Source organism: Capra hircus, chromosome 23 (assembly GCF_001704415.2).
Source record: "Capra hircus breed San Clemente chromosome 23, ASM170441v1, whole genome shotgun sequence".
Classification (NCBI taxonomy): domain Eukaryota; kingdom Metazoa; phylum Chordata; class Mammalia; order Artiodactyla; family Bovidae; genus Capra; species Capra hircus.
In genome coordinates this window covers 5,650,666-5,794,844 of record NC_030830.1, presented here as the reverse complement: position 1 = coordinate 5,794,844, position 144,179 = coordinate 5,650,666, and the positions used below count along the sequence as shown (strand labels likewise).

General features: G+C 44.7%; 1 protein-coding gene across 1 annotated transcript; it reads left to right on the top strand.

Annotated features, from left to right (window-relative positions):
* ADTRP (androgen dependent TFPI regulating protein) lies at positions 53,661-122,637 on the top strand. Its single transcript, XM_013974157.2, has 6 exons — positions 53,661-54,093; positions 68,039-68,173; positions 69,737-69,838; positions 96,817-96,932; positions 109,437-109,588; positions 121,807-122,637. Exons 1-6 carry the CDS (start codon positions 53,941-53,943, stop codon positions 121,839-121,841), a joined length of 693 nt encoding a protein of 230 aa, XP_013829611.2. The 5' UTR covers positions 53,661-53,940; the 3' UTR covers positions 121,842-122,637.

The window sequence follows — 144,179 nt, the reverse complement described above, 5'->3', positions numbered from 1 at the left end:
TGGACTGCAAGGAGATCCAACCAGTCCATCCTAAAGGACATCAGTCCTGGGTGTTCATTGGAAGGACTGATGTTGAAGCTGAAACTCCAATACTTTGGCCACCTGATGCGAAGAGCTGACTCATTTGAAAAGACCTTGATGCTGGGAAAGATTGAGGGCAGGAGGAGAAGGGGATGACAGAGGATGAGATGGTTGGATGGCATCACTGACTCAATGGACATGGGTTTGGGTGAACTCCAGGAACTGGTGATGGACAGGGAGGCCTGGCGTGCTGCGGTTCTTGGGGTCACAAAGAGTCGGACACAGCTGAGTGAGTGAATTGAACTGAACTGAACTGGACTGAGTTCTACCTTTCCAAATTCAAATGTTGAAGCACTACTGCCCCATTAACAGTTTTTTGAGACAGGACCTTTAAAGAGGTAATTAATGTTAAATGAGGTATTGAGGTTGGGACCTCATTCAATACGCCTGGTGTCCTTATAAGAAGAAAAGGAGAGTCCAGAGACGCGTGTACACAGAGGAAAATCCATGTGGGGACACGGGGAGAAGGTGACCATCTGCAAGTCAAGGAGAGAGGCCTTGTGAGCAAACAAAACTGCTGGCACCTTGATCTTGGACTTCCATCCTCCAAAACCGTAAGAAAACAAATTCTGTTGTATAAACTGCTTAGCTGTTTCATTACGGCAGTCCTAGCCAACTAATACAAGCAACAAGGGTCTTAGATTACTGATGATAAAGTTGTTAAGGGAAGAGATGGAGATGAAAAAGTAGATTGGAGCATGTTGAGAAATAAGTGAGAGATGAGTAAAGAGAGACAGGGAGCAAAGTTAACCCTCTTAAGACATTTGAATGTGAAGGAGGAAACCAGAGACAGGATGATCAACTGCAGAAATGTGGGGTTTCAGGATTATTAGGATTAAACTTGAAAAGTAGCGAATAATGAATGAGATCATCTATGCAAAAGCCACATTAAAAAGACAAACCATCTCTCAGAGTAAAGATCAGGATTAGAAAACAGTCATAACAGCAACAATAGATAATAAAAAATAGTGATATACCAATAACAGTATCACTTGTCAAGCAACTCATATAAGCCAAGTTATGAGGGTCACGCTTTATAGATTTTACATAGTTTTATCTTCATAGCACAGTGCCTGCCACCTACCATGTTCAATACACTTTTTCTGACTCAATAAAAAAGACTCTACAAAATAGATATTGTTATTCCCAAGTTATTCCCCATTTATATATGAGGAAATTAAGACTCACATAGTTTCAATAACTTATTCAAGGTTTATGTGGCCCTAAAGTCTAATCGATAATGTAGACATGGCCAAAGGAAGATGCCCTAAGTAAAAACACAGAATGAGAGGTTAGAAAGGTGAAAACTGAGCTCACTTTTATTATGCTGTCCAGAGGAGAGGATACAGGTCAGTGGTGCCACTGGCTTGGAGAGAGCGACCAGCTCGTGGGGAAAGGTGTGGGAGGCTTTAGGCTGCTGGCGATTAAGGTCATTCCACCATGCCCCCTCTGCCTGGGATCTGGGGACCAGTCTGTGGACCTTGTAGACACCTGTAAGAACTCTCAGGAGGATGGGAAACAATTGGAGGATTTTAAGAAGAGGAATTTTATCATCTCATAAAAGCTTTCTAAGGCTGCCACAAGGCTGCTTTCAAAGCTGGATGGCATAAACAACAGAACTTTATTTTCTCGTAGTTTTGGAGGCTGGACATCCAAAGTCAACGTGCCAATGGGGTTGTCTACTCCTGAGACCTCTCTCCCTGGAGGCGGCCTCCTGTGGTGTCGTCCCTCAGTCTGGGTATCATCTGTGTCCTAATCTGGTCTTCCTAGAAGGACCCCAGTCGTATTGGATTATCATGGCCAACTCTCGTGACTGCTTTTTAACCAAATTACCTCTATAAGGACCCTGTATCCAAACACATGAATTTTCTGATGTACTGAGGATTAGGGTTTCAACATATGAATTTTGAGGGGACACAGTTTAGTTCATAACACTTCACCTGGAATTTTTTAACATGAATTTTTAACATCATGGAATTATTAACATGGAATTTTTAGCATGATCACTGGGTGCTGTGCTGAGAATAGATTATAATGCTGCACGGATGCAAGAGGGCAAGTGTGTGTGTGCTCAGCCGCTCAGTCGTGTCTCTTTGCAGTCCCATGGACTGTAGCCCACCAGGCTCCTCTGTCCACGGGGTTTTCCAGGCAAAAGTACTGGAGTGGGTTGCCATTTCCTACTTCAGGAGATCTTCCAGACCCAGGGATTGAACCTGAGTCTTTTGTGTCTCCTACGCTGCAAGCAGATTCTTTACCACTGTGCCACCTGGGAAGCCCAAGAGTACAGGAGGGGAGAGCTATGGAGGTGGCTCAGTCCAAGGTGACAGTATCGTTGAGATGGTAATATAGGTTTGCAATTGGGAAATATTTTTAAAGCTGAGCTGAAAGAAGTTGCTCTTGAATTGAGTACAGGCTACATAAGAAAGAAGTTCAAGAATAACCCCAGGGCTTTTGGCCTGAGTAGCTGAAGGGAAGCAGTTGCCATTACCAGAGATGGGCAGATTATGGAAAAAGCGAATTAGGGTGAGAGGATAGAAATTCTGTTTAGGACATATTAAGTGTGAGATGTTAATTAGACATCTAAATAGAGATGTCAAGTAGGCATTTGAACGTGAGTATGGAATTTGCAGCAGAGGTGTGAACTAGAGACATAAATTCTGGAGTCACTATTGTATAAATATATCTTATTATATTATAAGATAATATTTTTTTAAGAAGCTGTATGAAACTGCTGAGGGGAAGGATAGAAAAAAAGTCCAAGGGTTGAGCTCCAGAGCACAACAATGATAAGAGGCCAAATGCATGAGGAAGAACAAGCAAGAGACAAAGCCTGAATGACCAGGGAGGGAAGAGGAAACCCAGAAGCCTACAGTGCCTGGAAGCCAGGTGATGTCATAGTTTCCAGAGCAGAGAGAGTGACTGCCAAATGCTATGGATAGTCCAGTAAGATGAGGACTGAGATCTGAGCACTAGATACAGTGGTGTGGAGGTCAACAGTGACTCTGAATATTTGTCTGCTTGGTGTGAGTCAGTGCATAAGAGCTAAATTAAATCTGGAGCGCTGGAAAGTTGAGTTTGTGGATCAAACTGTAGAGAGGATAGTGCCAAGGAAAATGTAACCCTCATGGCCTGCCTGCATGTCCAGCTGCTTCTTTAGTAATCTGCTGCCTCTTTCCAAAATCAAACCACAATTTTTCTAAGTCTCAATGATAAGATTGGATACTGAGTCAACACTTGGTCTTTTAAGGTCTCTGAAATCTCTTCAGACCTCAAATATTTGTTTCTGTTGTCATTAAATGCTACCACAGTGCTTGGCACATGTTAGACAGCCAATAAATATCAAATGAAGGGTTTAAAAAATGAATGCTGTTGGTTACATAGGTATCAGTCAACAAATGACTGGTTTCTGTCCTTTACCTTGTGCTAATCTGAACCCCAATGAGAGACCCAAGATGAGATCTCCCAAAGGGACATGTCTCTGGGAGAAGGATAGGGAACGAAGCAGAAGAAGCTAGAAGAGCCAAGACCTTGGAGAAGAATGATGAAGGATGATGATGGAGATGAATGATGAAGGAAGGATGATGGAGAAGGATCTCAGCAGTTTTAAGGAAGTATTGGCAAACTTATTGGGGAGCCCTTGAGCCACAAGGGCTTCCTCAAGCCACAAAGAACCTGCCTGCCAGTGCAGGAGACACAAGAGACTCGGGGTTCAATCCCTGGGTCAGGAAGACATGACTGAAATGACTCAGCGTGCACGCATGCACAGCCACAAGTGTCCATCTGAAGAGTCCCTGTCTTCCAGGAAAGGGTTCGAGCAATAACCCTGCCTCACTCACTGGCCTCGGAGCAGCCCGTGGGAAGCAAGGTCTTGGAGCCAAGGTGGTGGTGATGCATTTCTGAATGCAGTAGAGGGGCTGTTGGTCAATTATGCCCCCTGTAGCTGAGACCTGAGAGGCAGTTTTCACAGCCACTTCATATGTCATGTTGATTTTTAGCCTCCTGCTAAATGTTTTGTAAAAATGAGTGAATACCAATAAAACTCCAAAGGAAATTGAAAAAAAAAATTGTCTTTTTCAGAGTCTCTAGTCAACTACCTGGAGATGGCAATGGCACCCCACTCCAATACTCTTGCTTGGAAAATCCTATGGACGCAGGAGCCTGGTGGGCTGCAGTCCATGGGGTCGCTAAGAGTCGGATGCGACTGAGCAACTTCACTTTCACTCTTCACTTTCATGCGTTGGAGAAGGAAATGGCAACCCACTCTAGTATTCTTGCCTTGAGAATCCCAGGGACGGGGGAGCCTGGTGGGCTGCTGTCTGTGGGGTCACACAGAGCCGGACAGAACTGAAGCGACTTAGCAGCAGTCAACTACCACAATATTACTGTGTTAAATATGTCAAGCAAAGACAACAAATCACTATTTAGGCAACTTAGAATTGGTATACAATTAATCTTTGGTCATAAACGTCTAAAATATTATCACTATCTCATTAAGTACTGATTTTGTATCTTTAATAGAAGACAAGGTAAATAGAAGCCACTGGGATTACTAGTGGCTAAGATGGTAAAGAATCTGCCCGCAACGTGAGAGATCCAGATTCAGTCTCTGAGTTGGAAAGATCACTTGGAGAAGGAAATAACTTCCTACTCCAGAGTTCTTGCCTGGAGAAGTCCATGGACAGAGAAGCCTGGTGAGTTACAGTCCATGATGTCCCAAAGAGTCGGACACGACTGAGCTACTAACGCTAACCAACAAGGTAAATGAAAAAAACAAAGAAAGAACATGCCCTCTCTTCTGCTTCCCACTTATCCTGTTCGTTACCAGCCTTGAATTAGCGCAAGACCCCAGCTTGCCTCCTCTTGCTTTCAAGCCCTCTCCCCACTAAGAAGTCCCTGTCAAGGTTACCCCTTGGATGGCTGCTCAACATCTGTCCCAGAAAGTCAAACAAAGCCCACTGTTCTGAATCCATGTTGTGAACGAAACCTTCCGCCCACAAATGCACCTTAGTGCTATTATAAGATGTGATTCAACAACCATATGCTAAGAACTTATTCCTTGTAAGACTGGAATTGATGAATCAAAAGTTAGTGATTTTTTTCAAATAAAGAAAAGTCTGAAAGAGAATATCTGACCCGCTTTCCTCAGCACTGTGTGCTAAGATTTTGTAATATGATGTAGTCATTTTCCAAAGAAGCATACTGAATCGTGGGACAAAGAATGGTTTTACTTTCACATTTTCTTGTCAGTCGATATCCAAGTCAGAAATCATACGTTAGGTTCTCCGCTCCTGCCCGACCTCCGTCACCGCCCTGAGACGGCACTGCCTCTACAGGCTGAGAGCAATACTGAGAATCACACTGTGCCCGAGAGGACAAAATCCCACACTTTTGAAAGAATATTGATTCATCAGGGGTCTGTCATGTTAGACATACCATTTCACTTGAATGAAGCAAATTTTTTTTCAGTGTTGCAAGAGGGAAAATATTGGTGCAGGATGGACTTCCCTGCTGATAGCTCAGCAGGTAGAGAATCCGCCTGCACTGTAGGAGACGTAGGGACGCAGCTTCGATCCCTGGGTCAGGAAGCTCCCCTGGAGGAGGAAATGACAACCCACTCGAGTATTCCTCAGTCCATAGGGTTGCAAAGAGTCAAGCACGACTGAGCAAGCAAGCAAGCAATGACTTAAATGAGAACTTCCATTTTTAATTTCCCAGTAACCGTGTTAGGCCCTGCTTTTCTCATTCTCCCCAGGAATACCTATGCATTTAGGATTTAAGGTAGGAGGTAAAAGGATTACAGATAGAGAAAAATTGGGTTTTTCTTGTTTTCAAGGGTGAAGGAATTTAGGAATTAATGATTATATAATGGATTTTGTAATTTTCCTTTTTTATCTAAGAATTGAAAGCTCAACGGCCCCTATCAACATAGCCCTGACACCAATATCTATTTCTCCAGATGAAACCAAAAAAAAAGCCTCACTTACCTTACTGAAAGTGTTTCTTTAGTTTTAATTATTCCATGTTTAGAAGTTGAACAATTCAGAGGAGTTAAAACAATTTTCTCAGGTCTTCAAAAGACCATCCTTATTTTGGAGCCTCAAGGTCCTCCGTGCTAGAAAGGTCCCTAAGATGTATCACCTACGAGTTTGTTCAATACAGAAATAGTCAAAATACAGCTTACTGATAGAAATCAGATCTCTATGCACAACTTTCCACAGCGAGTTTAAAAATGGCCACTCTGAATTGTGATGATTAGACGTTAAACTGTATTCTTTAAAAGACATGATAGAAAACTATTACACAGAGAAATAGGAAAATTGAAAAGAAATCTGTCAGTTTTATTCACATAATATTGATAAATGACCGGATTTAAAGTGTAGCTTTTTGTCAGTGACACCAGCGAATTGGTTCACACCCTTATTTAGTTTGGCCACACTTACTGAAATCCTCTGGGTAGAATTAAACCTGGACTTCCTGCACAGATGAATATCTGTACAATCTTTCATCTGGCTTACAAAGACCTCAGAAAGGGAGATTATACAAGTTTTGTTCCAGAAAGTTATTTCTCTGTTTTTTTTTTTTCTCCTTTTCAGTGATTCTTATTTCCTTAAAAGTTTTTTGTTTTTTTTTGTTTTTTTGCTTTCTAGCAAACGTACATGAGTATCTCGATTAAGCAGCTTCTCCACCAACTTCCCAGGCAGCCATCCATCACATCATCATTATCAAATTATGATTTACTCCAAGATCTTATATCCCAAACATATAGAGCCTGAAAGACTTTCTTTTTAGTAACTCAAGCAGTAAATTATTCAAGTGTCTAACTTGGGTGAGGCCTACCCTGGTGTCATGGAGAAATCTCTGGGGATGGTCTCTGGGGTAGTGGCTCATGGCCTGGAGCTAAGCAGGCAGGACACTCCTCAGCGCTTTCAGCTTGGAGTTTGCTTGATCTTCACATTGTTTGCTTGATCTTCACATTGTGAGCAGAGAAAGAAAGTGGTGGGGAGGGTGCTGGGGGGGTAGGTAGGAAGGGCTGCCTCTTTCTTCAGTACCTCTTTAAAAAAAAAATGGGGGAACAAGGAAACTTTTCCTAGAAATCCAGCAGAGCTTTCCCCTATTTTTCCTCTAGCAAGGTGTGATTCCAGAAGCACTGCTGAAACTAGCACTAAGGAAAGAACGGGACCAAAACGTTTGGCTTAGACTAACCATTTCACAAGGAGTAGATACTGAGAAACCAACCAGAAGAGCTACAGCAGGCATGTAAACAAATCGCAAAGTGCAAGATAGAAAGTGCTGAACCGTTAGAGTGATGTAACTAAAGTGTTTTGGTGTTAAACCTGGAGAACTTATTTCCCATCTGGGGATTAAGAAAGAAAAGACTTCTGAATTGAAGGCTGGAATCAGAAACAAGAGAATGAAGGACATCATTTTGACCTGCCAGTCAAGAAAACAGTAGTGGGAAAGAAAGGGGCCTGCAAGAGGTTACAAAATACATCTGGCTGGGACAAGAGAGGTACATCGGTTAGATTTTACTGTGATAACAAATAAGCCCCACGTCTCAGACGTTTATAACCACAAGTTTTGTCTTGCTCACAGATCTTCTGCTTGTCTGTAGCTCTGCTTGGTGCTGCTTCAGGTATCTTCTTCTGGGAACGAGGCTAAAGGACCAACCCTTACCTGGGATATGCTCTTCTCGTGGCTGAGAGCAAAAACCCAAATCTACGGGGAAATTTCTAGGGGCCCGGCAGGCTAGGCGATGTTGAGGTGCTCCGTGGAGATGCAACTAAAGTTGCATCGTCTCACGCCTTCTACCAAAGAGTCAAACACGACTGAGCGACTAACACATACACACGCGCACACATGCACACACACACATGCCTCCTACCACTGAGGGGCACAAGGTCTGGTAGAAATAGCTAGATACAGCAGGTCGCACATGTCACAGTTAAGTGTGCGGTTCTAATCGATTTAGTGAGTTTTATTAAGTCAGACAGTTTTGCCAGGGGTTGAAAACAAGAGAAGGGTCTGTCACACATCCAGACAACTATTAATGCATAAGCTGCTCTAAAACTTGGGCGTTTTGATCTAGCACATCAGATGGTGAAAGAAGTCTGAGATGCTGGATTAGAAATCTAAAAGCCTGGATAGGAGACTCATTCTGCAGACCTATTAGATGAATAGCTATGTCTGTCTTCTTCGGCAAACTAACTCTTGAGTTGGCCAAAAAGTTCATTTGGGTTTTTCCATTCACTATGGGGAAACTGAGTGAACGTTTTGGCCTATCCATACTATCCTTCTTGTGGAAAACTGTTCCTGGCTTGCTCCTGGTAAAGAACAAATATTTGATCATGAAAACCAAATTACCACCAGTCAGAATGTAATCACCTCCGTAAAATAATGGCTTCTCCTGCCCCCTTCCAAATCTCATACAATAACTCACGTTGGCAAATTCTAACCTGGAGTAATACAAAATAAAGGTCTCAGTTCAGTTCAGTCTCTCAGTTGTGTCCGACTCTTGGCTGGGTCCATGGACCGCAGCACGCCAGGCCTCCCTGTCCATCACCAACTCCCAGAGTTTACTCAAACTCATGTCCATTGAGTTGGTGATGCCATCCAACCATCTCATCCTCTATCATCCCCTTCTCCCCCCGCCTTCAATCTTGCCCAGCAACAGGGTCTTTTCCAAAGAGTCAGTTCTTCACATCAGGTGGCCAAAGGGTTGGAGTTTCAGCTTCAGCATCAGTCCTTCCAATGAATATTCAGGACTGGTTTCCTTTAGGATGGACTGGTTGAATCTCCTTGCAGTCCAACAGACTCTCAAGAGTCTTCTCCAACACCACAGTGCAAAAGCATCAATTCTTCAGTGCACAGCTTTCTTCATAGTCCAACTCTCACATCCATACATGACCACTGGAAAAACCATTGCTTTGGCAAATTAATGTCTCTGCTTTTGAATATGCTGTCTAGGTTGGTCATAACTTTTCTTCCAAGGAGTAAGCGTCTTTTAATTTCATGGCTACATTCACCATCTGCAGTGATTTTGGAGTGCCAAAATATAAAGTCTGCCACTGTTTCCATTGTTTCCCCATCTATTTGCCATAAAGTGATGGGACAGGATGCCATGATCTTAGCTTTCTGAATGTTGAGCTTTAAGCCAACTTTTTCACTCTCCTGTTTTACTTTCATCAAGAGGCTCCTTAATTCTTCTTCGCTTTCTGCCATAAGGGTGGTGTCATCTACATATCTGAGGTTATTAATATTTCTCCCAGCAATCTTGATTCCAGTTTGTGCTTCATCCAGTCTGGCATTTCTCATAATGTACTCTGCATATAAGTTAAATAACCAGGGTGACAATACACAGCCTTGACGTACTCCTTTCCCTATTTGGAACCAGTCTGTTCCATGTCCAGTTCTAACTGTTGCTTCCTGACCTGCATACAGATTTCTCAAGAGGCAGGTCAGGTGGTCTGGTATTCCCATCTCTTTCAGAATTTTCCAGTTGATTGTGATCCACACAGTCAAAGGCTTTGGCATAGTCAATAAAGTAGAAATAGATGTTTTTCTGGAACTCTCTTGCTTTTTCAATGATCCAGCAGATATTTGCAATTTGATCTCTGGTTCCTCTGCCTTTCCTAAAACCAGCTTAAACATCTCGAAGTTCATGGTTCACGTATTGCTGAACACTGGCTTGGAGAATTTTGAGCATTACTTTACTAGCATGTGAGATGACTGAAATTGTGCAGTAGTTTGACCTTTCTTTGGCATTGCATTATTTTGGGATTGAAATGAAAACTGACCTTTTCCAATCCTGTGGCCACTGCAGCGTTTTCCAAATTTGCTGACATGTTGAGTGCAGCACTTTCACAGCATCAGCTTTTAGAATTTGAAATAGCTCAACTAGAATTTCCATCACCTCCACTAGCTTTGTTCATAGTGATACTTCCTAAGGCCCACTTGACCGCATTCCAGGATGTCTGGCTCTAGGTGAGTGATCATACTATCATGATTATCTGGGTCATGAAAATCTTTTTAGTGTAATTCTTCTGTGTATTCTTGCCACCTCTTCTTAATATCTTCTGCTTCTATTAGGTCCCTACCATTTCTGTCCTTTATTGAGCCCATCTTTGCATGAAATGTTCCCTTGGTATCTCTGATTTTCTTGACGAGATCTCTAGTCTTTCCCATTCTATTGTTTTCTTCTATTTCTTTGCATTGATCTCTGTGGAAGACTTTTTTATCTCTCCTTGCTGATCTTTGGAACTCTGCATTCAAATGGGTATATCTTTCCTTTTCTCCTTTGCTTTTGGCTTCTCTTCTTTTCACAGCTATTTGTAAGGCCTCCTCAGGCAGCCACTTTGCTTTTTTGCATTTCTTTTTCTTGGGGATGGTCTTGATCCCTGTCTCCTGTACAGTATCACCAACCTCCATCCATAGCTCTTCAGGCACTCTATCTATCAGATCTAGTCCCTTGAATCTATTTCTCACTTCCACTGTATTATCATAAGGGATATGATTTAGGTCATACCTGAATGGTCTAGTGGTTTTCCCTACTTTCTTCAATTTAAATCTGAATTTGGCAATAAGGAGTTCATGATCTGAGCCACAGTCAGCTCCCAGTCTTGTTTTTGCTGACTGTATAGAGCTTCTCCATCTTTGGCTGCAAAGAATATAATCAATCTGATTTCATTGTTGACCATCTGGTGATGTCCATGTGTAGACTCTTCTTTTATGTTGCTGGAAACGGGTGTTTGCTATGACCAGTCTGTTCTCTTGGCAAAACTCTTTTAGCCTTTGCCCTGCTTCATTCCGTACTCAAAGGCCAAATTTGCCTGTTACTCCAGGTGTTTCTTGACTTCCTACTTTTGCATTCCAGTCCCCTATAATGAAATGGACATCTTTTTTGGGTGTTCGTTCTAGAAGGTTTTGTAGGTCTTCATAGAACCATTCAACTTCAGCTTCTTTAGCATTACTGGTCGGGGCATAGACTTGGATTACCGTGATATTGAATGACTTGCCTTGGAAACGAACAGAGATTATTTTGTCATTTTTGAAATTGTGTCCAAGTAGTGCATTTCAGACTCTTTTGTTGACTATGATGGCTATTCCATTTCTTCTAAGGGATTCTTGCCCACAGTAGTAGATATAATGGTCATCTGACTTAAATTTGCCCATTCCAGTCCATTTTAGTTTGCTGATTCCAAAAATGTTGACATTCATTCTTGCCATCTCCTGTTTGACCACTTCCAATTTGCCTTGATTCATGAACCTAACATTCCAGGTTCCTATGTAATATCACTCTTTACAGCATTGGACCTTGCTTCCATCACCAGTTACATCCACAACTGGGTGTTGTTTTTGCTTTGGCTCCATCTCTTCATTCTTTCTAGAGTTATTACTCCACTGATCTCCAGTAGCATATTGGACACCCACCAACCTGGGGAGTTCATTTTTCAGTGTCCTGTCTTTTTGCCTTTCCATACTGTTCATGGGGTTCTCAAGGCAAGAGTACTGGTTTGCCATTCCCTTCTCCAGTGGAAAACATTTTGTCATAACTCTCAGCCATGACCCATCCTCCTTGGGTGGCCCTACACGGCATGGCTCATAGTTTCATTGAGTTAGACAAGGCTGTGCTTCATGTGATTAGATTGGCTAGTTTTCTATGATCCTGAGATTCTGTGAAATGCAGAGGCCCTAGGAGGGATGGTGGTAATACCAGATCGGGAAAGGGTAATGACATTGGAGAGATAGGTCGTGACTCAATCAGAGATGGCCTTAAGTGCTGTACTGAGAGGAAAAAAAAAAAGAAAGCAACAGAGTCTTCTAAGGATTTAGGATGAAGAGCGGCATGAGCTGGGGTCATTCTGAAGCTCCTTCAAGTTCTCTGTATATAGAAAGGCCACAAGGGGACCCGAGAACCATGACAGTTTCTCCTTAACTGTGCTCTTCTGTGCCTGGCCCTAAAATACCTCATTTTATTTAATCTTTAGACTGAAGTTCTTTTAATAGTTTATATATTATCCTGGCAAGGTAGACTTTCTCAAGATCAGAAAACTGAGACACAGACAGGTCGAGGGACTTGCTCCTCTTCCCCAGCCTAGCAGATGTAGAACCGGGTACCTAAGTAGGTTTTCCTGGTCTCAGTGTCTGAACACCTCCACTCTGTAAGTCTGTCTCTTCCTGTGGACTGAAGTGTGGAGATGGGAGCCCACAGCCAGGAAATGTCCATGGCGTAGGCAGCTCTGAGGGACTGACATCTCTTTGCATCCATTCATTTATTTATCCTTTCATTCAACCCATCATTAGAGGTTACCTGTTAGGCAATTCAGAGAAGATTTGAAGGGCACTATTTTAGCATGCCTTCAACTGTCAGTCTTCAGATGCTATATTTAACTTGGGTCCAGGTGAATCAAACTCAGCTACAAAAACTACTGATCTGATTGTCATTTGCTCTAATATTTAAACTCTAAGAGGGCAGGGTAGAACATGTCTACCATATCCCCAAGTGTCTGTGTATGTTAGTTCCTCAATCGTGTCTGACTCCTTGTGATCCTGCCAGCCTCCTCTGTCCTTGGAATTCAATCTAGCGTGTGTATGTGGTGGTGGTTTAGTTACTAAATCACATCTGACTCTTGCAACCCCGTGGACTGTAGCCCGCCAGGCTCCTCTGTCCATGGGATTTTCCAGGCAAGAATACTGGAGGGGGTTGCCATTCCCTTCTCCAAGGGATCTTTCAACCCAGGTGTTGCAATGCAATCTGCATTGCAGGCAGATTCTTTACCACCTGCGCCACCAGGAAAGCCCTCCAAGCATCTAGTACATAGCAATTTCTCAATAAAGATCTAAGGAGTAAATGTGGGAGCACCCGAGGGACTGGCTGAATCAAAGAGGAGAACCAGAGAGCACTCACTTCTGTGGTGGTGAGAACTGGCCGGCAGTTGATCTCCTGCTGCTGAGACTCCTGCAAACCCAGAGCAGGAACTCTCCCTCACACGCAATGAAAAGCCTAATAACTCTCTTCCGGCCTGTGTCACTTCCAGCTAGTCCCCAGCCACAAGCAAAGTGAAACGTCCAAAACAGACACCTAGTTACCATGTTATTCTCCCAATGATCAACTGCTAGAGATCTTCTGCTTGACTCCAAAGTTTGGCATAATAGTTAGGGACTTTGGGAAGGTCATGTACACACTGCTAGATTTATAGGTCAGTTGGCAAAGAATCTGCCTTCAATGCAGGAGACCCCAGTTTGATTCCTGGGTCGGGAAGATCCCCTGGAGAAGGAAATGGCAACCCATTCCAGTATCCTTGCCTGGAAAATCCCATGGACAGAGGAGCCTGGAGGGCTACAGTCCACGAGGTCGCAAGAGTCAGAGGTGATTTAGTAACTAAACCACCACCACGTACACATGCTAGATTGAAAATGGATCACCAACAAGGACCTGCTGGGAAGCACAGCGGAACTCTGCTCAAGGTTACGTGGCAGCCTGGATGGGAGGGGGGTTTGGAGGAGAATGGAAATGTGTATACGTATGGCCAAGTCTCTTCACTGTTCACCTACAACTATCACCTGGGTCTCCCTCATTGCAATCAGATTCTTTCCCGTCTGAGCCACCAGGGAAACCCATTTTGTATCGGGGTATATAAAAGTTTGTATATATATGAATGGTAAAGAATCTGACTGCAATGAGGGAGACCTGGGTTTGATCCCTAGGTTAGGAGGATCTCCTGGAGAAGGGAAAGGCTCCCCCCTCCAGTATTCTTGCCTGGAGTATTCCATAGGCAGAGGAGCCTGGTGGGCTACATACAGTCCGTGGGGTCACAAAGAGTTGGACACAACTGAGTGACTACAGTTTTCAATACAAAATGTTTTTGGTATTAAAAAAAACAGTTTGGCAGAGGACCCATGGGACAGAGGACCCATCAAAGGCCCCTTTGGAAGTCTGTCTTCAGTCCATCTTTCCATCACTTACCACCAGCTCAGCAACCCAAACCTCCAGACCCTCCATCCATATGGGACTATTTGCAATTTCTTATACTGCAGGCCCTCCTCCCTTTTTCCACCAGAACTCCCACTTACCCTTCAAGTCACAGCAGCTCAGAAATCCTATCACCTCATTTAGAGTGAGTCATGCCTTCTACTGAAATAAAGGACACCTTGTTTATAACCATCTTCCCATACTGCATTTTGATTAGGTATCCATGTCTATGGCTCCCTAGGTGTAGAGAAGGCAATGGCAGCCCACTCCAGTGCTCTTGCCTGGAAGATCCCAGGGACGGGGGAGCCTGGTTGGCTGCCGCTTATGGAGCCACACAGAGTCGGACACGACTGAAGTGACTTAGCAGCAGCAGCAGCAGCAGGTGTAGAGAGAGCTCAGAAGTGAGACTTTATCTTCACATAGCTGGCTCCTAGAGAGGCGGCCAGCACGTCACAGGTGTTCAGCAACTGGTGGTTGGATGAATGAGCTTATGGAGTGAATGGCTGGAGGTTTCTGCTTAGCCACCAGGCTTTGGTCCAAGCTGCTATGCCTGGGTGTTCATGCTGGTTACAGACAGTTCCAGGGCCCTGTATCTGCCGCTGCAAGCAAAGGAGAAACTGTTCCTGGATGCTCAGTGTATATGTTATACATTTTCAGCCACAAAACCATACTTTGTTGGTGCTAGTAACCTGGGGTGGTTATGCTGGCAACCAGGAAGGAAATTATCCTCTGGGTTAAATCTTAGATGCTAGCCTTTGCATCAGCCTGACCCACTGTCACCCCTGGCTTTGCTGTTTTGACTAAATGGCCTTGTTGTGCAGGCTAATTTATGAAAACAGAAAACACACAGATGAAGACTCTGTGAAACTGGTGACCGCATGCCATTCCATCAAGGCGCCATCTTAAAAGGGGGCAGAAAAGATGTTGCTGTTTTTAACGTCCAGTGACATTGAGGATATGACTAGACACATTTCTCCCTTTCAGCTGAGAAATATTCCTCTGTCCTTTGTAGCAAGTAGAAGGATGACAGCAAACTTTCCTCTTCCCTGACAAGATAGCTCAGACATTTTCCTCGGGGAAAGGCAGCTGATCACTTGGCTCGGCTCAACGAGAACGTGGAGTGTAATCAAAGCACTCCTGGGCCCAGCTCCTTACAGCCGCCATCTTTGAACACATGCGAGACACACAGGATATTCTTCATTAGACAAGGAGCACGCTTATGATTTTTATTCCTAAAAGGCTCTTGAGTCCAGGGAGCTCCGACAAGAGGCCATTTCTACTCTATAATGCAGACCAAAAGAGCTCTTCTCCAGCCCCCAGACATGACCCTAACCTACCTACTCCGATCGACATTCATGTCTGTCCTCTCTGAACTCTTAAAAGCTCTTCCTGCCTGAAGCATACTGCAGAACATCATGGATTCTACTGAGCCACGTGCCCTGCTCTTATGATTCATATTGTTTCAGGTAGATTTAAAACTTCTGAAGGACAGAGGACCCACCATATGCTTCTTGGGTAACCCCTAGAGTGCCTAGCGCAATGCTTAATACATACATACTTCATGCTCAAAAAATAATCTGATGAAAACTTTTCCAAGCACCAGATATGTAAAGGTTGTGTGGGAGATTAATCATATTATGTCAGCTTCTTTTTAGGCAACTTCATAAGAAGCTATCACAATCTATAACTTCACAGTGTCTCTTTAGGAGACCTAGATAACAAACATGAAGAAGGCAATGGCAACCCACTCCAGTACTCTTGTCTGGCAAATCCCATGGATGGAGGAGCCTGGTGGGCTGCAGTCCATGGGTTCACTAAGAGTCAGACACGACTGAGCAACTTCACTTTCACTTTTCACTTTCATGCATTGGAGAAGGAAATGGCAACCCACTCCAGTGTTCTTGCCTGGAGAATCCCAGGGACGGGGGAGCCTAATGGGCCGCCATCTATGGGGTTGCACAGAATCAAACATGACTGGAGCGAATTAGCAGCAGCAGCAGCAGCAGCAGATAACAAACAATGTTCCATGATCAATGACTCATACAATTTTCTGTCAGCCTGAGGCTGGAACCCTAGCTTGTGCTAACATGGCACTGTTTTTAACAAGAGGATTAAAGCAGCATCACATTCTTGAATCTAACCAGGACACATCTACCTGATGAATTCTGTGTGTCACTCTGTTGTTACAACTTAGAACAATAGTCAACAGTCATGGAGATCTGTGAGAAGGCATTTTCAAAGAATAATGTGATTGGATGCATTGTTTTAAGAAAATCAGTTCAGTTCAGTTCAGTTCAGTAACTCACTCAGTCGTGTCCGACTCTTTGTGACCCCATGAATCACAGCACACCAGGCCTCCCTGTCCATCACCATCTCCTGGAGTTCACCCAGACTCACGTCCATTGAGTCAGTGATGCCATCCAGCCATCTCATCCTCGGTCGTCCCCTTCTCCTCCTGCCCCCAATCCTTCCCAGCATCAGAGTCTTTTCCAATGAGTCAACTCTTCGCATGAGGTGGCCAAAGTACTGGAGTTTCAGCTTTAGCATCATTCCTTCCAAAGAAATCCCAGGGCTGATCTCCTTCAGAATGGACTGGTTGGATCTCCTTGCAGTCCAAGGGACTCTCAAGAGTCTTCTCCAACACCGCAGTTCAAAAGCATCAATTTTTTGGCGCTCAGCCTTCTTCACAGTCCAACTCTCACATCCATACATGACTACTGGAAAAACCATAGCCTTGACTAGACAGATCTTAGTCGGCAAAGTAATGACTGCTTTTGAATATGCTATCTAGGTTGATCATAACTTTTCTTCCAAGGAGTAAGCATCTTTTAATTTCATGGCTGCAGTCACCATCTGCAGTGATTTTGGAGCGCCAAAAAAATAAAGTCTGACACAGTTTCCACTGTTTCCCCAACTATTTCCCGTGAAGTCATGGGACCAGATGCCATGATCTTTGTTTTTTGAGTGTTGAGTTTTAAGCCAACTTTTTCACTCTCCTCTTTCACTTTCATCAAGAGGCTTTTTAGTTCCTCTTCACTTTCTGCCATAAGGGTAGTGTCATCTGCATATCTGAGGTTATTGATATTTCTCCCGGCAATCTTGATTCCAGCTTGTGTTTCTTCCAGTCCAGCATTTCTCATGATGTACTCTGCATGTAAGTTAATAAGCAGGGTGACAATATACAGCCTTGACGTACTCCTTTTCCTATTTGGAACCAGTCTGTTGTTCCATATCCAGTTCTAACTGCTGCTTCTTGACCTGCATACAGGTTTCTCAAGAGGCAGGTCAGGTGGTCTGGTATTCCTATCTCTTTCAGAATTTTCCACAGTTGATTGTGATCCACACAGTCAAAGGCTTTGGCATAGTCAATAAAGCAGAAGTAGGTGTTTTTCTGGAATTCTCTTGCTCTTCCGATGATCCACTGGATGCTGGCAATTTGATCTCTGGTTCCTCTGCTTTTTCTAAACCCAACTTGAACATCTGGAATTTCTTGGTTCATGTGCTGTTGGATCCTGGCTTGGAGAATTTTGAGCATTATTTTGCTAGTGTGGCTAGTTAACTTCCACATACAAAGTTTACAAAATCACAAAGATAAAAATGGAGTGACAACAGGATTACCTATCAAAAGCTATAATTCTATTAATACCATTGGATGGACTGATGCTGAACCTGAAACTCCAATACTTTGGCCACCTGATGTGAAGAACTGACTCACTGGAAAAGACCCTGATGCTGGGAAAGATTGAAGGCGAAAGGAGAAGGGGACAGCAGAGGATGAGGTGGTTGGATGGCATCATCAACTCAATGGGCATGAACTTGAGCATATTCTGGGAGAGAGTGGAAGTCCGAAGAGCCTGGCATGCTGCAGTCCATGGGTTTTGAAGAGTCTGACATGACATAGCAGCTGAACAACAACAAAGACACTTGACAAACAGCAGGTTTGGAGAACCCCTCATTTAGTGATCATATGATTAAAAACATAAATAAACCTTAGGAGGATTGGAATCAATTAACGTTGCACAGAACCACAACATATTATTTAAGGAAATCAGGAATACTTGAGGTTCTTGTGCTGAAAGCCAAATTACCATGTTTTCCCACAAAAGTCTTACTCCCTGGCCTTCTCAGACATAAAATATTGAGGGGATGGAGGGTATTGTGTTTCCCTATTATTATATGTTTTATTCTTTATCTCCAGTTTGAATTTTCTTTCCCTGGATTCCTATAGAATTTTATCTGTACCAACTTATAGTAAGTAATCCATATACGCTCAGCCTTCTGTAAATATATGCATGTCATTTGCTCTACAGAGGTCCTTAGTGACAGAACTAATGATGATAAGGATGATGATGATATAACATAAGACAGCATTTATTATGCTGTTACTCTGTGCCATGCTTTAGTGGGTTTCATTGATTCCGATTCATTTAATCACCATGCACTCAGCTTTGCATGTCCATTAGGCCTAACAGTACTAAAATAAAATTATCTATGAAATCAACAAATGGTAAGTAAGTTAAATTGTTTATTTTCCCTTCAAGTAGCCTGGGAACATGGGCAGATTTGTTTGAGATCCAGATACATGACTGGCTTTTCTCCTTAAAAATTTTCAGAAGCCTCTTCTATCATGCCCTAAGGGCCAGGTCTTCTGAAGGTATGTTTTCCTCCAAGTCCCTAGTGCCACAGTAGCTACCTAACAGGTTCTCAGAAAATGCCCTTAACTTATATATTCCACAGCAACAATTATGAAAAGTGACTTGGCATAAATAATAATGATCTGAGGACGCTGCTAAGGCCTGTAGACAGTGAACAGGCTACCCCTTCAAACCTATAAGCGGCAAGAAGATCATGAGGGATATACGTATACATATATTGGGTTGGCCATAACATTCATTTGGGTTTTCCCATAACATCTTACAAAAACCCCGAATGAACTTTTTGGCTTACATGTTTCAAGTAAGCCCTGTGATGAGTTTGAGAGGTCCCTGGATGTTTCTAACTAATTTGACTATATCTTTGTAACAAATTCCAGGAGATAATGAAGGACAGGGAAGCCTCCTATGGTGCAGTCCAAGGGGTTCAAAGAGTCAGACACGACTAAACGACAAACAACAAATTCTAGTCAATCTAAAATGTTCTAAAATGCCTGGGTCTGAAACCTTTTAATACCATGAAAATACTAAGAAACCGTGTGTGCTATTCTAACACTCCAAAAAGCTTAAAAATAAACTTCAAATATCTGAAATAAACTCCCACTCTTGGGGAAATTACTAACTTGTGAGTAATGTGAAGACATTCTCAATAGCTTCCTAGTTACATATCCCATTGCCTTCACTGTTTACTCTTTAATTAAAGTGAGTCCATCCTTTATCTCTCATGAACTCCCAAAGACACACAATGGCTCGACAAAAATAGTCTCTCTCCTTACTCCGCTTTCTGCCCCACCCCTCCTCCCATCTAGCACGTCTTCATGGGGTTAGATTCTCCTGAACCAATGGAGGTTGGGAGAGAGAGGTGGGGGGAGAGGAAGCCAGGGAACCATGGCAACCATGAGCTCCCTCATCATCCTGGAAAATTCTGAAATGGCCTATCTTTGTAACAATCTATGGAATTTGCCTCAAAAAGAAAGCTGGAGAGTTTCCCCCTTTTCTGATGAGGGGAATCTTAGATCCTGGCCTCTGAGTTTATTTCTTCTTGGTGATGGGCGGGAAGTCAAGTGGCTCAATTCCCAAGCCTTCTGGATCTATGTGAAAGTTCTCAGCCTGTACCCAAGCCTTTTTCTCTGCCAAGTGGTGCAACGAAACTTGTGAGAACAGGTTTTTCTTGCGAGGTAGCTGATGCATCTGCACTCATTTCTGGCAGAAAACCCAAGTAAAAAAAAAAGATTTGGAGAAAAACTTACAAATATCGAAAGGGGCTTGATAGGAATTTGCTCTAGAAATTTAAAGACTGTTCAAGGGAATGTGATTCTTGTTTGACCTTTATCTAAGCTCTTTCTCTCCAATCGTGGCACTTAAACATGGCTGTAATTCAGCTTTACCAGCCAGGACTTAGGCAAACCATGTTTATTTAGATGAATTATAAGACTTTTACTAGTTCAACATGATCAGCATGTGGTCAAAGAAGTCTTTTTCAACAATGACATTCTACAATAATAAAGCCTTAGAACTGTATAAGCACTGGAGATTTCAAAGGCCTTTGACGTGAGTTATCACTTTTAATCCTAGGAGAGAATTGCTCCAACTGTACAGCAAATTCATTGATTCTAACACTTCAGTTAAATAAATATTTTCTGTTTCCCATCCTTTCTCTTTGATAAGAAAAAAAATCAAAAGGGAAATATGTATTCTTGTCTTTTATTCAGAAATGCATGGGGACACAGCTAACTGCTACATCTCCTAAGCACTGGGGTCTCAACCAGCCCTTAGTGGTATCAACAGAATCAGTTTTAACTTTTGCTTTCCCTCCACTCAGACTCAAGGACAGTCAGGCACTGAGAATCTGAGAAATCCCCATCATCCTCTTCTTCGTTCTGCTGTAAGAAGCCCACCGTTATCCAACACACACTTGGCGGAGCAGCCAAGTAAGGCTCAAGATCGTCAACCAATAAGTTGATAAAGACTTATAAAGTGCTTAACTGGTTACCTCATTGAACTCTTAAAACAATGCTTAGGGGCAGACACTACTACTGGTCACTTTACAGACAAAAAGTCAGAATTTTAATGAGACGTTCACAGAATCATATAGAACTTGGACTGAATCCATGTCTCATGGCTCTTTGACGTTTGGGGTAAATCCACCACGCCCTTCCTCTTCAGAGCATGTTCTGGGCACCAGCAGCAATTGCATTACCTGGGAGCTTGTTAGCAATGCAGAGTCTTAGGCCTTCTCCAGAACTGCTGAATCTGCATTCTGTCTAAATCGCAGGTAGTCCGCCTGCACATTAAAATGTAAGGAGCACCGCTCCACAACATGGCTATCTCTAACCAGGAGAGAGTTCAGCTGAAGTTCAGGGGACGTTCAGCTGAAGCTCCAAAAGCAGAATAACCAAACAAGAGGGATGTGTCTTAGGAGGGACGTTATGGCCAGCTCATGCTAATGCTATATTACTCATTTGTAGCTAATTCCAAGATTTAAAACTCTCCACCTTTCCTAAGTCTAGTGAAACAGAATCTCCGTTTCTGTGGGGCAGGCACATCTCTACTCAATGCCTCTGCTCTGGGGTGGGGGTGGGAGCTGGGGGAGGATGGAAAACATCATTCTCATGTGAATCTTTTCGAAGACCCCTAATGGAAAGAGGCTCTCCTTTCAATGCTAGAATCCTAGCTGATGTTGATTTTTTAAAAACCTGCTTAGTTTGAATGCTATTGAAGATATTTATAGATAAACAATGTCGATTTCTATTTGAACGAAAGCTACCTGGTAGTTTCAGGGAGTGGGAAAGGGTTGGGGGGAGAGGAACAGTCCAGGGGATCAAGGAGGAAAGCTGCCTCTGACTTCACTCCCTTGCCCACTGAACATCTCCTACAAGACAGAGCTGAGTAGGCTACTTAGGGCCCACTTTTGTATGAGTGTGTGTGTTTGTTGCTCAGTCATATGCAACTGTTCATATGCCAAGCTCCTCTGTCCATGGAATTCTCCAGGCAAGGATACTGGAATGGGTTGCCATTCCCTTCTCCAGGGGATATTCCTGACCCAGGGATCGAACCCACATCTCCTGCATTGCAAATGGATTCTTTACCGTCTGAGCCACTGGGGAAGCCCCAGGGCCCACCTTTAAGGTGTTATAATCCAAACAAAAATATTTCTGGGGACCTTCCTGGTGGTCCAGTGGTTGAGAGTTCGCCTTCCAACCCAGGAGGTGCAGGTTCAATCCCCTGGGCAGTTGGGATCCCACACTTATTTTTTTTCCTCGAGGCCCAAGAGCCAAAAGCAAGGAACAGAACCAATATCATAACAAATTCAGTAAATCTCAAAATTGTCCACATCAAAAAAAGAAGAAATCTTAATTTTTAAAAAGTTTCCATTTTCTTTTCACCTTCTATCCTTCCCACTTTTCCAAAGAAGCAGTCAGGAAATCAAACAGAGATCGGGAAGATTCCAGTTATCCAAAATGCTCCTCACATTGCCTGTCCTTCAATTCCAGGAATTCTACTAATTAGTATTTCTGCTCAAGGTTATTTTTTATTTATCACAATTGGAATAGTCCTCCTTTTCTCGATGTTGGCTTGGGTGTTGGGACAGCTAGAAGATCCAAAATGGCCCCAGTCACATGGATGCTAGCTGTGCTGGTGGTTATGTGGGGGCTTCACTGGACTATTATCTGGGAGCCTCTGTTCTCTTCTATGTGGGTTTGTCTATGTGTCTTCTTGGGCTTCTTCCCAGCATGGTTGTTAGAGTCTAAGAAGGAGCCTTCCAGAAAGTCAAGGCAAGTAAAAGTTAAGACCTTGCCGTGGAGGTACACAGTGTAATTAGGAAATATTACACTAATCAAAAGAGTCACTTCCTAATCCAAAGAGAGTAGAGAGGGAAATAAGCTTCACCGCTTTACGAGAGGGTGGCATGATTATAAAGCAAGAAGGCTGTAAAATGAGAGACATGGTGTAGACACCTCGAAAACATAACCCATCACAGGCCAAGTCTTTCTGCAGGACTCGAACTGTTTAACATAGCAGGAAAGACCGTTGCAAGAACAATACACGTTGAAAGCAAATCAACAGCAGGAAAAACATCATGATGTCACTGTAAGAACATAGAGGGTGGAAGGCCCGAGATTTGGCGAGCTCTCAAATGAGATCTAGAACATTCTTACTCAACAGATGCAACACATCTCCAACCAGTGCATGGGAAAAGGAAAAGTCAGGGTTCATTTTCACTACTCGACAAAAACAGTCAGCTGGGACTGCCAACTAGCGGAACACTGCATGTGTATTACCCTACGGCGATACACGGTGCGTGCTCCCTACTCCTAGCACCAGACAGGGTACCGTGGGTGGCACAGGAAGAGCCAGTGCTTGCCTTCTAGCATTTGTATACTTAGATGCATGTTTGAAATGAGAACCCTGTTAGAACTGAGCTCCCCAAAGTCTACGCAGTCACATACTCCTGAGGAGTCCTGGGAAGTTAGCTTAAATCTATCAAGAGTTTAACAAACACTTAAATCATTTAAGGAATCATGGCTTGTCTTGCTACAATGCTTCAAAAAAGGAATGGTTAGTAGAACCTGATCTAGGGTGAGGTACAGACCATTATTTGGGGGGAAGGAGTCATAGTAGCAAAATAAAATTAAAACCAGAGGCTACATGGGTGTTCAGAGGGAGAAGGCAGAACCTTGAGGATGTTATCCAGGCATGTGACTCCCAATTGCCTACCTCTTATCCTTATTACCTAGCATAGAATCAGAAGCTCTGTTGGATGATCTGAACCTAGACAAAAAGAATACTTCCAAGCATCTTATTACAATAAACTCTGGCAAGAACAGAGCTGGCACTCTGTACAGTGATCTGAACATTTATCAGAGTACAAGACTATAGAGGATTTGTCTGTTGGCAAAATACAAAATCTATTCATTTTTTAGAATAAAAATGTACCTAACTATGTAATGTCTTATGGTAACATTCTTCCAAGATAGGGAAATGCTCCAGATTCGTGGATAGGGTTTGTATGTGCATGCTCAGTTTCTCAGCTGTGTTTGATTCTTTGCAACCCCATGGACTGTAGCCCGCCAGGCTCCTCAGTCCATGGGATTCTCCAGACAAGAATACTGAAATGGGTTGCTATTTCCTTCTCTAGGGGATCTTCCCAACCCAGGGATCGAACCCACATCTCTTGCATTTCCTGCATTGGCAGGCAGAGTCTTTCCCACTGAGGCATCAATAGGGTTTCCACCTTTCATAGATATATAATAACAATGAGATTTGAACTTCTTGATATGGAGTGTCTAGTACAGCTTTCTACTTGGATTAGAAGGTCACCTTGGGTTTCCTAACTTGTGTAAGAGCAGCAAACACGTAACAAGCATTCAGCGACTGCTACTGAATGGATAATTTCATGACTGGAACAGACAGGACAGCTTCTTTGGATTTTCCAGGTCTCACCACCTGTCCCCAGCTCCCATCTCACACACACAAACCGACCATTTGAGTTGCTTTCAAAGACCCAAGAGACCATAAGCTGCTTCAGATTCTGAGGCATTTCAATTCAAAAGTAGAGTAAATATTCCTCAATCTGAACCACACAGACTGCGTTCATTCAGTCTACTACTTTGGAACAGTTGTTTTCTGTAGCAAGACACTCAGCAGTTATAAGTAAGAAATAGGGCTCAAGTGGAAAATATTTATAAAGGGAACAAAAGCAAATGGTGTTGTGTTTGCCAATGACATCTTGGAGAACCAGTGGGTATTTAAAGAGGAAAAACAAAGAGGTCTGATATTATAATATGCCTTTCTTTCAAGCACACAGATACACACAACCAAAATAAGGCAACCCCCTTTCAGAGCCTGAACACTTCTGGCAGAAATAATTGCTCTATACTTATTGCTGCTGGAACTGTGGCCCAACAGGGGAATAGAAGGTACAAGGCAATGAAGTAGAGCTGCAAGGGGGACCAATGGGCACTGAACAGTTTACAAAAGGCTCAGTTTGTTCTACCTGGAAAGAGGAGTGTATATTTGAAAATATCACATTTAATTAACACTTGAAGAGAGGAACCTAATGGCTCACACCAGTAATTCTAGGCAGCTTTTGTATGAAATAGATGAAGGGGAAAAAACCTGATTAGGCACTGGCCGTAAGCACAGTTTCCTTGGATTTCCTTTTTCCTCCTTACCATATAATAACACGGCTGAAAATTAGTTCTGACAGCTAATCAGTGTGAGTGGCTCTTTCTTTTCTTGGAGTGGTTAACAAGTACTATGTGCTATGCCAACACACCATACTGCTGAATGGATGTAAGAAGGAAAGAACTGATTAGTTATTTCACTGCAGCTCTAAACCTCTGTTCAGTTGGATCAGAGGGATTCTGTGGTACTTGGGTCTGTTCTGTGTCTGAGGCCAACCTAGAAGTGTCAGAAGCCAGCTCTGCTAATATAGCAGCCCCTCCTCCTACCTACTGGCCCAGGCCCTACACCACCCCTCTCCAATGCCTCCCACTCAAAGTTACTTCTGTTCCTGATGGCACATTGGAAAGCTGAACTATGAAGATGGAGTGCTGAACTAAATTTAGCCTGTTAAATGATAAAACGGGAATAAGCTAAAGACAAAAGAAGCAGATCAAATCCAGCTCTCCCTTTAAGAGAAGAGCTTGGACCCCAAGAGGCTGGCTCAGACCAGGCTCAGAATTTGCGTGTAACAGGCAGATGTGAGCTAAGGCCATCCCAAGTGAATGGGCAGGAGTTTCCTTACCCAAGGAGTGTCCTTTAGTTGGCTGAAGGGAGTCTGCTTGCCTCACCAAGAATTTTGTTTTTATAGCTTGGAATGCAAAAAAAAAAAAAAAAAAAAAAAGATTGTTGCTAAAAAGGGCTGTGATGGAATGGAATGGTGGTAAAGAGCTTTAAGATTCTCCAGATGAAAGCTGTGCAAAGGGGTACAGTGATTGCCCCACCAATTAAAAATAACAGCAACAGCAAAGGTGGCCCAAGGGGAGGTGTGTGGGCCAAACAGCCCATGGGATTCCAAATCCTGCCCCAGAGCTGGGTCTCACTCGAAATCTCAGGAAAGGTGCCTGAAACTACAGCTCCTGACATGTCCCTTCCTAGGGCAGGAGCCCAGGGAAAGTGTTATGAGCTTAGCAGGGCCATGTCATAAACCAAGGCCTGAATGGGGCACCCCTCCCTGCCATGAGGCTGAGAGTACCTATGTCCAAGGAATCAAGCTGGGGTGCTCTGTCACAACCCAGTTAGGCTCTGGGTCTGGTTCCTGGAATATTTCCCTTTCAAGGTATCCTTCGAGGGTGGAATGGGCACTCGTATTCTCCAAGCAGGCTTCCCTGGTGGCTCAGACGATAATGCATCTGCCTGCAAGGCGGGAGACCCGGGTTCAATCCCTGGGTCAGGAAGATACCCTGGAGAAGGAAATGGAAATCCACTCCAGAACGCTTGCCTGGGAAATTCCATGGGCGAAGGACCCTGGCAGGCTACAGTTCATGGGGTCGCAAAGAGAGACACGACTGAGTGACTTTTTCACTTTCATTTTTATTCTCCAGTTCAGTTCTCCTTGGCCCTCTGGAGGGAGGTGAGCCCCTGAAACAAGAATGAGTCTTCTTTAGAACCAATGTCCTGGCATTTTAGGGCTGTGTTTTGCTAGGTGTATGCCAGAAGGTCAAAGAAAAAAGAAAAACTGAAATCACTTTTAAAATGCACAAGCTGTGTCTTGGCTAGATAAGCGTTTGTCCTATTTTTTTTTTAATTGTGATAAAATACACATAACAGAAAACTTACATTTTAATCATTTTGAAGTGTACAATTCAGTGGTATCAAGTACATTCATAATGCTGCTCAACCATCAGCACCATCTGGTTTCAGAACTTCTTCATCACCACGAAAGGAAACTGCTACCCACTGGCAGTGACTCCCTCATTTCTACCTCCCCCAGTCCTTGGCAGTCACTCATTTGAATGCTATTGCTATAGATTTGCTCCTTCCTATGTTTCATATAAATAGAACCACACAATATCTGGCCTTTTGTGTCTGGCTTCTTTCACTCTGTATAATGTTTTCAAGGTTCATCCATGTCTTGGCATGTACTTCATTCCCTTTATGGATGAGTAATATTCTGTGGTATGGATAGAGCCCATTTGGTTTATCCACTCATCAGTGGATGAACATTTGGGTTGTTTACAGCTTTTGCATGTTGTGAATAATGCTGCTGTGAACATTTGTTTACAAGCTTTTGTTTGAACATTTGTTTTCAATTCCTTTGAGTATATACCTACAAGTGGAATTGTTAGGCCCATATGACAAGTCTATATTTAACTTTTTAAGGGACTACTACCCTTCTATATAGATGCTGTGCAAGGCTATGGTTTTTCCAGTGGTCATGTATGGATGTGAGAGTTGGACTGTGAAGAAAGCTGAACACAGAAGAATTGATGTTTTTGAACTGTGGTGTTGGAGAAGACCCTTGAGAGTCCCTTGGACTGCAAGGAGATCCAACCAGTCCATTCTAAAGGAGATCAACCTTGGGATTTCTTTGGAGGGAATGATGCTAAAGCTGAAACTCCAGTACTTTGGCCACCTCATGCGAAGAGTTGACTCATGGAAAAGAGTCTGATGCTGGGAGTGATTGGGGGCAGGAGGAGGAGGGGACAACAGAGGATGAGATGGCTGGATGGCATCACTGACTTGATGGACGTGAGTCTGAGTGAACTCCGGGAGTTGGTGATGGACAGGGAGGCCTGGCGTGCTGTGATTCATGGGGTCACAAAGAGTCGGACACGACTGAGCGACTGAACTGACTGACTGATTGACTGTATCATTTTACATTCCCATCAGCAATGTAGGAAGTTTTTGATTTCTCCACATCCTCATAAACACTGGTCATTTTCTGTTTTACAATGGCCAACTTTGTGAATGTGAAGTGGTATCTCATTGTAGTTTTGATTCGCATTTCCCTAATTACTCAGAGTACATCATGAGAAACGCTGGACTGGAAGAAACACAAGCTGGAATCAAGATTGCTGGGGGAAATATCAATGACCTCAGATATGCAGATGACACCACCCTTATGGCAGAAAGTGAAGAAGAACTAAAAAGCCTCTTGATGAAAGTGAAAGAGGAGAGTGAAAAAGTTGGCTTAAAGCTCAACATTCAGAAAATGAAGATCATGGCATCCGGTCCCATCACTTCATGGGAAATAGATGGGGAAACAGTGGAAACTGTGTCAGACTTTATTTTTTTGGGCTCCAAAATCACTGCAGATGGTGACTGTAGCCATGAAATTAAAAGACGCTTACTCCTTGAAAGAAAAGTTATGAGCAACCTAGATAGCATATTCAAAAGCAGAGTCGTTACTTTGCCGACTAAGGTCCGTCTAATCAAGGCTATGGTTTTTCCAGTGGTCACGTATAGATGTGAGAGTTGGACTGTGAAGAAGGCTGAGTGCCGAAGAATTGATGCTTTTGAACTGTGGTGTTGGAGAAGACTCTTGAGAGTCCCTTGGACTGCAAGGAGATCCAACCAGTCCATTCTGAAGGAGATCAGCCCTGGGATTTCTTTGGAAGGAATGATGCTAAAGCTGAAACTCCAGTACTTTGGCCACCTGATGTGAAGAGTTGACTCATTGGAAAAGACTCTGATGCTGGGAGGGATTGGGGGCAGGAGGAGAAGGGGACGACAGAGGATGAGATGGCTGGATGGCATCACTGACTTGATGGACGTGAGTCTGAGTGAACTCTGGGAGCTGGTGATGGACAGAGAGGCCTGGCGTGCTGCAATTCATGGGGTCGCAAAGAGTCGGACACGACTGAGTGCCTGAACTGAACTGAATTGAACCGAATGACTCAGGATGTTGAGCATGTTTTCAAGAGCTTGATGACCATTTGTATATCTTCTTTGGAGTTGTACAAATAACTACTCAAGTCATTACCCATTTTGATATGATTTTGTTGCTGTTGAGTTATAGGAGTTTTTATATGTTTTGAATATTAGACCCTTATCGGATATGTAATTTGCAAATAGATTTGTCCCATTTAATGTGTTGTCTATTTACTCTCCTCACTGTCCCATTTTCAAAGAGGGAATACCAAACAAAGCATTCAGATGCTTTCAAGAAAGGACTGCCAAATAAGATAGTAACAACTGTAACAGTTCTGAGCTAAGGGAAGTCTCCCTGCTGTCACTCTTTTACTCTCCTGGCCACAGCCCAACACTCCCCGAAATAACTAAACCAACAAGTCGTATAAAGAGCCCCATGTGCCAGACTGGGTGCTGAGTGCCTTAATTGCATTTTCTGCCGTCCTTGTAGCTACATAAGTGTTATGACTCCCATTTTACAGATGAGGAAACTGAGGTGCAGAGGTGTTAATGAGTGACCAAAGGTCTCAATGATCACACACACCAAAGTCAGAATCTAAACGCAGGTTTGCCAGACTCCTTCCTACTCATCCACATGTTTGTTAAATATTTTCTGGGGAGGGTTAGGGCCTCCATGTGGGGTGCCTCTGGGGTTTTCCTGAACACAGAGAGGGGGATCAGTGAAGGGTTTGGGTCTCCGAGGCCAGCACCCACTCCAACCACAGGCCCTCTTCTTTGATCTCTTTTGTAGTTTGGGGCTCAGGAATAGGACTTTGAGGGGGGAAAAAAAAAGAGGCTTCCAGTGTTAAAAAAAAATGTTTGAAAACCACTGCTGAATCATGCTGCTTCATGGGAGGAGAACCCAAAGCTCTTGCAACTTCTTGTAAAATAGAGGTTTAGTTAAAGGAAAACCAGTTATACATGTGGAGCTGTTGTTCAATGGGTATAAAGTTTCAGTTATGCTAAATGAATAAGTTAGAGAGATCTGCTGTATAACATATGCCTACAGTTAACAAGACAGGGCCGTGCACTTAACATTTTGTTAGGAGTGTAGCTCTCATGTTAAGTGTTCTGATCACAAGAAACAAAAACAATTTAAAAAGCCTAAGGAATACCAGGAAAAGTTGGGAGGTTTCAGAAATGTCTGCTACCTTGATTATAGTGATGGTATCATGTCTTTGCATACATCTGAACTCACCAGTTTGTACACCTTAGATAAGTGTGTGCATGCTAAGATGCTTCAGTTGTGTCTGACTCTGTGTGACCCTATGGACTGTAGCCCACCAGGCTCTTCTGTCCATGGGATTTCCCAGGCAAGAATACTGGAGTGGATTGCCATGCCTTCCTCCAGGGGATCTTCCCAGTTTAGGGATCAAGCTCGCGTCTCCCATGTCTCCTGAATTGGCAGGCAAGTTCTTTACCACTATCACCAATCTGGGAAGCCCTAGATATGTGTGGTTTTCTGTATATTGATACTTCAATAAAGCAACTTCAAAAAAATGTAATCCAGTTTTTGGCTTCAGTGATAGAAACCTTTTGTGCTGTATTCACACACGCACACATACCCTCTCCCTCCGTCTCCCTGTTTCTGTACATTCCTCCTTCAGGTGGACGATGCCAGCTCTGCAGGGTGTTGCCTCTGAACACCCACTCATGAAAAAAAAAAAAGTGGCTCTTGCCAGCGACTGTGCCCCCACTTCCTGGGAGCCACAACTGTCCCCATTCATCAGTCAGGCATGCTGGCTGCTTACCTTTGAGAGCATTCTCGTGAGCAGCCAGCCCCAGGGACTCCCCAGACCAGTGTCGCCCTTCTCATTCTTCTGTTTTGCAACTTAGCATGTGATGACCGTGGTTGGGAACAGAGCCATCCCTGTGGAAACAGCACAAGGTGAGGCTAAGTCTTAAGAAAAACAGGCTGCAGGTAAACATGCTACCAGACCGACAACTGGCTGGAACAGAGAGGTGCCTGCATCACCAGGTAAGCGGGTGAGGGCACTGCCCAGCCCACTCAGCGTTTCTGACCTTTGGGCAAGAGGCAGCCGGAGGCCAGCGGAGCTCTGGGTTGGAAGACCCCCTGCACGCAGGAAGCTGGTGTGGTCTTGACTCCCTGCCTTTCACTCTTAGGAAACTCGGGCCGCCAGACGTGAGCTCCATGCCTGGGAGTTGGCATTTGAGCTTTATTAGGGTGTGAAGATGAGTAGTTGTGGAGAGGGCAAGGGGCCCTCTGGTGGGTGGGCAGCGATGTGGATTTGTGCGGCTTCTTAGAACTCCAGCTGGGGTTTCTGAACATTTGTTTTCTGTGCCAGTGAAGTGTTGCCAGATGTCTGCTCAATTCCAGTTCTCATGTGAAATCGCATGGAGAGGTTTAATGCCTTTTAAACTTCTTTGGTCAAAGATGACGGAGGGGTGAGGGGGTGATGAGGAATCTCCCTGCCCACTAGATACATTGAGATCTAAGAGCAGGATGCCCTTTCCTCCTCCACGTGTCATTTTCTCCAACTTAAGCACTATGCAGGGCATCTTGTTTCCTTGTGTACTTAAAATACCCACTGACAGTGAGTATCTATTATCAAACTCCTATAGGGTAAATGTCAGCAGGGTATCACAGAGATGTGCTTTCCGAAACACTGAAAGGCCTTCCTCACCTGCGCATCCTCCCCAGTGATGTGCTCAAGTACTCCTCCTCCTCCTCTAATTTAGTGAAAACTTTCCTAAACTTGAAACCACTAAGTCACTATTGTGTTAGTGCTCCAATACAGCACTGTTGCCGCCGGAAGGCCCCTGGCAAGTACACCTGTCACTGCGGACCCTGTGCTGCTGAGTGACCATCTCTGGAAGATCTAGACCAGAAAAACCCAATGAGGCACAGAGAAGAGCAAGCCAGGGGTGTCCTGCCGCTTGCTCCTTTGGTGTTCACACCACCGCTGCTGCTGCTGCTGCTGCTGCTGCTACGTCGCTTCAGTCGTGGCCGACTCTGTGCGACCCCAGAGACGGCAGCCCACCAGGCTCCCCCATCCCTGGGATTCTCCAGGCAAGAAGACTGGAGTGGGTGGCCATTTCCTGCTCCAATGCAGGAAAGTGAAAAGTGAAAGGGAAGTCACTCAGTCATGTCCGACTCTTAGCGGCCCCATGGACTGCAGCCTAGCAGGCTCCTCTGTCCATGGGATTTTCCAGGCAAGAGTACTGGAGTGGGGTCACACCAATGCTAGGCCACACCAAACACACCTACCCAGCCAAGCTGTAGTGGGAGGGCCTCAGGCACCCAGCGTTTGAACGCTCCATGAATCATCTCTGGAGCACTGAGTACGTACAAGTTAAGAAACGCCCCTTTCCTTCATCATTCTTCCTTTCAAAGCCTAGGGGTCCAGCTGTAATTTATTCTCTTCTTTACAATCAGAAAAGGGCTTCCTTTGTAGCTCACTGCCTGCAGTGAGTAAAGAATCTGCCTGCAGTGCGAGAGACCCGGGTTTGATCCCTTACTCAGGAACATCCCCTGAAAAAGGAAATGGCAACCCATTCCAGTATTCTTGCCTGGAGAATTCCGTGGACAGAGGAGCCTGGCCGGCTACAGTCTATGGAGTCGCAAAGAGTCAGACACGCCTTAGCGACTGACACTTTCACTAACACAATCAGAAAAAGTTTCCCCTATACCCTAAGAAAGAATAAAGCTAAGAGGAATTTAGCACCATCTCGCCTGCCTTATTTCCCGATGTCCCAGGTATTGACATACACCGTGGTGCCTACTGTTTTTCTCTTTTATTTTTCAATCAACAAGATGAGTTACCACCAACAAGCCAGGGAAAACTTTTGGTGGCAAAGTTTCCAGCTGGGAGCAGCAGAGGGGAAGAAAAGGGCACCCCCCACACATCGACTACTGGCCCCTAAGTGCCACTCGTCAAGCCTGATGCAACCCACTCCACCCTGTCACAGCTCTTCAGCCTCTCAGCTTAAAAGGGATGAAACTGATAAGTACTTGAGAAACACTGAAAAACATCCTTAAGGTGTATGAGAGAGTGGGGAAGAAATCTGTTGGTGGACCACAGTGGCCCCGGAGGGAGGGGAATAGGAAAGTTGCTAAATTCACGTAAACCCTCTGTATCACAGTTTACCTTGCTGGTTAGGGTGAGTCGTGGTGCTTCTGCTGTTAGGTCTTCCTATTGAACTAAACCAGCAAATCTCAGGGATTTGATTTAGAATGATCAATACTTTTCTCTCAGGACTGACATGCTTTCAATGAGCAGCAAATCACAGAATTCTGCTTGAGAATATGACTTCTGTGAAATCAAGCAACAAGAAACCTTCCTCTCTCACATCATGAGGCTCTCCCTAAAGCCCTCTGGCAACCCTGAGCCCTCAAAACGTAAGCTTAGGCAGCATTTCAAAGTAATCACAGGGCGCAATCTTATTCAGAGGGTTAGATACACAAAATATGGTTACTGCAAGCATTCTTGCTCAGTTAACCATGGCCTGCCAAATTAATTCCTATAAGCAAAGAAAGAAGTTCATTTTCTAATGACCCACATTTACTTTTCGAGGTCATGCATGTCTCTAAACAAAGAAAAGAGAAGAAAGTGGTGAAAGTGAATATTGAATTGCAAGAAGACTTTACGAGAAGCCTAAATTTGAATTGGGGTTTTATTTCTATTTCAACAATAACTGCTGCTAAGTCGCTTCAGTCATGTCCGACTCTGTACGACCCCATAGACGGAAGCCCACCAAGCTCCCCCCTTCCCTGGGATTCTCCAGGCAAGAACACTGGAGTGGGTTGCCATTTCCTTCTCCAATGCATGAAAATGAAAAGTGAAAGTGAAACCGCTCAGTCATGTCCGACTCTGAGCTACCCCACGGACTGCAGCCTACCAGGGTCCGCCGTCTATGGGATTTTCCAGGCAAGAGTACTGGAGTGGGGTGCCATTGTCTTCTCCCCAACAATAACTACCATTCTCTTAATCAGTAGGCATACATAAAATTCTATCTTCAGAACCACGCCCTGTGTTCATGCTGGTACAGACAGGTCTGGATATGCTCCGGATCTGGGGATTAGGCTCATCTATTTAGGGTCTGTGCGCTTACTGGGCTTAAGAGGTTCCTAGGAAGTGAATTATTCAACTGTCTCTGTCCTCCTGATTACATAACCCATCTGTGGCAGAAAGGAAAGTGTACAGTTGTGTGTCATCAGCTGTCTGCGTTCTTTTAGCGTCTCTTGGTTCTTCTAGTGTGTTCTCTTGGTGTCCCAGCGTCTGACCTAAGTCTCACTGTGAACCACAGATCAAGATATCTGATTTAAACAACTGTTTTTGCGGGGCTTCCAGGGCTGTGTGTGGCACAGTTGTTAATGAGACATGAATTTGCAAATAATTCTTCGGAAGCTTAAGACTAAAAAGGTATAATTTCTAAAGGATTTAGCATATTGAAAACGGATACATTCAAAACAAGCTTCCTTCTTGAGAAAGAAAATCAATTCTAAGTGTTGTGTCATAGAAACGTGGTGTTGCATCTGCATACATCTACACCCACAGCCACACACTCCGCCCCTCCATTTCCCCGTTTCTAGCAATTCTGTGACAGAGGTCACATTTCTGAGCTGTTGTCACCATGTTATAAAATCAAGACTGTTTTACTTCTCTTTCACTTTTCACTTTCCTGCATTGGAGAAGGAAATGGCAACCCACTCCAGTGTTCTTGCCAGGAGAATGCCAGGGATGGGGGAGCCTGGTGGGCTGCCGTCTCTGGGGTCGCACAGAGTCGGACACGACTGAAGCGACTTAGCAGCAGCAGCAGCAAGGGTGCCTTGGTGATCACCCATTCCCACTGTCTCCTCCAGTATTTCTGGAGATATGAGTACAGCCCAATTACGGACTGCCTACATGGGAGGGGTGGGGAGGGGATCTTTTTCCAAAGGCCGATTCTTCCCCAGACCCACTGAAACAGAATCTCTTGGGTTGGCATCAGAGGTTAAAAAAGATCTCTAGCTAATTCTTATGCACAATGGAGTTTAGTGACCGCTGACAGCAAGACCAGAAGTAAATTGGTCCATAAAGGAGCCAGACCCAAAGCCTTGATTTCATTCTCATATGTATCACAGCAACTGTATCTCCAGCTCACCACCATCCTCCAATGGTCCAGTGATAAGAAAAAGAAATGTGCAAGAAAGGTTTAAATGTGAAGGAGCAAAATAAGAAATAAAACCTAAGTAATTCATGCTAAAATGTGAAACAAGATAATTTTTAACTCTTTTTAATGACACCAAGACATCTCAGACATAATTACTTTTAAAGCCATTGTGATTCAGGTAACCAAGATGACTGAAATTACAAACACATTTTAATATGGATGCTGATTTAGAGCAAATGAACTAGAGACATGAGAACAGCAAAGCAAAGCAAAGCAAAATAAGACAAAACAGAAAGTGGGGTTTTTCTTCAAAATAGTTTTTAAAAATGCTTTATTAAAACATATGGATAGACAGTAAAAGTGTTAGTTGCTTAGTCGTGTCTAACTCTTGGCAACTTTATGGATTGTAGCCCACCACGCTCCTCTGTTCATTGAATTATCCAGGCAAGAGTACTGGAGCAGGTAGCCATTCCCTTCTCCAGGAGATCTTCCAGATCCACTGACTGAACCCTGGTCTCCTGCTTTGCAGGCAGGTTCTTTACCATCTGAGCCACCAGGAAAGCCCTGGATAGATAGTTCAGTTCAGTTCAGTTGCTTAGTCGTGTCCGACTCTTTGCAACCCCATGAACCACAGCACGCCAGGCTTCTCTGTCCATCACCAACTCCCAGAGCTTACTCAAACTCATGTCCATCAAGTCGGTGATGCCATCCAGCCATCTCATCCTCTCTCATCCCCTTCTCCTCCCACTTTCAATCTTTCCCAGCATCAGGGTCTTTTCAAATGAGTCAGTTCTTTGCATCACGTGGCCAAAGGACTAGAGTTTCAGCTTCAACATCAGTCCTTCCAATGAATATTTAGGACTGATTTCCTTTAGGATGGACTGGTTGGATCTCCTTGCAGTCCAATGGACTCTCAAGAGTCTTCTCCAACACCACAGTTCAAAAGCATGAATTCTTCAGTGTTCAACCTTCTTTATGGTCCAATGCTCACATCCATACATGACTACTGGAAAAAAACATAGCTTAGACTAGAGGGACTTTTGTTGGCAAAGTAATGTCTCTGCTTTTTAATATGCTGTCTAGGTTGGTCATAGCTTTTCTTCCAAGGAGAAAGCATCTTTTAATTTCACAACTGCAGTCACCATCCACAGTAACTTTGGAGCCCCAAAAAATAAAGTCTCTCACTGTTTCCATCATTTCCCCATCTATTTGTCATGAAGTGATGGGACTGGATGCCATGAGCTTAGTTTTCTGAATGTTGAGCTTTAAGCCAACTTTTTCATTCTCCTCTTTCACTTTCATCAGGAGGCTCTTTAGTTCCTCTTCACTTTCTGCCATAAGGGTGGTGTCATCTGCATATCTGAGGTTATTGGTATTTCTCCCAACAATCTTGCTTCTAGCTTGTGCTTCATCCAGCCCAGCATTTCATATGATGTACTCTGCATACAAGTTAAATAACCAGGGTGACAATACACAGCCTTGATGTAGTCCTTTCCCAATTTGGAACCAGTCTGTTGTTCCATGTCCAGTTCTAACTGTTTCTTCCTGACCTGCACACAGATTTCTCAAGAGGCAGGTCAGGTGGTCTGGTATTCCCATCTTCTTAAGAATTTTCCATAGTGTGTGGTGATCCACACAGTCAAAGGCTTTGGCATAGTCAATAAAGCAGAAGTAGATGTTTTTCTGGAACTCTCTTGCTTTTTCAATGATCCAGCAGATGTTGTAATTTCTGGTTCTTCTGTCTTTTCTAAATCCAGCTTGAATATCTGGAAGTTCACAGTTCATGTACTGTTGAAGCCTGGCTTGGAGAATTTTGAACATTACTTTGCTAGCGTGTGAGATGAGTGCAATTGTATGGTAGTTTGAACATTCTTTGGCCTTGCCTTTCTTTGGAATTGGAATGAAAACTGACATTTTCCAGTCCTTTTCCTGCGCCCACTGCAGAGTTTTCCAAATTTGCTGGCATATTGAATGCAGCACTTTCATAGCATCATCTTTTAGAATTTGAAATAGCTCAACTGGAATTCCATCACCTCCACTAGCTTTCGGAGAAGGCAATGGCAACCCACTCCAGTACTCTTGCCTGGAAAATCCCATGGACAGAGGAGCCTGGTAGGCTGCAGCCCATGGCGTCACTAAGAGTCAGACACGACTGAGCAACTTCACTTTCACTTTTCACTGTCATGCACTGGAGAAGGAAATGCAACCCACTCTAGTGTTCTTGCCTGGAGAATCCCAGGGACATGGGACCTGGTGGGCTGCTGTCTCTGGGGTCGCACAGAGTCGGACACGACTGAAGTGACTTAGCAACCACTAGCTTTGTTCATAGGGTGCTCCCTAAGTCCCACTTGACTTCGCATTCCAGGATGTCTGGCTCTAGGTGAGTGATCATACCATTTTGGTTATCTGGGTCATGAAGATCTTTTTTGTACAGTTCTTCTGTGTATTCTTGGATAGACAGTAGTTACCAATAAATATACATATACTGGGGACAGAGATCAAAAGTTTTCTTGATAAGAATACAGACTCAAAGGTGTTGGGAGACTACTGCTTTATTTCATTCCTTCACAATCTTGGTAGTTCAGATCAATCTAATAAATTTTTGAATTACAAAATGATACTAATATATGGTCCTCTGTGACCCTTCTTAGAAGATATCTGTATTTTAACAGAGGACAATGCTTACTCCAGAGGAAGCCACTCAAGGTGAGTTTCAGGCTTGCTGGCTGGCAGGTAGATGAGACTTTGGGGTAGAGAAGACTTTCCCTTGGCTGGGAGGAGGAAATCAAGACAGGCATGGTTTTTCAGTGAATTCACCACCAATTACCTTCTATTTTCCCACCTGAGTGGGCTTCAGACTATGCTCAAGTAGGTTACTGGTGGTGCCCTCAGATAGTCTGAGGCCAAGTGTCTTATTGGTGTTTCCTATATTCATATTTTTATTGCAGTTTTACATGGGCTATTTCAGTTTGAAGAATCAACTCCATGAGCACATCAATCCCTTCATTTGAAGGAATATTTTATTTGTGTTTTGCTTGGGAAGGAAAACTCAGTTCTTAATCTTGCCTCTATGTTTCTCTCCCTTTCACTCTACATTATAGCCAGCACGGGTCTAATTCACGCTTCCAAAAATGCCAAACATATTGTGCAAAGGGATCTGCTTAGAGTGATGGAGTATCCTGGTTTGCCTGGGATTGTCTTGTTTTAATATTGAGTGTCCTGCATTCCCAGTCTTGCTCACCCAGAACCGCACTATGATATGATAGTAGGATAGCCACTTTGTTGCGGTTTAGTCGCTCAGTCATGTCCAACTTTTGTGATCCTATGGACTATATTCAGCCAGGCTCCTCTGTCCATGGGATTTTCCAGGCAAGAATACTGGAGTGGGTTGCCATTTCCTTCTCCAGGGGAGATTTTTGACCCAGGGATCAAACCCACACCTCCTACACTGCAGGCAGATTCTTTACCACTAAGCCTTCTGGACTTCCCCACTAGCCACATGAGGCAAATTAAGTCTCAGTAAGTTAAAACAGATAAAACAGCTTCTCACTTGCACTAGCTATAGTTGAAGTGTTCAATAACTACATGTGGCTTGTAGTTACCTTATTGGCCGAGGTAGGCGTAAAAATCTCCAGCGTTGCAGCAAGTTCTGTTGGGTACCGCTGAGCTAGAGGGTTTTTCCAGCAATTACCTAGAACTAACATCTTTGAAAACAGTACCCTGGTCAGGCATCACCAGTTGGTTGAGCAAACTCATGTGATGGGGCCTGCTGTCTCAGTGAACACACAGAGTGTGCTAGCTCAGCAAAGCCTCAGTGAAAACTTTTGTTTTTCAGAGTTCACATTTCCTGATGCATCAGGCTTCTGGAACCATGCCCCCAATCTTCCCGGCTCCTGGGGATTCATAAACAGTCGTTGGCATTTAGTGAAAATGGGGACATGGCGTATGAAACGAACATGACAGCAAGAAAAGATAATCTGCCTCCTTTTAAATTGTGTCCATGAGGGATGAGGGAGCACACCAATTGCTTTCCCATTTGTGGGTTTTCCCCTGGTGCACAGCACAGCAAAGAGGGGAGTTGGACCTGACCGAGTTAGAGCCAAAGGAGGACATGCAAGAGGAAAGCTGTCTTAGGAACAGGTGCTTTTAAGTCAGTTGCATCCCAACCCTAAGCCATCAGCTGGCTAGAACAAGGGTGCTGCTTCTCTTACAAAGTGGCCAAGAGTCACGGAGGACATAGCACTTTGGCAACACCCCTGCTCCCCCAGGTCTAAGGAGAATTAGAGACAGAAGCAGGAACAAACTGCCCATTGGTCAGAAGTCTTTGCTGCAAGATCTAATTGTGAGCACAGGGATGTATTTGTTTCAATAATAGGTTAAGCACCTACTATGGGCCCTGCTCTTGAGTCATTCACTGTCTAGGAGGGGGGATTAATATGTTCGCTAGCTTTTAAAATATAAAGTAACCAATGGTTGTTTGTGAAGACAGTGATGATGATAATGATGGCAGTGATGACTAACATTTATTGAGAGCTTTCCACGTGGTAGGCTCTACTCTGAGTGTTTTACGTGAAGAAATAAAAGAAGAACACTTTGGAATTTAGATGCCGGAAGGACCCCCAGGTGACAATGTAACACACTTTCAAAATTTCCAGGAAATTTAGCAAATAAGCAAAGCAAAACTGTCACACGTTGCTTGAAAAAATAGTCTAGTGAATCGATTTGGACAATGGGTTTTATTTTTCAAATAATCTTCTTTATTTTGGAATGACTTTAGATTCACAGAGTAGTTTCAAAGAAAGCACACAGAGTCCCCATATGATAATTGGTTTCTGAGTCAGAGAGAAATGCCTTCAAGTCCCAGTTCTGCTATTTATTGTTGTGCCCTTGGATGAGTTATTTAACTCAGACCCTCAGATGCGGCTTCCCCAATTGTGAAATGGCACAATAGAAGCTACTTTGGAGGGCTGTGGGAAGGAAAACAATGAGAGAATTTGTGTGAAGTGCTTTGTACATGCCTGGGTCTCTGATGTGCTTACTAAACAGTGCGTTATTATTTATGTGGATCAGATCTTTGTTTAATGAATTAATGAAAATAATATGTCATAATAATTTTAAATGGCCATTATTTAATAGCTCTGGTTTCAGCTGGGAAAGATTGAGAGCAGAAGGAGAAGGGGGCGACAGAGCATGAGATGTTTGGATATCATCACCAACTCAGCAGAGTTTAAGCAAACTCCGGGAGATAGTGAAGGACAGGGAAGCCTGATGTGCTGCAGGCCCTGGAATTGCAAAGAGTCGGGCCCAACTGAGCGACTGCCCAACAATAAGCACATAGTTTCCGCACTTCAGAGGACATGCTCTATTTCCTCATCTTGTTCCTTTTCTCAGGCAGTTGAAGAGGCCCTCAGTCTACCCTTCAACCAGATTCAGTCCACACCAGGCCAAGTGGGTCCACTGTCACGTTGTCTCACATTGTGAACATGTCTCTGCCCACCCGAAGAAATGGAGGGCCGGTGGAATGCATGTACCCACTGTCTTAGATAGCTCAGGCGGATATAACCAAAACACCGCAGACTGGGTGACATAAGCACAGAAACTTATGCCATGTGGTTCTGGAGCCGAAAAGTCCAAGACCAAGGTGCCCGCAGACCCAGTGTCTGGTGTGAGATCACTCCGCAGCACGTAGACCATCATCTTCTCATTGTATCTTCACAAGGCAGAGAGCAGAGACAGGAAGCAAACTCTCCTGTGTATTCTCTTTAGAGCACTAATCCCGTCTTGAGGGCTCCAGCCTCATGACCTAATTACCCCTCAAAGCGTCTCCAAACACCGGCCAATTGGGAACTAGAGTTTCAACATGTGAGTTCTGAGAGGACACAAACACTCAGTCTAGGGAATCCGTGCAGGATGGGAGGCTGAAATACCCTCCTCCGGTCTGTGCAGCGGAGGCTCCCTGAGAGGGCCCACACTGCGTCTCCTTGGGAGCTCTAGGCATGGGCCCAGGGGCTCCTTCTTCTGTGGGCTTGGGGAAAGTTCCATAGCTCAGCGTCCCGCTGTCCCCCTGCTGGGCTGGGGCTGGAAGCGGCAGGGCAGAGAGATGCGAGGACCTTTTGCAACTTCTTCCCTTTTCTTCCCAGTCTACGATCTCTGTGGTCCTGAAAGCTGTTCCTCTGTTTCTCAAACTCAGAGAACTCCCAGGAGCCTTGGGCCCCTGTGTGGTCCATTAGAGCCACACACGTGTGTCCCCATCTGAGTGGAGGAACAGACACTCCTGCTCTCTGATTCCTTCAGAAGAAAATACTGACTAGATAATATTTGGGCTATGAATTCAATATCAGTTTTCGGAGGCTTCAGAATTTGGTCAACAGTTGAATACACATGAATTTTTCCATATGTCACACTGTTAGCAGAAGACTTCTGATTATTACTTACAATCCTCCTTGATTAAAGCAAAGACTCCAGGTCAACACTTACCATTTACTTTTCTTCTTACCTACCCTTGCCCGCATGAACTCGCCCCCGTTACACACACACACACACACAAAGAAAGAGGTGTGATAATCCACAAACCTTGGACTTCATGTCTATTTCAGTTGCTCTTTTCAATTCCTAAGAAACCACTCAGTGGGCACTGGGGAATTCTGAGTTACAGGCTTAATGGAAAGCCCCGGGTCAAGAGTAACAGCTCTTCTTCAGTTTACAAGTTAATGTTGACCTTAAGAGAATTCTAAAATATGCTTGAAAATCGTTCCCATCAAATGTTTTCTGGAAAGAGTTTAGCCTTCTTGCAATGAAGAACCTATGACAGATTCAGCACCTCAACATGCCCTTCAGCAAAGATACACTGCGACAGTCGGCCCTGCCACTTTCCGTTCCTGTACTTTCTAGTGGTGAGGCACCTGTCGGTTAGACGGGCATTCTGACCAGGTGCCACCTGTGAGGACAGACAGGCTGGGGGTAATTCCCATCATAAAACCTAACACTGACTGAGTACTTACTTCACTTCACATGTACTGTCTCATTCAACCTGTGATGAGTTGGGCACTCTTATTATCCCATTTTACAGTTGAAGAAACTGAGATTCAGAGTTTCATTCACTTGCTTGCTGTCACATGGGTGAGAAGAAGTGAAACTAGGGTTTGAAGAAGGACACACTGACTTCGGAGCCCACACTCTTGGCCATTAAGTGACCAGGCTTTGCCTCACTTCACTCTGGAGCCCATGCTTCTTTGGAAGTCAACATTTAGCTGCAGACCAGCAGGTTCACCAAACAGAAAGCAATCTGAGCACCACCCAAATCATCCAGCATCTTGCAAACCTTTCCTCAGTCATCCTCTCTCTCTCTTAGTATCCCCATAATGATGTCACTGATGGGAGGAAAACGGCAGTGCTGGGACTGAGTGCTGGGTTTTCCTGTGTGGCACTTTGCCCAGTGGCTTCTAGGCCCAATGTATCCTCTTTTAGCTCCTAAGACGGTCCTCACTTTGAAAGCTACAATTAGACTCATAGGACCAGGGATGCTCACTTTAACACCATCAGAGAGCCAAAAACTTTGTAAAAGCTGTTCTGTGTTATTACAACAGTTAGGAGTCAATAGGCCTGCCATGAAACAATCACTGTTCCCAAGAACATAAAAAAAGTCACCTCCTCAGCACTTCAAGTAGCTCATTGGCAAAGAGGGCTCGTGGTTTGAGGTCAACCTTGAAGACAAGTGGCTAGGCTTCATCTACTCCCTATATAAGCCTTTTCCATATCATTTTAACATTACTCCCTCTGAATCTTGGAAGGTGGACAGGGAAGGGGAAAAGGCAGAATATCATGGGAAAAGTTTTGATATCTTTGAAGACAAGTATACAAAGGGTTGATACTGGAGTACAGGGTCAGGAAGAGACCTTACCTCTGACCAGCTGAGAAGCAGCTGCACTTCTGTCCACAGGAGCTCACAAGCTATAAAACATTCTCATCCTGAGCAGGCCAGGTTTCAAAAAAAATCTACTGTTGTTGAAGGTAAGAGAGAGATGCTGAGTTTATTCTGCATTGGCATGTGATTTATTTTTGGCACCAATAAAAACTGGAATCCCTTTGAGTAGCCCCAAAATGCCATGATTCTGGAGGAGAATGATGGAAAATGTACCTCCACCAACCAGACAATGTGAAACATTCTAGATAAATAATTGATACATAATGATTCAGACAGGGTTGGCAGACAGAAAATGCCAAAGGGGCCTACAGATTTGACCTTAAACTTCAGCGATTTTGTAAACAAGTGTTCTGGGAGGTTTCACTTCATTTTCATACAGGTCAAGTGTGGCATTTCTATTCAGGAGTCAGTTGAGTAAATTATTAACCAAAACAACTCCTTTTGACCAAATGAGTCAATTCTGCAATAAACAGTTTGGCAGTTTGTATGCATTTTTTGGATCTTTTTGTTTACTTTTTTGTTAAGGGGATTAAAAAAAAAAAAACACAGCAACCTTTTCCTTGCTTTTATGAAACACTGTCCTATGTTTCCAGGCAGAAAAGCAAAAAAAAAAAAAACTTTCAAAAGGTCGCCTGATGTCATTTCAGCAATGCAGAAATAAGAAGAAAACCAACTAACATGAAAAAAAAAAAGATGTATCGGATGACAATCTTTGGCGGATGTCTCAAAGCAGAATATATAAACATGCCTGCCATAGACGTAATACTAAGAGGATTTCACCTTGAAACACGATAGCTGTAATTCCTTAATAAAGACCACTTGTTTGTCAAGGGCTAGATTAATCTCTGAGCTGGGTTCTACCGGAAATCAAACTCTGGTCCATTATAGGAGTCATTATCAATATCTTCCCTGAGTATAAATTTGAGATGGAACAAGGGGCAAATGAAGCCTTTCCTCATCCCAAGCCAGTGCATGTAAACACAGACTGAGATCCTGAGGTGCTTCTCTAAAGCTTCAGGGGAGAGCATACTCCCATCTCCCCACAGGCTCATGGCCTCTTCTGTATGGAGGACATTGAATTCTTTTGGTTTCTACAGAGTAATGGTCTTCACTTTGGGGATGATTTTCTCCCCATGGACTTTTGGTAATGTCCAGAGATAATTTTGGTTGTAATATTGGGACCCCCGGTGGCACCAAATACAAAAAGTAAATAAAGGTAGCATCACAAAGGCTCAGGAAATCATCATTATAACCATGGTCTACGAAAGTCAGGCCAGGACCTGTGTGCTAACCCTAAACAGAGTGACTGATTGCTCAAATAAAATGTTTAAATAGGATTCAGAGAGTCTTAAGACAATAATCAAAATTTCTAGGATACAACTGAAAACCCTGGCCATATCAAAAACCAGAAAAAGCACAGCTTGATTTCAAAGAAACAATCAACTTCTACAAACAGAGAAATGAATAGAATATTGGAATTACCTGACAAAGAGTGTAAAGCAACTTTACATTAATTTAATATGAAGCATTAAAAAATGCTTTAATGGGCAATTGAAAATTCTCTTGAAACAGATGAAAAATAGAAAATATCCATAAAGAAGTGGAAGCTATAAAAAAGAACCCAATTAAAATTATAAAATTCCTCGTGCTCTGCACCAACAGAAGCCACCTCGATGAGAAGGCTGCACAACTCAGCTAGAGAGTGACTGCCACTCGCTGCAACTAGAGAAGAGCCCCCACAACAACAAAGACTCAGCACAGCCAAAAATAAGTAAATAATTAAATTTAAAAAAGACTTTGCCTTCCAGTGCAGGGGATGTGGGTTCAATCCTTGCTCGGGGAGCTGGGATCCCATATGCCTTGTGGCCAAAACCCCAAAACATAAACAGAAGCAGTATTGTAACAAAAAATTTAAATAAATAAAATTATAAAATTGACAGATACAGTAATAGAAAAAAACCAAAAAACAGAAAACCTCACTGAATGGGCTCAGTACCAAAGTAGAGATAACAGAGGATACAATCAATTAACTTTTTTTTAAAAGGAAGCTCCATTTATTTATTTATTGAAGGATTTTTTAAATAGAATTCTGCTAGTTTCTGCCAAACATCATTTCTGGACCAATTTACTCAAGTCAAAAAACAGAGAGAAAATAGACTGGAAAAACAAAACCTAATTAGAAGAGCCTTTGGGAACTATGGGACAACAACTAAAGATCCCAAATTCATACCACTGGAGATCAGAAGGAAAATAGAAAAAGAGTTAGATGAAAGAGCATTATTTGTAATGGCTGAAAACTTCTCAAATTTGGTAAAAGATATAAATCTACAGACTTAAGAAACTACACAATCTCCAAATATGGGAAGTCCAGAGAAATTCAAGCCACAACACATTGTAAATACCCTTCAGAAAACTAAAGATAGTTTTCAAAACAACCAGAGACAAATGAAGCATTAAGCATAGCGGAACATAGATTCAAATACAAGCATATTTCTTACCTAAAACAGTGGAGGCCAGAAGGAAGTTGCACAGTATTCTCAAGTGCTGAAATAAAAGAACTGTTAACAGTGAATTCTGTATCTTAGAAAACTATTCTTTAGGAACGAAAGGGAAATAAAAACATTCTCAGATGAGGGAAAACTTAAAAGAATTTTGTTACTATCAGACTTGCCCTTAAAATATGGCTAAAGAAACTACAGTCAGCCCTCCATATCTATAAAGACCCTGGTGGCTCAGATGACAAAGAACCTACCTGCATGCAGAAGACCTGGATTCGATCTCTGGGTCGGGAAGATCCCCTGGAGATGGAAATAGCAACCCATTTCAGTATTCTTGCCTAGAGAATTCCATGGACAGAGAAGCCTGGTGGGCTACAGTCCATGGGGTTGCAAAGAGTCAGACATGACTGAATGTGTCCGAATCTATGAGTTCCACATCTACAGATTCAACTACCTGCAGGTCAAAGATATTCCCCACCTCCCCAAATTCCAGAAAGTTCCAAAACCAAAAGGTTAATTTGCCAGACAGAAATTATTAACATAAAATTTTTATTGTATTTGTAACTATTCATAGACATACCTCATTTGATTGCACTTTGCTTCATGGTACTTCACAGATAATTCCTTTTTTATTTTTTTACAAATTGAAGGTCTGTGGCAACCCTGCGTCAGGTAAGTCTATCAGCACCAATTTTCCAACAGACCGGTCACTGTGTGTCTCTGTGTCACATTTTCATAGCTCTCACAATATTTCAGACCTGTTCATTATTATTATATCTGTTTGGTGTTCTGTGATCAGTGAGTTTTGATGTTTCCACAATGACTCACCAAAGGCTCAGATGGTGACTAGCATTTTTTACTAATAAAGTATTTTTAAAATTAAGATATGTACATTCTTTCAGAAATAATGCTACGGCACACTAAATAAACTATAGAAGGGTGTAAATACAACTTTTATATGCCCTGGGAAACCAAAAAACTGCAAGCGACTCACTTTATGATGTTATTTGCTTTATTGTGGTGGCCCGGAACTGAACCTGTAATATCTCCAAGATCTGCCTGTACATAGCATTTATTCTATAGTAGGGATTCTAAGTAATCTAGAGATGTAACATGTACAGGAGGATGTACCTGGGTTATAGGCAAATGCTACACCATTTTATACAAGGGACTTGAGCGCGTTTGGATTTTGGATCTGCAGGAGGTCTTAAAACGAATCACCCAAGGATCTTGAGGGTTGTCTATAATTCTAACTGGAAGACGATGACCAAAGGATGAAGCTTGAAGCATCAGAGAGGATGAAAGAACAATGTAGAGAGCAGATATGTGGTGTAAACAATAGACTAACTCTTCTCATGAGTTTTAAAAATTGCTTAATGAGTAGAACAAAAATTGTAACACAATCTGATTTCTAAGACTAGGATATTTAAAAGTGGGGAAGGTAAAAGGACTAAAATGGAAGTAAGTGCCAGGAGGCTGTAATAAGTCACATATGTATATTGTCATACCCAGAGCAATCATTAAGAAAACTATACAAACGGATACACTCAAAAATACTATAATTAAACCAAGGTAGAATCTTAAAAAGTGTTTAATGAACACACAGCAGGCATGAAAGGAGGAATAGTGGTAAAAAAAAATAAAAATAAAAATAAAACAGAGGAAACAAGGAGAAAACAAGTAACTAAATGGAAAACTTAAGTCCTAATAAACTAAAAACTCCCTTAAATATAATTGCCTAAATATATCTATTGAAAGGCAGAGACTGGCAGAGTGGGTTAAGAAAAACCTCACAACTCGTCTATGATATTTACATGAAACTTGCTTTAATGTCAACAAAATAGATAGGCTGACAGTAAAAAGATTTAAACTATGTACCATGTAAGCATTAATTTCAAAAAGAAAGAATAATAATATTAATATCAGATAAAGTTGGCTTTGTCTGAGCAAAGAAACTTACTAGAGACAAGGTGGTACATTACAAAATGTTAAAAGGATTAATCACCAGGAAGATAAGTGATTCTGAAGTTGTATATACCAAACAAGAGAGTCTTATCCCAGGGAGGGGGGAGCCTGGTGGGCTGCCGTCTATGGGGTTGCACAGAGTCGGGCACGACTGAAGCAATTTAGCAGCAGCAGCAGCAGCAGCAGCACACACATAAAGGAAAGACTGAGAGACTGGAAAGTAGAGATAGCCTAATTTATAATTATTGTTAGGGCCTTCAATACTGCTCTTCAACAAATGGCATAACTATTAGATAAAAAATCAGCAAATCAGAGTGCAGTTTCTATATACAAATATACATGACTCAAACATGGTACTGTACAGACTGCTAAAATTAGGTAGCCAGAGCTTAACTGCTAACCTTCTTGCGGTGAATTTCCCAGGAAAATAGGCAGTCACATGAGTTTTAAAAGGTTGAAATTGGAATTGCTGATTGGTCAGTATTGAATACATTTCTTAACTTTGCTGATTAGTTCAACATGTAAAAGTCTACCTGAAATATCTGAGTTCTTTCATGAGAAAACTCACACATTTCTGATTACACAGTTTTGCAAAACATGAAATCTGACATAGCATTAAAAAAGTCATTTGTAGGAACACAGTTTCTCTTTAATAACTTCATCAGACCTCACATAATCAACTGATACACTAATTAAAGCAAGAGAAATACACTTGAACATTTTAGAACTTGGGTACAAAACAAAGCAATTCAAGAAATAGTGGCAACTCACTGGCCCGATTGTTAAGACACGTGTGTTCTGGTCATTGCTCCGCTCATTCATAGCTGTGTGATTTGGGGCAAGTCCCTTAACCTCCCTGAGCTTTACTTTCTCATCTGACCTCAAACGGTTCTTTCCTGCTCTAAACCTTCAAGACAATGTGAGTCAATTTCATGCTTATAAACAGGAAGAGTCCTCTGGCCTTGCAACTGAAAACATACCATCAAAATTATCGAGAGAACGCTGCTCCTTTGAGTGGGTCCAAGAAGGTTAATTCAGACACTGCATTCCACTGTGAAAGCAGAGCTGGATCAGAGAGTAAGGCAGATCTGGATGGGGTTTCCCGATGCAACAGCCAACATGAAGGGCCAGGAAAGTCCTCATAGATTGGAAAAGGGAAGAAAAAAGGTTCTGATGCCTTTCAGAGTTGGCTTGGTATGGTGGCTGGAAACTCACACATGGTTTCACCAAATGGACTTCAGATGGGAACCTTTAATAAATGTTCTAGCTTTTGAAAAGCAGGGCAGTACCAATGACCTCCGAGAGAAACAAGTGCTGTTAGATGGGACATAAATAACCCAAAGGGTGAAACACTTCATTCTAACTCAGTTCTCAGCCACTTGTACAACAAATGGATGAGGGGCCCTTAGGGATGCAAATTCCACTGGAGGGAAGATGCTAATCTCCCTGAAACTGGCTTCAACTGGGCATGACACAGATTTAATTATTTCCAGAAATACCTACTTTTTATTGGGGGAAAGAGCCATTAGAAGACTGTGGGGGTGATATTGGTTCAGAGGCAGCAGGGCTTCTAGATAAATACAAACAGCTCTGGGTGATGAGAGCAGTAATGATCAGGAAATCCAAGGGTAAGAGAAACTTCCCCTGCCCCAGGCAGATATTAAGAAAACCACAATACCAGAACTGATCCATGCAAACAAAGTTTATTAGCATCCAGAATTTACCTGCTACCATAAACAGTGCTGGCTTCCCAGGTGGCTCAGTGGTAAAAAAAAAAATCCACCTACCAATGCAGGAGACACAAGTTTGATCCCTGAGTCGGGAAGATACCCCTGGAGAAGGAAATGGCAACCCACTCCAGTATTCTTGCCTGGGAAATCCCCTGGACAGAAGAGCCTGGCGGGCTACCGTCCACGAGGTTACAAAAGAGTCAGACACGACTTGGTGACTAAAGAGCAACAACATGTACAAAGTGCTGAGGACCCAGAGGTATATCAGACACCCCGGGAGGAGCTCAGAATCTGACTGGCTCCCCAGAATTGCAGCAGAAAGAGGTAGCCCCCACTCAGCCGGGAATTTAATAATGGGACTGTTCACTAAATGGTGGACGAAGTGAAGAGAGTGTGTAAGGGCTGTGAAGGTACAGATCAACTTTGAAAGGAATGAGCCAAATCGAAATGGCTCTATGTAGTTTAACAGGGTAAGTGGAATACAGATAAGTCCCACCAACTTGTCTTGAAGCTTAAAGGGACGAAGATTTACCAGTTAGTTTGCTTAGCATCGTCAGCTGGAGGGTCCCTCCCTTGCGCCAGAACGAAAGCATAATCCTTCAACCTTTTCGCCATAACCTCAAGAATTCTGAGCTCCACAGCCCTTAATTCCCTCTCACCATTGTGCTACCTGCGGCCATCACTGTGAAGGGTCTTCCACTAACCCTTCCTCTGTGATTGGCTCTGTGGCATGCCTGGGAGTGGGTGTGCATCTGTGGGGGCGTGGGGCTTCCCTCCAGTCTCTTTAGAGGCTAGCCCTCTTCAACTACTCCTTTAGCCCAGCAGACATCCTGGTTTTAGGAAGTGAGACAATCACCATCTCTGACTTGAGGGAACTAACTAACACCACAGTGGAAGCCAATGTCTGACCAGCTCAAGGTCACGCAGTAGACGCAAGCTCATGTTTGAGCCCCTGCCCTTTGCACTTTGTCATTCTGTGACTGGCCTAGGAATGGGTTATCATTTCTATCAGACAAAACTGTTCCCTGTGTTGGTGGCCGTAACAACTTTCTTCAGGGAAATTACATTCACTCTTGCTTTCTCCTGCACAACCTCCAGAATCTCCCCTGCTTTAGTCAACGCATTCATCTTTAACTCCGTCTTCTGTATATTTAGAATGACAGAATAATTTGCAGGCTAATTTAGGCTCCATTAGTACGCTATGCCTGCCTCTATTACAGTACTTATCACATCGTGCTATAATTTTTTGTTTATATATCTGTCTCTGCCGCTTGACTGTGAGTTCCTACAGGGATTAGCCTATGTCTTACTCATTGTAGTATTTTACCCCCTCCCCAGAAGCCAGCAGCTGAACATTTTGAATATAGTAGGTATTTAATGAATGAAACAGCTTTATAATAAGGTTCAACAGACAAGGGGCTTCCCTTGTGGCTCAGCTGGTAAAGAATCCACCTGCAATGCGGGAGACCTGGGTTCGATCCCTGGATTGGGACAATCCCCTGGAGAAGGGAAAGGCTACCCACTTCAGTATTCTGGCCTGCAGAATTCATTAGACAAGCGCACCTGGTATGCACATATTCATTTATTCAACAGATATTTATTAAGTTCTTATTGTGTGCTTGGAGAAGGCAATGGCACCCCACTCCAGTACTCTTGCCTGGAATATCCCATGGACAGAGGAGCCTGGAAGGCTGTAGTCCATAGGGTTGCTGAGGGTCGGACATGACTGAGCGACTTCACTTTCACTTTCATGCTTTGGAGAAGGAAATGGCAACCCACTCCAGTGTTCTTGCCTGGAGAATCCCAGGGACGGGGGAGCCTGGTGGGCTGCCGTCTCTGGGGTCGCACAGAGTCGGACTTGACTGAAGTGATTTAGCAGCAGCAGCAGCATTGTGTGCTTAACACTATGCTAAGCTCTAGGAATCAAAACACACCACCTGTATGTATTTGAGAGATAATGGAACAGAAAAAAAGATAAATTCCTAATTGTTATTGACTGTGTTTCTCCAAAATTCATGAGTTGAAATCTTACCCTCAAAGCGATGGTATAGGGAGATATCACCTTATGAAGATGATTACGTCATGAGGCTGGAGCACTGGTGATGGGGCTAAGGTCACTACAAACGATGCCCCAGAGAGATGCTGGCCCCTTCCCACATGTGCAGCAATGTGACTGTCTGGGAAGCAAGCTCTCACCAGACAGGATCTACCGGCACCTTGGCCTTGGACTTCCCAGCCTCCAAAACTGAGATAAATAAGTTTCTGTTGTTGATAAGCCACTCACTCTGCGGTATCTTTGTTACAGCACTAAGACACTAACCATCATGCGATTTGCAGAGATGCACAGGGTATTGAGGAAGACTGGAAATGACTATTCAACATGGCCTGGTTGAGGAGAGGTTCAGCTAAGGGTTCTAAGAGACGGAAACTGCTGAGCTGTATTAGTAAATGGTTATGGGATACCAAGTCAAAGACATGTTGGAAGGAGGCCACCAGGGAGAAGAAACAGTAAGGGGAAGGGCACAGGACGTGACACAACTGGTGTGATTGGAAACTCTGCCAATTTGGGTTGTCGGCGGAGCATTAAGTATGAGACAAGAGTGAGGCAGGAAAGAGCATCAAAGCTAGGTGAGAGGGGCCACTTCATCAAGTTATGGGACTTGGATATTATTCTATTAATGATACCGACACAGTAAAGGGACCTGAGTTGGGGAAAGAGAAAGATGTTGAAGATTGGCATTTTAGGTTGAATCACTCCGTGACCGTGTGAAGAACACAGTTGGGGGATGAGACTAGAATTAGGAAAACCAATTAGAAGAGAGTTACTGCAGTACTGGAAAGAGATGAAGAAGACTGCACTAGGGTAGCTGTAGGAGAAGTGGAAAGAAGAGAGAGGACTGACTCGAGCTGGACTGGGGAGATGAACATGGCATCTTGAGAGGGAGGAAACAAGGAGGACTCCCAGGAAGGAAATGGGTCCATACGCACAGAGAAGGGAGGGAATAGTCAGGTGTGGGGTAAGGTAGTGAGTTCATCTTACGCATCTTGAGTTTGGGGTGCATCTAACTGATTGAGGGAATGTCCAACATGTAGCTGAAGATATGTTTGAAGCTTGATGGGGACGGGTAGAGGGTTGGGACTAGAAGTATAAAATTTTGGTCATAAGCTAGAAAGCAGTGGTAGAGATCAAGATGGTGGCAAAATCACTGTGGTCAATACATAGTGTGAGATGGACAAAGGGCTGGACCAGCTCCCTGGGAAACGCCAGGGAGATTGAGGCCTTTATCTCCTCTCCTTTCCCAATATTTCCTCAAATCCTTACCCCTCTGCAGACCTGTGTTTGAGGTTTTGTATAAAGAGACAAAAGTCCCTCAATCTGTGATGATGCTTACTAGGAATCCACCCTGGGGGACATAGCACAGGCATTCACATGAGCACCGAGTTTTAAGATGTATCTGATCCTTTCCTGAGAAAATTTTCTGATGGAAGAAGTAGAGGATTAGAGCGGGCTTAACAGAAACTGGAGAAATATTGCAAAGGGCATCTGAGGGTGTACAGAGCAAGTATGGTTCCTTTGTGGTCAGGCATGATGGCTCAGAGGGTAAAGAATCCACCTGTCATGCGGGAGACTTGGGTTCAATACCTGGATTGGGAAGATTCCCCAGAGAAGGGAACGGCTACTCATTCCAGTATTCTGGCCTGGAGAATCCCCATGGACAGAGGAGCCTGGTGGGCTACCGTCCATGGGGTTGCAGACTTGGACACAACTGAGCGACTTTCACTTCACTCTGGTTAGGGTTCAGACTGCAACTCAACCTGCCTCTTAGTTTCTGTTGAATGCATTCAGCTTGGGCTTCAATTTCCTCATCTGAAAATGAGGGTTACAACAGAACGTAGTTGATAGCAGTGTTTAGAGTGTTGCACAAAGCACGTGGAACAATACCTCCCACATGGTAAGTACTATACTAGGCAATATTATTATATTCGGTGTTAACTTAGGCTGTGGACCTGTGTGTGGGATTTTATATTTCTCATTTCCCAGACTACCCTTTCCTTTGAGAATGGTTCCAACGCAGACCCTATACTGTTGGCTCAGGCTTGCTCTTCCCTCGTGCTTAGCGCCTGATGTTTGGGATCCAGTGCCTGCTATTCTTTCCCCTAGTTCCTGTGAGCTCTGATTAAATCACCAAGCACTGCCCACTCCAGACTTACTAACTGCACCAGGGGCACTTCCCTTAGGGATCTGCTCAGAACCCTTGGAGCCAGTTGCCCGGGGGAAACGAGCTGGTGATGTCACAAGGTAGACACTTCCAGACCTCTCTGAGGTCCCCTCTGTCGGGCCTGTGGCAGGGCCCAGTTCTGAAAACTTTGCCCAGCCTGAGCATATTCTTGTCCACTCCAAGACAATGCAGAGACCCTCATTCCCTCCCAGTGGTGTCCGAACTCAGGTTTGTTGGGGTTAGGGCCACATGTCTCTTCCTGTTCTCTGGCTACAGACCTCTTGCTGTACTTCTTCCCTCCCAGGGAATAGAAATCCCTATGCAAATAGAGTGTGTGAGACAGCTCTCAGTAACTCTTGGTTTTCTAGGATACAGATAAAAATCTGTGGGGGGGTGGGGAGGGGCAGCTAAAACCCTGGGGCTGATCGATAGAGGATCAAAGGTTATTTCAGATTTCAGAGGGCCTCAGAGACCTTCAGAGCAAGATTACAACACCCTTCCCATTTCTAGTTACTCCTATCTGTGTGCGAAACGTACCCACGATCTCTTCCAGCAGGTTTGCCAACCTCATTCTCATTCTCTCAGGATATATTACGGCAACTTTCTCACGCTTTCCTTTTCCCAAAGGAAAGGGTAGAAAAGAGAATATTTGGCCGTGAGGGTATTTCACTAGACTTGACTTACCGATGAGGTTGTTGAATCATGCCCCACCCTAGCCAAATAGTGCAAAGGGCACTTCTTGCATCGCTCCCTGCCCTCTTCAAAGCCTAAATACTGACATGCACAAGCAGAGCTTCCCAGCTGTGTTGGAGTTGTCAGTCTCAGAGGGGTGTGTTTTACAGCGCTCCGTCTCCTGCCTGCCCTAGGACTTCAGCTGTTACAAGCACTTTGGAAGGAAGCTGCTCACGGCTCTCTGCTTAGACCTAGCCATGACGAGGACGTCTATGTGCGTATACCACTTGTTTGTCTTGAGCTGGTATATCTTCCTCAACTTTTATATCTCACCAGAAGGACAGGATCCGCGGATATCCCTAATTTTTCAAAATGGGGGAAAATGGAAGTACCTAACATTGCTTAATCTGGTAAGTACACATCAGGAAGCAAGCTATTTGTCTCTAATATCAGTGCCTTAAACGTTAACACCCTTTGATTTTATCCAGTCCAAAATTCCATTATCTTTCTTCTTCATAGTTTGTGAATTTGGGCATTCTCTTTTATTTGGCAATTTGCTCTGAGAAACCCACTTTGGGAGTTATCCATAGTTACCTCTTGTGTTGACTAATTGTGAAACACTTTTAAAAATTATTTTTAAAAGAATCTTATCTCTTTTTAAAAAAAATATTAAAAATTGTTATTTTTAAAAAAGGTTTAACTGGAAGATAATTGTTTTACAATGTTGTGTTGGGTTCTGCCATACTACAGCTGGAATCAGATATTAGTCAATGAGTCAGTTCAGTTGCTCAGTCGTGCCCAACTCTTTGTGACCCCATGGACTGCAGCACTCCAGGCCTCCCTGTCCATCACCAACTTCCAGAGTTTACTCAAACTCATGTCCATTGAGTCAGTGATGCCATCCAACCATCTCATCCTCTGTTGTTCCCTTCTCCTCCCACCTTCAATCTTTCCCAGTATCAGGGTCTTTTCCTATGAGTCAGCTCTTCACATCAGGTGGCCAGAATATTGGTATTTCAGCTTCAACATCGATCCTTCCAATGAACATTCAGGACTGAGCTCCTTCAGGATGGACTGGTTGGATCTCCTTGCAATCCAAGGGACTCTCAAGAGTCTTCTCCAACACCACAGTTCAAAAGCATCAATTCTTCGACACTCAGCTTTCTTTATAGTCCAACTCTCACATCCATACATGACGACTGCAAAAACCATAGCTTTGACTAGACAGACCTTTGTTGGCAAAGTAATGTCTCTGCTTTTTAACATGCTGTCTAGGTTGGTCATAACTTTTCTTCCAAGGAGTAGGCGTCTTTTTATTTCATGGCTGCAGTCACCATCTGCAGTGATTTTGGAGCCCCAAAAAATAGTCTGCCACTGTTTCCCCATCTATTTGCCATGAAGTGATGGGACCAGATGCCACGTCTCTGGAATCAGATATATGTATACATATATCCCTTCCCTCTTGAACCTGCCTCCCACTCCCCCCGTATCACCCCTCTAGGCCATCACGGAGCTCCGGGCTGAGCTCCCTGTTACACAGCAGCTTCCCACTAGCAATCCTTTTGTCAACTGGTGGTGTCCATGTTTCAATGCTACTCTCTCAATTCGTCCCTCCCGCTCCTTTCCCTGCTGTGTCCACAAGTCCTTGCCCCAATTGGATGTTTATTTCTCCTCTGCTCAAGCCCCCTTATGAATATGCAGGTTCCCTTAGCTTAAAACTTCCCCAATTTTGCTATTTGGGGAGACACTACTTGAGGAGAGATCCCCAGTGTTCTCCTTACTTGCTGCAGGTAATAAATCCTTCCTTCTCAGGGGTAAAAAAAAGAATCTTACCTTGAAGTGCTTCTCAGATGAGCCTAAACGAGGAACTAAAGTCATGGTTTCATGGTTTCCTGATGACATTGACAACATATGCAGAAGAGATTTTGAACTTTGCTTGGGGAAATCTGTGAGGGAAGGCAGAGTGGTGTATGTTGCGTAGGAAGTGCAATTTCCAGTGGAGGAATAATGCCATTTTACAGCACACCCAGACTAGCAGATTTATCTAAGAAAAGCAAATACATTTTGCCACGTTCAGATCCCACTTCAATTTTTTTATAGGCTCAGGCTCCATCTTAAAGGACAAATCACCCAACCAAATGGCAAATGCACATTTTCAACCATCCACAAACCAATCACATCACTTGCTCCTTGCTTCTCTTCCTAGCCCAGCTGACCACAATGGGATGAATGAAATGATGAAGTATAAGTGAACGGGAGAAAAATAGATTTCTAAAAAACATTTGGGGAATATGTAACATTATTTTTAGAGTTAAAAGCTAAGAATGCTGTATCCTTTGGGGATGCTAATTTAAGTTTTGGAATTTTTAACCTAAATGTAGGGTGCAATATAAGTATTTGATTCCAATTCTTTGGCATCATAATCCAGGCAGACGTAATGCATGGTAAGAAAAAAAAAAAAAAAAAAAAAAAAGACTCTCTGTAATGCTAAGGAGAGGAAATTCAGAAAGCTCAGTTCACAGAGGCCTGGAATTTCAGCTTCCTCCTCACTGGTTATCTGACTTTGGGACCTGAAATTTGAGATTTGAGCTCGGAGCATTCTAAGTCGATTCAGTCATGTCCAACTCTTTGCAAACCTATGGACTGTAGCCCCCAGGCTCCTCTGTCCGTGGGATTCTCCAGGCAAGAATACTGGAGTGGGTTGCCATGCCCCCATCCAGGGGATCTTCCCGACCCAGGGATCAAACCCTTGTCTACTGCATTGCAGGCAGGTTCTTTACCACTAGTGCCACCTGGGAAGCCTGAGTACAGCTCCACCATGCTTGAAAAATATCAAGGTGACTGCCTGTTTCAATCATAGAATTTTATGAAAACAAGTAAACAGAAAACAATAAAAAAAATGATTTTGTAGAATTAGAATAAGACAGCAAAAGTCTCACCTTTCTCTATCTTTTTGCTTTATATTAAGGAGGGTCAATGTAAAAGGAGCAGTGTCAGCCAGGACTGATGATCTAATCAATTTAGATCCAATCTAAATTCTAGTATGGCTGTCCTATCTCACTCTCAGTTCAGTTCAGTCACTCAGTCGTGACCGACTCTTTGCAACCCCATTGGACTGCAGCATGCCAGGCCTCCCTGTCCATCACCAGCACCTGGAGCTTACTCAAACTCATGTCCATTGAGTCGGTGATGCCATCCAACCACCTCATCCTCTGTCATCCCCTTCTCCTCCTGCCTTCAATCTTCCCTGGCATCAGGGGCTTTCAAATGAGTCAGCCCTTTGCATCAGGTGGGCAAAGTATTGGAGTTTCAGCTTCAACAGCAGTCCTTCCAATGAACATTCAGGACTGATGTCCTTTAGGATGGACTGGTTGGATCTCCTTGCAGTCCAAGGGACTCTCAAGAGTTTTCTCCAACACCACAGTTCAAAAGCATCAATTCTTCAGTGCTCAGCTTTCACTATAAGCGTGGCTAAGAGCAGACTCATCACCTACTCCCTCAAATCAGCTTACTGACTTCTAGCTCAGTTACATGTCCCAGAGCCATCACATTTCCAAGAAAGGAGAAAGACATTCGTCTGTTGAAGACACATTCAGTTCAGTTCAGTCACTCAGTCTTGTCTGACTCTTTGCGACCCCATGAATCACAGCACGCCAGGCCTCCCTGTCCATCACCAACTCCCGGAGTTCACTCAGATTCACATCTATCGAGTCAGTGATGCCATCCAGCCATCTCACCGTCTGTCGTCCCCTTCTCCTCCTGCCCCCAATCCCTCCCAGCATCAGAGTCTTTTCCAATGAGTCAGCTCTTCTCATGAGGTGGCCAAAGTACTGGAGTTTCAGCTTCAGTATCATTCCTTCCAAAGAAATCCCAGGGCTGATCTCCTTCAGAATGGACTGGTTCGATCTCCTTGCAGTCCAAGGGACTCTCAAGAGTCTTCTCCAGCACCACAGTTCAAAAGCATCAATTCTTCGGCGCTCAGCCTTCTTCACAGTCCAACTCTCACATCCATATATGACCACAGGAAAAACCATAGCCTTGACTAGACGGACCTTAGTCGGCAAAGTAATTTCTCTGCTTTTGTTGGTCATAACTTTTCTTCCAAGGAGTAAGCGTCTTTTAATTTCATGGCAGCAGTCACCATCTGCAGTGATTTTGGAGCCCCAAAAAATAAAGTCTGACACGGTTTCCACTGTTTCCCCGTCTATTTCCCATGAAGTGATGGGACCGGATGCCATGATCATCGTACATTTCCTAGTGCTAATTCCCTGAGTAACAAAAGGAAGACTTTTCTTCATTCCTGAGCAGTATAGACTCTGGACATCTTTGGGCCCTTTGAAATGGGCAGAGAGGGGCTTACCTGTGGATGTTTCCTTTTTGTTAGGTGTCATCTTGAAAGTGTAACTTAATGAAGCATTTTCCAATTGATAAAGATGGGTTAAAAATGTTTTTAGAGGATTAATTTAAGGTCAGATTTCAAATATGTGACTTCACGTACGAGCCACATACGAGTAATGAGCCACCAAGTCCTGTTTTCCCTCTTGCTAGGTTCTCCCCTTCTTCCAGAGTCATACCGCCTCTCTCATTATTAGTTGGTACCTAGATGACTAGATCAGCTCTTCACTGTCCTCTCACTGTCAGTGCAACCATCCATCACTCAGATTTCAGATTAATCTTCCCAACAAATGGTTTTGGTTTTATTTTGTTTCAAACATCGTGAGCCTGATTGAGAAGTTTGGTCAGCTATTCAAGAAACTAGAGTGGCTCCCTCCTACCTCACAGGACCAATCGAAAGTCCTGATCTAGGAGCTCACCTGCCTACTTCGCTCTCGTCTGGCGCTCCCCTCCCCAGTAAGTCTGGTCCCTTCTCCAGGAAGCCCTGTGTCTCCTCCAGCGTTGGTCCCCAGGCTTTCCGCGGTCACTGCTCTATCCAGTCGCACCATCCTTGAACGAAAGGCCCCCCAGCTTCTCCACCACGTTGCTGTTTTCCCAGCCCACCTGAAAGAAATCTCAGATCTTCCTTAAAAATCTCTGCCGAGCCACTTTGTTTTTTCCAGATTTGTTTTTCCCTTTGCCTGAGTTCTTCCAGCATCTGTTAGTCTCTGCTTATTTATGTATTGTTTGCACGTCTCCACCCACGTGTGATTCTTAACATTTCAATCAATTTGTAAATAGCTCTAGAACAAGAGTTTCATCTCTGAAGTCTTCACCAGCCCTAACATTCTACGAGTCTACATTGTATTTGCTATAGTGATGGGCACAGATTATCCCATAAAAAAAAACTTGGTGTCTAGGAAATGGCAATCCACTCCAGTACTATTGCCTGGAAAATCCCATGGACAGAGGAGCCTGCTAGGCTGCAGTCCATGGGGTTGCAAAGAGTCGGACACGACTGAGCGACTTTACGTTCACGTTCACGTTCGTATATGGACTGGACTTGACCTCAGACTTTTCTGCATTCCTGAGCAGTACAGTCTCTTCGGACAGCTTCAGGCCCTTCAAATGGGCAGAGAGGGGCTTACCTGTGGCTGTTTCCTTTTTGTTAGGTGTCATCTTGAAAGTGTGACTTAATGAAGCATTTTCCAATTGATAAAGATGGGTTGAATATGTTTTAGAGGATTAATTTAAGGTCAGACTTCAAACATGTGACTTCACATGAAATACTGGGCCTTAAAATTTGTAGCTCTTGAGGTCTTAAAGGATTGTGTTTCCTAATGATTAGTGTTAGCAAATGGCTAATTAACTAATGGTTGCATTTATAAAGTCACGGAGGTCTCATAACTTACTATAACACTCTTGGATTTATTTTACGTAAATTTACTGGTCAGTACCCCATCCTGCTTCCAGGAAATTTACACCCCTCCCCTTTAAATGGGGCTTCCCAGGTGGCTTCTTAGTGGTAAAGAACTGTCTGCCAATTCAAGAGACATGAGAGATGCGGGTTCCATCCCTGGGTCAGAAAGATCCCCTGGAGGAAGGCATGACAACTGACTTCAGTATTCTTGCCTGGAGAATCCTATGGACAGAGGATCCTGGTGGGCTACAGTCTATGGGGTCGCAAAGGGTCAGACACGACTCAAGTGACTTAGCATGCCTGCACTTCTTTAGACAGCCTTAATTTCTAGTGGGCTGAATATCCATTATGGACCCTGAGAACAAAGTCTGACTTAATACAAGTCAGCATTCTAAGAGCGTCCCATTTCTTTCTGAGGCCACCTCAAGGGATTCAAAGGATTGACGCCTGGGGTGTGAGGTGATTTGTGGGAATTTCACAAAGAACTGGTCACCCTGACCGATTCCTGCCTGGTGCCTAAGGAGAGTAGAAGAACGAGAGGAGAGATGTGAGTCTCTGTGAGACTTCCCTCCCAGGGAAGAGGCAGCCAATTCTCTGTGGAGAGGGATGGCAGCGTAGCCTAGCGTTATCACCATGGGCTCTAGGAGCATGGGTTCTGTGGGTGGCTCCTTAGTTCTACCACTCCTGACCCCGTGCTGGGTATGTCTTTGTCTCTTACTTCCAAATCTGCAAGACAGAAATAAAAATAGTGCTTAACCACAGACTGTGAGGGACAAGGGAAGTGCCCAGAATGGTGTTAAGCAGTAAACAGTGGAATGAGAAGGTGGGAGAGTGCTGGTGAGTTTCTAGCCATCTCAGCTAGAACAGGAGTGGGGCCGAGGGGAGGGGATTTTGTGGGACATCAGTCCCCTCCCTGAGCACCATGGGTGGTGGGTCATGGATTCAGGCAAGGATCAGCCACCTGCCCCAGTGCTCAACTATCTGCCTCCATGGGCATCGTGCTCCAGTTCCCCAGCTGGCAGAGGCCCCCAGTGGAGGCACTGCTTTATCTACATAACAGATGCCCAGTGGATGCTCAAGGGGATCGGGGGCGGGGGGGGGGCACCCTAGGGGAGAGTCTGTAGGCTCAAGTAGAGGGCAGTGAATCCCACCGAATGGGAAAGCTCCCACAAGGTGGGCGTGGAGACCTGGCAGTGCTGTCGGACACCCTCCGGGTGCTCATGTTGGCTAGGCTTCCAGAGCCCGGATCTTCTGCAAACGTTACCTTCCCTCTGCTCTGTCCACTCCACTTCCATCTAGGGGCGGTCCTGGATTCCGCAGGGAATGCAAGCTGGGGAGAGGAGATAGAGGGAATTTTCAGCTACAGTTTAAATTGGCTTGCAGAGTTCATACAGTTTGCTGGATTTTCCTCTTGAAAAATCAACTTCCTTCTGAAATGTGGTTGGAGGTGGCGCCTCATAACTGGGATCTCCAGGGGAGATTCTGGGCGAGCCCCTTCCTGTTTCCCACACCCCACTTCACCGACAGAGGCACTGACGTTTCCCTCCGCTCTTCATATAAAATTGCCCAAGTCAGGCAGCTCTGACTCGAGTATCACCAAGCTCTCTGGCTCTTTGGCTTCCCTGGTGGCTCAGATGGTAAAGAATCTGCCTGCCAATTCAGGAGACCCAGGTTTGATCCCTGGGTCAGGAAGATCCCTTGGAGGAGGAAATAGCAACCCACTCCAGGATTCTTGCCTGGAGAATCCCATGGACAGAGGAGCCTGGTGGGCTACAGTCCATGGGGTCACAAAGAGTCAGACACGACTAAGCTACTTTCACTTTCGCTTTCAAGCTCTCAGGATGACAACAGCAACTGCAACGCATAGGTCCTTGGGGATGGCAGAGCAGGGCCAGGGGAAGAGAGATGCTTGTGGACATTTCATCGTCCAAAGTCCAAGGTAGCCCACGAACAGTGAGAAGACAGGGATTCATTTACAGTATCCAGAGCCCACTTCCATACTTGGGACCAACCCCTGATTTCCATCATCAGTCTAATATAGTCACTCTCACGCTCAAACAGAGTCAGAAATACACTTAACTGTCTATTCCACAAAAACACTTGAGATCACTGTTTTACCTCTCAGAGAGTGGAAAGAATGTGGGCTGATAGGAGGAGAGAGTCCCCACTGGCACCCAAATAAAAGAACTGCAATTTATTGAGTAACCACGAAAGCCTTCTGGTAGGTTCACTCTGCACAGTATAAAGACTAGGGGCTGAAGGAAGGCCTAGCTTCCTAGGTGCCCCTCACTTGCTGTGTGCTCCTGAGTGAGTTACCTACCTTCTCTGTGCCTCATGCGTAGTGGCTGTGTGGTGTGGCGAACGGACTCCCACCCTTCCCAGCCTCAAGGTACTCAATCCCCAGCTCCTGGGAGGAGGGTTGACTGCTGATGCCTCACAGGCGAGCGCCTGTCCCACAGCTATCCTCAGCAGAAGGGAGCCACCAGGACCAGGGCTTAAGGCCAGTGACCGGCGGACCTGGGCTCCAGAGGCTGGGCTCCAGGACAACTCTGAAGGCAGAGTGAGCTCCAGAGCTCCTTCCTGGAGTGTGAGAGCAGCTGATGGCATGCAGCTGAGCTGCCCTTCCGGTTCTCCTGGCTCCCTCCCTCTTGAGCCTTCTTCTTTAAACACTCGGCAGGTAGCTCTCAGCATCTCAGATGCTGTTTCTCGAGAAAGCTGACCCACGAAATGTGAGTCAATGTACCGAAAAGGTTCCTCCTCCGCCGCCTCTTTCTTCTTCTTCCTAATAAAGACATATTAACATAGAGCCTGCCCTGGTCTGTATCATGTCTAATTTCTGGCACCTAACAGACATTCTGTGAATGTTGGCTGCACAAACAAATGATTAAAACATGACTCCCACCAGTAAGAGTGACTTTCTAGAGAAGCCCATCCCACTGGTAAGACAGTCTACCCCATGGCCATGCTGCCCCTACACGGAAGCCAGCTGTGACCAGCTGTACAACACGGGCCAAGTACTCTGACAAATATATCTTCCTTCCAATCTGTCCCTCAGTGTTCTTAATTCACCACTGAATCTCCAGGAAAGCCCCAATTCAGATCCATTTGGCAAAGCCTTCCTCTACTTGCCCCAAGCCCCACCACCCTGACCACCACAGTTATATATTAATAAAACTCCTCACAACTAGTCCCCAATTGCTGCTTTATTCTGGATTAATCTCCACTGCAAGTGTTGCATCATTCTGAAGGCGAGACCTGAGAAAGTCCCAGCCTGTCTGAGTCAGGCACGGAGAGCTGAGCTGGGCGTTGTATTACTTGACTCATTCAATCAGAGCTGTAACGTCTTGCTCAGGAAACTTGTGGAATCTCCCTCTGTGGAATTATTTTTAAATGAAGCAATTCTCATTTCCTGGGATAGGTTAATAGGGTTCTGGCTTAAAGCAAGGAAAATAAACTTGATGGCTTAGAAAGGTTAATAAGCTTCTGTGTTCTCAAGATTTTTGTGAATCTGGTGAAGATGTACAAATGTAAAAACTGAATATCCTTTAGCTCTAGTTTCTTAAATTGCACTAGTTATAAAAAAAATGTAAATTAAGCTCTCCCAGGTGGTAAGTTTGTCAGCTAGTAATAAAAACAGAAGACTGCGAGCAAACTTAGATCAGCAGCATTTCAGAAGTAGGCACCAAAAAACCAACGGAATTAGGGACGAAAAGATAAATCAGAGGGCAGCAACTCTGAAGTAAACCCTGACTGAGAAGATACCATCAGCTCTGCTTTTCTGAGCAGCCAAAATAGTTGAGGAATGTAAACAACAGTAGTTTTGTAGTAAGAGCCATAAAAGGTGGCCAGTTGTTCTATCTTCTTTTAATGCCACTGTATTAATTTGCTGCTATAACAGCTCACCACAGGCTAGGGGACTTGAACAGCAGAAATTTCCTCAGAGTTCTGGAGGCCAGAGGTCCACGACCAAGGAAGCGGGGTTGCTTCTACAAGCCTCTCTCCTTGGCTTGCAGATGGCTGAGTCTCCCTGTCTTCACGTGATCTACCCTCCGTGTGGTTCTGTGTCCTTATCTCCTCTTATAAGGACTCCAGTCCTAGTGGGCTAGGGTCCACCCTACTGTCCTCATTTTAACTTCATCAGCTCTTTAAAGGCCCTGCGTCCAAACACAACCCCTTTCTGAGGTACTCAGGGTTATAACTTTAACATGTGAATTTGGGTGGGGGAGTGGGTACCATTCAGTCCGTAACAGCTGCCATGTTCCCCCTTGACTATTCCTTCTGTGAGTGTCTTCTCAACATTCCAGTGTATCGTCCTTAGAGAATGAGCAGACCAGTGTCCTTTTTGTGAGCTGATTCACACCTGGCCTCGAGGCTCTGCGTGAGGCCTCCCTCTCCTAGCTCCCAGCTCAGCTGTGAGCATCCTCTAGGCCCTGTGTGCGTGCTCAGCCGCTTCAGTCCGGTCTGCCTCTGTGGCCCCATGGACTGTAGCCCACCAGCTCCTCTGTCCATGGGATTCTCCTGGCTAGAATACTGGAGAGGGTAGTGATGCCCGCCTCCAGGGGATCTTCCTGACTCAGGGATCAAACCCGCATCTCTCATGCATTAGCAGGCGGGCTCTTTACCTTTGAGGGCTTCCCTGATAGTTCAGTTGATAAAGAATCCGCCTGCATTGCGGGAGACCTGGATTCATTCCTGGGTGGGGAAGATCCCCCAGAGAAGGGAAAGGCTACCCACTCCAGGATCTGGCCTGGAGAATTCCATGGACTATTATAGTCCATGGGGTCTCAAAGAGTCAGACACGACTGAGCACCTTTCATTTTCTTTACCTTTAGGGCTACCTGGGAAACCCTCAAGCCCTCATTCTCCCTTATTTATTTCTCTTGGCAACCCCCTATCGCCTGCCTCCTGGGCTCCTCCGCATGGGCCCGGTAGAGACTCCTTGTTGATGTAGACGGTGGCGCGGCACTGCGGGTGGAGATCAGCAGAGACAAGGCTGCCTCACGTCCACATTGGGCATCTCTCCAAGGCAGCCTCCGCCTGCGAGCTGAGGGGAGAGGGGAGACGGGGTTGGCGGGTTTGTGGCGTGGACTCAAGTTGTGTAGGAGAAGGAGAAGCCCCGGAGGCTCTAAGAGCGGGTGAGAGCCCAGTTTCCACGTTCCGCGACTGGGAAAAGGCAAGAGAAAGGCAGGGCGCGCCGGACGTGGGATGACACGGGGAAGGTCCCGCTGCGGAAAGCGGTCACATGGACTTCACATGCTGGGCGGAGGCCGCTCTCCCCGAGGAGGGAAAGCCTGGCAGACGCTCAGCGCCTGATGAATTGCCGTGTTGACAGAACGGTGCAGGCCTCCGCACCGGGGCCCAGGCCCCCGCCGGCCCTCCCTGGCTCCAGCAGCTGCCTGCGCTGTCCTCGGGGGGCGAGCTGAAGGCCGCTGGGGAGGAAGGAAGGCGAGGCCCCGCGGCCAGCTTCCACGGGCAGAGGCCGCCCCCCGGTTCTGCAGCTCTGAAGGGGCCGAACAGCAGGAGTGAACAAGTACGGGGTGGTGGCAGCCTCTTCCTGGCCTTTAAAACTATTGCCCACGGTGGTGCTAGTGGTAAAGAACTCGCTTGCGAATGCAGGAGACTTAAAGAGACATTGATTCGATCCCTGGGTGGGGAAGATCCCCTGGAGGAGGGCATGGCAACCCACTCCAGTATTCTTGCCTGGAGAATCCTATGGACAAAGGAGCCTGGTGGGCTGGGGTCCCATAGCGTTGCAAAAAGTCCAAAAAGACTGAAGTGACTTCCCACGCTTTGCTGCACACCCACCCTTACTGGAAGGCCCCCTTCTGGCTTGAAGCTTCCTCCTCAGGGTCAGAGAGGGGTTCTTGCATGTTCCTGCTTTTCTACCATCTGGTCATTCTTGGCTACTTTGCGGCCCCTCCTGCCCCTTAGAGGAGAGCGTTTCCTCAGCCTTGGCTGTCCGCTTCTCTCGTCCTCCCTCTGTCGTCTCTTCAGAAACCTCATTCCACCGTGGAGCTTCACTTTCTGCATCTGGGCAGCCCCGCCTCCCTGGAGACTGCCAGGTCTGCGTTTGCAAAAGCAAGTTCCTCTAGACAAGTGATTCTCAACCTTGGCTGCTCAGATAGAATCACCGGAGAGAATGTTTTAACATCCTGAAGCTAGGTTGCACCCCCAGACACATCACATTGGAATCTTTGGGGGCTGAGAATCAGACTTTGGCATTTTTTGAAGTCATTTTTAATTCTCCCACCTGGAGATAGTTGGTCTCTGGTCTGAGCTCCCACAGTGCTTTCATCTTTGCTCTTAGACAACCGACACATGGTTTGTATGTTTGTTGGTTGTAAAGTCGGCTTGAAAAACAAACTGGGTTTCCTGGCCTTGATATTTATCAACCATGAGACTTCAGGCAAGTTTGTTCAGCTTCAGTTTTCTCATCTGTAAAATGGGATGCAGAGAGGAATAATACTGCTTACCTCAGGGGGTTGCTACAAGAAACTGAACGCTTAGATCAGTGCCTGGCATAAAACAGGAAATCAATAAAAGTCAACTATTACCCCCCCAAAACAGCTATCATACTTTTGAGTAGTCAGTAAGATTTGTAAATGATAAATTTGTGTCTAATCCCATGGTTCTAGAACCTACTAAACCTTTACAAAGATCACCTGAAGAGATTATTAGAAAACAAATTCCCGGGCCCTATCCCCAGAGTCTCTGATTCTGCAGGCTGGGGGTGGGATGGGGAGGGGCTGAGCAACCTCATTTCTAACAGACTGTGGGGGTGTTGCAGGTCTGAGGACCCAGGTGGGAGCGTCCCTGCCCTCTTCCCCCAGCATCCTCTCCTGCTCACCCCTGCTGCCCAAGGAGCGGCAGGAGGCCAGCTCGGCTAGAGGTCTTCTGGGGTTCCAGACACCGAGGTTGTTTTCTAGCCACCGACGTGGTTGATCATTAATTAGTCCAACTGCCCAGATACCAGAACTTGCCTGACTCAGACTCAGAGCAGAGTCCAGGCTGTTCCTTCCGTACCAATCAGAGCTCTCAAGGAACAGGATGGATTCTGAGGCAATAACTCAAAACCAGCTCCTAGTGTGCACTGTGATGACACTTCTTAGAAGCTGTGGGTGTGTGGCAAACTGTGAGAATGGGCAGAGTCTGCTCTGATTGTGATCTATGTCCTCGAAAATGGCCTTACTTCTTTTTTTAAAAAAATATTTTTAATTGAAGGATAATTGCTTTACAATATTGGTTTTGTTTCTGTCACACATCGGGGCGGGGACGGGGGTCGGGGGTCGGGGTGGGGGGGGCTTCCCTGGTGGCTCAAACGGTAAAGAATCTGCTTTCAATGCAGGAGACTCAGGTTTGATCCCTGGGTGGGGAAGGTGCCCTGAAGAAGGGAATGGCAACCCACTCCAGTATTCTTGCTGGGATGGTCCCACAGGCAGAGCACCCTGGCGGGCTACAGTCCCTCGGGTCGCAAGGAGTCAGACAGCTGAGCGACTAACACTGTCACTTTCGCTGCCAGATATCAGCAGGAATTAGCCGTGGCCATTGCACATATGGCCCCTCCCTCTTGAACCTCCCTCCCACCTCCCACCTTTCCCCTTGCAGGCGAGGAGAACAGACTTACAGAGAAGGCAGTGGGGAGGAAGGAGAGGGTGAGACGAACAGAGAGAGTAACGGAAGCATATACACCGCCGTCTGTGAGACAGATAGCCAGTGGGAATTTTCAGTATGACGCAGGGCACTCAAACTGGTACTCTGTAACAACCTGCTTCTGTTTCACCCTCAGGGTACTCAGAGATGTACCTGAGCCCACCAAGTGCTCTATCCCCGTGGACTGAAACCACTCCCTCAGACAGATAGTCTCTGCAAAGCCTTTGGATTGCCTCTCTTTTTTTTTTTTTGTTTTTGTTTTTGTTTTTAGTTTCTTTATTTTAATTAGAGGCTAATTACTTTACAACATTGTAGTGGTTTTGCCATACATTCGCATGAATGAGCCCCCACTTAATGAGGCGGGGAGGGGGCACTGGCTACTTCCCCAGACAGGCAAGATGCCGTTGTGGGGGTCTCCCCCGGGGGAGCACAGAGCTCCTTCATGGTGCTCTTGACCCTGATTCTGGCTTCTCTAATGAGATTGCAACACCAGACATTTAAAGCTATTTTCTTCCTAGGAAGGAGCCAGAATACACCCACCATTGAGTCTGGTGCTGTGCCCTTGTGCTGTTTATTTGGTTTTCCCCTCCTCTGTGCAGCCAGGGCATCTATCTCGTTACATTCTCCTGTTAAGCTGACTCCATTCTGTTTCCATTTTCACTCAAGTCCATTATGCTAACTACTGTACACATTATTATCCCCTAAACAACTTTACACAATCCGTTTTAGTGAGCAAGGTCAGGGCCCAGTGAGCTGAAAGACCAGCCTTCCAGTTGGCTCCCAACCAGAACAGCCAGCAGCCCCCTGCTTCTCAAATCAATCCTGCTCCCAGAGGGATGGTGCTTCACCTCAGTGAAGAATGTATTAATTAAAGGAAATGAGAATGTGCTCATTTGTTGTAATGAATTTAGCTCTTGCAGGCCATTTTCTTCGGGGTGGCCTGCCTGGAAGATGTGCTGAAAAGAACCAAAGGGGAAAAAGACATTAAGTTCGTAACGGCCTTCAGAGACCTGCTTTTCACCACACTGGCTTTTCCACTATCCACAGTAAGTTACAAAGATATGCAGGTGATATAAGGCACGTGTCATACGGACCAACGCTTCTCCTAGGCAGCAAGAGCCCATTACTGTAATCCCTGGCAACTGTATTTGCATAAATGGCCCGAGGACTGCATTGCACTGCCCAGTGTCTTGGGGAAATAAGACAAATCACTGCCAAGATTTATCATTAGCTTTTGTATCTTTGTGAATGTTTGATACGAGATCCTTATTATTGTCTGGCAGGGAAGTCTAAAGGACCTTTCTTAACCAATATACATCCAAGATAACCTTGGTTGCATCAGGATGACGGGAATGGAGGGTGCTAAAGAGGGAGATGAGTAACTTGCCTTTCATACATCTGGTTTCACTTGAACAATAAGCATTTGTTACTTTTGCAAGTGGAAACCATTTTTTTTTAAAAAGGTATGAAACCTTTCAAAGTTGACATTTTGAGAGGAGAGAGACAGTCTGTCTGAAATACCTGGGGTAGGGCCCACAGTGGGTGGGGCCTCATGCCTTTTGTTGAATGAGTGAACATTGGGAAAAAGCAAGACATATGCAAGGGGCAGTTGTAGCTGCTACTGCCCACATTTCTACAACATCACTTACGATTTCATTCATTAGTTAGAATGAAAACAAACTGAAGCCAGGCACACCAATAGCCCAGCAGGACCTGTAATGAAAAATTACTATCTCCTTCCACCTGTCATTGTCCTGTTTCCTACAGTATTGAAACTTTAAACTTAAATCCAGCATGAAACTCTCCAAGCACTAATGAGTTCTCAGATAGCAGAGCAAGTACTGGCATTCCAATCTTACTTTGCAGGACACCTCCTCCACCCCCCAAAATCTTCTAAAGGCCAAGTTGCTTAACAGTGGAGTTTATTCATTTTTTTTAAGAGTTAGAAATTGAGCCTTTGGAATTTAAGAAGATAGGACGATCAGAAGATTAATGGTTTTTGTTTTGTTTTTTTTTTTTTCTTTTTCATCTCTGCATTGATTTTGTAGCATGGAAGGCAGAGACTTTGAAAAGATAGCCAAGGGGTACAAGAGGATGGAGATCAATCCAGAGTTCTGAGCAAGAAAGAGATCCAACTGTCAGTTAACTAGCTTGGTGGATTATCCTGGGGGCTTGTCCCTTATCCTCCCCGCTACCACCCCCCAACCCTGACCCCAGTCTTCCTGCTTCCACTGGCCACGCCTACCTAGAGTGTGGGCAAGCCACGTGTAAGGCTTAGCCACTCCATTTGGCTGCTTTCAACCCTCCTGGGGAAGCTTAGAGGAGAGAGAAGTCATTGGTTAAAATGAAATGACTTAATGATCTGCAAATCCTGTGTCTCTACATCCTCTTTGCCACAGTGACAAGTGATTCCTAACTCTCTGAAGTCCTCAGAGACTGAGCATTGTAATTCTATGATAAATAATTTTCTCCTTCATTTAATAATTCTATATAAGAATGTATTTTTAAAGCTGGTATCTATTTTTATTTTGCTATGTCTTCTTGACTATCTTAGGAAGCACTGATTGAAAATAAACCTAATGGTGTTATTTTTCTGTTCTATTTTGCAGTTTGTATTTCTGGCATTCTGGATTATCTTTCTCTACGATAGAGAACTCATTTACCCTAAGGTCCTAGATACCGTCTTTCCAGTGTGGTTGAATCATGCAATGGTGAGTAAAAGGAAAATTTAGTGAATCCTGAAAAGCAATAGACTCTGTTCTGAGAACTCCAAGTGCCTTATTTATGTTTCCAAGCTTCTCCTCAAGCCCCAGCATCCTGTTCACTCCTCCGGCTTTACCCCGTCACTATTTATTTAAAGAGCACATTGAGAATATGTAATGAACAAGAAGTGGTGCTGTAGTCAGAGTCACTGAGAGCAGATGGGATGTCCAGGCAAAATTCTTTGCCAAGTTGCTTATGAAGTCATTAAAAAAGACATGAAACCAAAAGGACAGGGAACTTCTTGGAGGTTCCAGTCCTGAAAGAGAAGCAACTTCAGCAAATATTGATAACATGCAATGAGATTCCTAGCTAGGAATTGAATCAAGCAAGCTTTAAAATTAATCCATCCTGAATGTTAACTAGACTTACCGTGGTAAACATTTGGCAGTACATACGAACATCAGATCATTATGTTGTACTCCTGAAACTAATATGTAATTCGTGTCGATTATACTTAAACACCTCCCCCATCAAACCACCCAAATGTTCAAAGCATATGTCACAGCTCAGAAGTAATTTCTTAGTTGATACCTGATCAGGAACATTTATCACAAATGTTCTGCATAATTCTGTTTCCCGTTTGATTTTTTTTATTCATGCATTTATTTTTGAGGAGCTGAAGACTAAACAGGACGTGTTCTGAGTTATTCAGGTCATGGTATCTGGATACCAGTGACAGTGGCCTGGACAAGCAGAGCTGGAGCAAGACTGCCCAGGTCTGGGATGAAGGAGGAGGTCTGAGTCATGGGCACAAAGTAATTGTTCAGAGAGCTTGCTCCACTTCTCAATATTTACAAAATGCATTTCCACATTAGTCAGGAGTTCAGAAGGAGGTCCGAGAGTCTGTGAAGCAAATGATGTTTAAAAACCTCTGGGAAATCACAAGGGAGTAACGTGTCAAGGCAAAAGGAGAAGGGGTCAGCAGGGAGGAGATGGTTAGATAGCATTACTGACTCAATGGACATGAATTTGAGCAAACTCCGGAAGATAGTGGAGGACAAAGGCACCTGGCATGCTGCAGTCCTTGGGGTCACAAGGAGCCAGACTTGGCTGAGCGACTGAACAACAACAGGGTATGCCAAGGCTCCTCGGGCTCACAGACTTTCTTGCACCCTCAACTTTTCCACCGTCTGAAACTTACATGATTAGCAGTTTGGAAAAGCGGCTCAATCCACTAACTCTGCTCTACCACATGATCTGCCTCTTAGGAAAAAAACATACTTTCACTTTAAATATGTTCTCAGTGAGATACTAATTATTAACTAAGGTATACAATTCCAATCTCATTTAGAGTTCGGGACCAAAAGCTGTGTATTAAATAAATCGCACCTCTCAGAGACCCCTCCTACAACCTTCTCTGTGTCAGATCACCTCCTCACCTTCCCAGCTTCCCATGAGCATTAATCTGAAACCCTTACATAGGGAATATTCTGAATATTTTAGGGCAGTTACACTATGTTACATGGGCTTCCCAGGTGACTCAGTGGTAAAGAATCAGCCCGCCCATCTGGGAGACACAGGAAATGTGGGTTCAGCCCTTGGGTCAGGAAGATCCCCTAGAGGAGAAAATGACAACCCATTCCAGTACCTGGACAATCCCATGGACAGAGGAGCCTGGTGGGCTACAATCCATAGGGTCGAAAAGAGTAAGACGTGACTGAGAATGCACACACACACACACACACACACACACACACACACACACACACTGTGTTAAGCCTTTTCCTCAAATAGGAGCCCATTTAATTAACACAACTTTCTTTCAATAACAACTACAATCCTGACTTTTTTTTTTTTCCAAATTTAAAAAATACTCAGAAAATTTAAGTGATTTACCTGGGGCCACTGAACTCATAAGTGGGACAGTATTTAAATCCAAGGCTGATTCACTCTTCATTGCCTTATGTTACAGTAAGTACAGAACTTTCGGTTCGATCTGGTTTCATAATTCACCAGGCAATCAAAAAGGATGTCACTTCGCTTGATTAACATAGCAAAGTGAGAATTCTCACTTAAAAAAATCCAAAACCCCCATCTGCCTGCTAATAAGCCAAAGCACTACTTAAGAAAATGAAGCTATTTGAGATAACTGACTGAGCTAGACGTTACTGAAATAAAAAGGCAGAGTATTGAAAGTGTCTTTTATCTGGAGCCAAATACAAGTATCAAATAAATACCTTTTCGAGGTTTTGTTAGCCCAGCTAGTAGTTTTCCTACATCTATCCAAGCTTCCTACCTCTTTGGGGTACTATTTTCCCACATGGAAGTAAAGTTAGGTTTCTTCCAAATAGTTGTGATGGTGATGCCCAGCACATGTGAGCTTGCTAAACAGCCATATGGGTTTTTGGTACTTTTGGAAGCAGACAGCTTCATAATGTACATCCTATCCATCAGTTAGTTAGCAAGGCAGATACTATACAACACAGAACATAAAATAGTTGTGTACCTTCACAATTAGGGGTTTCTTTTGACCCTGCTCCTTGACTTTTGGCCAATCAGGTAACTCGAATCCTTTAACGTGAAAGGGCTAGGGTCAAAAAGTGGGATGAGAGTGAAAAAGAGAGCAAAAAAGGCAACCTGCCCTGGGTTAGACACAGACTCTTCTGTGATTTTGTTAATTTAATTGGAAAATCTCTCAAGAGAGCCATTTCTAGTGAAAATGTTGGTGTCAGCAAAACCAGTGTTGGGTACTCCCAGTGGGGTCGTCCCCAAACTTCCAGGCTCCTTTTCATGTCTGATCCACATCCAATGTGCTCATGACTGCCTCTCATCCCTCTTCCCCCAACCTGCGACTCTTACTCTGGACATTTTCTGTCCTCAGTATTAAAGTTTCCTCGTCTGTGGCCTCAAGGAATACTCTCTGTTAATTTTCTAAATACTGGTACAAAAGAATACAGAAATGACTGTTACTGGGTTAATTTGTTAACACTTCCTACATTTTAACAGTGTGCTTGCATGACAACTCAAATGAGTAAATAAAAATACCCAGAAACCACCACTGTGGCAGCCAAAGTGATGATGGGTAGTCAAACCGGACATTGGTCTCGTTGCCTCCACGTGGGGCTGGGCCTGGCCTTAAAAGGAACCGGCATTGTTCCTTTTTTTTCTTCCCAAACTATAAGAATTACTGCTGTACAAAACCAGTGCTATGCTTTCCTGAAAGGGTCTTTCATTTCACAACAGCATTTATGTTTGCTATTCCTTAGCTCTGGAATATTCTTCCTGTTGCCATTAGCGGTGCTGCCCTGGGTTTTATGAGTAATATTTGTCAAATTAAGAAATACCACTCTCCCCTTTGACACAGTGTAGTTCTAAAACCTTTGTGTTTCAAGTCTTTGGTCTCCTTCCAGCCTAACCCCTCCAGTTCATTATAGACTCGCCACTACAGTAAGACCGTTCAAAGCTGATCATCATCCTTAATTGACGTTTTTCTATCCTTGCTGTACATTCAAACCAAACAGTAACATCAGTGAAATGCCTACATCCACCACGGTCAGGCTGCCTTATTTAAAGTAGATCAATCCAACTGTTTCATTGCCAAGCATTCTCCAGTCTTCATGAAAGAAGGGAAAGAAACAACAAAGTATTCCACCAGGTTTTGCCAGGAAAACATTAATGCCTCAGGCATTATCTAAATGACTACTAAAGATAGAACCAGGAAAGACAGATTTAAACAGCAGGAGGAGGACTCAGTAACTGAGAAAACAGTTAGATCCTAACCTGGGGTGTCTGGGGAACTTATTTCTCTGGAAATCAACCTACATCATTCAGGTTTCTCCAAATGAAAGGTGAAAATATCAGAGAACCACTCCCCCCACCCCACCACCACCAGAGGCCCTTTGCATTTGAAAATACCACCTGATTATTGAGCATGTGTATATAAGCACCTTATAAATTACCAAGGACTGCATAAATATCAATATCTGTTATCATGTAAGACTCTCTGTCCGTGATCACAGAGCTTTAGAACTGAAAAGCCTTCATTTACATTAATGGAGATTTCAAAACTATCTGTTCTTATGAGATAGGCCTTATCTTGGCTCTTTAAATTGGAGTAAATACCAAATCCAGCTACCTAGCTATTTAATGTGTTGTCATTTATTCATCTGAAAAAATAATGAAGTAGTGACCATATGGATAACGCCATGATGGATATTTGACAAGAGTTTTGACTTTTGGCACCCTTAAATCTTGTTGAGCCTGGTCTACACATGCAAAGCTGAGCTAATAGAGACAACAGTAGACACTAATACATAGGTAGTATTATGCAGCGGTATGTGATAACTGTCAAGTGGAGAAGGTAGATGGGAGGGCTGCTGTGCCCTGTATGTCCCAGTCTGGCTGAGGGTCATGACTGGGCAACCTGGAAAGCCTTTGAACCCTGTCTGAGAGCTTGCTGGGGAAGCAAAATGTCAAGGAAGTGAAACTCCAGATCTTCCAGTTTCCTCCTCATTTACAGCATGCAAGACATTGTCCATCACTAAATTCAAGCTTAGTTTCAGATTTTTCTCTCCCACCCATAAGCTTGATGTGAAACTGTTGGGCCGCTAGGTAGAGGCAGGTGAGTCCTGATGAGTATAGAAGGTCGCCTGTGGGAATATCAGTATTAAACGGCCACCCTTTGTCCTCAACATTACAAGCCCCTCACCCATGCCTCCCTGGTTCCTCATCCCAGCCCTTCTGGGCAGAGGAGACCCACAATCTAGGTATCTCTGGATAGCTCAGTGGTTTTCAGCCTTTAGGAAATAGAACCCTTTGTGAATCTGAGGAAGTCCATGAACTCTTTCCCAAGGAAAGCACAAATAACCACAAAATTTTGTGCAGAGTTGTAGAAGGCTCTTAGACCCTCAAAGGTCCATTTATGGACCTCAGATGAAAATCTCCTGATATAACTGAGCATATACTTGAAAAGTGGGCCCCCAAGTGAGTTCAAGTAAAATTAAGAATTATTCATGGGCAGACAAGAGAAATATTAGATATGATTCCTAACCTCAAGAAGCTTATGGTTTATCTATACGCATGTTCCTACCTATCCTTTTAACCTGCTCTAAGCAGAGCCTGTGCTCCGCAGCATCTTTGGTAGAATGTTTGCCGCAGTTAAAAAACAACCGCCTCTTCTCCAGTATTATTCCCCAGAAAGTCCAAGTCTGAAAAGAAAGAGGGTGTCCTGGCCAGGGTTCCTATGACAGCCTCTGCCTCCCATCTACCTCTCTCTCCATAAGATATAGGACAGTAGCCAGAGCATGTTCTGCCGATAAAGCAGTGTCTCAGCCCATGTCACTCATAGGATGGTAGGTGAGATCCTTTGGAGGCTTAGTCTGAGTGCATGGATGTGCTGTGCTGGTGTTCAGTATAGACCTTGAATGTAGAATCATCAGGATTCACTGAATTGTGGCAAAAAGGAGACAAGATTATTAGCTTAAGACACATAGAAGGTAAGATGGTAGGGGAGGTACAAGGGTTGTGGAGGACACGTGTTTTGTTTGGACATGTTTGGGATGCTATTTGGTCAACAAAGTTTAGACGCCGAATAAGCAGCGGGACGCATAAGCCTGGGAGAGGGGGGCAATTTCTGGGTTGGTTACATAAATTTGATTGTCTTCATTATAAAAATTGCTTTAAAATTAAATAAAATCACCTACAAAATAAGTATGGTTAGAGAAGATACCCCAGGACTAAGCCTTAGGACATTCCAACTTTCAGTACTTGTGAGGAAAAGCAAGAGAATTCAACAGAAGAGGTGGAGGAGATGTCAATGAATTAGGAGGAAATCCAGTGCAGTTCAGTCTCCTGGAAGGCAGGTATAAAAATATCTCAAAAAGAAGAAATACTCTGTGTCAAAAGTTGCTGAGAGGTCAAGTGAGAACGTCACTGGAAGACGATCCCTGGATTTGCAGCAGTGATCTCTGGTGACTTGCAGGAGAGAAGTTTGATTCAGGGGGCCCAGGAGAGCTCTGGCGGTGCTGTGTGTATTACTTTCCTGCTGCTGCTGTGACAAATTCACACAAACTTAATGACTTAAAACAGTACAAATTACTGTTTTACAGTTCTAGAGGTCAGAAGTTCAAGGGGCTTCCCTCGTAGCTCCGTTGGTAAAGAATCTGCTTGCAATGCAGGAGACCTGGGTTTGATCGCTGGGTGGAAAAGATCCCCTGGAGAAGGAAATGGCAACCCATTCCAGTCCTTTTGCCTGGAGAATCCCATGGACAGGGGCGCCTGGCAGGCTACAGTCTGTGGGGTTGCAAGAGCTGGATATGACTTAGCAACTAAATCACATGCTCAAAATGGGTCTTAGATGGGATAAACTCAAGGTGTCAGCAGCAGCGCTCCTCTGGAAGGTCTAGAGCAGAGTCTGTTTCCATGCATTGCCCGTCTACAGTTGCCCACGTTCCTCGGTCCATGGTCTCCTCCTCCTTCTCATCTGTTGCACCATTAAATTCTTAAACCTTCTCTGAACATTTTGTTCTCTAGACCAAGTCCGCGTTAGAAAAAGAGGCCGTGACCACCAACAATGGCCAGAGAAGGGTGTTGGGAAATAACCTTTCGTGTGACTCTGCAGAGGGAAGAGCGGCTCTAGCTAAGCCAGTGACTGGATGTGTCGATATTGTAACCATGGGAAAGACCCTTTTTCAGGGCCCTGTCCTAAAGCTCCTGGGCAAGAGTGAAACTAGAATCATTCATCACACCTTGATATTGACTTGGGTGTTCTTTCAGGTTTAATCACTACAGTGTTATTTATAAGTTGTCCTCTTGCTTTAAAATACCTTATTCTTTCCATTCACCTCCTAATCTAAGGTAGATTAGGCTCTCCAACAGGACTAGAGAAACACTGTGAAGTTAAATGAATGCTTAAAGCTCAGCAGTGAAATCAGAAGCTAAGCTGGGATTAGAAGGCAGAGTGAGTTGAGTAAGGACAATAAAGCCATCTTACCCTTTAGGAAGTCTTAAGGTAAACAGAGGAGATTCTGATAATGAACTTCCAAAGGATTACCAGTCCACTTAAAGTTTTATATAACTAGAACCAAGCAATCACAGTACCTGCTTTCTTCATCACTTGAGAGTAGGAACCAGAATGGTGAAAGTATATCTTTTTTTTTTTTAATCTCAATTCAGAGAACTTCCAACGTATGCTAAAGAGTAGCTTTCTTTTAAAATTCTATTATCCAGTAATATTCTATCAAGGGGCTGCCTTTTAAATAGAAGAACACCAGTAGAAAATACATCCCAATTTCAAAATCAAGGTCAAAGATTTTTAATGATCAAAAATTATACATATCTTCTAAGAAGTTACTGGGAATTTGAATAACTGAAATCATTTGGTGCCCTTGAGGGTTTGCTAGCAGTTCTCCCCTCCTGTGTGATGTAATTAATCCCTACTCCCATGACAACCATGTGCAATACCACCAAGAGGATGCTAGAGAATAACCAGGATGGAGAAACTCACAATAGAAGATCCTAAACCTCCCTGAAATTCCAAGACAAATAAATAGAATCTAAGTAGGTTCAGTTCAGTTCAGTTCAGTTGCTCAGTCGTTTTCGACTCTTTGCGACCCCATGGACTGCAGCATGCCAGGCTTCCCTGCCCATCACCAATTCCCAGAGCTTACTCAAACTCATGTCCATCAAGTTGGTGATGCCATTCAACCATCTCATCCTCTGTCAACCCCTTCTCCTCCCACCTTCAATCTTTCCCAGCATCAGGGTCTTTTCCAACGAGTCAGTTCTTTGCATCAGGTGGCCAAAGTATTGGAGTTTCAGCTTCAGCATCAGTCCTTCCAATGAATACTCAGGAGTGATTTCCTTTAGGATGGACTGCTTGGATCTCCTTACTGTCCAAGGGACTCAAGAGTCTTCTCCAACACCATAGTTCAAAAACATAAATTCTTCAGCACTCAGCTTTCTTTATAGTCTGACTCTCACATCCATACATGACTACTAGCAAAACTAAAGCTTTGACTAGACAGACCTAAGTGTAGGGGAGCGTTAAAGTCCCATGATCTCAGAACAGAAGTGAAAATGCCCACAAGCAGCCTGGTGCAAGGTGGGAGAGCCTTCTCTGATAGATCTGAATGGACATCCCCTTCCTAATTAGGGAGCCAGCACAGAAAAGCCCCTTCATGCTTCTAGCTGCTTCGTAACCCGGCAGCAGACACTGACGGCTGCAGAGTCCTACCCTTGAACAGGGAGCTGCTGCCAGACTCTCAACCAGCGCCCACATCTCTTTCCCTGGTCTCTTTATCTTCTCTGCCTACAGAGCAATCACTCATGCCTGACTGGGAACTGAGCCTCTCCGAGTCCTCTAATCTTCCTCTCACCTCCAGGTCTTACTCTCATCTCCAGGAGATGATTTCTATGAGCTTTCTTGGTGACTCAGGGGTAAAGATTTAACCTGCCAGGGCAGGAGTTGCTGATTCCATCCCTGGGTCGGGAAGGTCCACTGGAGGAGGAAATGGCAACCCACTGCAGTATTCTCGCCTGGGAAACCCCATGAACAGAGAAGCCTGGTGGGCTACAGTCCACGGGGTTGCAAAATGTCACACAGGATTTAGCAACTAAACCACAACAACAACAAGATGATTTCTATAGAGAATTATCTAGTCTATTTGATGGTGATTCCACTTGTCCACATATTATATACACCGATCACATGGTTTCTTAGCTCTCACATGCTTATATTCAAAGTTTTGAATTCCCAGCCCTGCCCTCTGTCCCTCCCAACCCAATGGGCACAGTCATTTATATATAGGTACTTGCTTGCCATCTGCTTCCTAAATCTCAACAGCTCTTCCAACCCACCGTAACTTACTTACCAGCTTCAGCCCTTTTCTATCACCTTCATGTACTCACTAGACTCATTTGTTTTCTCTAAAAGTTTATATTTAGAGCAAAGCTGAAGAGGAGTGAGAACATGGAGACGAGAATGAGCTCTTTCTCTAGGGACCTAGGGAGTTCGCTGAGTGTTGAGCCTCGTGAGGCAGGGGTGACTGCCAGAACCTATAAGAGTATGAGCAAAAGGTTTGCTCAAAGAGAAGATCCTGTTCTTGTGCTCAGTGATTCTGCACTGAGTGCTGGATGTATGTGCACCGTCTTTTAATACTGGTCTGACAGCCAGTATGGCCCAGATGCCGCTAAAGAGCATCTCCATCATTACAAAAATCTATAGGCAGGTAGCGCCCACTCCACCTAGTCACTCAAGGAATCAGCTATCTAATTATGAATGTCTAATAACAGAATAAAAACCTGACGTTAGAAACAAGGCTGCTGATGAGGAGCAAGAGGGCATGGCCATTGATTGCTTGAAAATACTGTTTTTGCTATTGTTTTAGGACATGTGACTAACAGACAATAATGTAGTGATATTTCCCTTTTTACCCAATCCGTGCTTGACATTCTTTTGTAGCAATGATTGGCAGAGCTACTAAAATACTTAACCTATCAAACAGTATTTAATAAAAGTCTTTTGTCTCCATTCAACCTAGGGAGTTTAGTTTCAGGCTTATATGTGGGAACATTTTAAATTAATATGCATACTTTTTCTGACATATTTTAAAATACTTTGCGAACCTAATCATGTCAGAGTTAGTGGCATTAAAATATCACGGTGATCACAGAAATTGTAAGCTTAGCAAAAAAGGTGCTTAAGAAATATTTGTTGAATGATACTTGACAACTGGAATATTAAGCTGCATATCCAATGGGAATGACGCAATATCTTTTGAGACAGTGACTTTTAGAGCATGGTATATATAGTCTAAGACAACTCCAGGTTCAGATCATCAGGAAATGTGCCATCTGGTGAACCAAACTCTATTTTCACATAAGTCCTTTCACATCTGTTAAGGTTCTTCTTGGGCTAGAAAGTTAGAATGGATAAATATTAGGAAGAAAGGTGTTGGACCTTGATCCCTAAACCTTAGTTGGGGATGAATGGAAGCAAAATGTCTTGGCTCTGGGTCTCAGTTGCAGAAATGGTCCATCTCAGATCAAAAAGTTTTCTACAAGTTAAAGTTTGATTTAATGTAAAGATTTTACTTAGGTACCAGAAAATCTCAGTTCTAGCCCCATTTCTGGGATTGTCTTGCTGTGTGGTGTTTGGAAAAGCTAATAGACTTACATTGGGATTTAATTCCTTAAAATAGGTGTGTTTACTCTTCTTAATCCTCCCTGATGCTATTGTTAGTCAGTCGCTAGGTTGTGTCCAGCTCTTTGTGACCCCATGGACTGCAGCACACCAGGCTTCCCTGTCCTTCACTATCTCCCAGAGTTTGCTCAAACTCATGTTCATTGAGTTGGTGATGCCATTCAATCATCTCATCCTCTGTCTCCCCTTTCTCCTCTTGCCCTCAATCTTTTCCAGCATCAGGGTCCTTTCCAATGTGTCAGCTCTCCAAATCAAGTGGCCAAAGTATTAGAGTTTCAGCTTCAGCATCAGTCCTTCCAAGGAATATTCAGGGTTCATTTCCTTTAGGATTGACTGGTTTGATCTCTTTGCTGTCCAAGGGACTCTCAAGAGTCTTCTCCAGCATCACGTTTTGAAAGCATCAATTCTTTGGCACTCAGTTTTCTTTATGGCCCTACTCTCACATCCGTACATGATTATGGGAAAACCCATAGCTTTGTTGACAAAAGTGATGCTATTAGGAGCAGATAAAATGATATGTGTGCAATATAAAATGCTATCAGGGATATGTAGCAACCTATGCCAAACTGTTGTGAACTTGGAATCATAGTCCCCCCCTTCTCCATCCTCTGTGTAGCAAGAGGTAAGCTTGGAACCACACGCCAGCTCCTAGAATCCCTTTCTCCATATGGTTCCAGGTAAGAGTCAGTCAATGAAAGGCACCCATGAGATGTAAAAGTGGAGATGTAAAATAAGGAAGCCGTCTTTATCTAGTGTTCGTTGAGAACAGATGTGCAGATGTGAGGTTAGCATCAGCTCCTGGACAGGCACCCAGGAATCGCAGGCTTTTATCCTCAGTGGCTAAGTTCAAGGGAGGCAGTGCCCAGAAACTGCTGAGATTTGCTGCAGCTTCTTGGCCAACTCCTTTGATCGTTATCTCGTAGTGGAAGTCTCTGTGGCTTTTACCACTTCACCCTTTCCAATAACTGCCAAAGCCTCTGGAATCTTCATGCTTGGAAACCCTCAGTGGGCTCCCCGTTCCTGTGGGATCCTGACTGATAATGAGAGTGAATTCCTGCATCTTTCCAAATCATGCCCTCAACCCTTAACAAGAGGAGAGAATCATTCATCCAAAGGAAACAAGGTCCTGAGTGATGGCAGTTTCTGGCTACAGGGAGCAAGAGTAGCTTGAAGCAACTACACGCACACGCACACACACACACACAAACTTTACAAGACACCGCAAATATCAAACAAAATATTTTAAAAATATTAGTAAACATTTGACTTACAAGAAAATAATGGAAATTCCCCAAAGCTAAAATAAAATAGAAGAGGAGCTAAGGAAGAGTGATGTGCAGGCAGTATTTGAAGAGAGAATCACTCATTAGTTCTTGAAATTTATGAGAAACAAATCCTCAGATTCAAAAAGTGCAATTAAAAAGAAGACACACACAAGACACAGAGCATCCATCTCTTGTATGACATCACAGACACCTTAGACAAGAAGATCCTAGAAGTAGCCAGACTAATAAAATGCATCTTCCCAAAAGAGAACACTGCTACACTGATAGCTGATTTCTCGATATCAACAAAGAAGCCAGAAGAGGTGGAATCATAGCTTCAAAATATCGAAGAAAAAAATGGCCAACCTATTTCCTCACTGAAAGTATCTTCTGAAACAGGGACAAAGTAAAGACGTGTTTAGACACACCAAAACAGACCTTATCACCTGCAGACCTACAGTAACAGAAAATACTAAAGGTTATACTGCAGGAAGATAGAAAATGGCCTCAAAAGGGAAGTGTGAGATACCAAAAGTGATGACAAGTAACATGTTCAGTTTATGGTGATTTTAAGAAGAATGAACTAAAATCTGGGTGAAAATATGGTAAGTTGAGAGAGAGCTGATTAGAAGTAAGTTATGCCCCTCCTCAATCACTGGTGGGGAGGGCTAGAAATAATGATTTATATTAGCCATTACCACATTAAATAAGCATGTTTTAATGTCTAGAATGGGCTTACCTGGAGGTTCAGAGGGTAAAACAATCTGCCTGCCACTCAGGAGACCCAGGTTTGATCCTGAGTCCGGAAGGTCCCTTGAAGAAGGGGATGTCTACCCACTCCAGTATTCTTGCCTGGAGGACCCCAGGGACAGAGGAGCCAGGTGGGCTACAGTCCGTGGAGTCACAAAAAGTCGGACACAATTGAGTGCCTAACACTTTCACTACACTAATGTCTAGGTTCAGTTCAGTTGCTCAGTCATGTCTGACTCTTCGACCCCATGAATCACAGCATGCCAGGCCTCCCTGTCCAACACCAACTTCCGGAGTTCACTCAGACTCACGTCCATCGAGTCAGTGATGCCATCCAGCCATCTCATCCTCGGTCATCCCCTTCTTCTCCCCCGCCCCCAATCCTTCCCGGCGTCAGGGTCTTTTCCAATGAGTCAGCTCTTTGCATGAGGTGGTCAAAGAATCGGAGTTTCAGCTTCAACATCAGTCCTTCCAATGAACACCCAGGACTGATCGCCTTTAGAATGGACTGGTTGGATCTCCTTGCAGTCCAAGGGACTCTCAAGAGTCTTCTCCAACACCACAGTTCAAAAGCATCCAATCTTCAGTGCTCAGCTTTCTTCACAGCCCAACTCTCACATCCATACATGACCACAGGAAAAACCATAGCCTTGACTAGATGGACTAGATGGCAAAGTAATGTCTCTGCTTTTGAATATGCTATCTAGGTTGGTCTTAACTTTCCTTCCAAGGAGTGTCTTTTAGCCACACAGAAATGGAGTATATGAATTCTACATCAGAAGAAAGGGAAAAAATGAATAGAAAAAAACTGATAAAAATTCAAATTCATAGTGAGAGGCTACTCTAAGTTGTGGAGACAAGCATGAGAACGGGACCCGGTGTAAGGTAGATTTAAAGGAAACACCTGTTCTGCAGGATTAAATTCCCATGCCCCCAGAAGCATTTCTACTGTAGTGTTCTTGAAGGCACAGATCTCTAAATTATGTAACCAACTCCTAACTGAGCTATTCCAGTTAACAATGGAGTCAGATATGCTAAGGGGTGGGGATGGGTGCAGTGGCATTATGGGAAGGTCAGAATATATTTGAAAGGGAAACACAAAGTTTCTGCAGTACTCATTTTAAAGGGGTAGACAAAAGCAAAGAAAGAATTAACGATTAAATCACCCTTTTTGTTCATCCATTTATTAGGGACAAGAGCCCCATTCCCTCAGGCTTATTCCACAGGCTGCTATTTAATAATACTAAATTGTGATTATAGATGACTTTGGTGATGTGTTCTCCTTTCTACTTCTGGCGACTGTCCCTGGAGAGGAGGTCCTGAGAGTTTCCTGGCAATTAAGAAGAGGCTCTTGATCCTAAAGTGATCTCTCTGGAGGTGATCAAATTGCCTGCCTTTCATACTAGGCAATGTAACAATTAAGCACAAGTTTGTTATTTTTTTTTAATATTCTGGTACGTGCTATGTATTTGTTCGTATGTCATTCAAGTTTCAGGATTGGGTTTTAAAGTCCCAGGATTGCCTGGTTCACCTCCCTGTTAATGTCAACAGGGGAGTTCTGCACACACATGCGCAGAATACTCGGGATCTACTAGTGAGTGGAGGGGAGAAATGCATGTCCTACTTGTTAACTGGGATTTCTCCCACCGAGAGAGCTAACTGGAAACCAAGCTCTCAGCTCTCCCCTGAAGCTGCCCAGTGCCCCCACATGGAGACTCTATCAACAGAGGCATGTGTGCGTGCTAAATCCCGTCAGTCGAGTCCAACTCTGTGCGACCTCATGGACTGTAGCCTACCAGGCTCCTCCGTCCATGGAATTTTCCAAGCAAGAATACTGGAGTGGGTTGCCATTTCCTTCTTCAGGGAATCTTCCCGACCCAGGAATCAAACCTGGGTCTCCCACATTGCAGGAAGACTTACTGGGGGCTGTGGGGTTGGCTAATTAGGAGTCTCTTTCAGGGCAGATACTACTATTCCAGCCACACATACTAGAAGCAGGCGTGCCTTTCCAAACAGAGCAGCACCCGAGAGCACTGCCCCAGACCCACACGAGTTCCCTGTACATTCTGCTCATCCCTTTCACTCTGCTCGCCAAGTGTCCCCACGCCGCCAAACCCAGGGCTCCTGCATCTGCCCCCACCTTAGTTACGGCTCAGCAGCATTCAGCCTACTGCACTTCTCCTTCCCTGAAACTCTGCTTTTCTTTGGCTCTACTGACAGCAGACCGACTAGTTTTCCTCCTGCCTCAGTCTCTGACATGCCCGCTGCCTGCCCTAAACGATGGTGTTCTTTAAGGCCAACGCCCTGGTGTCCACCTTCACTCCTCATCTAGACCTCCAAACCGGTCTTCCTGCTTCCATCCTCAACCTTCTCCGAAGAGCAACGCAATAAACAGGGAATCGTGTCTCTCTCCTAGTGCCTGCAATGGCTTTCCATTATACTTAGAATAAAGCGCGAACTTCTCCTGGGCCCGGCTGAATGTTCTAGACTCTGATGGAGCCTGTCACCCCTGACCCTGTGTTACAGCGGTTTCAGCTCTGCTTTGTTCCTTCCTCTGTCAGAGCTCTTTCCCACACGAGGGTCTCTGCATATGCTGTCCCCCGTCCCTGGAATGTTCTCTGTCCGCTCTTCCATGCCTTGCACTTATCATATAAATCCCAGCTTAAAAACCTCTTCAGAGTGGCCTTCCTGGACTGTGTTATGGAAAAGCAAGCGCCTCCCTCCGCTTTCCTTCTGATGCGTAGATTCCTCTTTGTTTCTTTAGCTCACTTATCATGACTGGAATCTATGTGGCTGTTTAGTTGTTTATGGAAAATCTTGCTGATTAAACTGTAAGGTTTGTGTACATTGACTCGCAGCACCTCTTACAGCACACGGCCTGGGGTAGACATGTCTTGAATTCGGCTGCACCAAAGAATGAACGAAGTTTTTCCCTCTTGCCCTGGTGGCTCCTCTGTGCCCTTCACTGACCCCAGAGTTCCTCCTGTGGTACAGGGTGAGGTGTGTGGGGCCAAAGGGCATTGAAGGTGGAGAAAAAGCCTTTAGCAGCCCTGCCTTCAGAGTCTGTGGCTGATATTATATGCTTGAAACTTTGAGGTGTTCTTTTGTACAGAAAGTTATAAGTGATGAAAATTCTAGAGAGATTATTGGTACCTTGAAATATCTCTGGTGCTTTTAGTTGTTTTATCTGAGATATAGGACTGATTTATGCTCAACGAGTTGTACAGAGTCATAGTAATGACATATCTTTTATTAAAACAGTTGATATTTGTTCTAATTTGGACTGAACTGTGGCTCAAAAACGGTTCTGGAGAAACCATTTCCAGGCTTACACTTTCCTCTGCTATCACCATTCTCAGCTGTTAGTTAGGTAACTGAGTATTCAAGTAGCCAAAGAGAGTTCCAAAAAAACCATTAAATCAAGGAGGAAGGGTGGCAAAGGCTGAACTTAAGAAGAGGGATGAAGAAATGACCACAGTGGTAATCAGATGAAAGAAAAGCGGTCAAAGGGAAGAGGAGAAGAATCAGTTGCAAAAATAGCCTCTTTATTTATTTATTTTTTAACTCTATGAAAGTGTGTGAAAGGTCAGTTTCCCCTTCCTCTTTCTGGCTGGGCTAGCCCTGGCTCTGAGACAGATTCTTGATCAGATCCAACCAAGGGTTCTTGTTAATGGGCAGAAGCTAGTAAGTAATGGGGTGCATTAGTATATGTGAAAAGTAAGCCCAGTAGTGTGGAATTCCACCAAGAGAAAAAGAACAAGAACTTAGGTGGCTTCATGGAACCTAATGTTTTAAGAATCCATCATAATGAAGAGCCTTATGTTGAGGGCAGAACAGAAAGTGGGAAAAAAAAAAAAAAAAAAGGAAGGCCTCATAAAGGCAAGGGAGATTTTAGCATTTCACTTCCCTTACTGAGAACAGAGTTTACCAGTGAAAATTCAGATCTGAAAGCTATAAAAACTAAACAGAAACAAAACAAAAACCTTTGTGCTATTTTCCCCCTGAAATTGGAAACCAGAAAATGCAAAATCATTTCAGAGGGGCATCCTGGAGAGCTCAGCTAGCACAAACTGGTTGAGAATAAAAACTCGTGTGTTTAGAGCATTTCTCTCCAAACACATCTAGGAACTCATAAAAGCCGCATTTTACTATTCCATGGTAAGACGGAATTTTGTGACCTTTTGAGAAACTTTGTTTTGTTTTTCCTAAGAAGACCGCAATAAGGAAGTCAGCCACATTTCTTGGCAATGGGACACTATTTCAGTCCCCCAGGCTGGCATTCCTGGGAGTGGAGAGGGCTCTGAACAAGCGGACTTGTCATCAGCTTGTCCCACACGCAGGCTCCCAAATTTTACACTTGCAAACATGTCTAGATTTCTGCCCACTCCTGGGGGTTTGTAGAACAGAAGGCTGTGGCAGCCACAGAAGCATCTTTATGTTAACCTTCTCCCAGACGCAGGGGCTCCAAGGTCCAAGCCTAACAATACTATGAAGAGGAGGTCGAAACCCAAAGATGCAGGAAACTGGACCAGAAACATGAGAGTCAGCCTAGGAGGAAGAAGGAGCAACCGGGGACATGGTGGCAAGCTCCCCTCTGCTCACCACGTGTTCTCAGCCCTAAAGCCAGGGGCGCTATACCTTTCCTTGGCGTTGGGCCACATCTTTTTCTCAAAATACTCTCTGCCTTTACCTTACTGCCAGACTGTCTGACACTCCTATTCAACTACCTTTGCAAGATGGACTTCTTCTGTCCATCACTTAAATCAGGGATTTTCAACTGGGATTGCTTTTGCTCTCCAGGGAGCACGTGGCGATATGTGGAGACAGTTGTGATTGTCACAACCAGGGCTGGGGGTGGGGGGGGGCGCTCCTGGCTTCTGGTGAGTTGAAGCAAGGACCGTGCCACACCTCCTACAAGGCAGAGTCAGCCCTTCATGACCAGGTATTCTCTCTTCTTCAACATCAGTGGTTCAGAGATTGAGAAACCCTGGCTTTCACAGTGTTTACTTCTAGATTCCTCATTATTATTCTCACTCTCACGCTTTCTTTGGGTTATCTCATCAATTACCACTAAAAAATCATCCTCACTCTGATGGCTCACACAGCTCTATCTCCAGCTAGCTTTCTCTTTTGAGCACCAAACTTCTGTACCTACTGTCCTACCGGGCTTCTTCCGTTTGCTGTCCTATAAAGATCCCTTTTGTTTTCACTGTTGGGCTTTTTGATGCTCAGCAAGAAAAATAATTGCTCATAACTGAAAAAGTAGTCTGTGATTATAGTTATCTGCTTTTAATAAAACAGAATGAAGACTGACTGTTATTTTGAGATAACAAAACACAGCTTAGTGACTGTCTATGAGATGTTAAGACAGAGACTGTCTTGACACTCCTTTTCTGGGAAGCCTCAAAAGCTGTTTGAGAGAAACCCTTGAGTCTCTTAGGTGTGATGAATTCTTACCTAGTGTGTGAAGGAGAAGCAGGTGGTCTTTGCAGTGAATGACAACTTGTTCTCTTTGGATATGGACTTCAAGGGCTCAACCCAGTGCCGCCTGCTGCTGCTTAATGCTGTCAAAGCCTCCGTGACAGAGAACCTGCCCAGGTCTGTGTGCAGCCTGTAGTGTTAGAGTCAGTGTAGGTAGAAATTCATCAGTATCTTTGTGAGTTCCAAGACCATATCTTCTGGACCTGTTAATGGCCTGGAATGCTGAAATCTCTGCTGCTCACAAGGTGGTTGATGGATAACAGATGAAGGCATTTCCCAAGCAAACTTTTTCTTTTACTTCCAGACCCCATTCTGATCCATCTCTTTCCTATACGTGGGAGACACAGTGAACTCATGTACCCGCCTCATACAAACTAACTTATAGGCTAACCCTCAATCAACCACTTACATACATTTGGGAAAATCCTCAGTGAGCAACCACCATTCTTGCCAAACCGCGGGTGAGTCCCTTTAGGAATACCCTGATGGGTTAGCAAGGAGAGCTGGAGGCAGGAAAGAGACAGTGTGGAAATGGTCCACCGCAGGATCCATCACCTGGAGAGTTTGGAACTTTGCCCCCAGGGCCTGTGTTTACCCGGTGCTCTCCCGATTCACTGCTGTCTCCCAGGGAAGCCAGCTGCCTCCACATCGAGACCTTTAGCGACAAGGGGAGGACAAGAGTTGTCGAGAGGACAGGACAGCGTCCTGAGAGACTGGGGCTCTAAAGCAAGGGTGGATTCTTGCGCGTCCCAAACTCTCTTTCTTGAAAAGAACAGTCTCCTTCCTACAACTTGGAGCAGCTTTCTAGAGAGCTGCCCATCTGTCTATGTCTTAAAAACAAGTCTCCATGTGTGATCTGTGGAGCCAGGCACAGCAGCATGGAGGAAGCATGGATTACAGATGGACAGGGAGGAGGGGGTACAAAGAGGACAGAGGACAAAACCTGGCAAGTTTCCATCTGGGCCAGTCTCAGAACGGAGGGCCCCAGCCAGTGGGCCCCAGAAAAAAAGAGTCTGCTGACTCAACACCTCCTGACTTCCTGCAGGGCTGCAGGGAGGGTGACCCGTCTTTATTGAGTCTATAGTTTAGTTGACATCATGTGGGCACCCAGAGGTTGTTCCCAGGAGTCACATTTTCTTACAGGTGCTCCTGTGACCCACAGCATACCCGTTTTCAGGATTTGGAGTGCCGTCTATAGCTTCCCTGGTGGCTCAGTGGTAAAGAATCTGACTGCAATGCAGTAGGTACAGGAGACGCATGTTCAATCCCTGGGTGGGGCAGATCCCTTGGATGAGGGCATGGCAACCCACTCCACTGTTCTTGCCTGGAGAATCCCATGGACAGAGGAGCCTGGCGCAATACAGTCCACAGGGTCACAAAGAGTCGAATGTGACCAAAGCAGCTCAGCATGCGTGCACACACTAGAGCCATGTCAGAGGGTAAAGGTGGCCAGTCTGAAGTGGGGTTGACTCTGCGGCCCCGCTAACCACGGGCACAGCCTGATCTGCGGCTGCCAAGGCCAGCTGCGTCTAGCCTGTGGCTGCTGTCCTCTAGCTCCAGAACACTGACTGTCTTCCCAGGCTATGCAGAAGAACCCTTCTTTCTCTTCTGTCCCACTCTGCTGATTCACTGATTCAAGCATTAATGCAACAGGTATTCAGTGGCCAGAGAGGTTGAGCCCTGTGTTAGACACTGGAGGTCACCTGGAGACAGCCCTCAGCCTCGAGTTGTTCCCATCTCTGGAAGGTCTGGCTAGAATTGGGCAAATGAGATAGTGTGATGCTGTGATGCAGGTGAGCAGAGGGGGTGATCCAGCCCTGCCAAGGAAGGGTGCCTGCTAGAGGTTCCATTCTGCCCTGGAGGCTGTGATACCTACCCCGAGCCCTACAAGGGGAAAAGGTGGAGGGACTGAGGAAGGAGAGACATAGCTGTGTGTAATGTACCAGGGGTGAGAACGGGGACCGTGGGTGGAGGGCAGTGTAGTCGAGGGGTAAGGGCTGGGTGAAGGTCGTAGGACAGGGGTGGCGCAGGGCAAGGAAGTCAGGTGGGGCAGGCAACCGGATCACGGGGAGCTTTGCAGTCCATATTAGGGGGTTAATTCTTCTTTGTAACACACAGGTTCCAATGAAGAAAATCAGTCAAAAAGTATGTATTGATCAGAGGGTAAAAGGGAGTCCTGAAACCAAAAAAAAATAGGAAGTGAGAGCTTTGACCTTAAATTGTTTATAATCTAATTGAGAATAGAAGAAAAATACATGAAATTAACAGTGTAAAAAATGAAAACTGAATATAACTAAGCACAGAAGAGCCTGATGTAAACCAAAAGAGCTGCAGGAAGAGCAGGGGAGAGTCTGCATCTCATGCAGAAGCAGGATGTGTCAGGGGTGTGACACGCCTGTGACTTGGGCCCCAGAGGTGGCAGAAAGGGCTGGGCGCTCAGCTCTGAGAGGCAGGATGGTTTCTGTGGTGAGGCTGCTTATTTGCAATAAAAGAATGTCAGCACCGCCACTGACTCTGAATTCCTGCAAGCCTTTAGATCTCTGCAGCATCATACCTACACTCTAGGGTCTAAACAGAGAAAGAAACACTGGCTGTTGTCTGACTCACAGAGTGAAAGCCGACAAAGGCGCTCGTGGCACAGATGTTATTTCTGGAGTACCTCTACCGCTCTGATCCTCAGAAGCCTAGGTAATCGTACAGTGTTATCCCCTTACTGGCAGAATCCCCCTCAAAGTATGTTTTATAATTTTGCTTCCAGATTGTATCATTTTAGGGTTCTGAGGTCTCTGAAATGCTCTGCTATGGGGACACTGGGGAGACCAGTGCACTATTGCTTTGGTCAGTCCAGTCACTGAGTCGCGTCCGACTCTTTGCGACCCCATGGACTGCAGCACACCAGGCTTCCCTGTCCATCACCAACTCCCAGAGCTCGCTCAAACTCACGTCCATCGAGTCGGTGATGCCATCCAACCATCTCATCCTCTGTCGTCTCCTTCTCTTGCCTTCAATCTTTCCCAGCAACAGGGTCTTTTCAAATGAGTCAATTCTTCGCATCAGCTTCAACATCAGTCCTTCCAATCTATATTCAGGACTGATTTCCTTTAGGATTGACTGATTTGATTTCCTTGCAGTCCAAGGGACTCTCAAGAGTCTTCAACACCACAGTTCAAAGATATCAATTCTTCGGCACTCAGCTTTCTTTATGGTCCAATTCTCACCTCCATACATGACTACTGGAAAACCATAGCTTTGACTAGACAGGCCTTTGCCTAGTGGCAAAGTAATGTCTCTGCTTTTTAATATGTTGTTTAGGTTTCTCATAGTTTTTCTTCCAAGGAGCAAGCGTCTTATAATTTCATGTCTGCAGTCACCGTCTGCAGTGATTTTGGAGCCCAAGAAAATAAAGTCTGTCACTGTTTCCATTGTTTCCCCACCTATTTGCCATGAAGTGATGACGTGAAGATGCCATGATCTTAGTTTCCTGAGTGTTGAGCTTTAAGCCAGCTTTTTGACTCTCCTCTTTCACCTTCATCAAGAGGCTCTTTAGTTTCTCTTTATAATAAAATGCAACAGAAAAAAAGTTCTTTGAGGCCTAATTACTAGTGGAAAAGCTTAATTTCCCCTAGACAAGGAACTGTATACATTCCCTCTCTTTTCATTCTGGCTCTGGAATGGAACTGCTAAGTCTGAATCTCGACCACAGCAGTCCAGGGAACCTCTGGCAGGCGCGTTCCTGTTTCACTCTTCTCCTGGGTCCTCATGACCATTCACATCTTCTCGTGTTAATGTGTGTGCTTTTGGTTGGGAGGCATCTCAAAGGTGTGTGGGTCTGATTGAGGGGGAAGAATTGAGAAAAGAGTTAGGTCGATGAGAAGAGGGAGGAGTTCTAGAGAAGGAAACAGAATGAAACACAATAATGAGGAGCTGGGGTTGAATGGAAGCCTGTGGAGATACTGTGGGAAATGCGAGAGACAGATGAGGTCAGAGGAGTGGACGGTGGACTAAGGCAACAGGGAGCCGCAGAAGTAACACGAAACTTGCCTTAAGAGGCTTGGTCTAATTGCAATGTTGAGTATGTACCAAAATAGGAGAAAGTGAGCGACGTGATACTGGGGAAGATAAAAGGAATAGGCGGGCATGGGAAGCTCTGAGGGGAAAAGTGAATCGAGTTTGGATTGAGAAGGAAAAGAAAGGAGTCACTGATCACAGCTGGTGTCTGGGGTGTTATTACTGCTGGAAAGAGTCAGCTTGGAGGAAGGGGTTTGGGTACTTTGGAGAGGCAGGGACAGAGAGGAGAAGAACAGGAAGAGGCAGGCATATTCCTGACTGCGGGGTCCTAAGAGCCCAGATCTTTCTTTTATCTCATCTTTAACTGGATACACTCTAAATGGGCACTTCTTCACCAGGCTGGACACCATCAGAGCCAACTAGCTTCCTATTAATAGAAGAATGCTGCTTTGAAATGTTGGCTAAACTACTTATTAACCCAAAGGACAATAGCGTAGTAAGTAAATAATCACTTAGAAAGTTCAGGAGATTCAGAAAGTTATCTTTTAACTGTAAAAGATTCAGAAAGTTATCATTTAACCACCTGCTCAAGTCACATACAAGTTCATAAATAACGGCATGCTTTTCTTCCTCAGCCCAATGGAGCATTAATTTCGCTTTCCAGGTCAGTAAGACTATTCACATCGCTCCCAACATTTTATTAGGAATATTTTTAAACATAAAGCACAGCTGAAAGAATTTTATAGAGAACACTTGTAACCTGCCTGTTAGGTCTTACTATTAACAGTTTACTGTATTTGCTTTGTCATAAATCTATGTATCTATCTATCCAACAGCTCATCTTATTTTTGGTGCAATTCAGTTCAGTTTAGTCGGTCAGTCGTGTCCAACACTTTGCGACTCCATGAACCGCAGCACACCAGGCCTCCCTGTCCATCACCAACTCCCAGAGTCCACCCAAACCCATGTCCATTGTGTCAGTGATGCCATCCAACCATCTCATCCTCCGTTGTCCCCAATCAGAGTAAACTGCAAACATTACTACTCTTCTGCAATAAATAAAACTATTGTTTTTCAACTTCTGTTCTCTGAATTTTTACCCAAAGACCCTGAAGATCAAAGAGAAGCATTTAGCTCTTTCTGTGGGTGGCTTATCTTCCCAGTCCCTCATACCCAAGCATTGACACTTTAATTACAGTGGTGCCTAACCTGTGCCCTTGAGTTCCTAGAAAGTAAAAAAGGGAATTTTTACAAATCCAGTTATCTTTCATAAATTCTCGTACTTGAGATGGAAAAGACTCCTGGTGGAAGAGTGAAAAAAAGTCCCTCAGATAAATAAGTAATATAACCTATGTCTACATACCTAGATTACCATCTATGCAGCAAAACGGCACCTTTAGTAACATAAGAGCCACAGAGAATACAGATGGTCTCTGCTTTTGGATACCAAATATTCCCAGAAAGACCATCACCCCTGTCCCAAACTTTGGGATTTAGAGGCAGAAACTGCAGTGAGAGAAGCCGTTGAGGAGTGAGGTCAAGTTTTCTAGCTGGCAAATGGATATGATCAAAGCCAGAGACTGCCTTACTAAGACTGACAAAGCAACCACTCACTGTGTGTGTTTCACCGTGTGTAGTTTTCAAGCTTAAGGAACATAATCTGCCGTTGTAATAACAAGCCCGGGTACAATGTTCTATTAAGATTTGTTTTGCCTCCATTTTCATGTCTATAGTTTTATTTATGTTTACGTTTTAATTGATGTTTTGACCATGTGTTTGCCCTGAGGAGATTTGGTGAAGGCTTCCATTTTGAAACACATTTTTTAAATAATATATTTAATATACAGTAAGCGAAAATCTTCTTGTGTATGTATCCAGAAGGAAAATCTTACTGGCGCACTAAAACTTCATTTTAAATGTCTATCCATTAGTATGATAAACAAACCAAAGATGTGATCTTAGAGACTCGAGAGAAAGAACCTCAGTTTGGGGAGAGCCAATAGAAGGAACTAATTCTCAGATCCAAGTGTTGCCAAACAGAGAGGAAGGAGGGAGAAGACTGGAGCAAATGTGAACTGGGCAATGTTACATCAGCTCAGGGCTAGGAACAGCACATGGAGGGAAAAGCCTCTTAATGACCAGTCTGAGAAGGTGGAGACTGGCGTATTTATATTGGTCAACTCAACCTAAGAGCTGCTGTCGTAAGGAAATGAAATCGAGGAAAGAGGCAGAGAACTGACTTTAAAATGTTATTGTCTGATTTTTAAAATGTCTCAGCTCTCTGGGTTTCTTTCGCTGAAAACAATTAAGTGCTCTTGGACCCCCAAGAATCTTGGAGATAAGAGTGTGGCTATCCTAACCTTCCAAAGGAGGGAGATTTGCTGCCTCTGTGGGCAATCTGAGTGATCAAGACTTGTGTCTTTCTCAATAGTCAGGCAAATGCATCCTGTTTTAATTTGAGCCTCAGACACAGGGAAGCTATTTAGAGCAGCTATTTGTCTACAATGAAGTTAGTAAAAACAAATGCTCATTACTTTCCGTGTTGCCATTCATATAACCTTGCAGGAATTCTCCATAGGCTGGCAAATTTTAGTACTTATCTGCAAGGCTACTTTGCAACCATGGACTCTGAAGTGCAATTATTATATGAATACTTAAATCAATCTTTCATGCTTATATTTCTGTCTCCAAGATGTTCAGATGGAAGTGGGTATCACACAAAGGATAGAAGGACAGGTGTAACTTAGTAGAAAAAGATGAAAAAAAAGAACAACACTTGCCTTTTAATCAATGCTCTTGGAATGAGGTATTTAAATAAAAATCGACCGAAATGATGACTCAGTTGATGAGGAAAGATAGCTTCCTCCCATCCCCTCTGTTTACACATACTATTGTTTCAGCCCATGATGTTTTGTTTACTTTGGAAGGAAATATTTTACCCCCTCTGAGATAATTAATTTTTGTCAGCTTCACTGTTTATAAGGGAAACTGAGAAACTGTTAATTGAAATACAGAATGAGTCACTGTTTTCAGTAATTTTTGGCAGCATTCTAATTTGTGTCAATCCCAGCCTAATTATTAGATTTTTTGGAAGCAGAAAGCATATTTGATTTTTCTCTTACTAAATTTTTCTCCTGTTTTTTCAAAACTATGTACTGCCTGAGAAAGGTTATGTAATTTATGTCAACCTGAGGTGAAATGCCAGTACCTCTGGAATACCAAGAGGTTTATGGCGTCACACCTGGCTCTTCACAGTAGCTCAATATTTAGAAAGCTCACAGAATACAATCGTCCTCTTTTCCACATTCCTACCCCTCCGCCCTGACCAAACAATGTGATTCTTTTAAAGACCTTTTAGCTGGTATTAAGCCACAGTATATGGCCCATCACTAATGACATCACTGAAGTGAACTTCCCAGAAGCCATCAGGGAGAACTCATTTGGAAATCCAACTGAATGTCACTTGCAAAGGGCAGGCTCCTAGAAGAGGCGACCAGTCATGCATTCCTGAGTTATTTGTCGTAAAAGCATTAATCACTGTGAACTCATTTGCTCCCCATGCAAACACACCACACTGTAGCACAGGAATTCTGTTCCAAGCGATCATTAACGTAGAGAACAGAAGCTGCTGACTGTGGGCAGGGATAATAAACTCCATCAGATCAGTGGCCAGTATAATGGGACTGTTAATGGTTCCTAATAGAAGTTGGACCTTCCTGAGGAGTGAAGGCAGAGCAGAGAGGCAGGCAGCTCTACTGGGCAGACAGCCCCATCTCTGGCCTGCTGGAGGATGAAAGGGGCATCGGTGTCAGTCACAGAGTATTGCTAGGGCTCTGAGGTGGCCATCGCTGGGGGCGTGGGCAGCAGCTATGGGTTGAGGAGGGACCTGTGGAGACGCAACCACACTCCAGCTGGTCGCCGGCTGCAGGCAAGGTTGCCGTTGGACATCTGGCGCTGTGGACATCCCAGAACCTTGAGCTCACCCCACTCCACACTGGGTCACCATTGACGGGGAGGATGGCAATCACAGGGACAATGGCACAGCCGGGCACGGGAGCATGTGACGCGGCTCTGTGACATTCCGAAGCCCCGGCCACTGCTGTGATTGAGGTGCTGACACGGCTGTGCCGGGGCTCAGCAGTGGGGCTCGGATAGAGCTGGCGGATGCATCTATTGATGCGAGAGGCTCCCAAGAGCTGAGGGAACTGGGGAGCAGGGATGGAAGAGGGATGCTCGCTCTAAACATAAACAGTGAAAAATACTAACACTGCGGGGTGTTTGCCAATAAGCACAGAGTGCCACAGAGGAGCTGAATAAACGCGTCTAATAGCGGAAAGGACGTTGCCAGTAGACTCCAGTCACCTTTCCCAGATGGGTTCCCAGAAACCAGAGTGGAGTGGGACACGGCAGTCTTTGTGCCAGAAAACACCACTCATCCGCGATTATGTCGTTTAGTAAGACCTAGTGTTCAAGAGTTTGAAAGATGTGAGAAAACAGATGGTTATAAACAAGGAGGTGAAGCAGGGAAGGCGCGGGGAGAGGACAGTTTTCAGAGGAGCCTCTCCCCGCCCCCTGCCCAGCACTCACCGTCAGCAGGACCGTCCCACGGAGCCAGGGGCCCCGCGGCGGGCAGAGACGGGCTGATGGCTTCTAGGCCTCTCGCCCACAGAGGCAACAAACCCGCGCCGAGTGCTAGACTCCAGGCACGGGGTATAAATGCAGCAGCACTGGGGGAGCGAAACCAGCGAGAGGGAAATTCAGAGACAGCCGCGTGGAAGACTGCGCTGGCTGCGAACAGCGTGGACGAGATGAACCGGGTGGGTGGGGACAGGGAGGTGGGGGAGACACGCTCCACACAGACTGTCGAGGCATGAACACGGGTGTGAAGGGGGAGCAGGCACACTGAGTGCAAAGAGGGAAGGAAACAGCCTGCGTCGGTGACGGAGTGTTGCATGTGCGTGCGTGCGTGTGTGTGTGTGTGTGTGTGTGTGTGTGTGTGTGTTAGGATAGCGGAGCAGCAGGCAATACGCAAGACCAGAAGGGTGGTCGCGTGTTACAAGGAGCCTTGGTAGTGAGACAGAGGAGTCCGGGTGGATGTGGCGGGCATTAGAGACCCACTGAAAGCCCTTGGCGTCTGAGGAGCAGAGCCAAGCCAAGTTCTGGAAAGTTTCATCTGGTGTCTATGTAGGAGGGGAGAATGGAGGGAAAGAGAGAATTGAGGGGGTTGCTGCGGGCAGCTGGGGTGCCCTGACTTGACGAGCTCTCACGCTTCCTCCTGCAGCACACTTTCATCCTGCCCTTCTCGCTAGTCGAGGTCATCCTCAGACCACACTGCTACCCGTTGAGGAAGAAAGGACTCACTCTGTTGACTGCTGCTGGGCTCGCCTATGTCAGCAGGTAAGACTGGCAGAGAGAAAAATCAACTTGGACTGGTCATTCCAGACTCTGAGGAATATTCCAGAAGCAGCACACTGTTCTATAAGCGTGCCTTTATCTTGGGACAGCAAGGGTTTTACCATCTTTTAATTTGCAAGAAAAAAATGAATCTTATTGCTTGCTTTTGCCGCCCGTGGAAACATCACTTGCCCGAGAATACGCAGGTATGCATGCGTGCACACACACAGCAGGTCACGAGCTCTCCCACCCCCTCCATGAAGAATTCATCAATGTAAAGCTATGCATGTTACCTTCCCTAGAAAAACATTGATCTTTGGTTCCATCTGTAATTAAAATGTTTGAATGGTTGAATGAGCTAGGGCATCTAAACATATTCCATCTGAAAAGTCATTTGACAGATTGAGCAGCCAAGGTTTGGTCCATCCCGCTTGCCTGGATCACCGTGGGCTTATTTGCATCAACATCTGGCACTCGAGCACCAAGAGGGCATTTGAGCAACTGCCCAGGGGCTTGCAGAACAGCCTAGCTGGAGGCCTGGGAGATAATTCAAGGAGCTGGCCTAGATTTCATCATTCAGCCACCTGGCGACACTAATTCTCAGAAATTTTGCCCAATGTCTGTAGTCAAGGGAAAGTGCTTGGCCATGCACCCGGTAACTGGAAACCCCCTTTCCGTTCCACAGCCTTCTCATCCACGGCCAAGCTCTGGCTCTACTGTGAGGGGCGCGCCAAGCAAAATACCTGCAGATTGGATGTAAATCACGGTGTTCCTACTCTAGCCTCGACTCACCTGAGCTTCTCACATCTGCCAATCTGGCTAACTCCCCAACCCCCACTGGGGGAACGTTTCCCCCAGGGCAGTGCACTGGTAGAGACAAAAGCCTGGAAGAGAACACAGTCCACAGGATTGGTCTCCAGCAGCACCTGCTTTCCCAGCCTTTGTCTTAGAGCCGTAAGCTGTGTGCCCAGAACTCAGGTGCTGGTTCCTCGCCAGCCTTCCCTTCCCTTTTGCAGGATATGTTCCTCCCACACTTCTGCAGCCTTCTTTCCCTGAGGACAAAGTCCCTTCAGGTTTCTCCTGTCCCTAAGAAATCACTCGCTCAATAAATCCACCCCAGCTCTCCACTGACCTACACTGTTCACTAGCCCGGGCCTCTGCCTTTTAACACAGGACGTGTTGAGAGAATAAAGGATAAATTGGGGACCTGCTGGTAGCTGAGGTCTGGAGCACGGTGTCGAGGAGGATTCTGGGGCCCTAAAAGACTTGTGCTATCACCTAGCAATATCTGCCAATAGCATGTGACTGGAGAGCGGTGCTGGAGAAGACTCCTGAGAGCCCCTCGGACCGCAAGGAGATCCAACCAGTCCATTCTAAGGGAGATCAGTCCTGGGTGTTCATTGGAAGGACTGATGCTAAGGCTGAAACTTCAGTATTTTTGGCCACCTCATGCGAAGAGTTGACTCATTGGAAAAGACTCTGATGCTGGGAGGGATTGGGGGCAGGTGGAGAAGGGGACAACAGAGGATGAGATGGCTGGATGGCATCACTGACTCAATGCACATGAGTCTGGGTAAACTCCGGGAGTTGGTGATGGACAGGGAGGCCTGGCATGCTGCGATTCATGGAGTCGCAAAGAGTCGGACACGACTGAGCGACTGAACTGAACTGAACTGGAGAGTGGTGGGACATGTACTGTGTATTTTCTGAGTCTGGCTTAACCAAAGAAATAAATCCCTAACTACAGAATATCTAGGACCTGGGGTGGGGTAGGCATATGCATAAAAGATTCATTTTTTTCTCTTGTGTGTGTTGAGAAGAAGCAGGATGGTAGCTGGTTGATTATGCACATGAATTTCCATACTGTTTTTTCTCTTTTTTTTTGGTGGACTTTATTTTATTCTTTCTTGCCAAGGGTAACTTTGAGACTTTGTATATAAGATAGGATTTTTGGTCTATTAATTTTTTTCTGCCTAAGGACTTAGGAGTTGATCATCAATCCTCATATCTACCCTCACTCTTTCTCCTCAGAAACCCAGGAGGTCAAACAGCACCTGAGGCCACTGGTATTTGGAGAAAACTGTGATGCCCATAAAGATGAAACACAGTGGTCAAGAGGGTTTGGCTCTTAGCTGCCCGGGCATGTACCCTGACATGCAGGGAATGTGGGTGTTGGAGAAAGGAGGTGTAACAAGAAGGCACTTATTCCTCACTGCCAGGCATTGAGCAAGGGTATGAGGACGCAGAGATGTACAAAATACCAGGCTGCCTTCAAGAACTGCCTGAGGCAGAGGAAGGAAAAGAGACGATGGTCAGACAGGGTGATGAGACTCTCAGAGGGACAAGCGCAGGGTGCTGGGGGATGTCGAGGATTGGCTTCTCAAGGGAGGCGGTGTCTAAGCTGAGACCCGAAGAATAAGTAGAAGTTAAGTCAACAGCGATGTGGAAAAGAGCGTCAGGCAGAGGGAAGGGCATGTCTGAAAGGCTGGAGGAGCTGAGGGCGTGGCTGAATTGGAAGACAGGAAGGAATTAGATCAAGAATCCACATCAGTGGGTTCAGACTTCTAAACGGAAGGGGTTTTCTCTGTGAAAGTTTTCGCAGACAGGTGAAATGACGTGGCTTGTGGAAGAAAGATGACTAGAAAGATGATTCTGGCTGAAAAGTGTGGAAATTAAAGAGGAACAAGACAGGGAAGCTGGTCTGCGGCATTTGCAGTAACTCAGCAGAGTTGATGTTGGCTTACAGATGGCGATAGCAATCAATCTCCAAACAGAATCAGAGAGGGTTGGTGGTGGAAGGCTCAGCGGATTAAATGACATGGCCAAGGTCACATGGCAAGGGAAAATCAAAGCTGAGACTTAAATCAAGGACTTTCAAATCCAGTTCTCTTTTCAGTGTATTCAGATGGCCAAGAATTTGTTCACTCCCTGTGTGGGGCTTCCCTGGCAGTTCAGATGGTAAAGAATTTGCCTGCAATATGGGACACCCAGGTTCGATCCCTGAGTCTGGAAGATCCCCTGGAGAAGGGAATGGCAACTCACTCCAGTATTCTTGCCTGGAGAATCCCATGGCAGAGAAGCCTGGACTAACACTGTGTAAAACATACGCTACTAATTGCTAGAGGGTGAGAATGCAAACAATCTTACCATCATCTCTAGAGTCTAAAAGCTTGCATGAAGTCATTCTTGGGTCTGTGCTCAAACTGTACGTTACCGTGAAATAATGGAGCAAATGAAGGGAAGGGACGGAGCCCTATCACCAGCAGGAATGTAGGCTGGTGGACCCTGACAGGGAGTTGAAGTGATTTGGGATTTGGGTTTTCTTATCGTTAATGAGGGGCTTCCCAGGTGGCTCATTGGTAAGTAAGCTGCCTGCCAATGCAAGAGATAGGAGTTCGACCCCTGGATCGGGAAGATCCCCTGGAGAAGGAAATAGCAACCTGCTCCAGTATTCTTGCCAGGGAAAACCCACAGACAGAGGAGCCTGGTGGGCTACAGTCCACAAGGTCACGAAAGAGTCAGACGCAATTTAGCGATGAAACAACAATAACAAATCATTAAGGAAGTACAAAATCAGCACTCTGGACAGTAGGCCTCATTTTTGCTGGAATGGACCAAAGGCACCTGTACGCCAGCTTTCTATGCTGCCCTCCTGTTTGACAGCTCCCCACTCTGGCTGTTGCCTCACCAGGGGAGCTCAGATTCATTGCTGCCAGCTGCCTCCACCCTTACATAACACTCTGGGGGGCACATGGGCCTTCTCAGCCACAGATGGCCATCAACAAGTCCCACAGACTGTGGATATCCATGGAGATATTTTAGGGTCATCTGTCAGGCGTGTCTGTTTGGATGCTCAAATAGGGAAACCACATAGCAGGAATGAGGTAAAGAATATGGTCCCGAGCCAGAGAGAGCGTGGGAAACCAACATGAGTCAAAAAAATGGCAACAACCCTGACCCAGGGAAGCATTTCTCTGCTGAAACCACATTACAATGACTTAAAAATAGTCCCCAAGACCATGGGGACAGCCTCCTATGTGGCACTTGCTTTTTTGTTATTTTTCAGATTGCAAAATTGGAGGGTTGGCCCCGAAGAGGGAAAATAAAGCTTCGCAAAGTAGTAATAACTGTAAATCTTTCATTTCCTTTGGAAAGCATTAGTCATCTATAAATATGGTGGCCCACTCACTCCTCCCTTCTCTCTCGCCCCGGAACACCTCACCTAACTCTCTCTGAGGCTGTGCTGAAGAGCAGAAAAACAGAAATGTTCCTCCTGCTGGCTTTTATTCACTCTTTTATTGAACAAATATTTCCCCTAACACAGGACTGGTCCTGCTGGGAAAAGCAAAGTTACATAAGGCCAAGCCCCAGCCTGGAGGGGGTTTGTACTTAATAAGTGGAGATGAGCCATGCATACAAATTATAAGAACACAAGATAGGAAGTGATAAAATGTCGTAACAAGTGCAAGGAGCCAACAGGAACACAAGGAGGAAGCGGTTACGTCTGGCTGGGCCATGTGGGAAGGACTTCATCAAAGGTGTCGTTGGATCTGGGCCCTCAAGGACTGGCTGGGTTGGAGCAGCAAAAAAAAAAAAAAAGAGAGAGAGAGAGAAACTGAACAACACAACCCATTTGCCAAGCCAAGAGGACACAGATCATGTTAAAGCAATGGTTTCACTTTAGCCGGACCTACTAGTGAAAGAAACTAACAGGAAATGACCCTGAAACTGCCCGCTCACAGTCTTGCAGATGGCAGGCTGGAGGGGGTTGGACACGGTATAGACTATGTGAGATGTGCCTGTTGCTGCTATTTGTTTGCCGTGGCGTTAGCAGTGAGAACTGTAACTTGGCCAGAGAGTCATGCTTTAAAAAAACTATCTTGACAACAGTACCTATAATGGATTGAAGCGGCAAGACGCAGAAAGCAAGAATCAAGCAATGTCGAAATAAAAAGTCATCCAGAAGATTCTGAAGTCATCTAGTTCAGCCACAATGGTTTATTCGTCATCCACGGATATTTCACAATTTCAGTGTCACCCCACGTCTGGATGCTTGGAACATCCTTCTGCAAGGGGCCTAGTCCTCCAAGACCTCCATCTCCAAGGGATCTTAATAACTCAGTGAGGGTTCACACATGGCCCTGTGTACACTGTCCTGAGCATTCCTCTCCCTCATGGACTGTAAAGTCACAGTACCCAACCTCCGGGATCCAACACCCCCACTGGGACCTGCCTTAAGGTCAGCTTACCGCCCCGCCGCTGTTCCGGCCCACACTGCCCCTGCCCATCAGTCTCCGCTGTTGGCAGAAGTAGGATGCTGCTGCTGCTACTGCAGCAGCCCCAGCTGCCTGCAGCACACCAACACCTTGCTCTTGATAGACCAGAAATCCGCTGGTGCAGTAGGTGTCTCTGCCAGCGTGTCTGGTATTCCATGCCAGGCGCAAGTGTCACACAGATAGGCAGCTATAACCCAGCCTGGGGAGAGAGATCTGGAAAGTCACTGCTCAACTGCAGTTCTTATGGGGAAAGAAATGATTTTTTTCTTCTGTTCTGTGCTCACTCGGGTGTAATAACCCTCTAAGTTTCTGCACCCATTTACACATGCATAGTTACACACATAGACATCTTACCCAAAGAAGACGTTAGAAACTGCCAGAAGGGCGAACTGAGCTGAGTTCCAGGACCAGCCTCCTTGTTATACATGCACCAACAATCCTCTCCTACCCCCTCTGGTGCACTGTGTAAATTCCCTCCCAGAGCCACTGTGACCCTTTCCTGAGATGTGACCTTAGGCCAGGACCATCTAGATGGCACCATTGTTTTACAGCCTACAAAGTTGGGGTCAGAATCCTAGCCTCATTTTCCACAGAAGAACTCCTTAGCCCTCATGTAAATTAACATAGGAAAATAAATATGAAGATGTCACACAGCTTCCCCTGTTATCAGGATCTGGGGTCCAGGCCAGCCTGTATGCAAATTGAAGAGGAAAGGAAATGGAGGGCTAGGCGTGGAAATGAGTGTCTACACTTTTCATTCTTCCTGTGCAAATCTCAATTCCTGCTCTCCCAAAATGCCTGTTGCAAAAGTAAGAGATAAGAAGAGGTTGAAAATGGATATAGCTGTACAATTAGGAATGAGGGACATACCTGAGATATATTGTTGGTGGAACAGAATGGGGTTTTATGGATTGATTGGTGTGTAGTAGGCTAATGAAAAGGAAAAATCAAGGAGAATTCTCAGGATTTTCAGCTGGTGAACTGAGAAGATGGTGATTCCATTAAAAGATATGGAAAAGTTAGAAAATAAATAGTTTGGGGGTATAATGTTAAGAAGCCAACTTAAAAGCCCATATCTGGGTCCCATTCCAGAAGATTCTGGTTTAATTGGTTCAGGATATATCCTGGGCATCAGAATTTTTAGAATCCCCAAAGCAACTCTGGACTCAGCCTGGTGGCTCAGACGGTAAAGAATCTGCCTGCAGTGCAGAAGACCCAGGTTCAATCACTGTGTTGGGAAGAGCCCCTGGAGAAGGGAATGGCTACCCACTCTAGTATTCTTGCCTGGAGAATTCCATGGACGGAGGAGACTGGTGGACTACATTCAGTCCATGGGGCCACAAAGAGTCATGGCTGAGTGACTAATGCCCTAAAGACAACTCTAAATCTTCAGTCAAAGATGAGCCACTTGTCTAGAGGAACTTGCAATTGGAAGTGCAGACCTGGCGATCTCCAAGGAGGTGGGACTGTGGAGATTCAGGAAGTGGAGCCCCGTGGTGGGATGAGGTTTCTTAAGAGGCGATAGAGGGAAGAGGAAAGAAGTAGGCAGCAGCTGAGGAAACTCCCTCCTCTAAGGGGCCGAAGGGGCCGCAAAGTAGCCAAGAATGACCAGATGGTAGAAAACCAGGAAGATGCAAGAACCCCATGCCCCTGAGGGTGGAGGAATCTTTGAGGCAGAAGGGAGCCTTCCAGTGAGGGTGGACAACAGTTTTAAATGCTATGAAGAGGCTGCCACCCCCAACAACTCTCATTAATGTTGGTATTTTAAACATCCATCCAGGTAAACTGTTTATCTAACACTCTAGCTTCACAGTTTCTTTTCACTCCTTTAAAAAAAAAAAATTATTGTTTGTTTATTTATGCTTTTTGCTTCGCACCTAAGATTTATTTGAAAGTAAATCATGCAGGAAATTTATTTTTAGGGCACTAGTAGAACTTCACAACTTTATATTAAAAAAAAAATTTAACTCTTGTAGTTATTAAAGCTAGGAAAGTGAAAGTGTTAGTAGCTCAGTCATCTCCGACTCTTTGTGACCCCATGGACTGTAGCCTGCCAGGCTCCTCTGTCCATGGAATTCTCTAGGCAAGAATACTGGAGTGGGTTGCCATTTCCTTCTCCAGAGGATATTCCTGACCCAGGGATCAAACCTGGGTCTCCTGCATAGCAGACGGATTCTTTACCGACGGAACCACCCGGGAAGCTATCATCCTTCATATTTTATTAGGAACAGAAACCCTGGACAGATAGGTGAACTGAGGCAGGAGTTTTGAAGTCAGTACCAGCTCCACCTCCATGCGAAGGAGTCACCAGGTAACAAGTTCTCAGGGGCATTTTCAGTGCAGGAAGTTTTCTGCTAACTTGTCGAATTTATTCGCAAAATGTGAATGCAGACTGTGCTTGCTTTCTGGCATCAGATGTAACTGTGACCCTCTCACAGGGTTATTTATGAAGTCTACAAAAACATGGAACCAGAGGCTCCTATCATTCTGTTTATTCTGCTGGTCTCGAAAGATATGACATGAGAATTAAAACGTTGAGAATTATGTGCCTGCAGCCGACCAAACCCTTAGTTATCTACTAACCTCTAACCCAACAGACTTCCACTATTGATAAGATACAGAAAATACAAATTTCATGATCATCATTTGATGCTACAAGATTTAGGATGAGGAGATTATAAAAGATTAATGTTCGGCTACCACTTTATGCCCTCCTAGCCTGACTCACATAGAGTCACACGGCAGACAGCTCCATATACAGTATTCATTGCCGAACTGAGGGTCAGAAGCATTGGCCTCTTCAAAGTATTAACAAAATGAGCAGCCAATTAACTGCTATTTGAAAGGCTACTGTTTACTCTTCTGCGGTGTTCCTGATGTGTCAGCAGCCAAGGCCTGCCTGTAGAAGCCACAGCGAACAGCAGTTAAAAGGAAACACTGGTGCTTGTAGTGCCACCTCAACAGTCATTTATTTGAAAATAAGGAACTTGGGAAACAGATAACACATATCAGATAAAATCCCCGTCCTCATAGAGCTCCCAGAAGCCCTGAAAGAAGACAGCCGAATATGAGACCAGGGTAAATTCACGGTTGGGGGAGCGCATGGCATGGCAGCCTAATCGGATGGGGGTGGTGGGAACTGCGAGAAGAAAGGGCAGGAAACTTTTTCTGGAGAAATGAACTTTTAAGCTGAAATTCAAACGTGAGGGAGATTCAGCTAGGGACAGAGTAAGAAGTGTGTCCTAGGAACGGTGAAGGTCAGAGTTGTTCCAGAGACGATAGCAGGGTGCAGAAGCTGCAGAGCTTGGTCCGTTCAAGAAACGGAAATGGGTCTGTAATGGTCGGGCTGCAGATCTGAGGATAGGTGGGTGGCCGGGGGGACAGGTCAGGGCCAAGTAGGCTGGGGGAGGAGCGTGGGCATTTTCCTAAATCAATGTGGATCCCCTGGGAGGAGGGAGAGTGCTGGGAACAGGTATTTTTCTTTCAGAGGCATTATTGAGTTGCTGCAGTATGGAAAGTGGACGGAATGAAGGATCCTGGATTGAAATCATGAAATGAGTGCCCTGCAGAAATACCTAAATAGGATTCCATGGGATCAGATTGGTAACTAGGGAGGACCTGGGGCTTCCCTCATAGCTCGGTCGGTAAAGAATCTGCCTGCAGTGCAGGAGACCTGGGTTCGATTGCTGGGCTGGCCCCGGAGAAGGAAATGGCAATCCACTGAAGTATTCGTGCGTGGAAAATCCCACGGACAGAGGAGCCTGGCGGGCTACAGCCCATGGAGTCGCAAGAGTCGGACACGACTGAGCAACTAAACCACCACCACCACCACCACCAGGGAGGACCTAACACAGGGGGAGGACCAAGACGATTCAGCTGCACACAGGCTGAGTGCCTCTCCCTCCCTCCCCCACGCCGCCCATCTTCCGCCCTCTCCTTCCGTCTCTCCCTCCCTCTCTCTCTTCCCTTTTTACGTATATTCTGGCAAGCCTTAAAGAGGTAATAGCACCTGAGCATGGCTATCTCTGCACTCAAGCCTCTCTGCGGACCGCCCTGCATTAAATTGACTGCCATCTCCCCTGACACTCTATTTGTATTTACATTACTTTCCCCGCCATCAGTTATCACACTTAAAACTTTCTCTGCACCTTCTCTGGGAAAGCACAGACTTCATTAACTTGCCCCAGGAACTTTCCTTTACAAACCTTACTCTGGAGGAAACAAAAAGTAAATAAACAGAAACTTTCCAGGCCTCCAGGGGAACGTCCTTATTTGTAGACTATCTTATATAAACGTGCATGGAAACTAGGAAGCCCTAAATTTAACTCTAGGAAGTAAACAAAGCAAACGAAATGATGCAACCCGTTTGGAGTCTGTTTGGAGCTCCTCACCGACCCCAAACGCCTGGCCCTAGGTACCTGAGGGTATTTGCTTTCTGTCCCTAAAATGTTCCTTTCTGTCCCTTTCTCTGTCCTGTCATGTGACGCAGCCAGGCAGGAAAGAAGTGTCATGGGTGTCCTTCTAGAATGCACCCACGGGATACACGTGTCACAGAATTCCAGCGTTAGTCATAACGCTAATAACTGTTATTGTTTTCAATCCAGTCCTGTTTTGAGGACATGAAAGCAGCATCTAGACAAGTCCAGGGCAGCAGAGCGGCAGCAGCAGGGCCGAAACGAGGGACACACACAGCATGAAATTTACCATTCCAAGTACACAGTTCAGGGGCACTAAAGACATTCTCACTGTTGTGCACCCATCACCACTATCCTTTTCCAGAATGCTTTTCTTCCCAAACTGAAGTTTTGTACTCCTTACACAGAAACTCCCCATTCCCTCCTCCCCTCAGCCCCATTCTGCTTGGTCTCTGTGCGTTTGATGACCCTAAGCACTTCACATAAGTGGAATCATACAGTATTTATTTGCCCCTTTGTGACTGGCGTATCTTACCTAGTATTCTCAAGTTCCATTCATATTGTAGCACATGTCAGGATTTCCTTCCTTTTGAGGGTGCCATAGGGCTTCCCCGGTGGCTCAGCAGTAAAGAATCTGCCTGCAATTCAGGAGACTTAAGAGATGTGGGTTTGACCCCTAGGTCGGGAAGATCCCCTAGAGGAGGGCATGGCAACACACTCCAGTATTCTTGCCTGGAGAATCTCATGGACAGAGGAGCCTGGTGGGCTGCAGAGTCGGGCACGACTGAAATGACTCAGCACACACACATGCAAGGGCTGCGTAATATTTCACTGTGTGTGTGCACCTGTACCACACTCTATCTGTTCATCCTTAAATGGACCCTTGGGTTGCTCTCATATTTTAATTATTGTGAGTAATGCTGGTACTCATAGAACATAGGAGTACAAATATCTCTGAGTCTTTGCTTTCAATTCTTTTGAGTCTGTGCCCAGAAGTGGAATTGCTGGATCATATGGTAATTCTAGGTTTAATTTTTTGAGGAACTGCCACACTGATAGCAGTTACACCATTTTACATTCCCACCGACAACAGTGCCCAGGGGTTCCAATTTCTGCGCATTCTCTTCAACACTTGATGTGTTTTCTTTCTTTCTTTTTTATAGAAGATAGTCTAATGAGTATGAAGGTAGTATCTGACCGCAGTTTTAATTCACATTTCCGTAATGATTTGTGACACTGAGTATCTTTTCCTGCATTTGTTGACCACATGTATGTCTTCTTTATTGAGAGATCTATTCAAGTCCTTTATTCATTTTTCGTTGGATTTTTTATTTCCTATTGAGTTCTAGGAGTTCTTTATATATTTCCATATTCTGGATAATAATTTTTTATCAGATGCATGATTTATAAATATTTTCCCCATTCTGTATGTTGCCTTTTGTATTCTGTTGGTTGTGTCCTTTGATACTAGAGGTGAACTTAGGTTCACCTCCCTCACCTCACCCTAGTCCTGGCCCTGATATTAGCCCTTCTCTATTCCAACAAAGTATTTGACAAAGTATTTGAAACAACCAAGAATGCTTGGGTTCTAAAAGGTGAATTGAGTGCATAATTTTCATTCCTCCATCTGAACTCCTACCTGGGATATCCAAATCTGAACATCGTTTCTGAAGCATAAGCTAGGCTGTGCTAAGTTTTATAAGGGATGAATAGCCATAAAGAAATTGCTGAGGCATGCCCGCTGTGCCATTCCTCGGAGAAGAGAAGCTTTTAAACTCTTATAGAATGATTACGATATGCCAGACACTGTTGTGTGTAATTTGCATGTGTTAAATTAACACCCTTAATCTTTACAATAGCCTTATAAAGTGTATGCCCTGGGCACCCCCACTTTATACAGAGCTTAGGGGGAGAGGAAAGCTTAATAAATTAGTGAAGGCAGCATGGCTGGTAGGAAGCAGAACTAGGATCCGAATCACAGAAGCCTGATTCCACATTCTGCACTCTTAACCAGCTATAAACTGTAGCTGCTATATCATCTTCCTCATATTTAAGGAGTTATTTCAGACTCTGGCATCTTCTGACGCAGTTTGTTTCCAGCAAACTGCATTTTTAGGCTTCACTTAGACATCACGGCTCCTCTGCTAGCATTTCTTTTCCTTCTCTTGGCTGACAGAAATGACTTATATTCTATCCTCACAAGAGCAAAATCTGAGCCTCCTGGAGATCCATCCATTCCTACTTAATACTCTACCCATGGCTATTTCCCCGAGCTGAAATCGAGGCCAACAATTAAACCCCAGGCCTATTGTATTAGAGTAGTAGTGCTCGATCTCTGCCCCTCCTACCCCAACGGGCTTGGGGGAGCTAATAGAAAGCCACATTTAACTCTTAGGTACAGAAAAGCAAACCCCACTTATCTGGCTGAGAGTGAGCATATTGGGCACCGTCTTAGCAAGTTCAATGTCTCAGCAGGTCACATCTCTCAGGGGAAGAAATAATCCATGTTCTTTTACATTTTGTTTAGCTAATGATGTGTATAATATTTTCCCATATTCTTTTACAGTGGTTGAATTTTAATGGATTGAGTAAAACAGCCCAGCCCAGTGCATAAAACAGAAGGTCTCAGTGAAACAGTCTAGTTATCCAAGAAATACTCACTTCTGTAGCTTCAGAAAACACCTCAGCTGTTAAAAAAAAATGTCCCCTGGGGCTTCTTTTCCTCTGCCTGGATTCCAGGATCTCATCGGTCTTGAAGGGACTACGGCTTTCTCCCTGTTGCTGCCCTAACCATTGTGATTTGTCATTTTTTGCAGGACCCTATGGATCTACTCTGAGACGGGTACATGGGTATATCCTATGTTTGCCAAACTCAGCCCAGTGGGTCTAGCAGCCTTGTTCTCTCTCAGCCACATCTTTATCATCGGCATCTACCTATTTGGAGAGAAGCTCAACCACTGGAAATGGGGTCAGTGCATTTCTCTTTTACCTACAGAAATATTTCTTTGTTATGTGTCTTTACTCCTCCTGAAAACAGAAAGATACCCAAGTAAAGCAGAAGGCAGTAATGTTTGATGCCTTTGTCCAAAGTAGGAAAAAGCCTGGGGGAAGTTCCCACTTTGTCAAAATACCCCATCAAATTATCTCCCCCATTGCCCCTCCAAACAACACCTCATTTAACTTTACAGCTAAACGCCATCTTGTTTAGAGAGCTTTGGATCCAAAGAGCATGGTGTCACCATCCCCTCCATGAAAAAATGGACTCAGAACCTCCCTCTCTTGAGTGAGGACTTGAGATTCACAAGCTCTTCAATGTCAAGATTTCTTCTTCGACTGAAATGGGTCCAGGTGACCTTCTGAGCTCCTCCCGCCCTCAGCTGTGCCTTCCCTGAAGAGTTACCACCCCTCTCCCACTAGGTTGCTTCTCAGACTTCAGTAAAGTGTTCATCAGGTAAAATCACACCCTGTACTTGAGATCAGAATTCTCGTTGGAGGTTTTAGGCAATGTGAGTATGTCAGAGAGCTGAGCTTTCTAATTATAGGCAGGCAGAACTACGTTGCTTCTTCATAGCAAAAAAAATAAGCCCAACTTAGTTGGTTTTAAAGTGAAAGATTTCATTCTCCTCCCTGCTCCCCCTACTGCTCCCACCCCCAGAATATTTTCTTTTGGAAAAGTAACCACGGAAAAGTCAGGTTGCGAAATATCCATGATTTGTTACCTACCCCAGGAGAAGTGCAGGAATTCCACTCTGATTTTGTACATAAGGAAGGCAAGAGTCACACACAGTCCCCCACCACACACCCACGAGCCATTCTGTTCTATTAAAATAGAAGTGGCATCTTCCGCCCAATCTATGAACTGGTGTGAAAACATAAGCCTGTGTATGCAAAAAAATTAAAAAGAAAAACCAACAGTCTGAAGGTTCAGTACAAGAGTGTCTATTTCTGAGAGGAGACTGAGACCCTGGAGAAAAAAGCATACAGCCTGGCTTTTTCACATATTTTCGACTCTTGGAGAATTTAACTGTTTAAGAAAGCCTCAAAGGCAATATTCTCCTTGAAAGTAAACACTTTAAAAGAAAAAAATGAAATACTAAAAATTACACAAAAAATCAGGATTTCAAATCACAGGAAATTATCCAGGAAAAAAAAAAATTGTTGACATTTCAGATGTGCTGACTTCTGATTCTAACTAGTTTTGGCTTCCTGAAGTTCTGGGTAGGTTTTTGATGCCTTCCCAAAATCTATATTAAAAAAAAAAAAAGGAAGGAAGGAAGAAAACTAATCCATTTAAAACTTGGCAGAAATTGTGCAGAGAAAAAAAGTGATTACTCAGAGCTTAGAGAACAATAACTTTTTAAATCAATTGTATTGAGTTCAATAGGATTAATTTTAAAATTGACAGGCTACAGTGACTTTTAAACATTTTATTGAATTAAAAAAAACACAATTTTCACTGCATTCATATTATTGAAATTGCTGTTTTCAACACAAAGCCCTTTTAACAAGCCAAAAGCCCCAGTGAGCAAATGAGTTAGTGTCAACATGTGGTCACTCATTTGCATCATGCATATGTGAATATTCATGTTAGCAACAGACACTACCATCAGTGGCTGTGTTTCTCTCTTCTCTCTAGATTTTTAACTCCTTAAGAATAGAATGGGTATTATATATGAATTCTATGTAGCATTGGAATAGGATGTGTTATATTCTGAACTGATCTTAATTATAAATGGTTCAATAAGAAATTAAAAGAGAAATTAGATCACATAAAATTCCAATAGCAGTGAACACTGGCTTGCATGTTCATTCACTCTGTCATGTCCGACTGTTTGTGACCCTGTGGACTGTGGCCCACCAGGCTCCTCTGTCCATGGGATTTTCCAGGCAAGAATACAGGAGTGGGTGGCCATTTCCTACTCTAAGGAATCTTCCCGACCCAGGGATTGAAACTGCATCTCCTGAGTCTCCTGCATTAGTAGGCAGATTCCTTACCACTGAGCCACCTGGGAAGCTAGCCCTGTCCCCAGTGAACAGTTAAATCACCACAACTAAACAGAGCTAAACATGTGAAAACATTTCTCACTTCCTATTTTGCTGAACTTCCTGATGTTCAAGCTGGTTTTAGAAAAGGCAGAGGAACCAGAGATCAAATTGCCAACATCTGCTGGATCATGGAAAAAGCAAGAGTTCCAGAAAAACATCTATTTCTGCTTTATTTCCTTTGACTGTGTGGATCACAATAAACTGTGGAAAATTCTGAAAGAGATGGGAATACCAGACCACCTAACCTGCCTCTTGAGAAATCTGTATGCAGGTCAGGAAGCAGCAGTTAGAACTGGACATGGGACAACAGACTGGTTCCAAATAGGAAAAGGAGTACGTCAAGGCTGTATATTGTCACCCTGCTTATTTAACTTCTATGCAGAGTACATCATGAGAAACGCTGGGCTGGAAGAAGCACAAGCTGGAATCAAGATTGCTGGGAGAAATATCAATAACCTCAGATATGCAGATGACACCACCCTTATGGCAGAAAGTGAAGAGGAACTAAAAAGCCTCTTGATGAAAGTGAAAGTGGAGAGTGAAAAAGTTGGCCTAAAGCTCAACATTCAGAAAACGAAGATCATGGCATCCGGTCCCATCATTTCATGGGAAATAGATGGGGAAACAGTGGAAACACTGTCAGACTTTATTTTTGGAGGCTCCAAAATCACTGCAAATGGTGACTGCAGCCATGAAATTAAAAGGTGCTTACTCCTTGGAAGAAAAGTTATGAGCAACCTAGATAGCATATTCAAAAGCAGAGACATTACTTTGCTGACTAAGGTCCGTCTAGTCAAGGCTATGGTTTTTCCTGTGGTCATGTATGGATATGAGAGTTGGACTGTGAAGAAGGCTGAGCACCGAAGAATGGATGCTTTTGAACTGTGGTGTTGGAGAAGACTCTTGAGAATCCCTTGGACTGCAAGGAGATCCAACCAGTCCATTCTGAAGGAGATCAGCCCTGGGATTTCTTTGGAAGGAATGATGCTAAAGCTGAAACTCCAGTACTTTGGCCACCTCATGTGAAGAGTTGACTCATTGGAAAAGACTCTGATGCTGGGAGGGATTGAGGGCAGGAGGAGAAGGGGACGACCGAGGATGAGATGGCTGGATGGCATCACCAACTCGATGGACATGAGTCTGAGTGAACTCCGGGAGTTGGTGATGGACAGGGAGGCCTGGCGTGCTGCGATTCATGGGGTCTCAAAGAGTCGGACACGATTGAGCAACTGAACTGAACTGATTCTGCTGAAAGCCCTGTAAAGAAAGTGAAAGTGAAAGTCACTGGTCATGCCTGACTCTTTGCAATCCCATGGACTGTGTAGTCAGTCCATGGAATTCTCCAGGCCAGAATACTGGAATGGGTAGCCTTTTCCTTCTCCAGGGGATCTTTCCAACCCAGGGACCGAACCCATGTCTCCCGCATTGCAGGCAGATTCTTTACCAGCTGAGCTACCAGGGAAGCCCAAGAATACTGGAGTGGGTAGCCTATACCTCTGCAGTGGATCTTCCTGACCCAGGAATGGAACTGGAGTCTCCTGCATTGCAGGCAGGTTCTTTACCAACAGAGCTATCAGGGAAGCCTGAAAGCTCTGTGAGCCTTCCTGAATTGACAGATGAAAGTCTGAGTCTTCAGAAGGCTCACAAGGGTCTCTGTTAGTCAGGCCCTGCCTTGACTCTTGCTCACCTATCTGCATTAATGCATTCAGGTCCTCAGTGATAAGATGACCTGTATGAAGGGCAATTGCACAGTTCCGTTTGCCCAGGACTGTCCTGGTTAATGCCTGCTGTGCACATGTGAACAGAGTTTTACCCTGGCCAGGCTTGAACAACACCTCCTTCTACCTCTGAGTCCCTCTCCAAGCCCTCTGTTCTAGATGTATGGAAACAGGTAGGTAGCCAGCTCCTCCATCTGAATTGAGGGCTAACTCTGTTTCTGGCCTTTCCCACAGCCTGAGCTTCCTTGGATGAGAACAGAAATTGAGAGGAGTGCTTTGATGATGTGGTGGGAGGCAGTGGTTAGGAGAAAACTTTTGGGCCTGATTGCCTGGGCTCCTCCCTTGGGCTCAGCGCTTACAGACCTGTGACCCTGGGCAAGGCACTCCATGTCCTCACATTCTGGTTTTCTTTTATGCATCATGGAGACAATTTTAGTTCCCTCTTCATAGGATTCTGGAGGATCAGAAATGACTTGGGAAGTGTCAACTGCCAAGAACAGGGTCTGGCACACAGGATTAGTCACTACTGCCGTAATAATTACCTTATTACTATTGCTGTAATAATTTCATTCTCACCAAGGAAAAATCAGTAACCTTCTTTTCTGTGTGGATATTCCAGTCATCTCCTGCAATGGCATGCATACATTATCAGTTTTCCCCAGCTGAAGGTGATTAAAAGTAGCAACCACCTGCTGCTGCTGCTGCTGCTGCTGCTGCTGCTGCTGCTGCTGCTGCTGCTGCTGCATCGCTTCAGTCGTATCTGACTCTGTGCACCCCATAGACGGCAGCCCACTAGGCTCCTCTGTCCCTGGGATTCTCCAGGCAAGAACACTGGAGTGGGAGCAACCACCTAACAGAACGAAATTGACAGAGGTAGTGTAGTTTCTTCTACATTGGAGACGGCGATGGCACCCCACTCCAGTACTCTTGCCTGGAGAATCCCATGGATGGAGGAGCCTTAGGCTACAGCCCATGGGGTCGCGGAGAGTCGGACATGACTGAGCGACTTCCCTTTCACTTTCCACTTTCATGCACTGGAGAAGGCGATGGCACCCCACTCCAGTACTCTTGCCTGGAGAATCCCATGGATGGAGGAGCCTGGTGGGCTGCAGTCCATGGAGTCACGAAGAGTCGGACACGACTGAAGCGACTTAGCAGCTTAGCAGTGTAGTTCCTAAAGAACTTACAGAGTGAAATGGGAGGTCAGGCTAATTGAGGCTAAAATTAATTGGAATCTCTGCTACTGAAATCCTGAGCTACCCTCGCTGGGGGTCACCAGCCAGCCACCAGGTGATCAAGAAGTATCCCTTAGGACCCAGGTCACATGCAGGTGTCTCTCTAGTAGTCGTGCTCAAATGTAACTATGGATTTACAAAATCACTAGGGGAATTTTAAGAATACTAAGTCCCAAGCCCACCTCAGACCAATTAAATCTATCCATGGAGATGGGGACTTAGCATGAGTATTTTTCAAAACTTCTCAGTTATTTTAATTTATAGTCAGGGTCAAGAACCACTGTCACAGAACAGTGCCTCTCAAACTTGTATGCACCTGCAAATCTTGTTAAAATTAGGATCTTGTTAAGATGTAGACTCTCATTCAGTAGATCTGAAGAAAAGCTTGGAATTCTGTCCTTCCAGCATGTGCCCCCAGAGAGACGGACACTGCTGGTCTGAGAACAAGGCCCAATGTGCCACAGGACGCTGGACTCCTCCCAGCTGAGATAATTGAATCTACTAGCTTCCTTGTGCAATATGGTGTTTTCCCAAGTCAGCTGCTTGGACGAGAAGGGTGTTGGTAATGATGGTCATGTCTACACACTTTCTGCCTCCTCATGTGTCAATGTCAGTGGGTGAAAATGAGGAGAAGTTTTAGAAGGGCAATAACCATGAGTGACACCAGGAATCAAATGTAAACTTGGAAGTGTGTGACATTCTCCAAGGGTATATAAATGCAGAGAGCAAGCCCTGGGCACCAGGAGACAACCCTGTCAGGCCCATAGGAAGGTGCCACTAGCCTTCAAAAAGACATTGTGGCTCAGAAAGCTCTCAAGAGGTTCCAGAGGACCAATCTGCTTGAGTTGTTACCATCTCATTCCCAGACCTGTACTAGCTTTTCTGTGTCATGGAACAGAGGGGTGGACAAGCACTGAGCCAGTTATTGTGGCCAGAAACCCACTGTGTAAGAGTCATTTTCTATGTTGCAGGCAGAGTGAGGTGGAACACGGATTTCCATCACTGACGAAAGCCATCGGGGGGATGCGGTCTTTGTTAGATCACTGAAAGCTTGGCTCACCATGTCTGAACACCTAGAGATGCTCTAGACAGATTGCTTCCACTCTGAATGCTCAGAGAGAGGGGCTGTCATGGGGTCCCAACACAGGCCCCCTTCTCTGCCACTTAATATTTAACTTTGCTTTTTGCTTTTCCCCCTTCTTGATAAGACATAAAGATGCTGACGCCAGGACACAAGTCCCTCAGGAAGAAAAACCCAACAACCCACAAGAGATATCAGGTGTGAAAGGGGCCAAGTGCCTCCAGGCCAAAATGGAGAGCCTCTTATATGTAGGTGTGGCTGGAGAGGTGGTCAGCTTACCTGGGGCCCATGGTCCCTGTCCTTACATTCACATGAGGGCCATGTGCCAGGCGTATCCTTTGTCAAGGCCCAAGACCACAGATTCTTTCCCCACCAGGTTAGTTTATAAGCTGAAGATTCCAATCTGGCCAAGTAACCTTGTGATGGTGCCTTGGACAGAATGATATTAAAATCTTCCTTTAATATCATTTCCTATAGATCAGATTTATTTAAAGGAGATTGTATTGTTGAAAGCTGCTTAGAGGCCATCTAGTATATCCCCTCGGTTTTATCCATGAAGAGATTTGTTATAAGGTCTATCTTGCATATTGTCCCTGATCATTTCATAAAAAGAATCCTACCATCAGTTGACTCTACATGTATGTATAAAGCATAACCCCACTGGGCACCATTTAGTCAAAAAGAAGAAAACAGCTCCTTTTTGCATTTCTTGTCCTAACTTCATCTCTCTAAGCTCTAAGAGAGTCCGCTCAGGATTATTACTTTTCCCTCTTCCTCAGCCTCTTTTCCCTTGAGGGTTTTTCCAGCCAGCTCTCAATTCCGTCTCCTCCCACTACTTTCTGCACTGTAACTTGTACTCATCTATGTTCGAATCTCATTCTTCTAACACCTCATATCCCCCCAACAATCTGCCTTCTCACCCTTTTCCAAGCCAAGCCTCTGAAGCTCAACAAATGTTCTTCAGACTTTCAGCTCTAAGTCAGTAGCTTTTATGATTGTGGATACATAGCTGTCAATGTTTTGAAATAGTATGATTGTACTTATCCCGTGTTCCAACTGTACGAATAATAAGGTATATAATTATGTATGTGTTCATAGTGATGTTGACTAAAGGCGTGGTTTCCCTTACCATGCCCGCAGAAAATGTTTGAATCTTGCATGAAACGAACATTAAATGTTTGGCCTAAAATATCTCTACTCTTTGGTACTAACGGAGGATAAAGAGAGGACTGAAATAATTCAGGATGGGAGGAGATCCAAATGGGGTAGTAGGAGTATGCCGGGCTCACCTTCCCTCATGAACACATCAGAACCACAACTACATATAGAGCGACTCTCGCCGAAATCAACCTGGGGACCAGCAGAGCAGCTATTCTACAACCCAGGCTGTAAAGAAAGATCCACGCAGAGCTGAGGAGGAGGGAGGAGAAGCAATCTGCTCAGGACCTCCCCTCACTGGTGGGGGACACAGGGAAGGGGGAGATATCATGGGCGAAGGGATCCTCCCTGGGGAACGAGGACTTTGAACCACATATCAGGCACCTCAGCCCTTGGGTCCGACACGGGAAAGATGAGCCCGCTTGTCTGGCTTGAAAACCAGTGGGGTTTACTAAGCGCTGTGAGAGACAGCCTCCTCTCTTAAGGAGGTCACACACAGGTCTGCGTCCTCCCCACTTGCTCTGCTGGTGCTGGTCTCCTCTAAGGCAGAGGCCACCGTTGCCAGCGAGAATATGTGCACTTGAGGGCAAGGAGCCAGTCTGGTCCCTGGCCCTCCTCTGACCAGGGTGGAGGCAGCCATTACCAGCTCATGAATCCCTGCCCACACTCCGGAGGGTGAGTGTCATTGCAGCAGGACAGATCCCCTCCGGGGGGCGGTGGGGCGGGGTGGGGGTGGGGGGTCAGCTCAGTGGCATGGCATCAGCCTCTAACTGAGGGCACACACCGGGGAGAGAGTAAAACCAGCACCCAAGTGCGGCCCCAAGGCCCTAGGCCCTGCCTTTGTCCCAAACCAAGATGGAGACGGCTGTCACACCTGAGAGAAACCAGCTCCCTCAGCGGTCCTTGCTCCAGCCCCCTGCCCCCAGCCACCGCCCCCCTCCAGCAGACCAGTGACAGTCACTGAGCACAGAAGCAGCTCTGCTTGCACCTGGTTCTGGCTCTCGCCCCTCCAAAGCCATGACCAGCAGCACACCCTGGATGAAGACATGCTCACTTCAAAGCCGGCTCTCCCGCCAGAGCTGATGGGCTCACGCAGACTCCAGGGGAATGCTCCAGTACAAGGACTTGACGTCAAGACAGAGAGGAGCATCTGTTTCACCTGACTTCATACAGATGAAGAAAGTTAAACAAAACGAGAAGACAAGAGGACTATGTTTCAAATGAAACAACAAACAACAAAAAGTGCTAATGAAACAGATAAATAATTTATCTGACAAAGAATCCAAAGAAATAGTAATAAGAATGCTAAACTGGAGAAAAGAATAGATGAACACAATAAGAATTTCAACGAAGAACTAGAAAATACAGGAAAGAATCAGTCAAAATTGAAAAATGCAACGACTGAAATGAAAAATACTCTAGAGCGCATGAGCAGGAGATTACACGCTATAGAGCAATGCATCTGGAAGATAGAATAATGGAAATCGCCCAAGCAGAACAGCAGAAAGGAAAACAAACTTAAGAATAAATAAATGAGAATAGTCTAAGAGACCTCTGGGACATTATCAATTGTACTAACATTTGTGTCTTAGGGTTTCCCAGAAGAAGAGAGAGAAAAAAGCGTATAAAATGTATTTGATATAATCATGGTTTGAAAACTTCCCAAATCTGAAGAAGGAAACAGATGTGCAGGTACAGAAGCACAGAGAATTCCAAACAAGTTGAACTCAAAGGGACTTATACTAAGACATATCATGATTAAAACGGACAAGGTTAAAGACAAAAAGAGAAGTCTAAGGACAGCAAGAGAAAAACAGAGCATCACATACAAGGAAACCTGCCTAAGGCTATCAACTGATTTTTAGCAGAAGGTTTGCAGTTCAGAAGGGAGTGGCATGATACAGGTAAAGTGCTTAAAGGAGAAAATTACAACCTAGGATACTCCTCCCAGGAAGGTTATCCTTCAAAATTGAGGGAGAGATAAAAAGCTTCTCAGACAAGAAAAAATCAAGAGCTTGTCAGTACTAAACCAATCTTACTTCTCAGGTGGTTCACTGGTAAAGAATCCACCTGCCAGGGCAGGAGATACAGGAGACGCAGATTTGATCCCTTGGTAGGGAAAATCCCCTGGAGGAGGACATGGCAACCCACTCGTGTTCTTGCCTGGAAAATCCCGTGGACAGAGGAGCCTGGCAGGCTGCAGTCCATGGGGTCACAGAGTCGGACACGACGGAGTGCCTGGAGAGAGAGAAACCGATCTTACAAGAAGTGTTAAGGGGTGGTCTTTAAATAAAAATGAAAAGGTTATAAAAAAAATAAAATTATAGGAAGGGGAAAATCCTACTAGTACAGGCAAATATATACTAAAGGCTGTGGATCAACCACTGACATAAGATAGCATGAAGCTTAAAAGATAAAAATGTAAAATAAATTATACAATAAACAGGGAAGGGACAGACATGAAGATATAAAATGTGACATCAAAAGCACAAAACATGGGGATGAGGGGGGAAAATGCAGACCCTTTAGAATGTGAATATTCATCGGAAAGACTGATGCTGAAGCTGAAGTTCCAATACTTTGGCCCACCTGATGCTGGGAAAGATTGAAGGTAGGAAGAGAAGGACATGACAGAGGATGAGATGGCTGAATGACATCACCAACTCATGGACATGAGTTTGAGTAGGCTCCAGGAGTTGGTGGTGGACAGGGAGGCCTGGTACGCTGTAGTCCATGAGGTCGCAAAGAGTCGGACATGACTGAGCAACTGAACTGAGCTGAACTTTAGGATCTGTTTGAACTTAAATGACTACCAGTTTAAAATAAATGGATATAGTTACAGATCAGCATATATGAACTCCACAATAACCACAAGTCAAAAAACTACAATGTATATACAAAAACCAGCTATGCATTGTGAAAACATGGTCAGAGATAAATTCTGAAGACTCAAAGAAATCTAGAGACTGTTGAGCCCCATGAGAATTCAGGACTAAGAACTCATCCCTACCTTCTAGAACCCAACAAAAAAAAATATGATTCCGGTGATATTCACAGGGTGTGAGTGCCCTCAAAGCTTCGTGGTTGGACATGGAAACTCTGATCCAGTGGAAGGAGCCACCTGCCTTCCTTCCCCTGAGGAACTTCCCACTATTGCCTCTGCTCTTGCTTCTGCTGTTTCTCTCCAAGACGTCGTGTTCTGTTGTGTCTCTTGACTCGAGAAGGAATCCCCAATCCTTGGCACCCGGGTTGAAGCAATGGTTCTGTTGTGTCTCTTGACTTGAGAAGGAATCCTCAGTCCTTGGCACCCAGGGTTGAAGCAATGAGCTTTTGATTACAGTTAGACTTAAAGTGCTGAGGGTTGGCAACAACATGGATAAACAAAGTTTTAGGTTGCCTCAGAGAAATCCTAGAAGGAACAACTTTGAGAAGTTTACAATGAGCAAACTCTTCAATACAAGAGAACTAATGTGTTGCTTCAGAGAAGGCAATGGCACCCCATTCCAGTACTCTTGCCTGGAAAATCCCATGGACAGGAGCCTGGTGGGCTGCAGTCCATGGGATCGCTAAGAGTTGGACACGCCTGAGCAACTTCACTTTCACTTTTCACTTTCATGCATTGGAGAAGGAAATGGCAACCCACTCCAGTGTTCTTGCCTGGAGAATCCCGTGGACGGAGGGGCATGGTGGGCTGCCGTCTATGGGGTCGCACAGAGTTGGACACGACTGAAGCGACTTAGCAGCCATGTGTTGTGTACCTGAAAACAGATTCATTAAAGGCCCTAAATGTCTACTTCAGAAAAGAGAAGATATTGTGCTTATGTCTACAGACCTAATGTAGAGAAGACCTAACTGGGGCAAAGAGAATTCACATCAAAAATGTAAAACAAGTGGAAGCATCAATGAAAAGAACGTGAAACATGTAAAGCTAGATAAATCAGCAAGGCTTCACTTGAGTTATTGGATGTCGTATGGATTGACGAGGAACTGAAGAAAGGAGACTGTGCTTAAAGATGTCGAGAGACATGAATTCAAAGGTGGCTGTGGGGGCTGAGTGATTAGGAGCTAGCTGCCCTAGAAAATCAGTGTGATGAGGCGGCTAGAGGAGGACCTCATGTCATCAGTCTCTAACACCTCTGAGAAGGGGGGTTCCAGCAAAATGCAATGATAAGCTATTTAAAGTTTACTGTTAACGATATAACTGATGGACGGGGCAGGGTTTGAAGAATAAAGCCTGGAACTGCAAACTGAGACTGTTGTGGTAATACGAGCCAGGAGTAACAGGGCTCTAGAAGGGCTGAGAAGAGGCTAAGCTGAAAAAAGACTGCATTTGGCAAGATAGGAAGGACAATGAGTTAATGAAGTTTCTGAAGTTTCAAAGTTTATGCGAAGATTTGTGATCATTAAAGATGGAGGTACCAATTGTTGGCTAAATGGAAGTCATTCTAGAAATCTAATGCTACAATTTCAGTAGAATATACCCCTCTAATAAGCTTACTAAGCACTAATCAATATGCCAGTACTTTTCTACCCATGCCAATAAACTGATTTGGTGAAAGGTCACAGAATGGCCCCTAGAATAGCCACGCTTCTGTTTCCTCTCTCATTTGATTGATGTGGTCTCTTCATCTGCAAAGTCTCAAAATTTGTCGACAGACTATGTGCAGCCTTCAAACACATGCCGAAGGCAACAGCCATCAATGGTTCACAGGAAATGTTCAGAGCCAAGGATGCCAACCGCCCCTTTGGTCAGCTGGGCAGCTGTGAGCCACGCCCCAAGCAGGACAGCAGAAATGTCCCCTCCTGTGCTTGCAGCAGTGCTGGCGAATTTCAGAGCTCTTCAAGTACATCATCTCGCCTGTGGAAAAGTCTCCTCAACTCTCCACACGAGAATACCCATTAGGGAAGCCCTGATGACTGAGGTCTCTTTCTTTTCTCGTTTGTACAGGTGACAGAATGCAACCGGGGAAGAAGAGGAAGTGATCAGACACCGTTTTCCAAGAACTAAGAAGGAAGAAAACATGAGAAATTTTTTCCCATCTTTGTTTTATTTTTCCTGGTAGGGGAAGGTGGTGGAGCAACATAGGAAAGTAGAAGGGACAGGGAATGATATATAAATTTTAAACAAGGGTTATGAAAGTAGGGGATTAATTTGAGGACTTTTGGCTTTTTGAAACATTTGCCCCTAAAACAATTCCTGCTCTCTTAGAATTTGTGACCTCTGTCTGACCTCTGGGGAGGATGGTCTGTGGTCAACGTCTCACTGAAGGCCAAAGAAACTCATGTAAATGCGATGTCAGAGAATGTTTAGAGAAATGCAGTGTCAGAGAATGTTTAAAGAGAAAGGAACTTAGGGTCATCCACACTCTTCACAGAGAAGGAGCCTGAGGACCTAGACGGGAAGTTACCTCATGCAGCCAAACCTTTAGTGTTAGAACCAAGATAACAACTTTTATCTCCCAGACCTGCCAACTCCCAGTCCTGGCCCATTTCTGAATAATCCCAATTTTCCTCAAAAGAAGCACTTTCATAAGCTAGTTATTTGCATGGGTTTCTCATCTATTTTTTTTTTTTCCCTGTAAATGGAAATGTAGGAAGATGGCTGCTGCTAGCAAATTAACTGGGGCAATGAGAAAATAAGTTATAAAAATATTGGGAAATCTATCCCTTTGTGAGCAAGCATTTGGGGCAAGGAAACATGGAACACAGGGACATCGTTAGAATCTCTTACATGGGAACACTGATTGATTCGTTAAATAAACGTACATTTTACTTGGGGAACAGTCTGGATGGGAAGTGACATGATTATGACTGTTGAGACTGCTTTGGCACGAAGCGCTTTGCCGAGTTGTTGTTCAGTCGCTCAGTCGTGTCCGACTCTTTGTGATCCCAAGCACTGAGGCACGCCAAGCTTCCCTGTTCTTCACCATCTCCAGGAGTTTGCTCAGACTCATGTCCATTGACTCAGTGATGCCGTCCAACTCATCTCGTGGCTTAGTTAGCTTATGGTTTACAAAAGCTGATTGTCAGCTGATTAACGAACGTGTTCATAAACCTGCTTTAATTTTCCTAGAGAATTTTTTCTTTATTTTCAGACACATTTTATAAAGAACACAAATGATTAGTGGTAGGTAATCACATTCGAGTCCATCGAAACTCCAGCAGACCCATATGGGTTGGGTGAATTGTACTTGGGCTTTCCAATCTAACATGATATAGGAGAAATGTGATGAAAATGGACACCAAGGGCGGTTTGATGGATTTAGGGAAGAGAGCAGAATATTCCGATAGGGCAAGGAGTCCAGGGGAAGACCAGGACAGGCACCAAGAGGCCTGCCGGATCTCCACTCCTCTTCAGTTATGCAAATATGAGCCTCGAGTCTTTTGTTCTGAAGCTGGAAACACCACCTCCTTTCCCACACCAGCTGCTTCTGGACTGCTCCACACACGTGGTCTCAGTGGGAGCCCAGAAGCAGTTGTCACAGGGGACATTCTCCAAAGGTGAAGCCCACAGGGGATCACCCAAATTTTCCACATCCCCCAAATGACTCGGGCTGCCTATTTCTCAGAGTCATAGTAAGCTCCTGCCTGAGATGAGCCTGCAGATTTCTATTTGTGACTTCACTGTCCCTGGGACCAAATTAAACTCTGCTAGCTGCATGACTGGCCACCGTGCAGTAGCTATTCCAGCCCTAGAAATACCTCAAACCATTCCCCACTGAGCACAGACGTAATCACACAGTGCTTCCTTGGTCCTGCTGTAGCTTAAGAAAGGAGAAGCAGTAGAGCACCCGTCACGAACACTAATGTGTTCATTAAAAGGGAGATAGTGTCAGCCGCCTACATAGAGCTGTGTTAGACCCTTAGTGGTTAGAGAACAATACAAACCAAATGATAATGATGAGAAAACTGGCAATATTTGGACAGGGTCATGAATTTAGAGCCACTCTCACCTCCAAGACCTCATTTATTTTGGGTGTAGTTCAGTCATTCGGCCGTGGCTGACTCTTTGCAACCATGGACTGCAGCACGCCAGGCTTCCCTGTCCTTCACTGTCTTCCGGAGCTGACTCAAACTCATGGGCTGGTCTATCCTATGCTTATATTCTGGAGTTGCTCTCTCCCATGTGACACCAATTTTGAGTTTGGGGAGAAGACTTGCCTGGTTTGCCTAAACAATGCATTAGCCCCATCCTCCCTGTGAATGGGTCATTCGTTTCTCAAGCTATTTTTGGCTCCTCTGCACCTACTTGCTTGCAATACTTGTCATTACAGGAAGTCAGTTTCATACACTGTAATCCCCAAACGCGTGGTGCTGGCATGTGGAGAGTGTGGGGTGTGGGGGAGGGGGGTTGAGGAAAGAGTGAGGAGGCCAGTCTCCCAGAAGGCTGCCTGGCTGAGCGCTGAGCCCACTCCAATTCTGGGTACCCCCACCCCAAGGGCACAAGTGTCAGAAACCTGAGTCCATATCCAGACTTCATTTTCCATTCTCATGTAGCTGATGGTTCCTTTCTTTTTTTTTTTTTTTAATAAGAGCATTTGAGTAGGCAGTAAAGCCAGTCAGAACTATTTATTTATAGCAGTGGATTTTCAATGCTGTATAAATTAGAAATCATTGCTGAATGAGGCCCGCGCCCACTCACACACGCAGGGCCGCTATCTGAGAGTCCTTTCACACAGTTTGACTGTACACAGTCTAAAACGGGAGAAAATGACATGCTCCAAGTCAAATGACGGAGTCACAGCTAAACTGCAAAGCAGAAAACCAGCAATTATTTTTCTCCAGCACAATATGGGGAGTACGACAGGTGCAATTATCCAATATTATTTAACAGCACCGGTTTGTGGTGTAGGGAGAAAATAAAGGTTTCTGTGTCGTGAAGAGAAAAAAAGAAAACGGGAGAGAACTTGCCTCCAGCTCCTGTTTCTGTGGATTAAGCTGTGTTATGTAAATTGAAACTGGCCTGGATTCCAGAAAAGGAAGGAAGAAGCACCTGGCTCCCTCAGCCTGGCTCCCCGGAAGCTCCCCACTTGCGTCACCAGGGACTCTTGAGAAAGGCCCTTTCCTGGGGATCCTGAGCTGCTTTCTCAGAGGCAGTGGCTCCAGGTAAAACTGCGTGGAAGGCTGAGCTTCCTGAACTCCTGTCCCTTAGAGGGAAAGCGTCTCCAGCAATGATTCCTCCACCCTCAACTGAATTAAGATGCAGTAAAAGCAAGGAAATGGCAACCCACTCCAGTACTCCTGCCTGGAGAATCCCAGGGATGGAGGAGCCTGGTGGGCTGCCGTCTATGGGGTCGCACAGAGTTGGACACGACTGAAGCGACTTAGCAGCGGCAGCAGCAAAAGCAAAGGCAGACCACAGGAATAATTTTCACTCCCTTAATCAGATCTCCAGGATTTTGTCCTTCAGCACACTTCTATTTCCATCCCCAAGCCTTTCCTTTCTTGGCCATCCTACTTGGATAAGTTGGATGGCGTCGTCTACTCAATGGACATGTGTTTGAGCAAACTCTGGGAAATGGTGAGGGACAGGGAAGCCTGGCGTGCTGCAGTCCATGGGGTCGCAAAGAGTTGGGCGCGACTGAGTGCGCAACAACAAGCCTGGAAAGACCTCTCTTCCAGCTATCATCAAAGAAGTTGTCCTTTGGCTTCCAACTCTGTCTGAGTGTCACTTAGTTCTAAAGAGTTCTCTCTTGCCGGGCCAGGGCACGGGGCTCTTCCTCTCAACTCCCGCCGCAGGCCCCACCCCGCCTTCTACGCTCTCCTTTTCACCTCTCCCTCTGGGATTCTGTTTCCATAACGATAAGAAACGCTGAAAAGAACCTAAGCATCAGAACCCCGTCAGACCTGAATTTAAATGCTGACTCCACCACTCAGTACTTATATAGAACCTGGGGAAAACAGTTTATTTTCTGAGTCTTGGTTCCTTAAAATCACTTGATAATCCCGATCGAGTAAGATGACTTAAAGCGATGCATGCAAGTGTTTGGCATGTCCCCTCCCCATTCCACCTCACTTAACTGCAAACTCCTGGAGCCCAGGTAGTTGTCCGTATCCCCCATAATGCCTAACTCCATGCCATGAGAAAGTACTGAAAATACATGCAGACTCACTTGAGGATTACTTACAACTTCCAAATTTTACAGGCCTAATCACCAAAGAGGAACTAAAAAGCCTCTTGATGAAAGTGAAAGAGGAGAGTGAAAAAGTTGACTTAAAGCTCAACATTCAAAAAACGAAGATCATGGCATCTGGTCCCATTACTTCATGGGAAATAGATGGGGAAACAGTGGAAACAGTGTCAGACTTTATTTTGGGGGCTCCAAAATCACTGCAGCTGGTGATTTCAGCCAGGAAATTAAAAGACGCTTAATCCTTGGAAGGAAAGTTATGACCAACCTAGATAGCATATTAAAAAGCGGAGATATTACTTTCCCAACAAAGGTCCGTCTAGTCAAGGCTATAGTTTTTCCAGTGGTCATGTATGATGTGAGAGTTGGACTGTGAAGAAAGCTGAGCGCCGAAGAATTGATGCTTTTGAACTGTGGTGTTGGAGAAGGCTCTTGCGAGTCCCTTGGACTGCAAGGAGATCCAACCAGTCCATCCTAAAAGAGACCAGTCCTGGGTGTTCATTGGAAGGACTGATGCTAAAGCTAAAACTTCAATACTTTGGCCACCTCATGAGAAGAGCTGACTCATTGGAAAAGACTCTGATGCTGGGAGGGATTGGGGGCAGGAGGAGAAGGGGACAACAGAGGATGAGATGGCTGGATGGCATCACCAACTCAATGCACATGAGTTTGGGTGAATGCCGGGAGTTGGTGATGGACAGGGAGGCCTGGCATGCTGCGATTCATGGGGTCGCAGAGTCGGACACGACTGAGCAACTGAAATGAACTGAACTGAATCACCAAATAGCTTCCTCCCTTTCCAGAAGCTGAGAGTCCCAGCATGAGATTCACTGTTTCATTTAAGATACTTTCTCCATCTTAAGTCCCAGAATCCTACTGACAATGGTGATCAAATTTTCACATGATATAGCAGTGGAAAGCATATGGATAGAATGGGACTTAGGATGAGTAAATTTTTATAAAGAAATAAAAAGAAAGATGAGGGAAGGCCTGAAGGATAAACATTGCATACAGGTGACTTTCCAGATTGGGCTATCAGAATAACATTGATTAACCCAAGGAGAGCCCATAGAATACTAGGATTCAAGTCAGGGAGACCTTTAAACGGTAGAGGGGAGGGCATCAAAAATAAACCATGTTTAGCTCTAAATTTATTTTCCTTTAGGTGCCTGCCCACCTCTTCCTCACAGATGATGCCTGCTGTCACTGAGGCGTGGTCTAGTTTAACTCTTACTTCATCATAACTAAGACTTCTTCAGTCACTCCATGGTATGAGTCTTCAGGGACCTTGGAAAGGGGACTCTGCCACCCCAAATATCTTGCCAACGTACAAAAAACCTCCTTCACTAGAAACTAAAACCTTTCATTTTACGTGGAGAGACATATTAAACATAAACTCTTCTGAGGCCTTCCCTGGTGGCTCAGATGGTAAGGAATCTGCCTGCAATGCAGAAGACACATGTTTGATCCCTGGGTCAAGAAGATCCCCTGGAGAAGGAAGTGGCAACCCACTCCAGTATTCTTGCCTGGAAAATTCCATGAAAAGAGGAGCCTGGCAGGCTACAGGCCATGGGGTCACAAAGAGTCAGATATAACTGAGCAACTAACACTTTCACTTCTTATGAGAGAGGTAACCTATTGACTTACACTCATCCATGCCCAATTATCAATGAAGGATATTTGATGATTTAAAAATATCTTTTAATATGGCAAGAGGCATGCTTGGAAGAATAAAAATGGGGATATTGTAAGAAAAGGAACAGTACAGAAAGAGTCAGCTAGACTCAGAGGACAAACCTTACTAGTCCACAATGTTTTACCACCTGGCTGCCAAAAAATGACTGGCTATGTGTGCCGTGATGCTCACCCCTCCTTCTGAGAGCTAATCTATGGCTTGAGTACCCCCAGATAGAGCAGACAGTATTCTTAGCCACTGATGGGTCAGAGAAACTCAGCATCCCTTTGAGGAAGCATGGCTGTGACCCACCACACTTGATGATTCCAGCCTTGACCAACTGGCTGCACCACAAGAATTTAAACTTGCTTTATGACTGGGGAGAGAAGTCACTGCAGGGTTGTTACCATTCTTAAGAAGAGAAGAGACAGCAAAGACGAAAAGTGATCCCACTGGCTCCTGAAGCAATTCTGATGCCTTCAGAAATGCATTTTATATCATGACCCAGCAGAAACACACACACACAAAACACACTTTTAATATGTATGATAGGCCAATTATTTTCTATCCTATTATTTTCTACTATTTGAAAGATTTTGTGATAAATTGATTTCTTACTACAATAGCAATAGGGTTGCAACCAATCAGTTGAACAACACTGTACTCCATCATATTGTGGGATTCATGTGCTCATTGAACGAGTAATTATAAAGTGCCTACTATGTGAATGAACGGAGAAGGCAATGGCACCCCACTCCAGTACTCTTGCCTGGAAAATCCCATGGACAGAGGAGCCTGGTGGGCTGCAGTCCATGGGGTTGCTGAGGGTCGGAAACGACTGAGCGACTTCACTTTCACTTTTCACTTCCTTGCATTGGAGAAGGAAATGGCAACCCACTCCAGTGTTTTGCCTGGAGAATCCCAGGGACGGGGGAGCCTGGTGGGCTGCCGTCTATGGGGTTGCATAGAGTTGGACACAACTGAAGTGACTTAGCTTAGCTTATGTGTATGAAAGTGGAAGTGTTGGTCACTCAGTCGTGTCCGACTCTTTGTGACTCCAAGGACTGTAGCCTGCCGGGCTCCTCTGTCCATGGGATTCTCCAGGCATGATTACTGGCATGGGGAGCCATTCCCTTCTCCAGGAGGTCTTCCTGACCCAGGGACTGAACCCAGGTCGTCCGCACTGCAGGCGGATTCTTTACCATCTGAGCCACCAGGGATACTTTGTGTATGACCCTGACCAAGTGCACACCGTGGCCTGAGGACAGGAATGTGGTGGCCATCATTGCATTAGGGCTTGGGGTGTGCAGCCTTTTATCTTGCTGCACCCCTGGGAATACAGAACCAAGCCTAGTTTTTCCAGCTCAGTCTGTTAGCAGCTGCTCTGCCAGGCTCAGCTCCTCTGAGATGCTGACAGGAAGAAGAGAAAAAACACTTCCACTGCGAAAGCTTACAAAACCTTCCGCTGAGGCTTAAGTCTGGCCTGAGCCAATATATTTGGTTACACTTTGGGGATTTGTTTTCACTCAACACTTAATTTTATTAAGATTCAAATGATGAAGTTAGATGACACAGAGTTAGGAAAACAAATACTATACGACTTCTACCTTGCCAGGAATCTGGTACAGGATTCTGAGAACTCTCAGTTTTATTCGAGGCATGTTTTATTCCATTTGAAAAGTTTTCTAACTAAATCCTAAAATGTACTCATGTTGGACATTTTATGTACATGCATTAATGCAACTTGGCCAATTTTTAAAATCATGGAGTTAAATAAAATTATTTTTACTGTGAAATAAATTGCGTTGGCACTGCCTGCATTTTCCCCTTTAGACTTCCTGCCCTCGTGAACTTCCAATGCCCTTATATCACCAAACCAAAAGGAAGAGGCCAAGAGATCTATCTGCACCCAGTTCAGTCACGGCCGCCTCGCTCAGCAGTGTGGGTAAGCCTCACTTTAAGGGAAAGAAAAGATGGGTTGAAAAATATTCTTCCCAGTTACAGATGAACCTCACTCGGGCCCACCTGGGGGCCATATTAGACCATCGGCATGGAATGAATATAGGGGTTACTTGTGTGACTGTATCAGCAATGATGAAGGGAGACTTTGCTGTCATTCTGGTGGGTTTAATGAAAAGGCTACGTGCTCTTTCTGTGGCTGCTCACTGGGACGGAGATTGAGATCACAACTCTAGAAGCGGATGTCCAAGGATGAAAGCCAGCAAAGTCTGAGCTGTTTGTGTGTACATGTGTTTATGTGTGCGTTACAAGAGTTGTGCTTGTACACCTGAGATTCAAGGGCAGCAAGCCCCTTTCCCCCGGTTGGTGGGTGGAGGTGCCCAGGGCAGGCAGCAATTCAACATTTCCGTGTTGCCTTCCTGCCTCTTCCCTTTCCCCCTCTACATGCGTCACTCATTAATTCATGCATCTCTCACACAGTCACCCTTGAACACCCTCCCAGTGCTAGCGGACTCAGCCCCTAGCATAGAATATCATCAGATAAGTTGTTTATCCAGTATCTAAATAATCTTAATTAACATTTAGCTAAAACAAGAAGGGGATGACAGAGGATGAGATGGTTGGATGGCATCACCAACACGATGGACATGAGTTTGAGTAAGCTCCAGGAGTTGGTGATGGACAGGGAGGCCTGGCGTGCTGCAGTCCATGGGGTCACAAAAAGTCGAACATGACTGAGTGACTAAACGAAACTGATCTCTCTAGTCCTTCCCTGTCTGAAGGGCAGACATAATTATCCCAATGTTAAGGATAAAGAAACAGGCTCAATGAGGTTGACGAATATGACCAAGAAATAAAGTTAACCTAGAAAAATGGAGCCCAAGCCCAGTCTGGTCAGTTCGGATGGCTCCTTTTTACACCATGTAACTTCTACCAAATCTTGCTTCTGTTTCCTTCATGATATCTTTCCCTCATGATCAGTCCTTTCTACTGACTCCTCAAGATTATTTTATACCCTCTGATATGACATGGGAAGGTACAGGCCCTGGGAAAATCACGTGATGGTGGGAAACTCTCTTTTCAGAGCCCGAGCAGCTCAAATGGCCATGGAAATGGGTTACATGGACATTGTGGGGAGCCTTATGCAGTGTGGGGAGGCGGGGAAGGAAACACAGCTGACCCTTGAAGGGGTTAAGAGTGGCGACCCCGCCCACAGTGGAGAATCGTGTATCTTGTATAGTCAGCCTTCTGTATCTGAGGTTCCTCCGTACTGATTCCACACCCATAGATCTCACCAACAGCAGATCATGCGGTACTGTAGCATTCACTACAGAAAAAAAAAAAAATCCGTGTAAAAGTGGACCTGGGCAGTTCAGATTTGTGTTTCTCAAGGTCAGCCGTAGTGCAAAGAGCTGCTGGAGCTGTATACAGAAGAGCTATTCAGTCTTGCCTGCATATTTGGAGTTATCTGAGAAGCTTATAAAAATAATTTTGCCCAGATCCCTCCTCCAGAAATTCCAAATTGTTCTAGGCTTTGGATTAGGCATTAGAAGTTTTAAAAGCACTTCTAGGTCATTCCAACGGGCAGCCAAAGTTGGAAGCACTGATATACGGGAATTCTGTTTGTATATTATTTTGAAGTGGCAGCAGCTGAGGCCTAGTTTAATATAGTAAGTTTTGATCGCTTTAAACATCACCTAGGAGAGCCCCCGCCTTCTATCCTCACTGCCTTCTGAGGCCCGGCAGATTGGGAGGCTTCATTGACGGTCTGCTCTGTTCAGCTGCAGTATCGGAGGTGACTCGGGCAGAGTACGGGGCCAACCTCTGAGAGTGGCTCACAGTCCTCTCCAGAGCTTTCTGGTGGGGTCTTCTCACAGCTGCCTGTAGATCTCATTGCGGTTCCCTAGCAGAGACAAAGCACGACGGCTAGAACCCAGTGGAGGCTCCTGTCGGGAACTCTGCTGGCAATCAGCCTTCGGATCTGAACTGCGGCACTGGCCCACCTGGATCTCCAGCCTGCAGGCCCACCCTGCAGATTTTGGACCTGTCGGGAACTCTGCTGGCAATCAGCCTTCGGATCTGAACTGCGGCACTGGCCCACCTGGATCTCCAGCCTGCAGGCCCACCCTGCAGATTTTGGACCTGCCAACCTCCACGAGAGCTGAGCCAACCTCCGTGAAACCTCTGTCTCTCTTTCTCTCTCCACCTACCCACCCACCCAGACACACACCCACCCAGACACACACACACCCAGACACACACCCACATACCAAGACACACCCACACCCACCCCCACACACACCCCCACCCATTGGCTCTGCATCTCTGGAGAACCCTGGCTAACACACCCCTCTCCCTTCCCCTCCCCAGCCTCACTTCCTCCTCCTCGTCTGCGCCCCTCCTTCCCAAGCCTCGCTCCATGCCTGCCCCTTATTCATTCACCCCTCTCTGATGACGCCTGCAGCCCCTGTGACTCACAGGCCTATAATAAGCCCTCAGCTTCCGTTTGACAAATTCTCTCTCCTCTCTTCATTCAAGAGTCTCCCCAGATCCCACATCATCCAATCAAGGAAACAACAGTCTGTCCTTCCTCGGATGAGTTCATTCAGTGGAACAGATTTCAGAAAAAAATCTAATGCATGAATGTTGCTTTAAAAATTGGATTCTGAGACTGTTCCACACACAACTGTAACAGGCCTCAGTGTATCAAAGTTCTCTGCTTTAGGGGCCGGGCTGCAAGGGGCTGGTTGTGGACCACAGAGATTCATCCTTGGCACATTCTCACACGTGCTAATGATGCTCACGAGGCCATAGCTTTGGGTGTGACTCCCCAGCTGAGGTGCTAACGGCCACTGCCCTCCATGGCTACAGATTTTACAACCAGCCTCACACTACCTCTGTCCATGTGACATTGCTTACCAGGTGCACTGGGTCAGAGGGAGTAAAGGGGTCGGACAAATCCACCTGCCTTCTTTCTGGGGGCAAAGCCCATTCTTACACAGTTCAGTTCAGTTCACGTCCAACTCTTTGCAACCCCATGGACTGCAGCACGCCAGGCCTCCCTGCCAGCCAACTCCCAGAGTTTACTCAAACTCATGTCCATTGAGTAAAGGAGCCAGGAGTAAAGGAATAAAGGGGTCAGGACAAATCCATAAGCATATGTTCTCCTGCCTTCCTTCTGGGGGCAAAGCTCATTCTTACAAAAGTTCAACACAAATGATCAATATGTTACAGTTACTCTGGAGCCTCGTCAACCCGACTTGTGCTTTACTTGCAGACCATTCCACGGTCAGAGGCCATTAGTATCTGAGATGAGAAGAATGAAGGGAAAGTGAAAGTTGCTCAGTCGTGTCTGACTCTTTGCGACCCCATGGACTACACAGTCTATGGAATTCTCCAGGCCAGAACACTGGAGTGGGTAGCCTTTCCCTTATCCAGGGGATCTTCCCAACCCAGGGATCGAACCCAGGTCTCCCGCATTGCAGGCAGATTCTTTACCAGCTGAGCCACAAGGGAAGCCCAAGATGAGAAGAATAGCCATGGCCAGACCATGGCAGTTATTGCAGAAGCTCTGCAAGGGTCATCACGGGCCCCTGCACAGGGGATGATGGAGGGCTGGGGGGCAGTATCCCTCCCTTTCCTACTGCACGTGCAGAGGGGCCTGGTGGTGCTGCTGCAGCTGCCATCACACCACACTTTCAGCAGGCATTGCAGAGGCTCATTGGAGGGGCTACTGAACACACTGCTCCACCAACGAGCTGCACTTTCAAAGGCTCCTAAATGGTCTGGGGAGAGGAATCCTTGGGTAGCCAGGGGATAAAGAACACACGAGTTAAGGGCATGGCAACCCATTCCAGTATTCTTGCCTGGAGAACCTTCTAGATGGGGTAGCCTGGTGAGCTACAGTCCATAGGACTGCAGAGTTGGACACAAACTGAAGCGACTAAGCGTGCACACACACGCATGCAAGCTCATATTATTGAGGCTGGTCTGAAAGACGATGAACTTCACAGGTAAGCAATTCAGTGAGTCCACAACATTTACCATCTTGGGTAATGCGTTCAACATTTCAGATCTGGGTTTCCTCCTATATACATTGAGAGAGCAATACTTAACTTTGTGTTAGAGTTACTTTAGGGACAGACTTTAATAATGAAACTAGAACACAGCCCAGTGTGTGGCCCCCAATAAACTTCCATTTCCTTCTCTGCTCTCTTAACTCAAAGGCTCTATTAATCCAATGAGGGGTTAATAATGGGGGCACCAGGGGTCAGAAAATTTTAATGGGAAGGACACTAATCTATCACTTGCACAGCTTCACAAAATCAACAAAAGGGTCCCAATAATTCCCTGACTGAAAAATACAAATAAGAGACCATTACAAATGACCCAACAATATAAAAGTGAGAGAAGGCAATGAAAACTTGTAAATGCCAACCCAGCAAGTCTAGTTTTAGACTCTTCTAAGTCTTGACAGAGCGCTGAAATTTTAGCGAACGTCACCACTTCAAGCTCCATTGAAACTCTCCTCTTCCTTCCACGCAACACATGGGAATACCTCCCAAGTGTCCTTGCATTATCATAGGGCATTAGAGATAAATTCATTTTTCAACTAACAAAAGACAAAGAGGCCCTCCTGGACCTTCAGAGACAGAGTGTTTAAAGCACACTGGCTAGTTTCAATTCTCTCATCTTGTAGTAAGACGACTCGGCAGGATGTCCTTGCAATGGTCATGTCCAGCTAATGGAGTGGGAAACCGTACATCCTCCTCTGGTCTGCAGACGCAGTTTTGTCTATCTCATGAATAGTTCTGGGCTTACAATTAAGTGGAATGATGAGAGCCCTCTGGTGGCTAAACTCACTCTTCCGTTTTCTTAGATTAAATTCCCTTCTGTTGTGAAAGTCCTATGAGTTATTCTCATTAGCAACTTGCTGCATGAACATCATTGTTTCTCCACCTGTGTCCCTTCCCCATTCGATAAAGAGATGATGAGGTATTTTATTTTCAATCTATTTGATGCTCTCACTCTGCAAATATCTGGGCAGATATTTAATCCTTATGAAAAGATAAACACATTTAAAAAAATTAACTTTCAGACATTTGTCTAACATATCTATTGAGCGTCTATAGCAAGTCAGGCACTACATGATATGCTGGTCCATGAACTCCTTAGGCCTAAAGGAGAAGAGGGCAACAGAGGATAAGATGGTTGGATAGCATCACCAACTCAATAGACATCTGTGTGAGCACCTGAGATGGTGAAGGACCAGGAAGTCTGGCTTGCTGCAGTCCATGGGGTCACAAAGTATCAGATTGGATTGAGCCACTGAAAAACAACAACAAAGTTAAGTTTGGCCCAGGTCAAACAACAGGGAGGGAACACAGCCCCGCCCATCAACAGAAAATCCGATTGAAGATTTACTGAGCATGGCATATTTAACTTACATATTTAACTTATATGCAGAGTACATCATGAGAAATGCTGGACTGGAAGAAACACAAGCTGGAATCAAGATTGCTGGGAAAAGTATCAATAACCTCAGATATGCAGATGACACCACCCTTAAGGCAGAAAGTGAAGAGGAACTAAAAAGCCTCTTGATGAAAGTGAAAGTGGAGACTGAAAAAGTTGGCTTAAAGCTCAACATTCAGAAAACGAAGATCATGGCATCTGGTCCCATCGCTTCATGGGAAATAGATGGGGATACAGTGGAAACAGTGTCAGACTTATTATTGGGGGCTCCAAAATCACTGCAGATGGTGACTGCAGCCATGAAATTAAAAGACGCTTACTCCTTGGAAGAAAACTTATGACCAACCTAGATAGCATATTCAAAAGCTGAGACATTACTTTGCCGACTAAGGTCCATCTAGTCAAGGCTATGGTTTTTCCGGTAGTCATGTATGGATATGAGAGTTGGACTGTGAAGAAGGCTGAGCGCCAAAGAATTGATGCTTTTGAACTGTGGTGTTGGAGAAGACTCTTGAGAGTCCCTTGGACTGTGAGGAGATCCAACCAGTCCATTCTGAAGGAGATCAGCCCTGGGATTTCTTTGGAAGGAATGATGCTAAAGCTGAAACTCCAGTACTTTGGCCACCTCATGCGAAGAGTTGACTCATTGGAAAAGACTCTGATGCTGGGAGGGATTGGGGGAAGGAGGAGAAGGGGACGACCGAGGATGAGATGGCTGGATGGCATCATTGACTCAATGGACATGAGTCTGAGTGAACTCCGGGATTTGGTGATGGACAGGGAGGCCTGGCGTGCTGCAATTCATGGGGTCGCAAAGAGTCAGACACGACTGAGCGACTGAACTGAACTGAGCATGGCCCCACCCATCAGAACAAGACCCAGTTTACCCCTCAGTCAGTCTCTCTCAACAGGAAGTTTCCATAAGCCTCTTATCCTTATCCATCAGAGGGCAGAGGGAATGAAAACCACAATCAGAAAACTAATCAAACTGATCATGTGGACCACAGCCTTGTCTAACTCAATGAAACTATGAGCCATTCCATGTAGGGCCACCCAAGACCAATGGTCATAGTAAAGAGTTCTTACAAAACGTGGTCCACTGGAGAAGGGAATGGCAAACCACTTCAGTATTCTTGCCTTAAGAACCCCATGAACAGTGTGAAAAGGCAAAAAGATGGGACACTGAAAGATGAACTCCTCAGGTCGGTAGGTACCCAATATGCTTCTGGATATCAGTGGAGAAATAATTGCAAAAAGAATGAAGAGATGGAGCCAAAGCAAAAACAACACCCAGCTGTGGATGTGACTGGTGATGGAAGTAAAGTCAGATGCTGTAAAGAGCAATATTGCATAGGAACATGAAATGTTAGGTCCATGAATCAAGGTAAATTGGAAGTGGTCAAACAGGAGATGGAAAGAGTGAAGATCAACATCTTAGCAATCAATGAACTAATATGGACTGGAATGGGTGAATTTTACTCAGATTACCATTATATCTACTACTGTAGGCAAGAAACCCTTAGAAGAAATGGGTAGCCATAAATGCAGTCCTTGGGTGCAATCTCAAAGACAACAGAATGATCTCTGTTCATTTCCAAGTCAAATCATTCAACAAATCATTCAACATCGTAGTAATCCAAGTTATACCCCGACCAGTAATGGTGAAGAAGCTGAAGTTGAACGGTTCTATGAAGACCTACAAGACCTTCTAGAACTAGCACCCAAAAAAGATGTCCTTTTCCTTATAGGGGACTGGAATGCAAAAGTGAGGTCAAGAGATACCTGGAGTAACAGGCAAATTTGGCCTTGGAGTGCAGAATGAAGAAGGGCAAAGGCTAACAGAGTTTGGCCAAAAGAACGCACTGGTCACAGCAAACACCCTGTTCCAACAACACAAGAGAAGACTCTACACACAGACATCACCAGATGGTCAACACCGAAATCAGATTGATTATATTCTTTCCAGCCAAAGATGGAGAAGCTCATACAGTCAGCAAAAACAAGACCGGGGGCTGACTGTGGCTCAGATCATGAACTCCTTATTGCCAAATTCAGACTTAAATTGAAGAAAGTAGGGAAAACCACTAGACCATTCAGGTATGACCTAAATCAAATCCCTTACAATTATACAGTGGAAGTGACAAGCAGATTCAAGGGATTAGATCTGATAGACAGAGTGCCTGAAGAACTATGGATGGAGGTTGGTGACATTGTACAGGAGGCAGTGATCAAGACCATCCCCAAGAAAAAGAAAGGCAAAATGGTTGTCTGAGGAGGCCTTACAAATAGCTGAGAAAAGAGAAGTGAAAGGCAAAGGAGAAAAGGAAAGATATACCCATCTGAATGCAGAGTTCCAAAGAATAGCAAGGAGAGATAAGAAAGCCTTCCTCAGTGATCAGTGCAAAGAAATAGAGGAAAAGAATAGACTGGGAAAGACTAGAGATCTCTTCAAGAAAATTAGAGACACCAAGGGAACATTTCATGCAAAGATGGGCACAATAAAAGACAGAGACTGTATGGACCAAACAGAAGCAGAAGATATTAAGAAGAGGTGGCAAGAATACACAGAAGAGCTATACAAAAAAGATCTTCATGACCCAGATAACCATGATGATGCGATCACTCACCTAGAGCCGGACATCCTGGAATGTGAAGTCAAGTGGGGCCTTAGGAAGCATCACTAAGAACAAAGCTAGTGGAGGTGATGGAATTCCAGTAGAGCTATTTCAAATCCTGAAAGAGGATGCTGTGAAAGTGCTGCACTCAATATGCCAGCAAATTTGGAAAACTCAGCAGTAGCCACAGGACTGGAAAAGGTCAGTTTTCATTCCAATCCCAAAGAAAGGCAATGCCAAAGAACGTTCAAACTACTGCACAATTGCACCCATCTCACACGCTAGCAAAATAATGCTCAAAATTCTCCAAGTCAGGCTTCAACAGTATGTGAACTGTGAACTTCCTGATGTTCAAGCTGGATTTAGAAAAGGCAGAGAAACCAGAGGTCAAATTGCCAACATCCATTGAACCATCAAAAAAGCAAGAGAGTTCCAGAAAATCATCTATTTCTGCTTTATTGACTATGCCAAAGCCTTTGACTGTGTGGATCACAACAAACTGTGGAAAATTCTTCAAGAGATGGAATTATGAGACCACGTAACCTGCCTCCTGAGAAATCTGTATGCAGATTTAGTTAGAACTGGACATGGAACAACAGACTGGTTCCAAATAGGGAAAGGAGTACATCAAGGCTGTATATTGTCACCCTGCTTATTTAACTTCTATGCAGAGTACATCATGAGAAATGCCAGCTGGATGAAGCACAAACTGGAATCAAGATTGCTGGGAGAAATATCAATAACCTCAGATATGTAAATGACACCACCCTTATGGCAGAAAGTGAAGAACTAAAGAGCCTGTTGATGAAAGTGAAAGAGGAAGAAAGTGAAAGTGAGAAAGTTGGCTTAAAACTCAATATTCAGAAAACTAAGATCATGGCATCTGGTCCCATCACTTCATGGCAAATAGATGGGGAAACAATGGAAACAGTGAAAGACTTTATTTTGGGGGGCTCCAAAATCACTGCAGATGGTGACTGAAGCCATGAAATTAAAAGATGCTTACTCCTTGGAAGAAAAGTTATGACCAACCTAGAAAGCATATTGAAAAGCAGAGACATTACTTTATCAACAAAGGTCTGTCTAGTCAAGGCTATGGTTTTTCCAGGGTCATGTATGGACATGAGAGTTGGACTGTGAAGAAAGCTGAGCACTGAAGAATTGATGCTTTTGAGTTGTGATGTTGGAGGAGACTCTTGAGAGTCCCTTGGACTGCAAGGAGATCGAACCAATCCATCTTAAAGGAGATCAGTCCTGGGTGTTCATTGGAAGGACTGATGCTAAAACTGAAGCTCCTGTCCTTTGGCGAATAACTGCCTCTTTTAGAAAAGACCCTGATGCTGGGAAAGATTGAAGACAGGAGGAGAAGGGGACAACAGAGGATGAGATGAATGGACGGCATCACCGACTTGATGGGCATGAGTTTGACTAAGCTGCAGGAGTTGGTGATGGACAGGGAGGCCTGGCATGCTGCAGTCCATGGGGTTGCAAAGAGTCGGACACGACTGAGCAACTAAACTGAACTAACAGAAAATAATAGCCTTTAGTTTTTTAAATTGTGATTTTTCCATAAAACATAATTGTCTTATCAAATATACATATTTTCCTCTACGAGAGATACTCTTCTCTGCTCTTTCTGCTCACTTGGGTCCTGCAGCAGAAAGCTGAGCAGCATCCTGGACCCTTCCGTCTTCCACTTGCCTTTCCAGTTACTCACCATGTCCTGCCAATTCTACTTCTCTTTGTTTCTGTTGACACCAGCCTAGCTCAGGGCACCATGATTTCAGGTTATTCCAATATATATTTTTTAATATTTTACTTACTTTCGAGTGATTAAATCATGTACATATTATAAAGTTCAAAAAGTACAACGAGAATACATAAAAAATAGGTCTCTTTCATACTCTTAGTTCCCTAACTACCCAGTTTCCCTCTAAGAAAGCAAGCTACAATCCCAATCTCTTTCATGTGCTGCTAGAGATACTATATTCATGTACAACCATATACGTATTTTTTTACATAGAAGTATTTTTTCACAAGTAGTGACATTGTGTTCTGCACCTTGCTTTCACATCTTCCACACATTTTGGAGAAAATCTTAACTATGTGTAAAGAGGGCTGCCTTGTTCTTTTTTTAAGAGATTAATAAAATTCTCCTATATGTGTACTACCATAATTTATGTAATCGGTTCCCTATTGATGGAAATTCAGATGGTTTCCAATCTTTTGCTATTATAAGTTGATGCTGCAGTAAAGATCTTCATACAGACATCATTTTGCATATGTGCCAGAATTTATTTAGGAAAAATTCCTAGAAGTGGAAGTGTTGAATTTTTTTTAACTACTGAGTTATTGCCAAATTACTCTTCAAAGACATTTTACCAATGTCTACACTCACTGACAAGACATAAAACCCTGTTTCCCCAAATTCTCAACAATACAGTGGGTTATACAATCTTATGGGTAGAAACAGTATCTCAATATAGTTTTAATTTACATTATCCTTATTTTGAGTGAGGTTGAGAGTCTTTTTATGTTTAAGATGTATTTTAGTTTGTGTAGTATATATGTGTTTCTATGAACAGACTTTTGTATCTTTTCTCCATTTCTCTGTTTTGAGAGTTTTTGCCTTACTGAACTGTAGGCACTTACAGCAGGCAGCTTCAAGCGTGACCCCAGATGACCCCCAACTCCTGATATTCACATCCTTGTATAATCTTCTCTCGTGTCTTACCAGGGTTGGTCTCAGGGACCCAATACAATATGGCAGGAGTGATGGCATGTCATTTCACGATCAGCTTGTAAAAGCTGTTGTCATTCTCTCTTGGTGGTCCATTCTTTCAAGCTCCTTACTCTGGCAGAAACCAGCTGCCCTCTCAGCCACCTGCTGATGGAGAAGGCCAGTGTTGTGGAACCCAGGCCTCCAGCAGGCAGCCAGTGAGGAACTGGGGTTTCCTGACAAGAGTCACATGAATGACGTTAGAGGTGGGTCCTCTAGGCCCAGCTGAGCTTTTAGATGAGGCTGTGATCCCCACGGACAGCTTGACTACAATCTCATCATGAGAAACACTGATCCAGACCACCCAGCCAAGCTGCTCTCAGATTCTAGATCCTTAGGAACTGAGAGATAATAAATGTTTGTTCTAAGCTTGAAGTAATTTATTACATATCAACCAATAACAATGTAGAGTTCCAAGTATTTTAAGAAATCAGTCTTTTCCTTTGAGTCTAACTCTCTGTATGAGTTTCAAATACTTCTCTCCATTTGTTGAGTGTCTACTGGCCTTCTTTGTGTTTTGTTTTTTCTTTCTTTTCATGCAGAATTTTAAAAATTCACTATGTAAACATAGTGAAATTTACCAGTTTAGGGGAATGCTTCTATACTCAGAAAACAGTGAAAAAGAGACTATTAAAAACATTCCAAATTTAATTTCCCTCCTTTTCTAAAAATAAAGGGATGGGCCATTTGCATTACCCCCCTGATAAAAATTTATAAAATAATTTTCCTAAAAGTTTGTAAAATTTTCCAGTCTCCTTAAAAGAATCAAAGGAATGATAAGATAATGAGGAATTACCAGATCAAGTTCTAAGAGAATCTAAGAACCCAGAAAGGCAAGAAAAGCAACCAAAGCCTTTTGCCCTGAAGACATATAGGGGGGACTTGTGTTACTGTTGTGAAGACTTGACAAAGTAAAAGAGACAAGTCAAAGCTCAGGGGCCACCCAGGTTGAAAGACCAGTGTTAGATACCACCTTGGTTAACCTAGAATCCCAAAGGGAGAACCCACCGCAGGATAAAGGTAAACCGGAAGTAAAACTACCTACTTCTCACTCCCAACTTCCAAAAAACAAAAAACCACCAAAACCAAGAATCCAAAGACAGAGATGTCTTAATAGAGCAAAGAAGGAAAACAGACACACACACACACACATAATCTGTCCTCCAATAGTTCTACCCAGAGACCAGCCCCCTGAGAATTTATAGTGTGAATTCAAATCCTAGAAGTAGTTCAGAAAACTTCAAGTTATTATTTGAGTTTGAACTGGTTACAGAGATGTGTTGCTGTTCAGTCAGTAAGTCATGTCCAACTTTGTGACCCCATGAACTGCAGCATGCCAGGCTCCTCTGTCCTCACTAGTTCCCAGAATTTAGTAGTAGCGCCCATAAATGTCTGGAAGGGCAAAGACAAGACTGTCTGGAGAAGGGCTCCTTTACTCAACCCACAGGAATCACCAAAAACTATGTCTAATGGACAAGGAACACTGAGAAGGCGATGACAATCAAGTCACAAGAAGTTACCATGGGAAAGACACAGCAGCAAAAGAAAAGTACGAAACTATATAAACAGACCCCGAAAGGCTTCCCATCCTGGAATAACCAGAGGCAAGTTATAAAATACTTATTTTAAAAAAAAAAAGATAAAATCTACAGTAAGTAGAAACTTGAAAAAAATGACATAGCAGATTTGAAAAATAACCAAGTAGGACATTTAGAAATGAAAAATACAAAAACATAAATGAAAAACTCAATTGATGAGGACTTCCCTGGTGGTCCAATGGTTGGGAATCCACCTTCCAGGGCAGGGGACATGGGTTTGATCCCTGGTCCGGGCAACAAAGATCCCACATGCCCTTGGGGCAAGTAGACTCATTTGCTGCAACTACTAAGCCTGGACGCCTCACCTAGAGAGCCTGTGTGCTGCAAACTACACAGAGCCCAGGCCCCACGGAGCTTGCATGCCACAATCGGAGAGAGCCACATGCCACAAGTAGGACCCAAGGCAGTCAAAATGTTTGTTAAAAAATTAAAAACCAGAAAAGCACTACCACACTCCCTGGTCACACTTTGCCTCCTCCCCCCCGCGCCCCCCACCCCGTGCTGGGCTGCACCACTAAAGGCAAATAGACATAAGCGGCCTCAGGGTAACAGATTCCTCGGGGACAAACATGGCCGGGCCTAGGGCAGTCGCCACACTGATCCTCTAAGCCTGTCACCCAGCTCAGTCCGAGTCTGCTGACACGGAGGTCTGAGGGCAGGCTTCCTGTTTTTGCTCTGCTTATCCTGCAGCTGCTGCTTTACCACCAGCGCACTCTGTCCCCACCCCTACCCACCCCCTCCCACTGAGTATCACTTGGCTGCTGGCTTTCTGGTACAATCAGCATTTCTGTTCCAAGGGTTACAGGTAAACTGCTACCCAAGGCTTCTATGTTTACGCATTTTTACTGCTTTCTAAAGCAGTGTTGGTGGCTTTTTCCCTATTCAGGAACTTAAATGAAGTCCTCTGGTTGTTTTACGGGGGAAGCTATTCAGCAAAGCACCATGCAACAGCCCAACTCCTCTTCTTCCTCCCATATTCTCTGTGCTCTAAAGAGAACTCATTGTCTCTAGCAGCCTCCAGCCCCTAGTAGGACTAGTAGTTCACCGCAGATCTCTGGCCATGAGTCAGAGGCAAAAACCTCATTTCCCCTTGCTGGTAACTAGATGCTAATGTCATGAGTGGAGAAAGTCAGGGTTATAGTCTTTTCCCTTTAAATGCAGGGGACTTTCTGCATAAAAAGTTCCCGGGAGCCCCAGTGGCCATATGTAAACTAACCCAATGGTCCTGGGTTTAGACAGTCAAAAAAAAAAAATAGATCAGTCATCAAGTTCTCTCAAACTTTTATAGCCTCAAAATCCCAACATGTTAATCTAAGAGCATAGCTGCAAGGACTCTGATTAGCTGCCCAAACTCCTACCCACTGAGGTGGCACTGATAAATACAGCGTTTTTGTTGTTTTTGTTTTAAACCATGCTTTTCAATCATTTCTTTTCAAAGATGATATTTTCCAGTGCAGTTATTCCTTAGTCTGTACCTTTCAGTGACAGGGATACAGGAAATCTGTGAGGATATGTACAGATTTGTGGTTCATTGCAAGTGAAGATGTGCTTTTGAATCAACCGGAACATATGCTCACTAGAGTCAAATCCATTCAGAAAAATGGTCAAGGAAGCATCTTCCCTGGAGACCCGCACAGTAGCAGACATTTGTGTTCTAAATGGTTCCAGGCAGCCAGAGATTGCTGTTTGATCTTTGAGGGTGACTGAAAGCATATCCTTAAACCTAAGTTTAAGCCCTACAAATTCCCAGGAAATAGTCCCTCTTTATGACTTCCTAAATGTTCTGACTCAATTTTTTTTTTTTTTTTTTGGCTGGTAATCTCATCTTCACACAGACTTACACATTACTTCTATTTTTTAAGAATAAAGGTAACTTTGTTCATTGGAATGGCAGCATGAAGATTGACACCAAGAATTATAATAGCTTGAAGAGAGACAAAGGTCAAACATATGCACCTGAATGAAAGTGAAACCAGAGAAATCATTAAAATGAGAGTTATGCTTATACAATTTGCCAAAGTTTACAAAGCACTTTTACATATATGATCTATAATAATCTACAATAAACTTGGAGGCAAATAGCAGACAT

Coding starts and splice junctions, on each gene's coding strand:
- ADTRP (XM_013974157.2), top strand. CDS start 53,941: ATGACGAGGACGTCTATGTGCGTATACCACTTGTTTGTCTTGAGCTGG. Junction 96,933..109,436: donor GGGCTCGCCTATGTCAGCAG/GTAAGACTGGCA, acceptor CATTTTTTGCAG/GACCCTATGGATCTACTCTG. Junction 109,589..121,806: donor GCTCAACCACTGGAAATGGG/GTCAGTGCATTT, acceptor TCGTTTGTACAG/GTGACAGAATGCAACCGGGG.